This window comes from Bufo bufo, chromosome 2 (genome assembly GCF_905171765.1).
Source record: "Bufo bufo chromosome 2, aBufBuf1.1, whole genome shotgun sequence".
Lineage (NCBI taxonomy): Eukaryota > Metazoa > Chordata > Amphibia > Anura > Bufonidae > Bufo > Bufo bufo.
This window is the reverse complement of record NC_053390.1, coordinates 579,308,249-579,450,929: the sequence shown is the minus strand read 5'-3', so window position 1 is coordinate 579,450,929 and position 142,681 is coordinate 579,308,249. Positions and strand designations below refer to the sequence as shown.

The window sequence follows — 142,681 nt, the reverse complement described above, 5'->3', positions numbered from 1 at the left end:
GATTTTTTGTGGGGTAAAGTAGGTCTTGGACAGTCTGCTTTAAGTTTGTTTCTGGAGGATCTATCCAGGGATTTATTGACCCAATGAATTAAAAATTTAGAAATTTGAGGTTGAGGAACCCACTCTCCGGATCTAGGGTGTTTTATCTGGTCGGGGTTGAAAAAGGGGATTCCTTGACTGTCTAGGATTAGGGATTCTGGGAGTTGGCTAGTTGAAGAAGAGTCCTCAGGATTCTCAGGATAGCCGTCTTCATAGTAAAATGGTAATTCATCTTTCAAAACGGAATCAGAGTCATCTGATGAGGAGGTGGAAGATATTTCTTTGTAAGAGATAAACTTAGCCCTCTTACTGGCTGTCATAACCCAGCTATTGGTAGTCTCCTCCCGGGTGGAGGGTCTTTTGTGGGGATTTTCACCACCATTATAATTACCGCCTGGTTTATACGGGCGTTCATTGGAATCTTGACCCTTTCCTAGGGTGTGGGATTTTGGGTCGTCTGTAAGCCTTCTTTTCTTGGCAGATTTGCCTGATTTTTTAAATCCTTTGGCTAGCTCCGTAATTGAATCTTCCACTGAAAGGAAGTTGTCAGTCGGAGTAGAAGGGTAATTTTGAGGTGACCTTTGGTTTACTACCAAGGAAAGGGATCTAGAAATTGAGTCCTGAGTGGATACCATGGCTGACTGTATCGCAACGGATACTGATTTAGAGACGGATTGATCAACCATTTGCTGGATAGAATCCGAAATTAATACTTCATAGCCAATGGGTATGGATTGAATAGATTGGGGATTAGGTTGTTCTTCAGAAGGATTCATGTTGCTAATTATATGAGTATGAATAGAAGAGAAAAATGGGAAAATTAAATGAATGTGGTATAGAAAAGTGTTTTATACATATACATACACAAATACGCGCATTTAACCACCTCCCGTCCGCCCATAGACTATAAACGTCCGGGAGGTGGTTCTCTATTTCTGAATGGACGTTCCAGAACGTCCGTTCAGAAAGTGCAGCTGCACGCTAATCGTGCAGCTGCTGATCGGGTTGCCCGCTGTCAGTGACAGCAGGGCAACCCAGAGAGAAGGCAGGGACAGTGCCCAGGTGTCCCTGACTTCTGGATCGCTGCATACACAGCGCTCACCGAGCGCTCGCATAGCGCTGCCTGTTCCGGCTCGGTGATCATGTGACCGCCGTGACCGGAGAGTGCAGGAGCTGTGTGAGGTCTTTCACAGACCTCGATCAGCCCTGCTCTGAGGCTGTACAGCACAGAATTATGCTGTACAGCCTCTCTGGGGGGTGTATTTCTCCTGTAACTGGGGCTACTATGTCAGCCTCAGTTACAGGAGAAAGCAACAGTGAAAATAAAAAGAAAAAGTGAAGTAAATGTCCCCCAGAGGTCTTGTATGAGCTTATGGGGGACAAAAAATGGAAAATATAAAAAAATAAAGGGTTGAAAAAATAAAATAAAAAAAAGGTTTCACATGTAAAAAAAAAAATTCCCCAAATAAGGAATAAGTTAAAAATAGAAAAAATAAAATAAAATAGACATATTTGGTATTGCCGCGTCCGTAAAAACCAGCTCTATAAAAATATCACATGACCTAACCCCTCGGGTGAACACCGTAAAAAAAAAAAAAAAAACGGTGACAAAACAAGCAATTTTTGTCACCTTACATCACAAAAGGTGCAACACCAAGTGATCAAAAATGCGTATGTCCCACAAAATGGTACCAAGAAAACCTTCACCTCATCCCGCAAAAAATGAGCCCCTACATAAGAAAATCTCTGAAAAAATAAAAAAACTATAACTCTTAGAACATGGAGACATTAAAACATCATTTTTTTGGTTTCAAAAATGCTATTATTGTGTTAAAGTGAAACAAATAAAAAGAAGTATACATATTAGGTATTGCCGCGTCCGTAAAAACCAGCTCTATAAAAATATCACATGACCTAACCCCTCAGGTGAACGCTGTAAAAATAAATAAATAGAAACTGTGCTAAAACAACCAATTTTTTGGTCACCTTGCCCCATAAAGTGTTATAATGAATGATCAAAAAATCATATGTACCCAAAAATAGTAGCAATTAAACTGGCACCTTATCCCCTAGTTTCCAAAATGGGATCACTTCTTGGGAGTTTCTACTGTAAGGGTGCATCAGGGGGCTTCAAATGGCACATGGCATCTAAAAACCATGTGGAGTTCCTTTTATTCTGTGCCCTGCCGTGTGCCCATACAGCAGTTTATGACCACATGTGGGGTGTTTCTGTAAACCGCAGAATCTGGGTAATAAATATTGAGTTTTGTTTGGCTGTTAACCATCGATGTGTTTAAGAAAAAAATTGATTAAAATGGAAAATCTGCCAAAAAAGTGAAATTTTAAAATTTGATCTCCATTTTCCTTTAATTCTTGTGGAACGCCTAAAGGGTTAACAAAGTTTGTAAAATCGGTTTTGAATACCTTGAGGGGTGTAGTTTCTGGGGTCATTTATGGGGGTATCCACTATGTAGGCCCCACAAAGTGACTTCAGACCTGAACTGGTCCTTAAAAAGTGGGTTTTGGCAATTTTCTTAAAAATTTGAAGAATTGCTTCTAAACTTCTAAGCCTTCTAACGTCCTAAAAAAATAAAATGACATTTCCAAAATGATGCCAAGACATATGGGGAATGTTAAGTAATAAATATTTTATGAGGTATCACTTTCTGTTTTAAAAGCAGAGAAATTGAAATTTAGAAAATTGCGAATTTTTCCAAATTTTTGGTAAATTTGGGATTTTTTCATAAATAAAGGTGAAATATTTTGACTCAAATTTATGACTATCATGAAGTACAATGTTTCACGAGAAAACAATCTCTGAATGACTTGGATAAGTAAAGGCGTTCCAAAGTTACTACCACATAAAGTGAGATATGTCAGTTTTGCAAAATTAGGCCTGGTCAGGAAGGGGGCAAATGGCCCAGATGGCAAGTGGTTAAGAATATACTCTATCAGTATATAAAATATATACAGACAAGTATAGAATAACTGTATGCACGTAAATGTAGATGTACAGGGGATACTTACAATTGGGCAGAAGAAGAAGATATATATAAAAATATATATTTAATGGTTTGTAGATGTGTAGAAAACTGTAGAGACGTATTGGAGTTCTGTGAGGTGATTAGATGCGCTGAGGTAATTTTAAAAGCGCGCGCAATCACCTCACAGTTTGAAGAGAGCGGAGCGCCCGAAGTCCCGCGACACACGAGACCTCGGCGACGAAGGAAAGAAGACGGCGTCCGTGGACTGGAGAGGGAAAGGAGGCAAATTGATAGAGAAAAAAGGCAACAACAGCCTGCCAAAACGTGTCGGAAGTCAGGGGAAAAAGGGGGAAAATGACCACCATTGACAAAACGAAAGCGGAGGCCCCGGTCACGGTGTCCTACCGGGAAACACGCAACTGTCCATGCGAAGCGCAGCACCGAATGGCAATCCGATACAATAACAGCAATTACCACAGTTTATGCATCAAAATACAGTCAATAACCAAGAAAAGACAAAACTATCAGTACATATCTCTTCCTAGATGGGAGCAGCAAGAAAGAGGCAGAGTCTACATTGTCATCATCTGTTATACACTAGGAAGATCACTGATTGGTTACCTGGACTTCCTCATTTACATATTTAGTACCTGTTTTGAAAAAAGTAACTCTTTCACCTGTTGTAATAGTTATTCTTGCTGCTAATAGGAGTAGTAAAGAAAGTTAATGCACAATGGGAGCCTCCTGTTGCAATAAAATTAATGATTGCTTCTTATAGTCACTTAGGGTGACTTAAAAAAAAGTAGAAAAATAATTAAAAAAAAGGTTTAAAAATATAAAATAATATAAAAATTCAAATCACCTCCCTTTGTCATCAATAAAAATAAACATAAAAAAAAAACAATATAGGCATCGTCATGTCCAAAAATGCCTGCGAATGCAAATGGCATAACGGGAAAAAAGTAAAAATGGCCGATTTGCCATTTTTTTCATCACTTAACCTTCCTCAAATAATTTAGTAAAACGTGATAAAGTCATATGCACCCCAAAAGGTTATCAATAAAATCTGCAGATCATGTCACAAAAACAAAGCCTTCACACAGCAACGTAAACATGATTACCAAAAACGTATGGGGGTCAGAATACGGCGATAAAAAGAAAATTAATTTCCAACGTTTTTTTTTTCCAGTATTAACAGAGAAGAAAAGATATGCAAATATGGTATAGCTGTAATCGTACTGACCCAGAGAATGTTTTTATTTTTCAATTTTACCCCATTTGGAATTTTTTCTGTTACAGTATTTGCAACAATAAGTGGTGCTATTAAAAAGTGCAACTTGTCCTGCTAAAAACAAGCACTGATATGGCCAAGTGAATGATAAAATAAAAAAGTTATGGCTCCAGGAAAAATGAAATTGCAAGAATGGAAAATCATGGCAGGGGCTAAAATAAAACTGTTCCTTGCTACAGATTTTTGATAGTAGGTTCAAGATGTATCTGCAGCACTTATCAAATCAAGAAAATTGACACATTGTATACTAATGTGTAGTGTAAACTGTAAAGCGTAGGATTAGATTGTTGGTATTAATTGTTTGAAGGAGGAAAATAAGAAAACAATATTTTGAACCAAAAGGTGTGCTTTTGGTGGGTTTTGAACTTATGGTGGTCTGTGGATGACACTATTATGGGGGATCTGTGGATGACACACTGTTATGGGGGATCTGTGGAGGACACTGTTATTTGGGATCTATAGATGACACACTGTTATGGGGATCTGTGGATGACACACTATTATGGAGGGGATCTCTGGATGGCACTGTTATGGAGGGGATCTCTGGATGGCACTGTTATGGGGGATCTCTGGATGGCACTGTTATGGGGATCTCTGGATGGCACTGTTATGGGGATCTCTGGATGGCACTGTTATGGGGATCTCTGGATGACATTGTTATGGGGATCTTTGGATGACACTGCTATGGGGACATCTGTGTATGACACTGCTATGGGGGGATCTGTGGATGACACTGCTATGGGGGGATCTGTGGATGACACTGCTTTGGGAGATCTGTGGATGACACATATATAGCATCTTATGCTATGTGCCATCCACAGATCCCCCCCCCCATAACAGTGTCTCTGCAGTGTGAATGATGCCCAATACAGGGGCTGGGGGCTGGCATCTGGATTAGGAATGACAGCGGGGACCGGTGCAGTCCCTGTATTCTAATGCATCGGCCCCGCTCACTGTTGTATAATCTTATCTAACCTGCATTGTTAAGATATAATAATCATGTGTAATCCAGCTGTATTACTTACAACTAAGTTCCGTAGCAGAGAGGAGGGAGGAAGCAGGTCGGGAGGACGGGCGGGCGACGCGTCACTCACTACTGTACGTCATGTGCCCGTGCCGCCTGCTTCATTCATAAAGTGGGTGGTGCAGGCGCATGACGTAGTGAGTGACACACCGCCCGCACGCCCTCCCGGCCTGTCTCCTCCCTCCTCTCTGCTACGGAACTTAGTTGTAAGTAATACAGCTGGATTACACATGATTATTATATATTAACAATGCCTACAGGTTAGATAAGATTATGCAACAGTGAGCAGGGCCAGTGCAATAGAATACAGGGACTGCACCAGTCCCCGCTGTCATTCCTAATCCAGTTATTTTTCCCCCACTTTGGGGGGGGGGGGGTAAAGTGCGTCTTATAGGGCAAAAAATACGGTAATGAGATCTTGATGTGATTTATCCCAAATTAAAATAATATTGTCCATGTACCAATGTCAGAGCATCAGGCCCTCACCCAACATTGGAGATATGACCTCCAAATACAGGTCATAAAAGATTGGCATAGATCGGGCTAACCTGTAACTATAGTTTATAATAAATACAATTGTGAAATAATATAAACCGAATAAATTTGCTCCAAACTGGGTTCTGCCTTGTTCCGATATATTGAATATATTTTGGTCGAGTATTTTTTGGGGGGGTTATACACTCACCTAAAGAATTATTAGGAACACCATACTAATACGGTGTTGGTCAGAACTGATTTAATTCTACGTGGCATTGATTCAACAAGGTGCTGATAGCATTCTTTAGAAATGTTGGCCCATATTGATAGGATAGCATCTTGCAGTTGATGGAGATTTGATGGATGCACATCCAGGGCACAAAGCTCCCGTTCCACCACATCCCAAAGATGCTCTATTGGGTTGAGATCTGGTGACTGTGGGGGCCATTTTAGTACAGTGAGCTCATTGTCATGTTCAAGAAACCAATTTGAAATGATTCAAGCTTTGTGACATGGTGCATTATCCTGCTGGAAGTAGCCATCAGAGGATGGATACATGTTCTCATTCTGTTTACGCCAAATTCAGACTCTACCATTTGAATGTCTCAACAGAAATCGAGACTCATCAGACCAGGCAACATTTTTCCAGTCTTCAACAGTCCAATTTTGGTGAGCTCATGCAAATTGTAGCCTCTTTTTCCTATTTGTAGTGGAGATGAGTGGTACCCGGTGAGGTCTTCTGCTGTTGTAGCCCATCCGCCTCAAGGTTGTGCGTGTTGTGGCTTCACAAATGCTTTGCTGCATACCTCGGTTGTAACGAGTGGTTATTTCAGTCAACGTTGCTCTTCTATCAGCTTGAATCAGTCGGCCCATTCTCCTCTGACCTCTAGCATCCACAAGGCATTTTTGCCCACAGGACTGCCGCATACTGGATGTTTTTCCTTTTTCACACCATTCTTTGTAAACCCTAGAAATGGTTGTGCGTGAAAATCCCAGTAACTGAGCAGATTGTGAAATACTCAGACCGGCCCGTCTGGCACCAACAACCATGCCACGCTCAAAATTGCTTAAATCACCTTTCTTTCCCATTCTGACATTCAGTTTGGAGTTCAGGAGATTGTCTTGACCAGGACCACACCCCTAAATGCATTGAAGCAACTGCCATGTGATTGGTTGACTAGATAATTGCATTAATGAGAAATAGAACAGGTGTTCCTAATAATTCTTTAGGTGAGTGTAGGTGGTCACTATTCACTTGGGATTTTGATTTACAGTATATTTCTGTGTAATATATTCAGTTTCATTATTTTAGTCTATTTTTAATGCATGTACAGTATAGGAAAACTGAGAGGCAGTCCAGTCCAAGTTTTATAAAGTGCCCTGGTTTCTATATAGGACAAGCAGCTAACAGCATGGCAATGACATTACATCTCAATAAATTAGAATATCATCGAATTAAATTTATTTCAATAATTCCCATGACTGTGTAGCCTTGATATGACTAAGGGTGGGTTCACATCTGCGTTCTGGATTCCGTTATAACATGGTTAGGGTACTTTCACACTTGCGTTGTGAGGAACTGCATGCCGGATCCGGAAATCCGTATGCAAACGGATATCATTTGTAGACGGATCCGGATGCGTCTGACAAATGCATTAAAATACCAGATCCGTCTCTCCGGTGTCATCCGGAAAAACGGATCCGGTATTTATTATTTTCACATTTTTAAAGGCCTGCGCATGCGCAGACCGAAAGACCGGATCCGTCAATGTGGCAATTTTAATGCCGGATCAAGCACTAATACATTTCAATGGAAATTAATGCTGGATCTGGCATTTCGCCAAGTGTTCCGGAATTTAGGATGGAGAAAATACTGCAGCATGCTGCAGTATTTTCTCCGGCCAAATACCGTAAGAGGGACTGAACGGATGCATCCTGATTCATACTAAACGGAATGCTCTCCATTCAAAATGCATAAGGATCAGTTAGTGTGAAAGTACCCTTATAACTGAAAATAATGGAATCCGTAAGAAGGAAATCAAAACGGAAGCCTTTAAGAGGCATTACGTTTTGATCCGTCTTAATAGAAGTCTATGGGAATCATAACGGATCCGTCTGGTTCCCGTTATGCAAGATGGAAAACAAAGTCCTGTCGACAGACCGATCTGTTATGATTCCCATAGACTTCTATTAAGACAGAAAGCACAACTGAATGCCTTTTAAAGGCTTCTGTTTTGCATTCCGTCATAATACAAGTCTATGGGCAGCAAAACGGATCCGTCCCATTTCTGTTATGGAGGACTGGACACCTGCATAATGGAAAGCAGGACGGATCCGTTCTGCTGCCCATAGACTTGTATTATGGAGGATCAAGACGGAAAGCACTCTTACTCTGCAGCATTTTTTTCAACGTGCCTAAAACATTTGCACATCACTGTATGCCGTTAGGGTGGGTTCACATCTGCGTTCTGGATTCCGTTATGGCTTTCCGTTATAATATGGTTATAACGGAAAATAACGGAATCCATAAGACGGAAGTCAAAACAGAAGCCTTTCAGAGGCATTCTGTTTTGATCCTCCATAATACAATTCTATGGGCAGCAGAACGGAGCCGTCCTGCTTTCCAATATGCAGGTGTCCAGTCCTACATAACAGAAACGGGACGGATCCGTTTTGCTGCCCATAGACTTGTATGCCGTTAAAAGGCATTCAGTTGTGCTTTCCGTCATAAAAGAAGTCTATGGGAATCATAACGGATCCGTCCCATTTCCGTTATGCAGAACGGAGAAAAAAGTTCTGTCGACAGGACTTTGTTTTCCGTCTTGCACAACGTGAACCAGACAGATCTGTTATGATTCCCATAGACTTCTATTAAGACGGATCAAAACGGAATGCCTCTTAAAGGCTTCCGTTTTGACTTCCGTCTTATGGATTCCGTTATTTTCTGTTATAACCATGCTATAACGGAAAGCCATAACGGAATCCAGAACGCAGATGTGAACCCACCCTGTATACAGTGATGTGCAAAAGTTTTAGGCACGTCGGAAAAAAATGCTGCAGAGTAAGAGTGCTTTTAAAAATAGAAATGTTAATAGCTTATTGTTTATCAATTAACAAAATGCTAAGTGAATGAACAAGAGAAATCCTAATTTAAATCAACATTTAGTGAGACCGCCATTTGCCTTCAAAACACCATCACTTCTTCTAGGTACACTTGCACACAGTTTTAGAAGGAACTCAGCAGGGAATTTGTTCCAAATATCTTGGAGAACTAACCACAGATCTTCTGTGAATGTAGGCTTGCTCAAATCCTTCAGTATCATTGAAGTGTTCTGAGAAAACTCTAAGTAGAACCCACTTACATTTTTGAACATTTATTGCAATGGATTGTAGTGTCCCACTAGGTAAAGGTGTTAATATGTCTATGGTATTAATGTGATGTTTTATGTTCATTTTCCCTGTGTTATCTGGGTAGCAGGCCTATTAGAGTGTAGTTCAGCCTCCTATACGCTAGAGGGAGCTAGTAAGCCCTTAGTATATATAGCTAGGCCCAGACAGGGAAGAGGAGTGTAGACCAGGTGGCTAGCAAGTGCAGACTAGCCAGCCTGTGGATAGTGAACCAGAGTTAGCTCCGAAGATTCACCCCAAGAGAAGAGTTTGCATCCTGGGAGAAAACTGCAGTTCCCTAACCAAAGCAGAGCAGAGCCAGAGTTCCAGCTAGCCAAGTAAGCTCAAGGGCAGAAGGATCATTAACTTAAAGCAAGGGATATATACCTAAGGAAGATTGCTACCAAGGATAAAAGCCAGTATTAGGGCATACGGGTCTTGGGATACAGACAGCCAGGATATCTGAGGAAATAGTGCAGCCTGGACTGTGAGTGTTGATTTTACCCTCTGAGTATCTTGCAAACAACATTGCCTGCCATTGATGTAAGCCTGCTAAATGATTACTGCTGCAAAGTGGAACTGAATTCAAAATTGTACAAAGTTGAACTGTTTCCAGTAAAGAAAAGTTTGGTTCACCACCACACTGTGTTCCTCACTTATTACAACTATAAATCGGTGTGCCACCGTTACAGGCACTGGCATCACGAACCTTAAAGGGACCTTGCTCTAGGCAAAATTAAACATCTGCAACATCCAGGGCACCTCACCCACTATCAGGCCTGGTCCCTATATCCAGAGAGTGCCCCAGAGGACTTCTGTGCCAGCCTCTCCATCACTGCTGTACGCTGCCCAGGGTCATCCTACAAACTGTGAGTAACCCATAGCAACCCTCGTTAGCCTAAGTAACCGTGACCTCACATCGCTATACCCTGCAGGCCTGAGTACCGCATATTTTGAAGTCACGAACAGGATTTACGGATTATTTCTGCGCCATTGCGGAATTTAAAAACTGTGTGCCATTATTTGCCAATAAAGTGAAAAGCCCTACTTCTTTATTGGAAAAATCGCTGGGCCAAAGAACTGTAATAATCGCGGTGTGAAGATTTTATGGCATGGACTGTTTGCCGTTTGTTTAAGTCACCGCTTGCTCTCAGCGAATAGACAGCGATGTGCTCAAAGATGGCTGCTTAACCTGACTAGATTATTAGTGCGCCTCGTTGTTCCCGTTTGGCGCGAAAAAGACAAGGAGAAGGTACCGCCCAGCCTGCAAAGAGAAGAAACGCCGCCCTGTCTGGAAAGAGGATACCGCCTACCTGGAATCCCGGAGCTCCAAGAGGCCGCTCCTACCTTCTGACGCTGTGTGTGGGACTCCCGTCTGACGTAACCACGCCTCTCGCGGGATTTGGAGCGAGCACCGCCGGAGTAAGTACCAACTTTACCATTCACCGGCCCCTTTATATAACTGTACCAGGGAGGTCCCGATCCTTGCCAGGAGACCGGGGAGGGTCCCCCACTAGCAAAAAGAGACTTGACCTGGGGGAAAAATCTGTCCGTCTTAGCTCCGGTCCGCTCCGCAGTTTCTTAAAGGGCCATACTCACTCCATCGCCCCCTTAGCAACGCTATGTCCGCGCCTGAAGAAGCGGGGCAGGCAGCCCCAGATTTGCCCTCTGAAGTGCCCGTAGCTGGTAATAGGGCGCCTGCCACCGCGGCAGCATCAAGCCTGATGCCACTGACTATGCGTATTATTTTGGGGACCCCTGGTTCCCGCGATATTCCGGGGAAGCCCATAAATTAAAAGACTTTAGAGACCAGATCCTGGCCTTATTCCGGCTCTATCCTATCTCTGCTGAACAACAAATGGAGATCCTCCTAGATCAGTTAGAAGGGGCCGCCCGCAGGGAAGTGATGTCATGGCCCGTTCTGAAAAGAGTAGCCTGGAACAGATTTTTGATCGCCTCGGCACCACGTTTGAGGCCAGAACGGTGTCCGAAGTTAAAATGCGATTTTTCAGCAGGAAGCAACAGCTTGAGGAGTCGCTCTGTGATTTTGCTCTGTCCTTGCAAGAGACCCTGAGGGCTGTGGTCCAGGTGGACCCCAAGGAGGCCGAGGACCAGGACAGGACTCTTAGAGAGCAGTTCATTGCGGGTATAAGTACTGAGCATTTAAAGGGCCAGCTGAGGATGCTGTCAGCTCAACACCCCAATTGTGCATTTCTGGACTTTAAAGAGCTGGCCATCAGTATCCTAGGCCAAAAACCCGGCCGCAGGGCCAGCAGTCTCCCCTGAACCTCAGGTCTGTCAGCCAAAGACTGTCAATGTGGGGCCGACTGGATTCAGTCAAGCCACGCAGGCTCCAGTAACAGATGTGGTGGCGGCACTAATGGAGCAGGTAAACCATCTCACTAAGAGCCTGGAGAAGGTGTGCAGGAAAATAGAAGAATGGGAGAGACCATTGCTACTAGAAGATGAAAGCCCCCTGCCTCCAAGGCTCCCGCCTGCATATAAAGATGTATACCCCAAGGAACCTGATGGACGACCAAGTTACCGGTCTAGAAATCGTAAACAGCCTGTCTGTCACTATTGTAAAAAATATGGACATACTGAATCAATGTGCTGGCAGTTAAACGGGCAACCCCTGAAGCAGAGGACCGCCCCTCGGGAGGTAGAACAGTAGGTCCAAAGGATCCAAGCTGGATGCCCAGATACGTAGGATCTCGTCCAAAAATTAATTTTGCCTCCAAATTCCCAGATCATCCTGTGGTGTCGTGCTGTGTTAGGGATCCAGGGCCAGGACTATCAAGCCCTAGTGGAACCTATTCAAATTGAGAATCATCCCTTCGTACGAACAGCCAAGAGTCTGGTGACCGTGTCTCAAGGTAAAGTGCCTGTCCGTCTGATTAATTTCGATGATCACCCTGTTACTCTCTTTAAGCACTGCCCCGTTGCTCAGCTTTTCCAGGTGTCTTTCCAGGATGTGATCCGTCTGCCTGCCACGGAGACGTTCCAGACCGCACAGAGCAGCAGCGCCCCTGCCAGCGCCTCTTCAGTATCCTGGTGGGAAGAACTTCATGTGGGGAACGAATCCACCCCGAAGGAGCAAATGGAGGGAGTTCTGAAGCTGGTGAAGGAGCACCACCAGGCTTTTAGCAAGCACTCCACGGACTACGGAGAGGTCAGTGTAATCAAACACACCATACCCACTGGCTCTCATCCTCCTATCAAGGAGAGATACAGACCCATACCACCTACTACCTATCAGTCTGTGAAAGAGATAATACAAGAGATGAAGGACTCTAACATAATCCGGGACAGTCATAGTCCCTGGGTTGTGCCCCTAGTTCTTGTCCGAAAAAAAGATGACAGCATAAGGTTCTGCGTGGATTATAGGAAAATCAATCAGATCACCCACAAAGACGCTTATCCGTTGCCACGCATTGAGGAGTCCTTGACTGCCCTGGGGTCATCTGCCTATTTCTCCACTCTGGATTTAACTAGCGGGTACTGGCAGGTACCTATGGCCCCAGAAGATCGAGAGAAGACCGCTTTCACTACACCTATGGGCCTATTTGAATTTAATTATATGCCGTTCGGATTGTGCAACGCTCCAGGGACATTCCAGCGGTTGATGGAGCGTTGTTTAGGCCATAGGAACTTTGAGACTGTCCTACTATACCTGGATGACATCATTATCTACTCAAAGATGTATGAGGACCATTTAAAACACCTGGCTGAAGTGTTTCAAGTCCTTGTTAAATATGGCCTTAAAATTAAGCCGTCCAAGTGCCACCTGCTGAAACCAGCAGTAAAGTATCTAGGGCACATTGTTAGTGCCGAAGGAGTCCAGCCTGATCCTGATAAACTTGCCGCTGTCCGTAATTGGCCTACTCCCACCACCGTGAAAGAGGTGAGAAGTTTCCTCAGCTTTGCAGGATACTATAGACGCTTCATCCCGCATTTTGCTCAAATTGTGGATCCGATCCAGGAACTCCTAAGGGGGCATCCCAAGAAGAGTCCAAAGACTCCTATCCCTGTTGAATGGAATGAAGAATGGGAGATTGCCTTCCAGCTCCTAAAGAAGAAGCTGACTGAACCCCCTGTTCTGGGTTACCCGGATTATCAGAAGCCGTTCCACCTCTACACGGATGCTAGTAAAAGAGGCCTGGGAGGCGTGTTGGCCCAGGTGCAGGACAACAAAGAGAGGGTGATTGCCTACGCCAGTAGATCCCTGAGGGGAGCTGAGAAAAACGATCAGAATTATAGTTCCTTCACGCTGGAGTTCCTCGCTTTAGTGTGGGCTGTAACTGAAAAGTTCAAAGACTATCTTGCTGCCACTCCGTTTGTCGCCTTCACGGACAACAACCCCCTGGCACATCTGAACACAGCCAAATTAGGGGCGCTGGAGAAAAGATGGGCCTCACGCCTTGCCAACTATGACTTCACTGTGAAATACCGAGCAGGCCGCTCCAATGATAATGCTGATGCCCTGTCCCGGCTTCCCACTACAGAAGCCCCAGAGGAACCAAAAGATGCCTGGGAAGAAGTGGAGATGCCGGAATTTTACAACAAATTTGCTCAGCAAGATAATGTTTGCACTGAAAATCGCTCAGCTGCTGATTCTTCCTCATCAAATATTCCTGAGTCCAGGGGTGAACAAGAAAGGTGGATTAAGCTCCAGTCCGAAAGTAGAGTCCTCGGTGAACTGCTCGACTTCCTTACTAGTGGGAGAACTCCTGAGAGAGTCCGCAGGAAGAGTTCAGACCCAGAACTATTGAGACTGTGGAGACATCGCCACCAACTGTTCCTTCAAAAAGGCCTGTTGCTTAGAAGGAGCCTGGATCCAGTGTCCTGCGATAGAGTATACCAGATCCTCATACCACGTCGAGATGCCAGTCTGGTGCTGGAGATGTATCATAACCAGTCTGGACACTTCGGCGTGCAGAAAACGGAGGCCACTATTCGCAGGAGGTTCTATTGGATCGGGATGAGAGAAGACCTTGAGAAATGGTGCCGGGAGTGCACTGCCTGTGCCGTGGGGAGAAGTGAACGCCATGACCAGAGGGCGCCTCTCCATCCTATCGTAAGTAAAACTCCCTTAGAACTTGTTGCCATTGACCATGTGAAGTTGGAGCCAAGTCGCTCAGGGTATACTTATGCCATGACTATTATTGATCACTTCACTAAGTTTGTCGTAGCAGTGCCTGTGCAAGACCTGACAGCCAAGACTGCGGCGGAGGCGTTCTGGAAGCATTTCCTCCTGCCCTACGGCTGCCCAGAGAGGATCCTCACCGACCAGGGGTCTGCGTTTGAATCACAGCTGTTCCAGGAGATGTGCCTGCTACATAATTGCCAGAAAGTCCGGACCACTGCCTATCATCCGCAAGGTAACTGACTCTGTGAAAAGATGAATCAAATTGAAATGCTGAGAGCAGTACCCCCTGAGACAAGGGGTAATTGGCCTACTCTGCTGCCACAACTCATGTATACTTACAATAATACCATTCACTGCTCCACCGGGTACACGCCCTTCTATCTGATGTTCGGCCGTCAAGGGAGATTACCTGCTGACCACTCCCTGGATGTACAGGTGCCTGATGTCATCAATCCACTACCAAAAACTGATTGTGTAGTGGAACATCCAAGGCGCCTCAATGCTAAGGAGATTGTCCAAGAATGCATGGAAAATGCCTGGGAGCGACAGCAGAGAGACTATGACCTGGCTGCTCATGCAGGGCCTCTAGCTATAGGAGACATGGTGTGGTTAAAAAATAACCACCGAACCAGTAAATTGGACAGTAAGTGGGAAAGGGCTCCTTATGTCATTTCTGCCATCCCTAATGCTGAGGCCCATATTTATCAAATTTCCAGAGAAGATAAAGGCTCCCAAATTGTACACAGGAATCGTTTAAAACCCTGCATAGAAGGAGAAGTTGCAGCAGAGGACATTGAGCCGGAGTCTCCTGAGCCCGAGTTGCCAACCCAACCTGCTGATCCTATGCAGGCTGTTGAGAACCTGATACACGATAAAGAGCCACTTCATTGGTTCCTCACACCCTGGTTGAACTTGGTAGTACCAGCTCCAGTTCCTGCTGGTTCTCAACCCCAGGATGAACCCACTTCAGCTCCTGCTAGTCCTCCACCTCAGGATGACCTGTCCCAGAGTGTATCTGAAAGAGCTCCAGAGCCTTTGGACTCCTCCAGCCCTCCTGAATCAAGTCAGGAAGAATCTCCACCAGTAATAAGGTCCACGCGGTCTACCAAGGGACACCCACCTGTGAGATTTGGAGACTACATTATGGGGCCAGGTAGCCCCTCCCGGGAAACCCCTGTTTAATTATTTACAAGACCCGGGTACGGACTCATTTTGTTCTTTGAGCCTCCAGGAACTTATATTTACATTTTCTATCATTATGGACTATCCTGGTTATCCTTGACACGCTTTACCAGGTCAGTGCCCCCTGTTCCCTTATACTATCCTGAAAGAAGAGAACGACGCCCCTTTTCACCGCACTTTCCAGTGGAACTGTTTGATATATTTATACTGCTAAAGTGGCGATTACTGTATATGCCTGTTTTTCGTTCTGTCTTTCAGGTTGCAGTTTCCAGCTGGACGGGCCCCTTATGTTGCGCCGAGGACGGGCAACGTCACAGCAGTGGGGTATGTAGTGTCCCACTAGGTAAAGGTGGGCACTACACAAGGGTTAATATGTCTATGGTATTAATGTGATGTTTTATGTTCATTTTCCCTGTGTTATCTGGGTAGCAGGCCTATTAGAGTGTAGTTCAGCCTTCTATACGCTAGAGGGAGCTAGTAAGCCCTTAGTATATATAGCTAGGCCCAGACAGGGAAGAGGAGTGTAGACCAGGTGGCTAGCAAGTGCAGACTAGCCAGCCTGTGGATAATGAGCCAGAGTTAGCTCAGAAGATTCACCCCAAGAGAAGAGTTTGCATCCTGGGAGAAAACTGCAGTTCCCTAACCAAAGCAGAGCAGAGCCAGAGTTCCAGCTAGCCAAGTAAGCTCAAGGGCAGAAGGATCATTAACTTAAAGCAAGGGATATATACCTGAGGAAGATTGCTACCAAGGATAAAAGCCAGTATTAGGGCATACGGGCCTTGGGATACAGACAGCCAGGATATCTGAGGAAATAGTGCAGCCTGGACTGTGAGTGTTGATTTTACCCTCTGAGTATCTTGCAAACAACATTGCCTGCCATTGATGTAAGTCTGCTAAATGATTACTGCTGCAAAGTGGAACTGAATTCAAAATTGTACAAAGTTGAACTGTTTCCAGTAAAGAAAATTTGGTTCACCACCACACTGTGTTCCTCACTTATTACAACTATAAATCGGTGTGCCATCGTTACAGGCACTGGCATCACGAACCTTAAAGGGACCTTGCCCTAGGCACATTAAACATCTGCAACATCCAGGGCACCTCACCCACCATCAGGCCTGGTCCCTATATCCAGAGAGTGCCCCAGAGGACTTCTGTGCCAGCCTCTCCATCACTGCTGTACGCTGCCTAGGGTCATCCTACAAACTGTGAGTAACCCATAGCAACCCTCGTTTGCCTAAGTAACCGTGACCTCACATCGCTATACCCTGCAGGCCTGCGTACCGCAGGATCACATAAACTACATTCTCAGCTCATATTTTTTATATTTTGTCACTTGACTTTGCAATGGTTGATTGCATTTACTATACAGTATAATACTTCAGTGAACTACAGTGTATAGGGCTTTTCACAGGCAAGATGTAGTAGAGGCCAGCACAATGCAGGACTGGGAGCCTTCAGATTATGTCAACTGAAGGATACAGAGTGCTCCTTCCTTCTGTCTAACCACTCAGATGTGACAGTCACTACTGACTGCAGCATCTGAGGGGTTAAACTGCCCAGATTGGAATTATCTCCACTCCTGGCATTGACAACAAGGTGCCAGATATATAATGCAGCTGATAACCTGCAATGCAATGGCGCTGTGCCATCACTGACGTGCTATTACAGAACTGAGCATTAACTCACTACACTTGGGATTCAGGGGATACTATATCTCCTTATGGAGAGGACCTAATCATGTGAGGCGTCTTATAGGCTGAGAAGAGGGTATGAAAATCAGCCAAGCAAGCTCCGCCTCTAATGCCACCAGATATAAGGTATCTATCCTATAAGTCAATGTTCAGCCTTTTAAACAGTCGTTGAGACATGACTTGGATAATAGCTTAGCCATGTTCTCTGTCAGGAGATATTATCCGTCCCATAACTGACCTAGGCCTCTCACCCAGTTGTCAGTTCTCCCTGCTCTGCATTGATGAGGGGCAATCACCCCAAAACAGCTGTCTGCAGATGAGGTGCTGGCTTAAAAGGTCAAACGTTCACTTATAGGATAGCTATCTGGTAGCATTAGAGGCAGAGCTTGCTTAGAGCACACCATGTCCCTGTTTCTGAAGGGTCAACTAAATACACAGACACATCTAACAATGCCTTAATGGGGTTTTTCTTAGACTTTTATACTGATCTATGTGGGTCCGAAACCAGGGACCCCCCTCGACCAGCTGTTTGAGAAGGAATTTGCAGTAACTCTGCGGCCTTCTCTCAGGTTACCAAACACAGCTCCATCAATGGGGTTGAGATGCGCCAAGGCAATGTGGCCTAGGCTAAACTGAGAGAAGGCTGCGGCCCTACTGAGAGAGCCAGTGCCTTCTCAAACAACTGATTGGTGGGAATCCCTGGTGAAGGACCCCCACAGATCAGCATAAAAGTCACAGAAGACCCCTTTAGGCTAGGTCTACATGACGAGATTTGTTGCGCGACAATTTTTATAATGATAGTCTATGATGTCACACTTCGACATGCCGCGACTGATGCGACAGTCGCAAAAAATCCATTCGAGGTGGATTTTTCTGCAACTGTCGCGTCGCAGTCGCAGCATGTCGCATTGCGACACCATAGACTATTATAAAAATTGTCGCGCGACATTGGTGTGATAAAATGTTGTGTGACAAATGTTGCAGTGTAGTTGTGCCCTATCTGTCGCCCAACTTATTGTCGCGTGACACATGTCGTTGTGTAGACCTAGCCTTAATGACAGGCGTCATAGACAGACAGCACTAGGGTACTTCAAAGGAACTTGTACAGGTAAATAAAAAATAAAATAAAAAAAACACGTCATAGAAATGCCAATTAGATGCAGCTTGTTGCCAACTCTGTATATTTTTTGGAGGTATCTGCAAGCACCACTGGTGGCTTATGTCCCCTAAAAACAAAATTGGGCATGTGGAAATTCAGTATGCGTTCTCCTTCGTTCCCTGGCCTTATCTGTTGTGCAGAGTCAGCACAGCCATACATGCAAGATTGTCGCCAGCTTCAGATGACTTTACTTTTATTTGTTTAGCTACCCATCCCTCCCAACTTTTTGGATGGTCAAAGAGGGAGACTTATGGTTCATTGTGTGAAAAATAAATTTTTCCTGCATATCTATACATTCTGTAGTTTTCTTTTACACAATAGTGCAAAAATAATCTGAATATAGAAATTTCTAAAATCTCAACTGCGTCAAATAATAAAAATAATCTATAAGGCGTGCTCAAATATACAGAGAGGAACCAGACAAACACTTTCTGGATCAATATTGTAAATGTAATAATGCAAATCTATACCTCAGATCAAGAAAAGGGACATTTAAGGAGAAAATAGGGACAGAGGGACTTGGGTCAAAAAGAGGGATTGTCCCTCCAAAAGAGGGAAACTTGGGAGGTCTGGCTACCTTTAGTCTATATCTGTTGTGTAGATTCTGTACATTAGAAAGACCTTACTAATGAATATTTCCAATCGGAAGCCTCTTCCAGAATTTTCATATACAGAAAGAGAGGTTTGCATGTAGAGTACCGCCCGAGCTTTATAAGCACCAGTGTACACTGACATTACTTGGCATTAAATGGTTAGTAAGGGTCTCATGGTGTACTATGTGGGACCCTGCTGCTACAATAATATCTCACTGTCAGGAATCTGCAGCGTGATGCTTAGAAGATGTCACTATCAGTGTCATGAACAAATAACCTGCGGCAGAATAACATTCAGTAACCAAGGGATGGCAAGCATCTGCATAAATACTAAGGAGACCTTTCCTAGTTTTATGTTGTGCAGGCTGGAATACTTTAGGTTTATCTGATGGTTATAAAATGAGTTATTTTATAGCCTGGTAATTCAGAAATGTCAAACAATTTTTTTTATTGAACACATCCTGATAATTAATGAAGGTGACCCCAGTAACAGTCCAGTTAGGTAGAGCTCAGAAGAAAACCTCAAAACTAATCAAGAACATTCCAGCTCCTTGTCAGTGTATACTTGCATCCAGTCTAGGCAATCTGCCTGTGAACCAAGTGCATCAGCAGTGCACACATCTCCTGTTCTACAGCTTTCCACAATGTGTAGGAATGTTTTTTTTTTTTTTTTTTTTTCACTTGCTTATATAGCACCAACATATTCCGCAGTGCTTTACAGATATTATCATCACTTGCTGTCTCCAATGCAGCTCACAATCTAAATTCCCCATCAGTATGTCTTTGGAGTGTAGGAGGAAACCAAAGTACCCAGAGGAAACCCACGCAAACATTGACCCCAGCGCTAGCCATTGAGCCGCTGTGCTGCCATTCTGAAAATAGTAAGGGGCTGAAAGGCAAAGTAAATCAAAAAGTTACTAAACATTTTATTAACCCTCAACAGTCACAATTAAAAATGGAAAAACACTCCTACAAATGTCACTTTTTATTATTTATTTGAAATCAACATTAATTTCATGGTTCTCTACTAGAGTTGAGCGAACACCTGGATGTTCGGGTTCGAGAAGTTCGGCCGAACTTCCCGGAAATGTTCGGGTTCGGGATCCGAACCCGATCCGAACTTCGTCCCGAACCCAAACCCCATTGAAGTCAATGGGGACCCGAACTTTTCGGCACTAAAAAGGCTGTAAAACAGCCCAGGAAAGAGCTAGAGGGCTGCAAAAGGCAGCAACATGTAGGTAAATCCCCTGCAAACAAATGTGGATAGGGAAATGAATTAAAATAATAATTAAAAAAAAAAAAATGACCCAATATCAATTGGACAGAGGTCCCATAGCAGAGAATCTGGTTTCACGTCAGCAGAGAATCAGTCTCTTCATGCCATAGCAAAGAATCTGGCTTCATGTCAGCACAGAATCAGTCTCTTCATGCCATAGCAGAGAATCTGGCTTCATGTCAGCACAGAATCTGTCTTCATGTCATAGCAGAGAATCAGGCTTCACGTCACCCACCACTGGAACAGGCCACTGTCACACATTTAGGCCCCGGCACCCAGACAGAGGAGAGCGGTCCCGTAACAGAGAATCTGGCCTTATGTCAGCGCAGAATCTGTCTTCATGTCATAGCAGAGAATCAAGCTTCACGTCACCCACCACTGGAACAGGCCACTGTCACACATTTAGGCCCAGGCACCCAGTCAGAGGAGAGAGGTCCCGTAACAGAGAATCTGGCTTGATGTCAGCACAGAATCTGTCTTCATGTCATAGCAGAGAATCAGGCTTCATGTCACCCACCACTGGAACAGGCCACTGTCACACATTTAGGCCCAGGCACCCAGGCAGAGGAGAGAGGTCCCGTAACAGAGAATCTGGCCTTATGTCAGCGCAGAATCAGTCTTCATGTCATAGCAGAGAATCAGGCTTCACATCACCCACCACTGGAACAGGCCACTGTCACACATTTAGGCCCCGGCACCCAGACAGAGGAGAGCGGTCCCGTAACAGAGAATCTGGCCTTATGTCAGCGCAGAATCTGTATTCATGTCATAGCAGAGAATCAGGCTTCACGTCACCCACCACTGGAACAGGCCACTGTCACACATTTAGGCCCAGGCACCCAGGCAGAGGAGAGAGGTCCCGTAACAGAGAATCTGGCCTGATGTCAGCACAGAATCTGTATTCATGTCATAGCAGAGAATCAGGCTTCACGTCACCCACCACTGGAACAGGCCACTGTCACACATTTAGGCCCAGGCACCCAGTCAGAGGAGAAAGGTCCCGTAACAGAGAATCTGGCCTTATGTCAACACAGAATCTGTCTTCATGTCATAGCAGAGAATCAGGCTTCACGTCACCCACCACTGGAACAGGCCACTGTCACACATTTAGGCCCAGGCACCCAGGCAGAGGAGAGAGGTCCCGTAACAGAGAATCTGGCCTTATGTCAGCACAGAATCTGTCTTCATGTCATAGCAGAGAATCAGGCTTCACGTCACCCACCACTGGAACAAGCCACTGTCACATATTTAGGCCCCGGCAACCAGACAGAGGAGAGAGGTCCCGTAACAGAGAATCTGGCCTTATGTCAGCGCAGAATCTGTATTCATGTCATTACAGAGAATCAGGCTTCACGTCACCCACCACTGGAACAGGCCACTGTCACATATTTAGGCCCAGGCACTCAGGCAGAGGAGAGAGGTCCCGTAACAGAGAATCTGGCCTTATGTCAGCGCAGAATCTGTATTCATGTCATAGCAGAGAATCAGGCTTCACGTCACCCACCACTGGAACAGGCCACTGTCACACATTTAGGCCCAGGTACCCAGGCAGAGGAGAGAGGTCCCGTAACAGAGAATCTGGCCTTATGTCAGCGCAGAATCTGTCTTCATGTCATAGCAGAGAATCAGGCTTCACGTCACCCACCACTGGAACAGGCCACCGTCCCACATTAAGGCCCCGGCACCCAGACAGAGGAGAGCGGTCCCGTAACAGAGAATCTGGCCTTATGTCAGCGCAGAATCTGTATTCATGTCATAGCAGAGAATCAGGCTTCACGTCACCCACCACTGGAACAGGCCACTGTCACACATTTAGGCCCAGGTACCCAGGCAGAGGAGAGAGGTCCCGTAACAGAGAATCTGGCCTGATGTCAGCGCAGAATCTGTCTTCATGTCATAGCAGAGAATCAGGCTTCACGTCACCCACCACTGGAACAGGCCACTGTCACACATTTAGGTCCAGGCACCCAGGCAGAGGAGAGAGGTCCCGTAACAGAGAATCTGGCCTGATGTCAGCACAGAATCTGTCTTCATGTCATAGCAGAGAATCAGGCTTCACGTCACCCACCACTGGAACAGGCCACTGTCACATATTTAGACCCAGGCAGAGGAGAGAGGTCCCGTAACAGAGAATCTGGCCTGATGTCAGCGCAGAATCTGTCTTCATGTCATAGCAGAGAATCAGGCTTCACGTCACCCACCACTGGAACAGGCCACTGTCACACATTTAGGCCCAGGCACCCAGTCAGAGGAGAGAGGTCCCGTAACAGAGAATCTGGCTTGATGTCAGCACAGAATCTGTCTTCATGTCATAGCAGAGAATCAGGCTTCATGTCACCCACCACTGGAACAGGCCACTGTCACACATTTAGGCCCAGGCACCCAGGCAGAGGAGAGAGGTCCCGTAACAGAGAATCTGGCCTTATGTCAGCGCAGAATCAGTCTTCATGTCATAGCAGAGAATCAGGCTTCACATCACCCACCACTGGAACAGGCCACTGTCACACATTTAGGCCCCGGCACCCAGACAGAGGAGAGCGGTCCCGTAACAGAGAATCTGGCCTTATGTCAGCGCAGAATCTGTATTCATGTCATAGCAGAGAATCAGGCTTCACGTCACCCACCACTGGAACAGGCCACTGTCACACATTTAGGCCCAGGCACCCAGGCAGAGGAGAGAGGTCCCGTAACAGAGAATCTGGCCTGATGTCAGCACAGAATCTGTATTCATGTCATAGCAGAGAATCAGGCTTCACGTCACCCACCACTGGAACAGGCCACTGTCACACATTTAGGCCCAGGCACCCAGTCAGAGGAGAGAGGTCCCGTAACAGAGAATCTGGCCTTATGTCAACACAGAATCTGTCTTCATGTCATAGCAGAGAATCAGGCTTCACGTCACCCACCACTGGAACAGGCCACTGTCACACATTTAGGCCCAGGCACCCAGGCAGAGGAGAGAGGTCCCGTAACAGAGAATCTGGCCTTATGTCAGCACAGAATCTGTCTTCATGTCATAGCAGAGAATCAGGCTTCACGTCACCCACCACTGGAACAAGCCACTGTCACATATTTAGGCCCCGGCACCCAGACAGAGGAGAGAGGTCCCGTAACAGAGAATCTGGCCTTATGTCAGCGCAGAATCTGTATTCATGTCATTACAGAGAATCAGGCTTCACGTCACCCACCACTGGAACAGGCCACTGTCACATATTTAGGCCCAGGCACTCAGGCAGAGGAGAGAGGTCCCGTAACAGAGAATCTGGCCTTATGTCAGCGCAGAATCTGTATTCATGTCATAGCAGAGAATCAGGCTTCACGTCACCCACCACTGGAACAGGCCACTGTCACACATTTAGGCCCAGGTACCCAGGCAGAGGAGAGAGGTCCCGTAACAGAGAATCTGGCCTTATGTCAGCGCAGAATCTGTCTTCATGTCATAGCAGAGAATCAGGCTTCACGTCACCCACCACTGGAACAGGCCACCGTCCCACATTAAGGCCCCGGCACCCAGGCAGAGGAGAGCGGTCCCGTAACAGAGAATCTGGCCTTATGTCAGCGCAGAATCTGTATTCATGTCATAGCAGAGAATCAGGCTTCACGTCACCCACCACTGGAACAGGCCACTGTCACACATTTAGGCCCAGGTACCCAGGCAGAGGAGAGAGGTCCCGTAACAGAGAATCTGGCCTGATGTCAGCGCAGAATCTGTCTTCATGTCATAGCAGAGAATCAGGCTTCACGTCACCCACCACTGGAACAGGCCACTGTCACACATTTAGGCCCAGGCACCCAGGCAGAGGAGAGAGGTCCCGTAACAGAGAATCTGGCCTGATGTCAGCACAGAATCTGTCTTCATGTCATAGCAGAGAATCAGGCTTCACGTCACCCACCACTGGAACAGGCCACTGTCACATATTTAGACCCAGGCAGAGGAGAGAGGTCGCGTAACAGAGAATCTGGCTTCATGTCAGCACAGAATAAGTCTTCATGTCATAGCAGAGAATCAGGCTTCACGTCACCCACCACTGGAACAGGCCACTGTCACACATTTAGGCCCCGGCACCCAGACAGAGGAGAGGTTCATTCAACTTTGGGTTGCCCCGCAATATAATGTTAAAATGAAATTAAAAATAGTATTGAATGAGAAAGTGCCCTGGAGTAGAATAATATATTGTTAAGGGGAGGTAGTTAATATCTAATCTGCACAAGGGATGGACAGGTCCTGTGGGATCCATGCCTGGTTCACTTTTATGAACGTCAGCTTGTCCACATTGGCTGTAGACAGGCGGCTGCGTTTGTCTGTAATGACGCCCCCTGCCGTGCTGAATACACGTTCAGACAAAACGCTGGCCGCCGGGCAGGCCAGCACCTCCAAGGCATAAAAGGCTAGCTCTGGCCACGTGGACAATTTGGAGACCCAGAAGTTGAATGGGGCCGAACCATCAGTCAGTACGTTGAGGGGTGTGCACAGGTACTGTTCCACCATGTTAGTGAAATGTTGCCTCCTGCTAACACGTTCCGTATCAGGTGGTGGTGCACTTAGCTGTGGCGTGGTGACAAAACTTTTCCACATCTCTGCCATGCTAACCCTGCCCTCAGAGGAGCTTTGTCTTTGTACCGGGGATCCAGCAAGGTGGCAACCCAGTAGTCCGCACACGTTAAAATGTGGGCAACTCTGCTGTCGTTGCGCAGGCACTGCAGCATGTAGTCGCTCATGTGTGCCAGGCTGCCCAGAGGTAAGGACAAGCTGTCCTCTGTGGGAGGCGTATCGTCATCGTCCTGTGTTTCCCCCCCAGCCACGCACCAGTGATGGGCCCGAGCTGCTTTGGGTGCCACCCCGCTGTGAACATGCTTCATCCTCATCCTCCTCCACCTCCTCCTCGTCCTCCTCGTCCTCCAGTAGTGGGCCCTGTCTGGCCACATTTGTACCTGGCCTCTGGTGTTGCAAAAAACCTCCCTCTGAGTCACTTTGAAGAGACTGGCCTGAAAGTGCTAAAAATGACCCCTCTTCCTCCTCTTCCTCCTGGGCCACCTCCTCTTCCAACATCGCCCTAAGTGTTTTCTCAAGGAGACATAGAAGTGGTATTGTAACGCTGATAACGGCGTCATCGCCACTGGCCATGTTGGTGGAGTACTCGAAACAGCGCAACAGGGCACACAGGTCTCGCATGGAGGCCCAGTCATTGGTGGTGAAGTGTGTCTGATCCGCAGTGCGACTGACCCGTGCGTGCTGCAGCTGAAACTCCACTATGGCCTGCTGCTGCTCGCACAGTCTGTCCAGCATATGCAAGGTGGAGTTCCACCTGGTGGGTACGTCGCATATGAGGCGGTGAGCGGGAAGGCCGAAGTTACGCTGTAGCGCAGACAGGCAAGCAGCGGCAGGGTGTGAACGCCGGAAGCGCGAACAGACGGCCCGCACTTTATGCAGCAGATCTGACATGTCGGGGTAGTTGCGAATGAACTTCTGCACCACCAAATTCAGCACATGCGCCAGGCAAGGGATGTGCGTCAAACCGGCTAGTCCCAGGGCTGCAACGAGATTTCGCCCATTATCGCACACCACCAGGCCGGGCTTGAGGCTCACCGGCAGCAACCACTCATCGGTCTGTTGTTCTATACCCCGCCACAACTCCTGTGCGGTGTGGGGCCTGTCCCCCAAACATATGAGTTTCAGAATGGCCTGCTGACGTTTACCCCGGGCTGTGCTGAAGTTGGTGGTGAAGGTGTGTGGCTGACTGGATGAGCAGGTGGAAGAAGAGGAGGAGGAAGCTGAGTAGGAGTTGGAGGAGACAGGAGGCAAAGAATGTTGCCCTGCGATCCTTGGCGGCGGAAGGACGTGCGCCAAACAGCTCTCCGCCTGGGGCCCAGCCGCCACTACATTTACCCAGTGTGCACTTAGGGAGATATAGCGTCCCTGGCCGTGCTTACTGGTCCACGTATCTGTGGTTAGGTGGACCTTGCCACAGATGGCGTTGCTCAGTGCACACTTGATTTTATCGGACACTTGGTTGTGCAGGGAAGGCACGGCTCTCTTGGAGAAGTAGTGGCGGCTGGGAACAACATACTGTGGGACAGCAAGTGACATGAGCTGTTTGAAGCTGTGTGTGTCCACCAGCCTAAATGACAGCATTTCATAGGCCAGTAGTTTAGAAATGCTGGCATTCAGGGCCAGGGATCGAGGGTGGCTAGGTGGGAATTTACGCTTTCTCTCAAATGTTTGTGAGATGGAGAGCTGAACGCTGCCGTGTGACATGGTTGAGATGCTTGGTGACGCAGGTGGTGGTGTTGGTGGTACATCCCATGTTTGCTGGGCGGCAGGTGCCAACGTTCCTCCAGAGGCGGAGGAAGAGGCCGAGGCGGCGGCAGCAGCAGCAGAAGAGGCCGAGGCAGCAGCAGAAGAGGCCGAGGCGGCAGCAGCAGAAGAGGCAGCAGGGGGAGCCTGAGTGACTTCCTTGTTTTTAAGGTGTTTACTCCACTGCAGTTCATGCTTTGCATGCAGGTGCCTGGTCATGCAGGTTGTGCTAAGGTTCAGAACGTTAATGCCTCGCTTCAGGCTCTGATGGCACAGCGTGCAAACCACTCGGGTCTTGTCGTCAGCACATTGTTTGAAGAAGTGCCATGCCAGGGAACTCCTTGAAGCTGCCTTTGGGGTGCTCGGTCCCAGATGGCGGCGGTCAGTAGCAGGCGAAGTCTCTTGGCGGCGGGTGTTCTGATTTTGCCCACTGCTCCCTCTTTTGCTACGCTGTTGGCTCGGTCTCACCACTGCCTCTTCCTCCGAACTGTGAAAGTCAGTGGCACGACCTTCATTCCATGTGGGGTCTAGGACCTCATCGTCCCCTGCATCGTCTTCCACCCAGTCTTGACCCCTGACCTCCTGTTCAGTCTGCACACTGCAGAAAGACGCAGCAGTTGGCACCTGTGTTTCGTCATCATCAGAGACGTGCTGAGGTGGTATTCCCATGTCCTCATCATCAGGAAAAATAAGTGGTTGTGCGTTAGTGCATTCTATCTCTTCCACCCCTGGGGAAGGGCTAGGTGGATGACCTTGGGAAACCCTGGCAGCAGAGTCTTCAAACAGCATAAGAGACTGCTGCATAACTTGAGGCTCAGACAGTTTCCCTGATATGCATGGTGGTCATGTGACAGACCGATGGGCTTGGTTTTCATGCGCCATCTGTGCGCTTTCTGCAGAAGACTGGGTAGGAGATAATGTGAACGTGCTGGATCCACTGTCGGCCACCCAATTGACTAATGCCTGCACCTGCTCAGGCCTTACCATCCTTAGAACGGCATTGGGCCCCACCAAATATCGCTGTAAATTCTGCTGGCTACTGGGACCTGAGGTAGTTGGTTCACTAGGACGTGTGGCTGTGGCAGAACGGCCACGTCCTCTCCCAGCACCAGAGGGTACACTAACACCACCACGACCATGTCCACGTCCGCGTCCCTTATTAGATGTTTTCCTCATTGTTCCCGTTCACAACAATTTTGAGAATGGCAAATTTGGGAATGCTTTTTCAACCCAGAACAAAAAGTCTGCTTTTACGGTCACTACAAATAACTTGACCAGCTAAAACTGTGCAGATTTGGTTGAATAGAGATGTGAGACCTGTTTTTTTTTTTGCGCTGTGTGACAGTTATAGGTTTAATCACAGAATGACACTTCTATCAGCACGCTAGCGTGTGTCTTAGGTTTTTCTAAATCTCACTATCAATACCTTCAATGTAAGATTTTCTTTTTGGGATAGATTTCAAGTAGGCCTCAAATACCACAAACTAGTTATTTTCAGAATGGCAAATTTGGGAATGCTTTTTCAACCCAGAACAAAAAGTCTGCTTTTACGGTCACTACAAATAACTTGACCAGCTAAAACTGTGCAGATTTGGTTGAATAGAGATGTGAGACCTGTTTTTTTTTTGCGCTGTGTGACAGTTATAGGTTTAATCACAGAATGACACTTCTATCAGCACGCTAGCGTGTGTCTTAGGTTTTTCTGAATCACACTATCAATACCTTCAATGTAAGATTTTCTTTTTGGGATAGATTTCAAGTAGGCCTCAAATACCACAAACTAGTAATTTTGAGAATGGCAAATTTGGGAATGCTTTTTCAACCCAGAACAAAAAGTCTGCTTTTACGGTCACTACAAATAACTTGACCAGCTAAAACTGTGCAGATTTGGTTGAATAGAGATGTGAGACCTGTTTTTTTTTTGCGCTGTGTGACAGTTATAGGTTTAATCACAGAATGACACTTCTATCAGCACGCTAGCGTGTGTCTTAGGTTTTTCTGAATCACACTATCAATACCTTCAATGTAAGATTTTCTTTTTGGGATAGATTTCAAGTAGGCCTCAAATACCACAAACTAGTTATTTTCAGAATGGCAAATTTGGGAATGCTTTTTCAACCCAGAACAAAAAGTCTGCTTTTACGGTCACTACAAATAACTTGACCAGCTAAAACTGTGCAGATTTGGTTGAATAGAGATGTGAGACCTGTTTTTTTTTTGCGCTGTGAGACAGTTATAGGTTTAATCACAGAATGACACTTCTATCAGCACGCTAGCGTGTGTCTTAGGTTTTTCTGAATCACACTATCAATACCTTCAATGTAAGATTTTCTTTTTGGGATAGATTTCAAGTAGGCCTCAAATACCACAAACTAGTAATTTTGAGAATGGCAAATTTGGGAATGCTTTTTCAACCCAGAAAAAAAAGTCTGCTTTTACGGTCACTACAAATAACTTGACCAGCTAAAACTGTGCAGATTTGGTTGAATAGAGATGTGAGACCTGTTTTTTTTTTGCGCTGTGTGACAGTTATAGGTTTAATCACAGAATGACACTTCTATCAGCACGCTAGCGTGTGTCTTAGGTTTTTCTGAATCACACTATCAATACCTTCAATGTAAGATTTTCTTTTTGGGATAGATTTCAAGTAGGCCTCAAATACCACAAACTAGTTATTTTCAGAATGGCAAATTTGGGAATGCTTTTTCAACCCAGAACAAAAAGTCTGCTTTTACGGTCACTACAAATAACTTGACCAGCTAAAACTGTGCAGATTTGGTTGAATAGAGATGTGAGACCTGTTTTTTTTTGCGCTGTGTGACAGTTATAGGTTTAATCACAGAATGACACTTCTATCAGCACGCTAGCGTGTGTCTTAGGTTTTTCTGAATCACACTATCAATACCTTCAATGTAAGATTTTCTTTTTGGGATAGATTTCAAGTAGGCCTCAAATACCACAAACTAGTTATTTTCAGAATGGCAAATTTGGGAATGCTTTTTCAACCCAGAACAAAAAGTCTGCTTTTACAGTCACTACAAATAACTTGACCAGCTAAAACTGTGCAGATTTGGTTGAATAGAGATGTGAGACCTGTTTTTTTTTGCGCTGTGTGACAGTTATAGGTTTAATCACAGAATGACACTTCTATCAGCACGCTAGCGTGTGTCTTAGGTTTTTCTGAATCACACTATTAATACCTTCAATGTAAGATTTTCTTTTTGGGATAGATTTCAAGTAGGCCTCAAATACCACAAACTAGTAATTTTGAGAATGGCAAATTTGGGAATGCTTTTTCAACCCAGAACAAAAAGTCTGCTTTTACGGTCACTACAAATAACTTGACCAGCTAAAACTGTGCAGATTTGGTTGAATAGAGATGTGAGACCTGTTTTTTTTTGCGCTGTGTGACAGTTATAGGTTTAATCACAGAATGACACTTCTATCAGCACGCTAGCGTGTGTCTTAGGTTTTTCTGAATCACACTATCAATACCTTCAATGTAAGATTTTCTTTTTGGGATAGATTTCAAGTAGGCCTCAAATACCACAAACTAGTTATTTTCAGAATGGCAAATTTGGGAATGCTTTTTCAACCCAGAACAAAAAGTCTGCTTTTACGGTCACTACAAATAACTTGACCAGCTAAAACTGTGCAGATTTGGTTGAATAGAAATGTCAGGTCTATTTTTTAGGCGCTGGGTGACAGGCTCAACTTGCCCCTGATGTAATATATGGCCAAAAAATAACCACACTGTTGATGGTTAAATGCACTTGGGTGACACAGGCTCAGCCTGCAGCTGATGTAGTATATGGCCAAAAAATAATCAGACTGTTGATGGTTAAATGCACTTGGGTGACACAGGCTCAGCCTGCAGCTGATGTAGGATATAGCACAAAATAACCACACTATCGATGGTTAAATACACTTGGTGATAGCTCGTGCTGGCGCACCACAAGTCACAAAATGGCCGCCGATCACCCCAGAAAAAAAGTGATCTAAAAACGCTCTGGGCAGCCTAAAAAAAGTGAGCAAGTCAATAATAGCACTTCAATGATCCACAGCTGCAGATCGATCACAGAATCAAGTCTTTTGGAGGAGTTAATCTGCCTAATCTCGCCCTAACGTCGCAGCTGCAACCTCTCCCTATACTGATCATAGCAGAGTGACGTGTGGCGCTACGTGACTCCAGCTTAAATAGAGGCTGGGTCACATGTTGCACTGGCCAATCACAGCCATGCCAATAGTAGGCATGGCTGTGATGGCCTCTTGGGCCAAGTAGTATGACGCTTGTTGATTGGCTGCTTTGCAGCCTTTCAAAAAGCGCCAAGAAAGCGCCGAACACCGAACCCGAACACGGACTGTTACGAAAATGTTCGGGTTCGGGTCCGTGTCACGGACACGGCAAAATTCGGTACGAACCCGAACTATACAGTTCGGGTTCGCTCATCCCTATTCTCTACATCTAAGAGGGGGTACAAGTACAATGAGCATGGACTTAGTAAAAGACTGGTACAGAGGGGAGAAGACCCTGCCCGCGAGAGCTTCCAATCTACAAGGGAAAGGAGAAGAACACTATAGGTGAGGGTAAAAGCTGCTCATCTGGCTGTGTGGTGGCAGCATGCTTATGTCTAAAGTAAATATAACTGTTGCACAACTCGGGTGACTGAAGTGCATTTTACCCCCTGAGTAACATAATTAATTTTAGCCTTAAAGGGGCTGTCCCATCATAGACAATGGGGGCAAATTGCTAGGATATGCCCCCATTGTCTGATAGGTGCGGATCCCACCTCTGGCACCTACGCTGAGAACGGAGAGGGGAATGTGGTTGCTGGAGGACCCCAGGTTTCCCGGGTACAGCCACTGCCAAGCTTGTGCGGCCACCGTTTCCATTCATTTTTATGGAGCTCGGCTATTTTCGGCGGCCCCATAGAAATGAATGGAGGTTGGCTGCGCATGTGTGTAATGGTATCTCTAGGGAAGTGGTCTGCATGTTGTGTGGTAAAGATATAATATGGACTGGAGCTGGAGGAACAATGTAAAATGGAAACTTTATGTTTGTGTGTGAGGGGTGCAAGTATTCGGTGGGACTTATTTCTTTGATCTGGACTCTGGTAAATGTTAGGGTCATCGTGTCAATAAAATGGTCTAATTTGGCACAGACTGGTGATTAAATGAATGGTGACAATCACAGAGCAAGGATGCCGACTGATTGATGAAGGAGAGGGGGATAGGTAGCATTCACAGAAGTCCATGTTACCCCCCTCTTGGGGTTATGAGACAGGAAGTTTTTTTCTCTCCTCCCTATAACCTGTCAGCTCCTCCACTACCCTCCCCTTCTCCTCCAGAAAAGCTGAGATCACAGTCAGCTGACAGGGAGAGGGTTGCTTTAACACTTCATATCTCATGCTGTGCAATAGCTAGATATATGGGCATGGTCTTGTTTGAAAGCTGATAGTTTAAGCTTTAAAAATAAGTATCAAGGATCAAAGCACTAACTGCTATATGTAGGGAAATATAGTCTTTAGAAATTGGGTCGAGAGTGAAAACTGCTTGCATTCACTTTCAGCTGCTTTCACTCTCGACCAGATTTCTAAAGGCTATATTTCCTGATGTAGAGAAGATAATGCTGCTTTCCTGGTCTTGATTTAAACCCTAGATTGCCAGCTTTCAAAGACCAGGCCCATATCTCTAGCTGCTTCACAGCTCGACATTTGAAGGATTAAAGCAGCTCTCCCTCACTCTGCAGCTAGAGCTCTGCTAGGGCTGAACTGTTAGATCCTTTTCCCAAAGCCTGAGCAAAACTGGGCAAAAATATTCAGGGGTTAAAGATGTCTGGGCTACAGATATTGATGATCTATCCTCAACATCAGATTAGTGGGGTCCGACACCCCGGCATCCCCACCTATCAGCTGTTACCTGCAGTCTGCGGTGGATAATAAACAGTGGAGGGAGCTGGTGATACACCCCCTGAGGAAGCTTACGCGAAACGCGCGTTGGGGCTTTTGGATCACTATTTTTAGTATTTATGTAATTCTTTATTTATTATACTGTTCATTTTATTGTCCATGTACATTGTATCTTTTGCACTTTGCACTTTAAAACCTATGTACTGTATTTGGCTCCAATATCTTGTTCATGGCTTTGGTTAGGTCATTGTAGTACACTCTCCATTTGCACCTTGGTATGCCACACCTGTGAGGTGGGATGGATTATCTTGGCAAAAGAGAAGTGCTCACTAGCACAGATTTAGATAGATTTGTGAACAATATTTGAGAGTAATGGGTCTTTTGTGTATGTAGAAAATGTTTCAGATCTTTGAGTTCAGCTCATGCAAAATGGGAGCAACACCAAAAGTGTTGCATTTATATTTTTGCTCACTGTATGTATGGACAGCAGAGAAACAGTAATTCCTATCACCTACACTATATCACTATCTAACCTACACTGACTATCTCCCACTAACTATCTGTATTATATATATGGGCTAGAGTTGCTGTGAAGTTGTGGGGGGGGTGGGGAGGAGCAGTGGTCGAGGGGCATTAAAACATTTGCTATGGGGCCCAGTCATTTCTAGTTACACCCCTGCCGATCTGATATTGATGATGTATCCTGATGACAGGTCATCAATATCTTGAGCCTGAACAAACCCTTTATGTTTATCTGTGACTTAGCTTAGTGTATCTGTCACATTTTGTGTTTCTTTTAATTAAAAGTTTATTGAAAAATTCTCAGCAGAAATGCCACAAAATGCTGCTTGTGAGCATACCCTAAATCTGGCCCTACCCTGTACACTGGCCATAGCTGTCTGCCAAACACTTGCTCAGCTTACAACTGTCCCTCCCAACAACTGTGCAATGTGTTCCCCTGAGAACAAAATCACGAGGCATGTTGAAATATTACAGTCCAATACTTAATTCCTCTGAAATTTGCCATTGGTAGAAAGTTGTTACACTCCATACACATTAGACAATAGGTAAGTCTTACCAAAATTGGGAACTTCAGCTGACATTATTGTGTCTGGCCAGCTTTATACGCCAGCACTACTACATTATTCTTTCGATTTCAGAGCTGAAATATCCCAATATTTCTTGCTGGATCAGTGTCTGAACAGATCCTTCACTCAAGGCACTATAGACTCATTAGATGTTATAATTCTTGGAGGAGCATTCCTATCTCAGACATTTATGGCATGCCCACTGAATATACCATAAATTTCCGATAGGAGCAGGTCCCACCTCTGAGGTCCTCTTTTATCTACAGAATTGGGCCCTGTCTCTTCCAGCTGGGAGTGGAGAGGTGGCCATGCATAAGCATCTCCTTCTACTTGAAGCGCTATTGAAGTGAATGGTTAGAACCTCTCCATTCCTGCTCTGGAGAAAGGAGCATGTCTCAGAGGTGGTACCAACACCTGTCAGATATTTTTGGCATATCCTGTGGATATACTGTACCATAAATGTCCCAGATGGGAATACGAATAACTCTCAATTGAGTAAAGGAGCCCACTAAGCCATTAAGGCTAGTCAACCTATAAAACATAGATGAATATATGTTTTAACCATACTACACAAAAATATTACTAATAATCAATATTACTAATCAGAAAAAAACTGGTTCTGATTTTGACCATGCAGATATTTTTTACTTTGAAGACTTATCTGAATTATGACTCCATACAACCTCTGAGCTGTGAAATGCTCTACACGGGGCCTTACTGTACCTCTGTATGCCTACATTTTGCATTCATCTTAGCATTATGGGGCTGTTTAGGGGCACTGTACAATGGCAGACAGAGTTCATATGGCACTTACTACATGCATGGTGCCTTACACGTTACAGTATGTTTGTTTCTTCCCTGGTAAAGTGAATTTCAGCTGATGTATCAAATACTTTTGCTTTGGACTCTTCTGCATGAACTTTACAATGATGTCATAAAAAAAAATTTAAGAGTTACTGTCAGCAGTATTGATTTACAAGCAGACATTTACAACAATGTCTATAAAAATGTTTGCAAGTATTTTAATGTTTTTTTTATTATTATTACCTTATCTTGGTGTATAGATAATGTCTTATGCCCAAAAGACCTCTGATCCACCATGAACAATATATAATGGTACCCTAACTATCATGTATCATTTATAATACTGGTAAATTTTAATCTGGGAAAACACAGTTGACCCAATGATATACTGTGACAAGAAACTGAAATAATGAGTTTTCAGTAATTAAAACTTCTGAACATAGTGCTCGCAGCATAATTCTGAATGCAACTGCCAGAGCTGCTTCTATATTTGGTTGAGTGGTAGGGAAACCTGTGCAGAAAGTGCTTGGAAGAATGCAGAGAAGACGAGATCTGCATCTTAGGGTCCTATTACACCTGCAGATGAAGCAGAAGATTGCCTGCTCATTAGTAGAGGAGACCGCTGCTATTACATGCAGGGATCTTCTCCTCAGTATGGGGAGGAGCAATCGCTTAGGCTGGGTTCACATCACGTTTTTTCCACCGTGGCATCTGCTCACCATGGAGTTCCATTGTAAAAAAAAGTATACTTAAAAAAACATATATTTTCTTACCGGACTCGTCCCTATACTGAATAACTGTTTGCTGGCAGCAGATTGGGATTACGCGCGACCTGTCCCTAATAAATGAGGATTTTTAAACCTGCTATAAGATTCCAATTACCCAATGAATGAGCATGTTTATGCATACAGATCACTGATAACAGTGATCAAACAGTGATCAAAAGGGTGCTATTATTATGGTGGCCATACACACACTTCCCAACTGTTTTGGATCCGGTGGTACAGTCCTGGATTTCTTGCAGTCCCAGAGCAGGGGAGGTATGTCCTGCTCTCAGGCAGCTGTCTCTGCTTCCACAGGCACAGCGACAGTTGTCTATAATGATGAAGCAGAAGCTGTCGGCTCCCTGCTCCATCATTCCTCCCCCTGCCGGCAGTGGCGTCTCTAGCTTTCAAAATTTGGGGGGGCACACTGGGGGCCAGGACAAAAGTAGGGGGGGGGGCAGCTATAACAACGATACATTTACACAAGTACGCTTAGAAATGCTGCTATACTTTACCCAATACCTAAAACCGCAACAGGGAAGAAAAGTCCAGCTGTCTGTGGATGACACTTTTATAGAGAGGGGGATCTGTGGATGACACTGCTATGGGGGGGATCTGTGGATGCCACATACCGCATATAGCATCTTATGCTATATGTGTCATCCACAGATCCACCCCATGACAGTGTCATCCCCATTTCCCCCTCCATAACAGTGTCATCCACAGATCTCCCTCCCCGCCTCTCACAGGAGTATACATATTTAATATAAACATATTTCACATGAACACTTACAGTTACTTGGCTTGGCCCTTGGGGATCTCGGACGCCACTTCAACACTTTGGCCGGGGGCTCGGCGGAGCTGATGTTGTGTTTTATCCTAATGAGAAAGATTTCATAATAAGGATTTGGAGAAGGGGCAGAGGGATAGCAGAGCAGGGAGAGGCTGGTGCTGCTACTAGGGGGTCATACCATGGGGGAGTAATAAAACCCACCATAATGCCCCCCAGTAGAAATAATTCTCCTTATAATGTGCAAAACATACCCCCTTATGCCCCCAGTTGAGCTAATGTCCCCCATAATGTGCCAGTATAAAATACCCCTATATAGTGCCCCAGTAAATGCCTCCATAGTGCTCCTCTCCCCCCTCCCTGCTAGTGCCCCCATAATGTACCAGTATAAAATGCCCCATATATCGTGCCCCAGTAGATGCCCTCAGTGTCCCCCATAATTTGCAAGTATAAAATACCCCTTCTTAGTGCCCCCCGTAGATGACTCCATAGTACTCCTGTCTCCCCTTCTCCATAGTACCCACCATAATGTGTCCCAGTATAAAATGCTACTGTACAGAGCCCCCCATATAAAACACCCCTTCTTTGTGGCCTCAGTAGATGCCCCTATAGTGCCCACCAATAATGTGCGAGTAATAAGCCCCCCAATGTGCCAGTAATAAGCCCCCCACCACGTGCCAGTAATAAGCCCCCCCATCACGTGCCAGTAATAAACCCCCCATTACGTGCTAGTAATAAGCCCCCCCATTACGTGCCAGTAATAAGCCCCCCATTATGTGCCAGTATTAAGCCCCCCCATTACGTGCCAGTATTAAGCCCCCCATCATGTGCCAGTATTAAGCCCCCCCATGTTCCAGTATTAAGCCCCCCATCATGGGCCAGTATTAAGCCCCCCATCGTGCCAGTATTAAGCCCCCCCATCATGTGCCAGTATTAAGTCCCCCCATCATGTGCCAGTATTAAGTCCCCCCCATCATGTGCCAGTATTAAGTCCCCCCCATCATGTGCCAGTATTAAGTCCCCCCCATCATCATGTGCCAGTATTAAGTCCCCCCATCATCATGTGCCAGTATTAAGTCCCCCCATCATCATGTGCCAGTATTAAGTCCCCCCCATCATCATGTGCCAGTATTAAGTCCCCCCCATCATTATGTGCCAGTATTAAGTCCCCCCCATCATCATGTGCCAGTTTTAAGTCCCCCCCATCATGTGCCAGTATTAAGTCCCCCCCATTGTAATAAGCCCCCCCAATGTGCCAGTAACACTATTGTAAAAAAACAAACAAAATAAAAACACTTATACTTACCTCAGTGTCAGCGATGCGATGCAGACTCTTCCTGTGTCCCGCGCTGTATGGCTCAGGCGGCGCGATGACGTCATCGCTCCGCCTGCGCCGGCCTCTGATAGGCTGCCGGCCTAGTGCCTGCAGCCTATCAGAGGAAGGGGAAGGGACACGCCTCTCCCTCCCCTGCACCTCCGCTGGCATCGGCAGGTTAAAATGGAGATGAGCGCATTGGAAGCGCTCATCTCCCTGTGCCCGGCGGCGGCGGCTCACTTGGGGGGGGCATTTTAGTTGGGGGGGCACATGGGGGGGCACAGCATGATGTAGGGGGGCCGTGGCTCCCTCTGGCCCCCCCCCCCTGACAACGCCACTGCCTGCCGGCGCTCCATACTGCTGGTCTGTGAGTCAGCTGTGCTCCTCCTCCTCCAACACAGTGTATCCTGCTGATGCTGAGGAGATCATCAGAAGAACAAGGTGAGTATGTAGAGTTTATTTTTTTTACTTCCTGTGAAGGGGCACATAACTCGACATATTACTGTGAGTGGCGTACCTACCATATAGGCAGACCACACAGCTGATATGGGGCCTGTGAGGAAGAGGGGCCCACAGTGGAGGAGAGGCCCCGCCCCCTAATTGCTCCTGTCTATCTTTCTAAAGCTAAAGGACCTTTGATGATGTCATCACACGTCCTTTAAGGGAACTGCACAGTGTAAAATGTAGTTCCCAGGTTTGAAAAGTACATCTGCAAGGACCTGTGATGACATTATCACAGGTCCTTCAACCCCTAACAGAAAGTATTAGAAGTTTACAATCAGCTCTGCATTGATCCATACCGACTGGAATGGAGTGGTAAGAGGAGGTCCTCCACTTCTCGTCATTTAACGCCCCCCCCCATGCCCTGTTTTTACTCATTGTTCACTCATGTATAATACTTCAGACAGTTACAGTGACCACTACCTCATGTACCTCACACATAGTGACCATAATATATAACTGACTACACATTTCTGTAAACACTGCATCTACAGTATTATACCTTGCATGTCTCACATCAATAGCTCTGTATATATATATATATATATATATATATATATATATATATATACACTGCATATATTACACAGTATTATAGATGCAATATGTACAGATATATAGTATATACAGCAGTGTACTGATATGTGAGGTACAAGGTATAATAGATGCAGTGTGTACAGATATATAGTGTATACAGCAGTGTACTGATATGTGAGGTAGGAGGTATAATAGATGAAGTGTGTACAGATATATTGTATATACAGCAGTGGACTGATATGTGAGGTATGAGGTATAATAGATGCAGTGTGTACAGATATATAGTGTATAAAGCAGTGTACTGATATTTGAGGTACGAGGTATAATAGATGAAGTGTGTACAGATATATTGTAGATACAGCAGTGGACTGATATGTGAGGTACGAGCTGTAATTTATGCCTCAATACACTGCTGTATTTTATATACCTGTACACACTGCATCTATTATACCTCGTAGCTCACATATTACACTATTGTATATACTATATACCTGTACACACTGCATATATTATACCCCGTACCTCACATATCAGTACACTGCTGTATATACTATATACCTGTACACACTGCATATATTATACCCTGTACCTGCAGCCAGCCAGTGGCAGGGGCAACACGTGAGGTGCACGGTGGACCGATGAGGGGCCAAATGAAATAACACACAGTTCATCAGTTTACTCACGGTTAGCAGATAGCCTCCCTGGGCTGGCAGCACAGTGTTGAGGTGGACAGCACGAAATCCTCCGGGGCACGCTCTGTGGTAGGAAGCATCAGTCAAGATGGTGGTTGAGGTGCCCTTGATGTTAAGGGTGCTTAGGGTGCTTGTTGCGGCTGAGTCCCTTGATGTTTTTTGTTGTGACACTAGTACCGTTAATGGTGGTACAACCATAGGTAGTAATAATGAGGTAGACAGTGGTAAGATGCAACTCACAACTTTTACTTTGGATGTCTTTTGGTTGAAGCAATACAAATATGCAGTCTCTAGATGGTACAGAGTTAATTCTGCAAATCCACTGTTTTAGGCTGTTTAGGTTTTTTGGTTTTTGGAGCAGTGGGTTAGTTAAATGTCAGTGGAACTTCTGGTGAGGTTGCCGGAGGCTATGGTATCCTTCACCTAAAATATCCCAAAGGTTCTTTATGCCTGGTTTACGGCTTTTATCCTTTGGATGAATTTGAATTTGTCCTTCTCTCTTGTCCCTTTCTGGACTAAAACTTCTCTTTAGAGCTGACGTCCTAGATCTGCACCTTTTCACTCTCTCAGTGTCAATATACTCACTGATCTTCACACTGACCTGTGGTCCCACTCTATTCAACCTCCACTAACCTGTCTCACTAGGCCTGACCTGGGTATATATAGGACCTGAACGTTATCCTCATCTAGTGGTGGGATGTATAAATTACACCTAATAAGTCTGTTAACAGGGATTTTGCAGATACACAAGTGCAAAGTTATACATTACAACCTAGTGCTTTCAATAGTGCAAAAAGTGCTTTTAAGCAGTGCCCACACACACGTAGTGGGACACTGCATACCTCACATATCAGTACACTAGGGTGTATACTATATATCTGTACACATTGCATATATTATACCTCGTACCTCACATATCAGTGCTCTGCTGTATATACTATAAATCTATACACACTGCATCTATTATACCTTGTACCTCACATAAAAGTACACTGCTGTATATACTATACATCTGTACACACTGCATCTATTATACCTCTTTTGTTTGCCAGGGCTGTTTTGTAATCCCAATCTGGCCCTGGTGGCATAAATTATAAAACGCAGCAGCAAGCATAGTTCATGGAGCAAAGAGAGAGGCCTGGAATGGGTAGCGTGAGGGGCTATAAAAGGGGAATGGGGGCCCAATTTAGATTTCTCCTATGGGGCCCAGTGATTTCTATGTACGCCGTCTAGGGGCACATAACTGGGCTTATTACTGTGAGGGGGCACATATGTGGGCATAACTCCTGTGAGGGGGTCACATAACTGGGCTTATTACTGTGAGGGGGCATATATGTGGGCATAATTACTGTGAGGGGGCACATATGTGGGCATATTACTGTGAGGGGTCACATATCTGGGCATAATACAGTGAAAAGGGCCCGTATCTGGGCATAATATTGTGAAAGGGGCAAATATCTGGACATAACTACTGTGAGGGGGCACATATCTGGGCATAATCTGTGAAGGGGACACAATGTAGGCATAAATACTGTGTGGTGGCATAAAGAGGGAATAATTACTATGTGGGGGCATTTAGGGGACTGGGTGGGATTAGTTATACAGTTATGTTTTGGGCGAAGTTAGAGGCATGGCCTAGTGCTGAAAATAATTGCCACATAGTGTCCCTCTCCCATCTTTTAAAAAGTTGGGAGGTATGCATATACCTTCAATAACAGTCAGTCAAACACTCATTTTGGCAGACATCCATCTCTTCTGGCTCTTCATATGCATAGTCATTCAGTTCAGCCAAGTGTGTATGTGTTTTCTGTGAGAAAAGAGAAGAAACTACTGCCAGATACCTCTAGCGGCAGCTAATTATTCAGGAAAGCAAAAGGATTGGGCGTTGAAATGTAACATGATGACTGGTTTGGGGGGCTTTTAGATCAGCTGAATATAAGATCTGTATATATAAAGATCTGTATATGGGGGCGGTAGGGAACACACAGATCATATGTTCATGGCTGACATTAGCAGAATATCATATAATGGCATTCCAGTTCATCAATGTGCCCCATCTCAGTTCTCTGAAGTGGCAGATTAGTGGCAGTGCGTGAAACACAAATTTTAAAGCGTGTAGGACAATCAGGGCTTTAGGGGGGAATATCTTTAATAAAAATGCATTAATAAATAAAGTACATTAGTAAAATTATTTTTAGGGTATTTGGGACATTAAAAAAATAAATGAGTAGAAGTTTAGTTACTCTTTAATGATTCCCCCCCCCCCCCCCAATCCCCCTTGCAATTGGACTTCCAGTGGATTATGCAGGGTCTTGTCGATTTTGGGTAAGAAATACAATCTTTCAATTGTTCTTTTTGATAATATATCCAATTCAACCTTCAATTCTTATAGCAGCTGGATGGAAGATTATTATTATATTGTTGTTCAAGCCAACAGATAATTGGCGTTGTAGTGAGGACAGAGAGCAAAGGTTGCTTAGCACCACTCAAATCACAAAATGATTACCCTATTAATCAGATATTTGTAATATTACGTTTAAGATGAAGAATTTCTTTAATTGTTGTTATGCTTTTTAATACACAAACACATACCTTGACAGTAGTAATACATCACATCTATAAATACAGATATATGTAATAAAGTTACTTCTAGGTAATACGTGCTTTACTGTTCCTGGAAATACAATAGTACAGTATACCTCTCCCTTCACTCCGTTCTTCTGTATCACATTGTCACCAACTCCATGTATCCTAAAGAATATGCGGTAATTTATTGTCACGGACGTTCCCGCGACAGGTGGCAGGAGATCGGTGAGACTGGAAACATTTGGTTCGATCTGACATGTTTTCCGTTTGGATCAAATGACGTGTGTGTCGTTTCTGGTGCTTTCCACACCTTCTTTTCCCAGGCGTGGCTATTATGGTCAGTTAACCTTCTCTATTTATTGTTGTTTCTTCCACTATGCTATGCGGTTTATAGCTTCAGTTTGAGTTGCGTGTGGATCTCGCATGAGTTCCTGGTGCTGCCATAGCCACTTGAAGTTAAGTGTTTTCTTTCCCTTTTGTATTTTGTTTGGGTTATTTTGTGTGTTGCATTTCCCTGTCATTTCTATTAAGGCCTGAGGGAGACTCCTTCCTTTTGGAGGAACAGGTTGTCTCAGTCCTGACATTTTTACCAGGGTCCTATAGGGTGAGTTAAGACATTAGGTATTCCTGTGTATGAGCTCACCTACCTCTGGGGTCTGTTCATACTGGTAGTTAGTCAAGACTTTGATTAGGGTTTTACTAAGAGGTGTCCAACTCCTTTCCCTAGTTTCCAGGCTTTATTCCCTCACCCCTTTCCCTCCTATGTTCAGTGTGGTGTTTCCCTCCCACACCCGAACGTGACATTCATATGCAATACCAATATGTTAATCATGTGACACTAGTGTTGAGCGAGCACCTGAGCACAATGGAAGAACCCCAGGCACCCCATGCTGGAGAGGGTAAGACTCTAGTTCGACTCCATATATAGATATATCCATATATGGTGTCAGTGCTTGGGGACATATTTAAATCTAATTTCTGAAGGGATTTGAACTCCCAACATTGTACATTAGAGGCAAGGAACTTATCCTCTCAGCTATAAAGCTGAAAGCTAAACTGTGGCAGAAAAACATCATAGTAATTTCTGATTTAGTGAGTATTCCTATTCAGCAGAAGACTTATTTTATATTTCTGTGTGGGTTAATATGTAGCTGTATAGTGTAGTGGTTAACGTCCTTACCTCTAATGTACAAGCATGGGAGTTTGAATCCCGGCAATAAAAATAAATAAATTAATAGATGCTACATTACATTTAAATACACTGACTGACACACGTGGTGTTCGGCTGGGCATAGTTGCCACCCAAGTGCTCATTTACATGTCTAATGATTCATTTACATCTTTTTAACAAATACAAATACAATACAACTACAGAACCTTTAAAAAAATCTAATTTCAAAAGTTTGCAAAAGAAAAAACAATTTTTAAAGGTTATGTGACTCTATTTTTGTATCTTCTCACATGTCATGCCGAAAATAGAGTCTGAACCACCCTGAGATGTTTGAAGCAAAGAGCCACAAAGGGGCCACCTAATATTTACAAGGATTTTCTGGGACCCATATCTCACCTGTAGAAGAAATGTACTAATATACTTAAGGCTGTATTACACTTGCTTATACACTTGCAGATGTCGTGCTTGGAATCCGCTGCATGAAAGACAGCCAAGTCCCGCTATGGACAGCAGAGACACGGAGCATTAACATGATTGATAATGCTCTGTGACTCTCTGTGATCTTTTTACTACAAAATCACGGTGACAACTTTATCTCACTGTGATTTTGTAGTCAAAAGATCACAGAGAGCAGTATCAATCATGTTAATGTTCCGTGTCTCTGCTGTCCAGAGTGGAGCTTGGCTGTCTTTCACGCAGCGGATTCCATGCACGGCATCCGCTCGTGTGAAAGAGCCCTATAACTTAGAAGGTAAGCATGGATTTTTTAATCAGTTCAAGTTCGGGCCATTTAACCCCATTCCTGACCAGATACAGTTTAGTTTAGTTTTTTGTGAATGCCACTTCAATAGTCATTTTTTTTGCTTGATTATTTAAATACTTTTCTCATCTTTTTTTTATGATACTTTGATCTTTTTTGTAATCTTTTTTGAGCTTTATTTTTATGCCTTTTTTATTTTGGAATTTTTCGTTTTTATGTAAAAAAAATAGTTTTTTCACATTTTGTCATTTTTTTTTATTAACACAAAGTGCAACTAAAATAGAGCTCTGAATTGTTTCCTTTCCATTATGGCAATTTTTATATAAAGTATATATAGTTTTTGGTTGCCGGGGGCGGGGCTAGAAGTTGGGATGTGGACTAGTGGTGGTATTCTTTTTTATGTTTTTTCTTTTTCTTTTTCTTTTTTTTAGTTTACGCATTTTAAGGTTCTACAAGATCTTTGGAGTCATTTAAACATATGTTTATATTTGTCATTTCTCCTGTATCTGAGGCTGACATATTTACCTCATTTAAAGGAGAAATACAACCTACTCCCAGCACAGATGATCTTTGTCTGCTAAGACCCATATAGTTCATTGAGCATCATGTATACAGAGATGGAGAAGATGGAGATTGTAAAAAGACATCTCTGCCTTCTCAGTGGGGAGCCTGGCTGTTAATGACAGTGGGCTCCCTGCTCCTCTAGCAGCATGATTAGATACATTAAAAACATTCTTGCAGAAGTGAATGTGGACCACCTGTGGAGAGACAAGGAGGAGATGGAGCAGAGGTTGGGATCGGTAGTGGCTCTAGCTCTTACAGTCAATCACAGTGGCTTTCCTCACATTGCTTTCTACGGTCATGAGGGAAAAATAAGGGCACACCCTTTCTTCCCTTGGAGCACACCCTAGTTCTGGAGCATCTGCTCAATGGTAGTTGAGGTGTCTGTGACGGACTAAACCGTCACTGGGGCTGCTGGAGAGGCCCGAGGGCTAGCCTTAATCATTGTGTTGATTAATTGTATCACAGGTGGGTGTTGTCTGCCTGTAACTGCATGTGATTGGTTTATGTAAGAAACTCTCTCAGTCTTCCACAAGGTCCCCCATGGGAGTGTCCCTTGCTGGAAGACCTGCATAAAAGGCTGACAAGTGTCTTGTTCTACCCTTCATGAAGTCTGGGCTCATGTTTGGGGGATTGGAGAACTACACTCTGGGGATTGCTATAATCATTATACTCGCTAGAGTATAATCCCTAGCTCTTGTAAGAGCTTGTTCCTGCATCGCTCTCTGAAAGAAGAGACACCCATTGTAACCTGGAAACCTTGTCGTAGGTCCAGGGTGGGTAGAAGACGACGAGATCCCAACCAAACTACGGCTGTTCGTGGGGTCGGCAGTGCTTGCGGTGTCAAGAGGAGTGCTTGGAGCCCTTGGGAAGCACTAGGAGCATCCATCAATGGAGGTACCCAGTCGGGGTGCTAGGAGATCCTTTACCGTGCCCATGATGTTGTTTGTAAGGCAGGGCATGTAGAGTGCAATGGCTAGCAAATGGTGCAGATGTCTTTAACCAAACCAGATGTGGCATAAAAAACACCTCTCTTTACTTAAGTGCAAAATGGGAGTTGTAGTACATCCAATGATAGCAGAAACACAGTTCCCACAATATACAGTTCGAGTCTACCCTGATGGTTTTGTATGGATTTGAGCATGAAAGGAAATGATCGCACTCTTTCCTATCTATCTTTCTCAAGTCTTTTCCTGCAGAATATATGATTGGCAATATCAATTTAGCATTTGTGCCTATTTTTTGCAATTGAGACATACTGTTTTTTAGAGATATGACTGGTGAAGTCCAAGTGTGAAGAGCATTTTAACAGTATTCCCCTCACTTCAGCAAAGTCTGAATGGCTGTAGTAGCAGGTTTGCCTTGCTGACCCCTACGCTTGGCAATACAGATTTTACGATCTCCAATTCTCTCTTTTGTCTTACGTCTTCTCTCATTCTGTACATCATACAGAGATCAGCGAGTCTCACGCACTGCCCTGTGAGTGATCTGAGAAGATCTGTAAGACTTGCTGCACGTGAATCTATCTGACAGATTGCTTTTTTGTGGCTTTGGGCAGGATCCCACCCCTCACAGGTTCTGCTCATTAGTTTGATAGTGATGCTATTTATACCTGCCTCTCACTATAGCCCTTGCGGTTTATAGTTTCTCCTGGAGTTCTCTGCTGGTGTTTTGTGGATCTCCTGCACCCAGTTCGTCTTCAGTTAAGCCCTCCTTTCTTCCCTTCTGTTGTTTGTACTGGCTAGGCCTTAGGTAGACATGGATTCCTTCATCTTGTGCAAGGAACCAGTTGTCTTTTCGCCTGCTCCCTAGCTGAGGGTTTGTATCAGTTGCAGCAGGGCTTAGGTTCGAGTGCATGAACACTTCTACCATCGAGATTTGTTTATGTTGGTAGCAGTGAAGGAAAGACTCAGGGATTGTCAGGAGGTGACCTTTCCCTGTTCCCTAGCTGTGGGGCCTAGCCTGTTGTTTTGTGTAATTTTGTTGTGTTTGGTTTGCTTCCCTTCCCTCACCTTCCGTGACAGCGAGTCTATGTAGTTTTTGGGCCTAGAAAGAGGAACAACAAATCACAACTTCCTCTTTTTTCCAGACTCCAATCTAGACAGACTAACTTAGCTCAATTTACAGATACTTCCATGCTCTGGGGTACTGCATACCCAGACATATTAAATCTATGGGCAGTCTGGAAGTGGTTAAACAAAAAACAAACAACAATTAAAATAATCCACACAGGGATTCAGGAAGTTGAGATTGTATGTGCTCTTCTGCTAGTTCTTGAAGTTTTTTTTTTCCTGTGGAATTCTAGGCTGACCCTCACATTTCTGCCACGGATTCGTAGTCTGAATGCTGAGTATCTGACCACGCATTAGCCCCATTCAATGTGACTAACCAGGCCAAAAAAGGACAGGTTATTTCTTGATGCAGTTTTGAAATCTATGTGGAATAAATGCAGCATGAATGGCAACGCGCATTTCCATTTAGGATCAATGAGAATACATAAAGTTTTTCACAAGGAAAATACCTCATGTGAACATGCCCTAAGGCTTTGTTTACATGTATGTTAATATTCCCAATACTTTGCTCCATTCATTAAAGGAGCAGAACAGCAAAAAGTACTGAAGTGCTGGATCGGTCAAACGACGGACATAAAAGGCACTTGATGGACCCCATTGACTATAAGGCGGACAAAATAACACAGCATGCTGCACTATTTTGTCTGACTTTTTTATGATAGCACAGAGGTGAATGCAGTCTTACCTCTCATATGCATTCACTTGAATGTACGCTACTTTGCTGAGGACTGTTCTTGGACTGTTATGAAAAGGTCCATGATCGGGATTTAATATACATCCTATTGCATTCTTCTGCATCATGTGCCAGTATTAAGTCCCCCCCATTGTAATAAGCCCCCCCAATGTGCCAGTAACACTATTGTAAAAAAACAAACAAAATAAAAACACTTATACTTACCTCAGTGTCAGCGATGCGATGCAGACTCTTCCTGTGTCCCGCGCTGTATGGCTCAGGCGGCGCGATGACGTCATCGCTCCGCCTGCGCCGGCCTCTGATAGGCTGCCGGCCTAGTGCCTGCAGCCTATCAGAGGAAGGGGAAGGGACACGCCTCTCCCTCCCCTGCACCTCCGCTGGCATCGGCAGGTTAAAATGGAGATGAGCGCATTGGAAGCGCTCATCTCCCTGTGCCCGGCGGCGGCGGCTCACTTGGGGGGGGCATTTTAGTTGGGGGGGCACATGGGGGGGCACAGCATGATGTAGGGGGGCCGTGGCTCCCTCTGGCCCCCCCCCCTGACAACGCCACTGCCTGCCGGCGCTCCATACTGCTGGTCTGTGAGTCAGCTGTGCTCCTCCTCCTCCAACACAGTGTATCCTGCTGATGCTGAGGAGATCATCAGAAGAACAAGGTGAGTATGTAGAGTTTATTTTTTTTACTTCCTGTGAAGGGGCACATAACTCGACATATTACTGTGAGTGGCGTACCTACCATATAGGCAGACCACACAGCTGATATGGGGCCTGTGAGGAAGAGGGGCCCACAGTGGAGGAGAGGCCCCGCCCCCTAATTGCTCCTGTCTATCTTTCTAAAGCTAAAGGACCTTTGATGATGTCATCACACGTCCTTTAAGGGAACTGCACAGTGTAAAATGTAGTTCCCAGGTTTGAAAAGTACATCTGCAAGGACCTGTGATGACATTATCACAGGTCCTTCAACCCCTAACAGAAAGTATTAGAAGTTTACAATCAGCTCTGCATTGATCCATACCGACTGGAATGGAGTGGTAAGAGGAGGTCCTCCACTTCTCGTCATTTAACGCCCCCCCCCATGCCCTGTTTTTACTCATTGTTCACTCATGTATAATACTTCAGACAGTTACAGTGACCACTACCTCATGTACCTCACACATAGTGACCATAATATATAACTGACTACACATTTCTGTAAACACTGCATCTACAGTATTATACCTTGCATGTCTCACATCAATAGCTCTGTATATATATATATATATATATATATATATATATACACTGCATATATTACACAGTATTATAGATGCAATATGTACAGATATATAGTATATACAGCAGTGTACTGATATGTGAGGTACAAGGTATAATAGATGCAGTGTGTACAGATATATAGTGTATACAGCAGTGTACTGATATGTGAGGTAGGAGGTATAATAGATGAAGTGTGTACAGATATATTGTATATACAGCAGTGGACTGATATGTGAGGTATGAGGTATAATAGATGCAGTGTGTACAGATATATAGTGTATAAAGCAGTGTACTGATATTTGAGGTACGAGGTATAATAGATGAAGTGTGTACAGATATATTGTAGATACAGCAGTGGACTGATATGTGAGGTACGAGCTGTAATTTATGCCTCAATACACTGCTGTATTTTATATACCTGTACACACTGCATCTATTATACCTCGTAGCTCACATATTACACTATTGTATATACTATATACCTGTACACACTGCATATATTATACCCCGTACCTCACATATCAGTACACTGCTGTATATACTATATACCTGTACACACTGCATATATTATACCCTGTACCTGCAGCCAGCCAGTGGCAGGGGCAACACGTGAGGTGCACGGTGGACCGATGAGGGGCCAAATGAAATAACACACAGTTCATCAGTTTACTCACGGTTAGCAGATAGCCTCCCTGGGCTGGCAGCACAGTGTTGAGGTGGACAGCACGAAATCCTCCGGGGCACGCTCTGTGGTAGGAAGCATCAGTCAAGATGGTGGTTGAGGTGCCCTTGATGTTAAGGGTGCTTAGGGTGCTTGTTGCGGCTGAGTCCCTTGATGTTTTTTGTTGTGACACTAGTACCGTTAATGGTGGTACAACCATAGGTAGTAATAATGAGGTAGACAGTGGTAAGATGCAACTCACAACTTTTACTTTGGATGTCTTTTGGTTGAAGCAATACAAATATGCAGTCTCTAGATGGTACAGAGTTAATTCTGCAAATCCACTGTTTTAGGCTGTTTAGGTTTTTTGGTTTTTGGAGCAGTGGGTTAGTTAAATGTCAGTGGAACTTCTGGTGAGGTTGCCGGAGGCTATGGTATCCTTCACCTAAAATATCCCAAAGGTTCTTTATGCCTGGTTTACGGCTTTTATCCTTTGGATGAATTTGAATTTGTCCTTCTCTCTTGTCCCTTTCTGGACTAAAACTTCTCTTTAGAGCTGACGTCCTAGATCTGCACCTTTTCACTCTCTCAGTGTCAATATACTCACTGATCTTCACACTGACCTGTGGTCCCACTCTATTCAACCTCCACTAACCTGTCTCACTAGGCCTGACCTGGGTATATATAGGACCTGAACGTTATCCTCATCTAGTGGTGGGATGTATAAATTACACCTAATAAGTCTGTTAACAGGGATTTTGCAGATACACAAGTGCAAAGTTATACATTACAACCTAGTGCTTTCAATAGTGCAAAAAGTGCTTTTAAGCAGTGCCCACACACACGTAGTGGGACACTGCATACCTCACATATCAGTACACTAGGGTGTATACTATATATCTGTACACATTGCATATATTATACCTCGTACCTCACATATCAGTGCTCTGCTGTATATACTATAAATCTATACACACTGCATCTATTATACCTTGTACCTCACATAAAAGTACACTGCTGTATATACTATACATCTGTACACACTGCATCTATTATACCTCTTTTGTTTGCCAGGGCTGTTTTGTAATCCCAATCTGGCCCTGGTGGCATAAATTATAAAACGCAGCAGCAAGCATAGTTCATGGAGCAAAGAGAGAGGCCTGGAATGGGTAGCGTGAGGGGCTATAAAAGGGGAATGGGGGCCCAATTTAGATTTCTCCTATGGGGCCCAGTGATTTCTATGTACGCCGTCTAGGGGCACATAACTGGGCTTATTACTGTGAGGGGGCACATATGTGGGCATAACTCCTGTGAGGGGGTCACATAACTGGGCTTATTACTGTGAGGGGGCATATATGTGGGCATAATTACTGTGAGGGGGCACATATGTGGGCATATTACTGTGAGGGGTCACATATCTGGGCATAATACAGTGAAAAGGGCCCGTATCTGGGCATAATATTGTGAAAGGGGCAAATATCTGGACATAACTACTGTGAGGGGGCACATATCTGGGCATAATCTGTGAAGGGGACACAATGTAGGCATAAATACTGTGTGGTGGCATAAAGAGGGAATAATTACTATGTGGGGGCATTTAGGGGACTGGGTGGGATTAGTTATACAGTTATGTTTTGGGCGAAGTTAGAGGCATGGCCTAGTGCTGAAAATAATTGCCACATAGTGTCCCTCTCCCATCTTTTAAAAAGTTGGGAGGTATGCATATACCTTCAATAACAGTCAGTCAAACACTCATTTTGGCAGACATCCATCTCTTCTGGCTCTTCATATGCATAGTCATTCAGTTCAGCCAAGTGTGTATGTGTTTTCTGTGAGAAAAGAGAAGAAACTACTGCCAGATACCTCTAGCGGCAGCTAATTATTCAGGAAAGCAAAAGGATTGGGCGTTGAAATGTAACATGATGACTGGTTTGGGGGGCTTTTAGATCAGCTGAATATAAGATCTGTATATATAAAGATCTGTATATGGGGGCGGTAGGGAACACACAGATCATATGTTCATGGCTGACATTAGCAGAATATCATATAATGGCATTCCAGTTCATCAATGTGCCCCATCTCAGTTCTCTGAAGTGGCAGATTAGTGGCAGTGCGTGAAACACAAATTTTAAAGCGTGTAGGACAATCAGGGCTTTAGGGGGGAATATCTTTAATAAAAATGCATTAATAAATAAAGTACATTAGTAAAATTATTTTTAGGGTATTTGGGACATTAAAAAAATAAATGAGTAGAAGTTTAGTTACTCTTTAATGATTCCCCCCCCCCCCCCAATCCCCCTTGCAATTGGACTTCCAGTGGATTATGCAGGGTCTTGTCGATTTTGGGTAAGAAATACAATCTTTCAATTGTTCTTTTTGATAATATATCCAATTCAACCTTCAATTCTTATAGCAGCTGGATGGAAGATTATTATTATATTGTTGTTCAAGCCAACAGATAATTGGCGTTGTAGTGAGGACAGAGAGCAAAGGTTGCTTAGCACCACTCAAATCACAAAATGATTACCCTATTAATCAGATATTTGTAATATTACGTTTAAGATGAAGAATTTCTTTAATTGTTGTTATGCTTTTTAATACACAAACACATACCTTGACAGTAGTAATACATCACATCTATAAATACAGATATATGTAATAAAGTTACTTCTAGGTAATACGTGCTTTACTGTTCCTGGAAATACAATAGTACAGTATACCTCTCCCTTCACTCCGTTCTTCTGTATCACATTGTCACCAACTCCATGTATCCTAAAGAATATGCGGTAATTTATTGTCACGGACGTTCCCGCGACAGGTGGCAGGAGATCGGTGAGACTGGAAACATTTGGTTCGATCTGACATGTTTTCCGTTTGGATCAAATGACGTGTGTGTCGTTTCTGGTGCTTTCCACACCTTCTTTTCCCAGGCGTGGCTATTATGGTCAGTTAACCTTCTCTATTTATTGTTGTTTCTTCCACTATGCTATGCGGTTTATAGCTTCAGTTTGAGTTGCGTGTGGATCTCGCATGAGTTCCTGGTGCTGCCATAGCCACTTGAAGTTAAGTGTTTTCTTTCCCTTTTGTATTTTGTTTGGGTTATTTTGTGTGTTGCATTTCCCTGTCATTTCTATTAAGGCCTGAGGGAGACTCCTTCCTTTTGGAGGAACAGGTTGTCTCAGTCCTGACATTTTTACCAGGGTCCTATAGGGTGAGTTAAGACATTAGGTATTCCTGTGTATGAGCTCACCTACCTCTGGGGTCTGTTCATACTGGTAGTTAGTCAAGACTTTGATTAGGGTTTTACTAAGAGGTGTCCAACTCCTTTCCCTAGTTTCCAGGCTTTATTCCCTCACCCCTTTCCCTCCTATGTTCAGTGTGGTGTTTCCCTCCCACACCCGAACGTGACATTCATATGCAATACCAATATGTTAATCATGTGACACTAGTGTTGAGCGAGCACCTGAGCACAATGGAAGAACCCCAGGCACCCCATGCTGGAGAGGGTAAGACTCTAGTTCGACTCCATATATAGATATATCCATATATGGTGTCAGTGCTTGGGGACATATTTAAATCTAATTTCTGAAGGGATTTGAACTCCCAACATTGTACATTAGAGGCAAGGAACTTATCCTCTCAGCTATAAAGCTGAAAGCTAAACTGTGGCAGAAAAACATCATAGTAATTTCTGATTTAGTGAGTATTCCTATTCAGCAGAAGACTTATTTTATATTTCTGTGTGGGTTAATATGTAGCTGTATAGTGTAGTGGTTAACGTCCTTACCTCTAATGTACAAGCATGGGAGTTTGAATCCCGGCAATAAAAATAAATAAATTAATAGATGCTACATTACATTTAAATACACTGACTGACACACGTGGTGTTCGGCTGGGCATAGTTGCCACCCAAGTGCTCATTTACATGTCTAATGATTCATTTACATCTTTTTAACAAATACAAATACAATACAACTACAGAACCTTTAAAAAAATCTAATTTCAAAAGTTTGCAAAAGAAAAAACAATTTTTAAAGGTTATGTGACTCTATTTTTGTATCTTCTCACATGTCATGCCGAAAATAGAGTCTGAACCACCCTGAGATGTTTGAAGCAAAGAGCCACAAAGGGGCCACCTAATATTTACAAGGATTTTCTGGGACCCATATCTCACCTGTAGAAGAAATGTACTAATATACTTAAGGCTGTATTACACTTGCTTATACACTTGCAGATGTCGTGCTTGGAATCCGCTGCATGAAAGACAGCCAAGTCCCGCTATGGACAGCAGAGACACGGAGCATTAACATGATTGATAATGCTCTGTGACTCTCTGTGATCTTTTTACTACAAAATCACGGTGACAACTTTATCTCACTGTGATTTTGTAGTCAAAAGATCACAGAGAGCAGTATCAATCATGTTAATGTTCCGTGTCTCTGCTGTCCAGAGTGGAGCTTGGCTGTCTTTCACGCAGCGGATTCCATGCACGGCATCCGCTCGTGTGAAAGAGCCCTATAACTTAGAAGGTAAGCATGGATTTTTTAATCAGTTCAAGTTCGGGCCATTTAACCCCATTCCTGACCAGATACAGTTTAGTTTAGTTTTTTGTGAATGCCACTTCAATAGTCATTTTTTTTGCTTGATTATTTAAATACTTTTCTCATCTTTTTTTTATGATACTTTGATCTTTTTTGTAATCTTTTTTGAGCTTTATTTTTATGCCTTTTTTATTTTGGAATTTTTCGTTTTTATGTAAAAAAAATAGTTTTTTCACATTTTGTCATTTTTTTTTATTAACACAAAGTGCAACTAAAATAGAGCTCTGAATTGTTTCCTTTCCATTATGGCAATTTTTATATAAAGTATATATAGTTTTTGGTTGCCGGGGGCGGGGCTAGAAGTTGGGATGTGGACTAGTGGTGGTATTCTTTTTTATGTTTTTTCTTTTTCTTTTTCTTTTTTTTAGTTTACGCATTTTAAGGTTCTACAAGATCTTTGGAGTCATTTAAACATATGTTTATATTTGTCATTTCTCCTGTATCTGAGGCTGACATATTTACCTCATTTAAAGGAGAAATACAACCTACTCCCAGCACAGATGATCTTTGTCTGCTAAGACCCATATAGTTCATTGAGCATCATGTATACAGAGATGGAGAAGATGGAGATTGTAAAAAGACATCTCTGCCTTCTCAGTGGGGAGCCTGGCTGTTAATGACAGTGGGCTCCCTGCTCCTCTAGCAGCATGATTAGATACATTAAAAACATTCTTGCAGAAGTGAATGTGGACCACCTGTGGAGAGACAAGGAGGAGATGGAGCAGAGGTTGGGATCGGTAGTGGCTCTAGCTCTTACAGTCAATCACAGTGGCTTTCCTCACATTGCTTTCTACGGTCATGAGGGAAAAATAAGGGCACACCCTTTCTTCCCTTGGAGCACACCCTAGTTCTGGAGCATCTGCTCAATGGTAGTTGAGGTGTCTGTGACGGACTAAACCGTCACTGGGGCTGCTGGAGAGGCCCGAGGGCTAGCCTTAATCATTGTGTTGATTAATTGTATCACAGGTGGGTGTTGTCTGCCTGTAACTGCATGTGATTGGTTTATGTAAGAAACTCTCTCAGTCTTCCACAAGGTCCCCCATGGGAGTGTCCCTTGCTGGAAGACCTGCATAAAAGGCTGACAAGTGTCTTGTTCTACCCTTCATGAAGTCTGGGCTCATGTTTGGGGGATTGGAGAACTACACTCTGGGGATTGCTATAATCATTATACTCGCTAGAGTATAATCCCTAGCTCTTGTAAGAGCTTGTTCCTGCATCGCTCTCTGAAAGAAGAGACACCCATTGTAACCTGGAAACCTTGTCGTAGGTCCAGGGTGGGTAGAAGACGACGAGATCCCAACCAAACTACGGCTGTTCGTGGGGTCGGCAGTGCTTGCGGTGTCAAGAGGAGTGCTTGGAGCCCTTGGGAAGCACTAGGAGCATCCATCAATGGAGGTACCCAGTCGGGGTGCTAGGAGATCCTTTACCGTGCCCATGATGTTGTTTGTAAGGCAGGGCATGTAGAGTGCAATGGCTAGCAAATGGTGCAGATGTCTTTAACCAAACCAGATGTGGCATAAAAAACACCTCTCTTTACTTAAGTGCAAAATGGGAGTTGTAGTACATCCAATGATAGCAGAAACACAGTTCCCACAATATACAGTTCGAGTCTACCCTGATGGTTTTGTATGGATTTGAGCATGAAAGGAAATGATCGCACTCTTTCCTATCTATCTTTCTCAAGTCTTTTCCTGCAGAATATATGATTGGCAATATCAATTTAGCATTTGTGCCTATTTTTTGCAATTGAGACATACTGTTTTTTAGAGATATGACTGGTGAAGTCCAAGTGTGAAGAGCATTTTAACAGTATTCCCCTCACTTCAGCAAAGTCTGAATGGCTGTAGTAGCAGGTTTGCCTTGCTGACCCCTACGCTTGGCAATACAGATTTTACGATCTCCAATTCTCTCTTTTGTCTTACGTCTTCTCTCATTCTGTACATCATACAGAGATCAGCGAGTCTCACGCACTGCCCTGTGAGTGATCTGAGAAGATCTGTAAGACTTGCTGCACGTGAATCTATCTGACAGATTGCTTTTTTGTGGCTTTGGGCAGGATCCCACCCCTCACAGGTTCTGCTCATTAGTTTGATAGTGATGCTATTTATACCTGCCTCTCACTATAGCCCTTGCGGTTTATAGTTTCTCCTGGAGTTCTCTGCTGGTGTTTTGTGGATCTCCTGCACCCAGTTCGTCTTCAGTTAAGCCCTCCTTTCTTCCCTTCTGTTGTTTGTACTGGCTAGGCCTTAGGTAGACATGGATTCCTTCATCTTGTGCAAGGAACCAGTTGTCTTTTCGCCTGCTCCCTAGCTGAGGGTTTGTATCAGTTGCAGCAGGGCTTAGGTTCGAGTGCATGAACACTTCTACCATCGAGATTTGTTTATGTTGGTAGCAGTGAAGGAAAGACTCAGGGATTGTCAGGAGGTGACCTTTCCCTGTTCCCTAGCTGTGGGGCCTAGCCTGTTGTTTTGTGTAATTTTGTTGTGTTTGGTTTGCTTCCCTTCCCTCACCTTCCGTGACAGCGAGTCTATGTAGTTTTTGGGCCTAGAAAGAGGAACAACAAATCACAACTTCCTCTTTTTTCCAGACTCCAATCTAGACAGACTAACTTAGCTCAATTTACAGATACTTCCATGCTCTGGGGTACTGCATACCCAGACATATTAAATCTATGGGCAGTCTGGAAGTGGTTAAACAAAAAACAAACAACAATTAAAATAATCCACACAGGGATTCAGGAAGTTGAGATTGTATGTGCTCTTCTGCTAGTTCTTGAAGTTTTTTTTTTCCTGTGGAATTCTAGGCTGACCCTCACATTTCTGCCACGGATTCGTAGTCTGAATGCTGAGTATCTGACCACGCATTAGCCCCATTCAATGTGACTAACCAGGCCAAAAAAGGACAGGTTATTTCTTGATGCAGTTTTGAAATCTATGTGGAATAAATGCAGCATGAATGGCAACGCGCATTTCCATTTAGGATCAATGAGAATACATAAAGTTTTTCACAAGGAAAATACCTCATGTGAACATGCCCTAAGGCTTTGTTTACATGTATGTTAATATTCCCAATACTTTGCTCCATTCATTAAAGGAGCAGAACAGCAAAAAGTACTGAAGTGCTGGATCGGTCAAACGACGGACATAAAAGGCACTTGATGGACCCCATTGACTATAAGGCGGACAAAATAACACAGCATGCTGCACTATTTTGTCTGACTTTTTTATGATAGCACAGAGGTGAATGCAGTCTTACCTCTCATATGCATTCACTTGAATGTACGCTACTTTGCTGAGGACTGTTCTTGGACTGTTATGAAAAGGTCCATGATCGGGATTTAATATACATCCTATTGCATTCTTCTGCAGTTCTGGGGATGGCAACCCAGTCCCATTCTAGGAACTAAAGACACATTGTCATTCCAACAGCACCCACAGATAAAGCAGGGGGGTTCTTCATTCCTTTGTACTAGCTATCAGTGGTTGGACACCCCCTCCTTCCCAATCAGTCAGACAATGGTACATCTAATCAATAGGCTATCAATGTAAAACCCTTTTCATGCCAGTTGGGTTTTGTGTAAACGTGTAACTGGATGTGAAAAAAAGTGTTTTTGGTTATACATTAACTATAAGAGACAAAAACTTTAATATATTTTGTCTCAGAATGTGCTGAGACAATTTGATTCCTGCAGGTCATGGGCTGGTTCTCATTAACCCCTGAAGCAAGGCAGAAGGAATATAAAACACGCTTCACTTACATAGCTCTGCACTTTTTTTTTGCAAGGTGGTTATTATGGTAACTAATGGGATAACAACTAACCATGTGACCTGCCCTGTGTCTTTTATAACTGGAGCAGCACTGGAAGCAGCAGAGGACAGGAAAGGTACAGGTGAGAGGACATTTGCTGCCGATACGACCAGTGCATGAGGAAGCTATAGACAGGGATATTTGTATATCTAAGATGCTAGGTAGTGCTGAGTGGATGTGATCTTTTTCCTTCCACATTGATTTTGTGGTCATTTGTTCCCAAAATAATTTCTGATGGATATGTAGGGGAATAATGATACTTTAGTAGATATGATAGGTATATAAGTCCGTTAAATGTTTCATATCTATATTTTCATACTTTGAAGTGATGATGAAATGATGACAATCCGACATTTCTTATATTATGGACCCTGAGTTAATTGTTAAGGGCGCACAGATTTATTGCTTCATGTATGGAACGATGAAATTTTAGTCCTTTGTTTCGGTTATTTCAATGGCTGGTTTTATAACATTTTTACATTGGCAAAATAGTTTCAGACAAAATGCAAATAGACGTTTGTGGGTAAACAATCCAAGTGTCCACTTCTTTACTAGCAGTAGCTTAACCAATGAATGTATGACAGCTGATATGTCCTGAAGTATGGCTAATTTAACTGTTTCGTGTTGGATAGCAGCATTTAGCAGGAAGATGCTGATCCAGCCTTGGTCATGGCCACCATCCTTCTCTCTCTGGCGGTAGAGACAGAAGTGCTAGGAGTCCGCCTTTACGCTGAATGTGAGCACCACATCTACTAAACATTGGACTGAAAAGTGATGGACCGCAGTAGATATCTATCATTAGTTTTCACCGATTATCTGATACCTTCATGAAAGTGGATCCACTATGTTTTTATTTATATAGCTGTTTTTTAAGGCAGTTCAGTCAGTTTGTGTGATTGCCACAAGCCTCATGCTGCATGTTCAGAATATAGGATGGCATTAGACATATAAATAGGTGCAGTAGTGCAAATGCTCAGTTTCTTCTGTATCTTCTGTTGACTTTTATAGGAAGATACCCCACATGTAGTCACTTTATTTTATTTTTTTGAAGGGACTGACATCCTTAGCTTCAGGTAGGCCATTTGTCCCAGCAACTTTTATAGCGTATCTAGTTACTCTATAGGTCATAAAAGTATTTTGAGATAAAACCTATTTCATTCTCTCAGGTATGAAAAGTGAATGAACACATGTACTTAGCTTTCACTGTTTTGCCAAAAAACGATCAACTGGTTCCTAGGAATCAAATTTTGCTAGGGAGTCAAGAACAAGCCAAAAGTGCTATTTACAGTGTTAAACAAGGCAAAAGAGGGGAAAAAAAGCAAACAGTATCTGTACAGTGCTGAGCTCCACAATAACCCATTTAATGGAAGAACTTGGCCTGCTTCTATTTACTGGTTACATGATGCCATGCAATATCTGAAGTAGTTAAAAGAAAGAAAATCCTCATTGACAGAGAAAAGGAATACAGGGAAAGTACACAGAGTACAGCAAGCACTATGAAGGAAATGCATGGAGGGATGAGTGCTTTGCGGGTTGTGATGTAATATTTGTTTCTTTTCAATATGCAGGTTTCATTGACTCTGAGGCAGTGTTATCTTATCTACCACAGACTGGGAAGAGCTCATACCATCTGGTATCAGAGGGCAGTTCTTATCCACAATACTAGCTGAGTTATCACTGGGAGAGGACAAAGTGGAAGAAGACATATACAGGCTTCTCTGCAGGAGCCCGTAGACTTGTGCAGTGCAGGTGCAATACACAGCCAATGCTAACAACTCTCAGAACTGGCTTTTACTGTCTACATCTTATTCACTAACTAGTTCTACAAGCTTTGTGTAGACAGAAGCCAGCTCCTAATAGAATAAACCCGTAAGTGCACAGGGCAGCTGTACCATGGGTGCTGGGAGGCAATGTGGAAGGATATGGGTTTTCTTAGCACTTATATTGAGTGTATGGCTGGTGGTGGCACATTCTCAAGCAACAACCAACTTTACCACAGAACAGGGATTCATTGGAGCTATACTGGAAACCTATGGAGTGGATGGCAACCTCAGTGCCAGCATTGTGGACAAGATGTTGGATGGCTGTGGAAAACCTGAGGAGATGCACTTAAGTAACAACCAGGTAAGAACTTCATTTAGATGCTTCTTTACAATGGGATCCACCAGCCTGGGGCTGGAGCTGGAGTGGTAGCTAAGGATGGGAACATGGCCAAGGCAGAGCTATGGGTTCTTATAAAATCCTCTTCAGACCCTTATTAGTTCTTTAAAAAAACTGTTTGTTTAAGGTTGGTTTTGCCTGCCATAATGGGCTTTACCCTGCTTTTTTAGATTTCTGAATGGATGTTTTGCTCAGTTATGTGGGGAGCAAAGGATTTATTTGCTGGTGGATATATTATTTGAACTGGACACATGCTTGTGCAATTTGCTTTTTATTCATATTAGTCCAAAACATTTCAAGATAGAAGATTAACTATTGGAAAAATCATTGTGTATGAGCAGTTTGTGTGACATTGTGTGATACAGTATGTATTGCTTTTTGCACAACAAAACTGTGAAAGGACTATCTTCTATGCCTCAGGGGGTTGGTTGGGTAATACCTTGAGCTGCCTTAATTATGGCATGTCCATTATCTAAATGCTGACACCACATTTCTTTTGACAGTTGCCTTTTTCTGCTGGTTTTCTTGGCTGACACGTGTTAGGACTCGGAGTTGTCGTACTGAACTTCTGTTTAACGTGTTTTATTAATAATCATATAACATTGTAAGATATTATTATGGATTATTCAAGTAATTCCCAAACTGTATTGTAGTTTTACCATTTCACAGTCTAGTGTATGGTATTAAAGGCCCATGGACAGAGACAAACACTAACTAAGGTTTGGGGGTGTCCCTGGGCAAACTGTTGTGTGGGAGCCCCATCCACCTTTTGTAAAGAGGAACATAGAACAGGTAAATGAAATTCTACATTAAAATAAAAGTAACAATATTGTTTACTAATCATAACATAAGAATATAGACCCAAATAACAGTGCTTTATAGGACTGAGATAATAGTATCCTAGAGTGCCCAAATAAAAGTGCTATACAAGTACATAAATAAGCAGATTTCTGAGTCTGAGAATTTTGGTAAGTACCTCTTAAAGCAGTTGGTCACTCTTTAATTACTTTTCATAAATGTGCTGCAAACACCACATAAAGCCACTTACTAATATAATGCTTGTAGTACATCTGCACTGGTGCACTGCAGCCAAGACATTAACGTGATGGTTTACACAGGTCCGCATCCCTGGCTGTAGGGTAGTCTGGTCCCAACATGGTCGCTGATGGAACGTCATTTGACTTGATCTTCAGTCCTTCAGCAGCCTCTGTTGGACTGACTTAGCACCGTACGCTGCATGCGCAAGTTCTCCTTTTGCTGTGCAGTGCAGTTCGATGGAGGCCTCTGAAGGACGTATTGAGTAACATGAGCCTCCATTAATGTATACCACAGTTATAGTTTATTGCTTCTCTTGCTTCCAAGGCTATAGCTGTTCATAGACATAAACATGTAAAATCCAAATATTTTGGGGGTCATTTATCAAGACCATCATTTGTACACTGGCCTTGATATGCCCTGCTCCGCTAGAAGATGCACTTAATTTATGAAGAGGCGTACAAATATTTTGAGCATTCATCTTGACACGTGGATACAGATTCCTGTCATAGTGTATTTTTTAATCGACATATTACATTTTTATCTATTTTACAACTATGGTAATGCTTTTGTCTCCATAGATTATCTCTCCAACAAGTCACTTTCATTAGTGGATTGAGTTGTCTGCATCTCTATGTCCCCTGCAGTACAAACATAAAGATCTTTATATCTGCAGGGTAAATTCACAGTAGCCTAAAGAATATTAAGGATATTCTTTGCATTTGAAAGGGGCTCTCACATAATGTCATGGCTAATCTGCATACAACTCCAAACAGCTATAGACTACATAGTAACACAGTAACATAGTTACATCTGTCCATCCAGTTCAGCCTGTTATCCTGCAAGTTGAGCCTCTAGAGCAGGCATGCTCAACCTGCGGCCCTCCAGCTGTTGCAAAATTACAACTCCCAGCATGCCTGAGCAGCCTACAGTTATCAGCCTATAGCAGGGCATTGTGGGAGTTGTAGTTTTACAACAGCTGGGGGGCCGCAGGTTGAGCATGCCTGCTCTAGAGCAGGCATGTCCAAACTGCGGCCCTCCAGCAGTTGCAAAACTACAACTCCCAGCATGCCTGGATAGCTTACAGCTATTAGGGCATGCTGGGAGTTATAGTTTTGCAACAGCTGGAGGGACGCAGTTTGGACGTGCCTGCTCTAGAGAAAGGCATAAAAACCCTCCTGAGATGGAATCCAATTTTCCTCATTTTAGAGGGGAAAAGAAAATTCTCCCCGACTCCAATCAGCCAATTAGATAACTCCCTGGATCAACGACCCCTCTCTAGTAGCCATAGCCTGTAATATTATTACACTCCATAAATACATCCAGGCCCCTCTTGAATTCCTTTATTGTACTCACCATCACCACCTCCTCAGGCAGAGAGTTCCATAGTCTCACTGCTCTTACCGTAAAGAATCCTTTTCTATGTTTGTGTACAAACCTTCTTTCCTCCAGACGCAGAGGATGTCCCCTAGTCATAGTCACAGTCCTGGGGATAAATAGATGATGGGATAGATCTCTGTACTGACCCCTGATATATTTATACATAGTAATTAGATCTCCCCTCAGTCGTCTTTTTTCTAAAGTGAATAACCCTAATTTTGATAATCTTTCAGGGTACTGTAGTCCACCCATTCCAATTATTACTTTAGTTGCCCTCCTCTGGACCCTCTCCAGCTCTGCTATGTTTGTCCTGTTCATAGGAGCCCTGAGTTAGAATACTTATAGAATACAATAACAGAACTGGACATGCAAATGTTTGTGTCCATAGTGCCCTGTATCTAGCGTCCCCCATTTGCCGATTCACAGGCGTCAGTCTTTTAGAGTTCAGTGGATGGTGTAATGGAACCTGTCAGCTCCAGCATGCTGTCCTCAGGGGCAGCATAGTTTAGTGACAGACCTGCTGACCATCCTGTGATGCTGGACGATGACTGGTGTTTTCCTGTTGTACATATAGGGCAGCGCGCGGCATGGGACTCATCTCCTTTGCAATGATAGTGCATGCTGTGGAGTTCGGCATGTCAGTACTCAATGCTATCACATGAGTGACAGATTGCTGAAATCAGCAGGTCCGTCACTACATTATACTGCCCTTTGTGAGAGCAGCATACAGAAGATGAAAGGTTCCCTTAAAGCATGGAATTTCTATTGAGCTTTATGGATCTTGCAGCGGCCAAGAATTAGTGACATTTTTCTCCCATTCCTGAGAAATGGCATATCCAGTGGGGTTAAAAAGAAGGAAGAGTATAAGGGCTCATGCACACGAATGTGTGTGGCCTGTATTGCAGCCCTGCAATATAAGGGCATTGACTGTGTGTATTCGGTATCGCGGATGAGGACCATTTTACTTCAATGGGTGCGCAATCTGCAAGATATGGAGTAATGTGGAGCGGAGGCAAGGAGCGGAAACACTACAGAGTGCTTCTGTGGATTTCTGTCCGTTCTTCCGCACTGCCAAAAAATAGAACATGTTCTGTTTTTTTTACGGTGCGGACTAAATCTTTCAGATTGTGAACCCATTTAAGTGATTGGGTCTGCATCTGCAAACGGCGGGCACACGGTCGGTGCGAATGCATTGCAGACCACTATTTATGTCTTTGAGGACTAATGCACACAAACTTTTTTTTCTGTGTCTATTTTGGAAATGACTCTGTGTGTTCCGTGTCCATATGTTCACATGGCAATTCCGCAAAACAATATATTATTGTCTGCATTACAGACAAGGATTGGACTGTTCTATTAGGGGCCAGCCCTTCCATTCTGCAAAATGCAGAATGCACACAGCCTGTGTTTAGCGGATCGGTAATTTTCGGACTGCAAAACAACAATGGTTGTGTGCATAAGCTTTTGTATCCACTCCCATATTTGGCTCAAAAACTATACACAAAAACTGCATTTGTGACAAACAAAAACGCTCTGTGAGTGGAGATATTCATATGTACCTACAGGATAGAGACCTTTTGGTCTGGTCATGCAGACGGGAAGGCAGGGGCGGACTGAGAACCCTCAGGGCCCCCGGGCAAAATAAATCAAGGGCCCCCTTACAGGCCCCACCCATGCCCCGCCTCCAGCCGCACACTACACAATCTTTAATAAGATTTCACAGTTAAAGCGACACAAAAGGCACCCAGACCACTTCAGCTCATTGATGTGGTCTGGGTACAGTGTTTCTTTTGCAAATCGAGCTGCAATGTTCTAGAGAAACTGCATTGTTTACGTTCCAGCAATAAGTCAGCCTCTAGTCGCTGGCAGCCACCTGAGGGCTTCCTGGAGTAAAACAGACCTTTGGTCTGGTATCTGACGCTGGACGTCCTCACACTCTGCATGATGACCTCCAGGGTCAGATTTTTCCCCATAGGAAAGCATTGATTCAATGCTCTCATATGGGGTGATCTAATCTCAGCGTCCATTAGTGAGCCTCTGTTAGAAGCAGTGTGGGCATAACTACTGTGAAGGGGGCACATATCTGGGCATAACTACTGTGAAAGGGGGGGGGAGGCCCTTCACAGTAGTTATTAATCCCTTTCAGCAGTCTCCCCTTCCGTGAATGGGGGACTGCTGAAAGGTGTTAATAACTACTGTGAAGGGCCTAGCCGTCTGGGCAACCCCACAGATCATCCCCCCACCCACCTTGTACTTGTTCCACTGATCCGCTACTTGCGGGCTACATGGGCATGAGTTCAGTCACTTCGGTGCGCAATCCTATCCTGAGGCGCGTGATCCCTCGAGACCCGTGACCTACAGCGGCAGGTCTTGCGGGATCACGCGCTGCAGGACGGGATTGGCCACCGAAGTGACTCAACTCATTCCCGTGCAGCCCACAAGTAGCGGAACAATTACAAGAAGGGTGGGGAATAGCCAAATAAAAAAATATTTTGAACCAAAAGGTGTTATGGGGGATCTGTGGATGGCACTGTTATGGGGGCTCTGTGGATGGCACTGTTGTGGGGGGATCTGTGGATGGCAAAGTTATGGGGGCTCTGTGGATGGCACTGTTGTGGGGGGATCTGTGGATGGCACTGTTATGGGGGCTCTGTGGATGACACACTGATATGGGGGCTCTGTGGATGACACACTGTCATGGGGGCTCTGTGGATGACACACTGTTATGGGGGCTCTGTGGATGACACACTGTTATGGGGGCTCTCTGGATGACACACTGTTGTGGGGGGGGGGGGCTCTGTGGATGACACACTGTTGTGGGGGGGCTCTGTGGATGACACACTGTTATGGGGGCTCTGTGGATGACACACTGTTATGGGGGCTCTGTGGATGACACACTGTTATGGGGGCTCTCTGGATGACACACTGTTGGGGGGGGGGCTCTGTGGATGACACACTGTTGTGTGGGGGCTCTGTGGATGACACACTGTTGTGGGGGGGGGCTCTGTGGATGACACACTGTTGTGGGGGGGCTCTGTGGATGACACACTGTTGTGGGGGGGGGGCTCTGTGGATGACACACTGTTGTGGGGGGAGGCTCTGTGGATGACACACTGTTGTGGGGGGGGATCTGTGGATGACACATATATAGCAGCATATACAGTGTCATCCACAGATCCCCCATAACAGTGTCCCTGTGAGTGAATGATCCCCAATACACTGCGCATGCGCGAAAAAGACGACTTGGCGCAGGCGCAGTAGAGGTAAACAAAATGCAAACAAAAACAAAGGTTAACAAAATGCAAATATCTAGATCTCTTCAGCACCTCTGTGATGTTTAATTGACATTATTATGTCTATATCGTGGAAAATAGTTTTAAGGAAATGAAATAAAGATTTTAAATGTTATATTAGTCAGCAGTTCAATCTAGACGTAATGCAAAACTATCTCCCACGATATAGACATAATACTGTCAAGTAAACGGAACACCGGCATCTGGTGTTGTAATGGCAGCGGGGCCCGGAGCAGTCACTGTATTCTATTACACCGGGCCCCGCTCACTGTAATACTAATATTCAGATGTGAACAACTTGAAATCCTCTGCGATCCTCTCCCTCTCCCTCTCTGTACTCACAAACTCAGTAGCAGGCCGGGCGGCAGCGCAACTCACTGACGTCACGCGCCTGCTCCTCCCACTTTATGAATGAAGTAGGAGGAGCAGGCGCGTGACGCCAGTGAGTTGCGCTGCCGCCCGGCCTGCTACTGAGTTTTAGAGATGGGAATTTCGCATCTTTTTCATGAATCGGATCTTCGGTTTACTTCCTGAGCCGGCAGAAGCAAGTGAACTGAAGATCAATGCGCATGCACAGCTCATCGAATCTTCGGTTCACTTGCTGAGTCGGCTCTCAAGTGAACCGAAGGTCTGGAGGGACTCGCTCCTGGCAAACACAGCTCTGCTGCAGTGGAGCAGACTGATGTAATTACACTGTATAGTTATTGCAGGGATTTAGATAATGGTCTAAGTGTTTATTAGTTAAAAGAATCAAATGAGTCAGAGACGTGTCACCGAGTCCCTGCCAGGCTTCCTGCTCTGCTACATTGCTGCAAGCACCCTGTACACACACAGCTCTGCTACTTTGCTGCAAGCACCCTGTACACACACAGCTCTGCTACATTGCTGCAAGCACCCTGTACACACACAGCTCTGCTACATTGCTGCAAGCACTCTGTACACACACAGCTCTGCTACATTGCTGCAAGCACCCTGTACACACACAGCTCTGCTACATTGCTGCAAGCACCCTGTACACACACAGCTCTGCTACATTGCTGCAAGCACCCTGTACACACACAGCTCTGCTACATTGCTGCAAGCACCCTGTACACACACAGCTCTGCTACATTGCTGCAAGCACCCTGTACACACACAGCTCTGCAACATGCAATACTATACCACCCCCCGGACGGACTTGTCAGGAGACAGGGAGCCGCAGAGCAGGAAGCCTGGCAGGACTCGGTGACACAGTCTGTGACTCATTCGATTCTTTTAACTAATAAACTCAGACGATTCTCTGAGTCCCTGCGACTCCCCCTGTGCTGTGAGTCAGTGCTGGACTGCTGGCTGCCTCTGATTGGTTGGGGGGCGGGGAGGGGCGGGGCTAGCTTCCACTGTCGGCTCCTATTACACTGCCTGCTGCTGCCTCTATGCTACTGAGGTTGTGAGTACAAAGAGGGAGAGGATCGCAGGGGATTTCAAGTTGTTCACATAGGAATATTACTATTACAGTGAGCGGGGCCCGGTGTTATGTTATTCTGGGGTGGGCCCCCATCCCGGCCGGGCCCTCGGACCATGTCCGAAGTGCCCGACCGGTCAGTCCGCCCCTGCGGGAAGGCGGTATTAAGGTTTGGATCCAGTGGTCAGCTGCCTACAGCGGCTGGACCTCAGGACTTCCCTGCTGTCTCTCGGCACTGCACTTAAACTACCGCCACTACCAGGAGAGAGGAGACAGCTTACTCCTGTTGCAGCCACAGTAGTCAAATAGCACTGGCCCGGCATCTGCCAGCTCTACTGTGTTTGTCTCATATCATAAGCTGCCAGCAAAGGCCTCATTTTTTCCAGAGAAATTGTAGGCAAATATTAGGTTTTTAAAGGAAAATTTTGCGAGCACTCTTGTAAAGGGTAGCACCTTTTGCGGGATACTGTAGATGGCACTGAGCTTTTCACGGGTCACTACGGACAGCACTATCAGGGAATAATATGGAGGGCACTATTTTCAGGAGGCACAATGCAACATATTACATTCACGTGCTCGGTCTGAGGCGCTATCATTTCAGATGGCACCATCTGTAACATTGTTATTTTCAGGGGGAACAGTTTTTGGCACTAATATATTCAAGGGACACATTGTGTGACGATATTATATTCAGAGTACGCAGTGTATGGTACTTATATTCAGGGGACATAGTATATTCAGGGGCACAGTGTGTGTCAATATTATTTTTAGGGGGCAGAGTTAGGGACAGTTTTAGACAAAGTAAGTTGAAGTGGGGCATCAAATGCTGAAAAGGTGTATCAACAACACAGTTACGGTCAGCAGGCAATGTGAAGAGATCTGTAGAAATGATACCCCCATCCTGCTAACAAAACACACTATACAAAGACCAATATTACTAATGATACTACCATACAAGGTCCAAATACTACTGCCACACTATGACTTCATATGGACTCAATATTATTACTATACTGCCGTTGAATAAAAAACACTATACTACAACCAATATACCAACAATACAGTGACCAGTGTTGCCAACCAGAGTTTTTTTTTTTTCTGGACAACTTATTCCAAAATCATAAACAGCCAACATTTTTTACAGACAAACTGCAAAACTATAAGGAATGATAAAGATTATAAGTAACACATGTCTATAGCTCACTATATTGATAAGAACTCATCACCAGCATTTACTGTGAGCTGTAAAATGATAATTACCACCAAAATAATCTAGTCTAGTACCACCAGCCTCAAAAAAAATCAGGAACACACCTATTTTTTCACTGACACAGGAAAAAAAATCAACTATTTTATAGACTGTGTAGAATTTTGGGCAACCCTGACAGTGACCATATAGTGGTAATACCAGTCCTAGATAGGTACTCTGCAGACCACATACGGTAAGTAAATACAGTTAAATATAATTATTCAAAGGTGATGATTTCTCTGATTGGAGTCTTTTCCATATTGCCCAGGCCACCATGAAGACTTCATACAGCAACAACCTGCGTCTGCAGAGTTAGCTGCCAAAACATATTCCATTCCTCATTTTTCCAGCAACCTACCTTTTGCAACCCTACCGAAATTTCTTATCCTGCTGATATTCCCAATTCTGTGCCTTTTGCTGCCCCATTTTCCTCTATTATTGTACTTTTTGTGTGGCACAGTGTCCTCAAAAGCTTTATTTCACATATAATGTTGTTGTATCTAGAGTTACCCTCCAAATATAGCGCCCTATAGACAGAAATCCTGAAAACAATAGTGACTGATGATGCTCCCCAAAATAATAGTGCCAAACAGATAGTGCTCCATATTGTGCCACATACATTAGTTGTATCCCAGTTGAAAATAGTGCACCGTACAATAAAAGTGCTATCTTTTGCACCCGGTCAAATAAGGTGTGACACCTGGTGCTCTAGTTTTTTTAATAGTTCCACATTTTGTACCCCACAAGTAATTGTTTATAGACTACTCTCTTGTCCCACTTTCTCACATAGACTGCTCACCATGCCCTCTCTGTTACACAAACTGTTTCCTATGGCTCCTCTCTTAGGCCTCATGCACACGACCGTATGTGTTTTGCGGTCCGCAAATTGCGGATCCGCAAAAAAAATGGATGACATCCGTATGGCATCCGTTTTTTTTGCAGATTCGTTATTTTTGCGGATCCATTGTAATAATGCCTATCCTTGTCCGCAAACTAGAAAAAAATAGGACATGCACTATTTTTTTTGCTGGGCTACGGAAGGGACATTCTGATGCGGACCGCACACGGTGTGCTGACCGCATTTTTTGCGGACCCATTGAAATGAATGGGTCCGCATCCTATCAGCAAAAAAAACGGAATGGACAAGGAAACAAAATACGGTCGTGTGCATGAGGCCTTAGGTTGAGTTCACACTTCAGTTATTCGATCATTTATTTCCATCAGTTATTGTGAGCCAAAACCAGTAGTGAAGCCTACTCAGAGGTAAGGTATAATGAATAGATTTGCACCTGTTCTGTGTTTTTGACCCAAACCTGGTTTTGGCTCACAATAACTGAAGGAATTAAATGACCAAATAACAAAAATGTGAACTCAGCCTTAGGCCTCATGCACACGACCGTTATTTTTTGCAGTCCGCAAAACGGACTTCCGTTGTTCCGTGATCCGTGACCGTTTTTTCTTCCGTGGGTCTTCCTTGATTTTTGGAGTATCCACGGACATGTAAAAAAAACGTTTTGGTGTCCGTCTGGCCGTGCGGAGCCAAACGGATCCGTCCTGACTTACAATGCAAGTCAATGGGGACGGATCCGTTTGACGTTGACACAATATGGTGCAATTGCAAACGGATCCGTCCCCCATTGACTTTCAATGTAAAGTCAGGAGTCCCTAATAATATACCATCAGATCAGAGTTTTCTCCAATCCGATGGTATATTTTAACTTGAAGCGTCCCCATCACCATGGGAACGCCTCTATGTTAGAATATACCATCGGATTTGAGTTAGATTGTGAAACTCAGATCCGACAGTATATTCTAACACAGAGGCGTTCCCATGTTGATGGGGACGCTTCAGGTTAGAATATACTAAAAGAACTGTGTACAGGACTGCCCCCTGCTGCCTGGCAGGTGCTGCCAGGCAGCAGGCGCCAGACCCCCCCTCCCCCCCCTCTGTATTTAACTCATTGGTGGCCAGTGCGGCCGGCCCCCCTCCCTCCCTTGTATTTAACACATTGGTGGCCAGTGCGGCTTAACACATTGGTGGCCAGTGCGGCCGGCCCCCCCTCCCTCCCTTGTATTTAACACATTGGTGGCCAGTGCGGCCGGCCACCCCTCCCTCCCTTGTATTTAACACCTTGGTGGCCAGTGCGGCCGGCCCCCCCTCCCTCCCTTGTATTTAACACATTGGTGGCCAGTGCGGCCAGCCCCCCCTCCCTCCCTCCCTTGTATTTAACACATTGGTGGCCAGTGCGGCCGGCCCCCCCTCCCTCCCTTGTATTTAACACATTGGAGGCCAGTGCGGCCGGCCCTCCCCCTCCCCTCCCTAATTAAAATGACCGACCCCCCATCATTGGTGGCAGCGGAGAGTTCCGATCGGAGTCCCAGTTTCATCGCTGGGACTCCGATTGGTAACCATGGCAACCAGGACGCTACTGCAGTCCTGGCTGCCATGGTTACTTAGCAATTTTAGAAGCATTATACTTACCTGCGATGTCTGTGACCGGCCGGGCGCTCCTCCTACTGGTAAGTGAAAGGTCTGTGCTATAAGCAATGCGCCGCACAGACCTTTCACTTACCAGTAGGAGGAGCGCCCGGCCGGTCACAGACATCGCAGGTAAGTATAATGCTTCTAAAATTGCTAAGTAACCATGGCAGCCAGGACTGCAGTAGCGTCCTGGTTGCCATGGTTACCAATCGGAGTCCCAGCGATGAAACTGGGACTCCGATCGGAACTCTCTGCTGCCACCAATGATGGGGGGTCGGTCATTTTAATTAGGGAGGGGAGGGGGGGGGCGGCCGCACTGGCCACCAATGAGTTAAATACAGGGGAGGGAGGGGGGGCCGCACTGGCCACCAATGAGTTAAATACAGGGGGGGAGGGAGGGGGGGTCTGCCCCCTGCTGCCTGGCAGCACCTGCCAGGCAGCAGGGGGCAGTCATGTACACAGTTCTTTTAGTATATTCTAACCTGAAGCATCCCCATCACCATGGGAACGACTTTGTGTTAGAATATACTGTCGGATCTGAGTTTTCACGAAGTGAAAAATCAGATCTAAAAAGCTTTTATGCAGACGGATCAGCGGATCTGTCTGTGTGAAAGTAGCCTACGGAGAAGGATGACGGACGCAGATGGCAATCTTGTGTGCATCCGTGTTTTTTCACGGACCCAATGACTTGAATGGGTCCGTGAACCGTTGTCCGTCAAAAAAATAGGACAGGTCATATTTTTTGGACGGACAGGAAACACGGATCACGGATGCGGCTGCAAAACAGTGCATTTTCCGATTTTTCCAAGGACCCATTGAAAGTCAATGGGTCCGCGAAAAAAAAACGGAAAACGGAACAACAGCCGCGGATGCACACAACGGTCGTGTGCATGAGGCCTTACAGAGATTGCTCTCCATGCATTTTTTCTTTTACAGTCTGTTCCCTATGTCTTACTTTTTATATAGACTGCTGTTCATGCCCACTCTTTTACAGACTGCTTGCCATGACCCCACTTTCTAATAGACTGTACCTCATGCTCCCTCTGTTACACAGACTGCCCACTTCTTCCTCTTGCCCTCTCTTTTTCACAGAGACTGCTCACAATTCCCTACACTTTTACAAACACTGCTTTCCATAGTCTTCTCTCTCACGCAGACTGCTCCACATCCCCCTCTCTCTCGCAGTCTGCTCCCCATGCTATCTCACACAGACCACTTCTATACCGACTTTCACATTCAGACTCACTGCTTATGCCCCTCTCTCACCTAGACTGATTTCTATGTCTTATATTTTCACAGATTTCTCCCAATGCCCCTATCTCTCAGACTTGCTCCCATGGCCCACTTTCTCTCACAGTCTGCCCCCTTGGCCTGCTCCAACTTTATAACCATCATAAAGTCCCCACCTTCTCTCAGAGGCTGCTCCTTATACGCCCCTCTCACATACTGTTCCCCTATCTGCAGAGGTGGCAGGTCGATTAAGCCATGGCGATTTGCCCACTTTGTTCCCCTGCCCCCAAACTGTGCTCCTGAGTATAGTGTATGGCACTGTGGGAAAATTGTGTAGGTACAGGGATGTAGCTATGATGGAAGCAGGGTAAACAGCTGCTATGGGGCCCGAAGTCAGGAAGGGTCCCAGGATCAGGACTAATGGATTTATTTTCAGGGCCCAGGGAGTGGTTAGTATGGTCTTCATCTCTGGGCTCCTGCTTTGCACTAAGTCCTGGCAGCGCACAGCTTCAGGACAGGACATAGTGTGTGTAGGAGTGCCCTATGACTTGACGCTGTACTAATGATCTTGAAACAAGCATTTGGCCACCAGTTATTTCATATGTATTGCCAGCTTAATATACTTTGTCAGGGGCAGACTGGAAACTGGAAAATAACAAAAAATTTTGCTATTTTGTAATGGGGACTAAATTGACAGAAGGCAGGGTCAATACAAGTAGGCGGGGCCAGTAATACCATATTATGGCACATTGTACCACCCCAGCAGAGCCAAATACCACAGTCCATCACAAAATACTGCCCCAGCAGCACATAATACCTCCCCAAATACTGCCCCACTGTCGTGGCCAGAGCCAGCTACCACCTTCTGTCCTCTTACTCCAGTAGCCCTTGGATGGCAATGCATTAAAATTCAGGAGTCAGGAGGAGAGCCACAGATCATTACTTACCATGGCTGGCAGCCGTTAGGAGGGCTCAGGTGTCCCCTGGACATCGGCCCACCGTAAAGTCTTCCTGTAGGATCTATGGCCAGTCCACCTCTGTACTTTGTGTTACAATTTCTCAACATTTACAGTTTGAAGATCTTTGTTTGCTTTCAGTTAATGAAATCATAACGTGGATGCAGATGCTTACAAACTCCAGATTGATTGATGTTTAGCTGTTTGCCTCTGGACTCTTGGTTGATAAAACATTCAGCCACATGATTGATACACTGAAGATTTGTGCTGCCGCTGGTGTGTTTAGATTACTGAACATTGCCTAGTCAACCGTATCCACTTCACAGCTGATAGCAGGATTTTAAAATCTTGAAAACTGTGAAGAATCTAGATACAAATGACAAAAAAGTATGTAAATACATGTAAAAAAAAGTATGTAAATACAAGAACTATTGTGTGCTCTTTTGTTATACTGATCATACTGAGAGCAAGGAGAGTGGGATGATAAGTCAATGCCTAAGGCCTCTTTCACACTTGCGTTGTCCGGATCCGGCGTGTACTCCACTTGCCGGAATTACACGCCGGATCCGGAAAAACGCAAGTGTACTGAAAGCATTTGAAGACGGAACCGTCTTCCAAATGCGTTCAGTGTTACTATGGCACCCAGGACGCTATTAAAGTCCTGGTTGCCATAGTAGGAGTGGGGAGCGGGGGAGCAGTATACTTACAGTCCGTGCGGCTCCCGGGGCGCTCCAGAGTGACGTCAGAGCGCCCCATGCGCATGGATGACGTGATCCATGCGATCACATGATCCATGCGCTTGGGGCGCCCTGACGTCACTCTGAAGCGCCCCGGGAGCCACACGGACGGTAAGTATACTGCTCCCCTGCTCCCCACTACACTTTACCATGGCTGCCAGGACTTTAGCGTCCCGGCAGCCATGGTAACCACTCTGAAAAAGCTAAATGTCGGCTCCGGCAATGCGCCGAAACGACGTTTAGCTTAAGGCCGGATCCGGATCAATGCCTTTCAATGGGCATTAATTCCGGATCCGGCCTTGCGGCAAGTGTTCCGGATTTTTGGCCGGAGCAAAAAGCGCAGCATGCTGCGGGATTTTCTCCGGCCAAAAAACGTTCCGTTCCGGAACTGAAGACATCCTGATGCATCCTGAACGGATTTCTCTCCATTCAGAATGCATTAGGATAATCCTGATCAGGATTCTTCCGGCATAGAGCCCCGACGACGGAACTCTATGCCGGAAGACAAGAACGCAAGTGTGAAAGAGCCCTTATTTTAGTAATAAACATATGAAAGTTATCTGAAAGTGTAGCTCCACAACTTAAAGGGTAACTGTCATATTTTTTTTAATTCTAGTTCAGGGTTCCCCAACTCCAGTCCTCAGGGCCCACTTGCCGGTCAGGATTTAGGAGTATCCCACAGAATGAATACCTGTGGTAAGTCCTGATGCATGGACACTAATTATATCAGCTGCTCAATACTAAGGAAATCCTGAAAACATGACCGGCAGGTGGGTCCTGAGGACTGCAGTTGACAGTGGCGTCTCTAGCTTTCAAATTTTGGGGGGGCACACTGGGGGCCAGGACAAAAGTAGGGGGGGCAGCTATAACAACGATACATTTACACAAGTATGCTTAGAAATGCTGCAATACTTTACCCAATACCTAAAACCGCAACAGGGAAGAAAAGTCCAGCTGTCTGTGGATGACACTTTTATAGAGAGGGGGATCTGTGGATGACACCGCTATGGGGGGGATCTGTGGATGCCACGTACCGTATATAGCATCTTATGCTATATGTGTCATCCACAGATCCACCCCATGACAGTGTCATCCCCATTTCCCCCTCCATAACAGTGTCATCCACAGATCTCCCTCCCTATAACAGTGTCATCCACAGATCTCCCTCCCTATAACAGTGTCATCCACAGATCTCCCTCCCCGCCTCTCACAGGAGTGTACATATATAAAATAAACATATTTCACATGAACACTTACAGTTACTTGGCTTGGCCCTTGGGGATCTCGGACGCCACTTCCACACTTTGGCCGGGTGCTCGGTGGAGCTGATGTGTTTTATCCTAATGAGAAAGATTTCATAATAAGGATTTGGAGAAAGGGCAGAGGGATAGCCGAGCAGGGAGAGGCTGGTGCTGCTACTAGGGGGTCATACCATGGGGGAGTAATAAAGCCCACCATAATGCCCCCCAGTAGAAATTATTCTCCTTATAATGTGCAAAACATACGCCCTTGTAATGCCCCCAGTTGAGCTAATGTCCCCCATAATGTGCCAGTATAAAAAAAAACTATATAGTGCCCCAGTAAATGCCTACATAGTGCTCCTCTCCCCCCTTCCTGCTAGTGCCCCCCATAATGTACCAGTATAAAATGCCCTATATATCTTGCCCTAGTAGATGCCCTCAGTGTCCCCCATAATTTGCAAGTATAAAATACCCCTTCTTAGTGCCCCCCGTAGATGACCCCATAGTACTCCTGTCTCCCCTTCTCCATAGTACCCACCATAATGTGTCCCAGTATAAAATGCTACTGTACAGAGCCCCCCATATAAAACACCCCTTCTTTGTGGCCTCAGTAGATGCCGCTATAGTGCCCACCAATAATGTGCCAGTAATAAGTGCCCTCAATAACGTGCCACTGCCAGTAACAAGAGCCCCCCAATGTGCCAGTAATAAGCCCCCATCACGTGCCAGTAATAAGCCCCCCATCACGTGCCAGTAATAAGCCCCCCATTACGTGCCAGTAATAAGCCCCCCATTACGTGCTAGCAATAAGCCCCCCCATTACGTGCCAGTAATAAGCCCCCCTATTACGTGCCAGTAATAAGCCCCCCCATTACGTGCCAGTATTAAGCCCCCCCATCATGTGCCAGTATTAAGCCCCCCATGTTCCAGTATTAAGCCCCCCCATCATGTGCCAGTATTAAGCCCCCCATCGTGCCAGTATTAAGCCCCCCATCATGTGCCAGTATTAAGCCCCCCATCATGTGCCAGTATTAAGTCCCCCCCATCATGTGCCAGTATTAAGTCCCCCCCATCATCATGTGCCAGTATTAAGTCCCCCCATCATGTGCCAGTATTAAGTCCCCCCCATCATCATGTGCCAGTATTAAGTCCCCCCCATCATCATGTGCCAGTATTAAGTCCCCCCATCATGTGCCAGTATTAAGTCCCCCCCATCATGTGCCCCCCAATGTGCCAGTAATAAGCCCCCATCACGTGCCAGTAATAAGCCCCCCATCACGTGCCAGTAATAAGCCCCCCATTACGTGCCAGTAATAAGCCCCCCATTACGTGCTAGCAATAAGCCCCCCCATTACGTGCCAGTAATAAGCCCCCCTATTACGTGCCAGTAATAAGCCCCCCCATTACGTGCCAGTATTAAGCCCCCCCATCATGTGCCAGTATTAAGCCCCCCATGTTCCAGTATTAAGCCCCCCCATCATGTGCCAGTATTAAGCCCCCCATCGTGCCAGTATTAAGCCCCCCATCATGTGCCAGTATTAAGCCCCCCATCATGTGCCAGTATTAAGTCCCCCCCATCATGTGCCAGTATTAAGTCCCCCCCATCATCATGTGCCAGTATTAAGTCCCCCCATCATGTGCCAGTATTAAGTCCCCCCCATCATCATGTGCCAGTATTAAGTCCCCCCCATCATCATGTGCCAGTATTAAGTCCCCCCATCATGTGCCAGTATTAAGTCCCCCCCATCATGTGCCCCCCAATGTGCCAGTAATAAGCCCCCATCACGTGCCAGTAATAAGCCCCCCATCACGTGCCAGTAATAAGCCCCCCATTACGTGCCAGTAATAAGCCCCCCATTACGTGCTAGCAATAAGCCCCCCCATTACGTGCCAGTAATAAGCCCCCCTATTACGTGCCAGTAATAAGCCCCCCCATTACGTGCCAGTATTAAGCCCCCCCATCATGTGCCAGTATTAAGCCCCCCATGTTCCAGTATTAAGCCCCCCCATCATGTGCCAGTATTAAGCCCCCCATCGTGCCAGTATTAAGCCCCCCATCATGTGCCAGTATTAAGCCCCCCATCATGTGCCAGTATTAAGTCCCCCCCATCATGTGCCAGTATTAAGTCCCCCCCATCATCATGTGCCAGTATTAAGTCCCCCCATCATGTGCCAGTATTAAGTCCCCCCCATCATCATGTGCCAGTATTAAGTCCCCCCCATCATCATGTGCCAGTATTAAGTCCCCCCATCATGTGCCAGTATTAAGTCCCCCCCATCATGTGCCAGTATTAAGTCCCCCCCATCATGTGCCAGTATTAAGTCCCCCCCATCATCATGTGCCAGTATTAAGTCCCCCCATCATCATGTGCCAGTATTAAGTCCCCCCCATCATCATGTGCCAGTATTAAGTCCCCCCCATCATCATGTGCCAGTATTAAGTCCCCCCATCATCATGTGCCAGTTTTAGGTCCCCCCATCATGTGCCAGTATTAAGTCCCCCCCCCATTGTAATAAGCCCCCATAATGTGCCAGTAACACTATTGTAAAAAAACAAACAAAAAAAAAACACTTATATTTACCTTAGTGTCAGCGATGCAGACTCTTTCTGTGTCCCGCGCTGTAAGGCTCAGGCGGCACGATGACATCATCGCGCCGCCTGCGCTGGCCTCTGATAGGCTGCCGGTCTAGTGCCTGCAGCCTATCAGAGGAAGGGGAAGGGACACGCCTCTCCCTCCCCCAGTGGCATAGCGTGGGTTGCCTGCACCCGGGGCAAGCCAAAAATTGCGCCCCCCCCCTACCCCAGGCACGCCCCTTTTAACAGATACTGTAGTAGATCACCTGCAGTCCTATGTAACACCACAGATAACACAGTGATAACTCTGAGTACAGATAATGTAGTAGATGGGTGTGAACCCCCAGAATTCAGAACACAGTGTGACCTGAAGTTTGGGGCCGAATGCGGCAGGGTGGGCCATATTCTCAATCTCCTCCCCCAACCCTACTGTGAAACAGATATGTGGATGGACATTATTATTACAGTATAATACCGCCCCATACCTGTTACATCCAGTGACGTCTCCTGTGATGTAGACTCTCCTCGACGTCTTCATTCAGAGATAAGACCGCCATGATACCTTCTTTCAGCCGCTTCTCGTCTCTGCAGAATTTCACAGAAATTTTTTTAGGTTCCTCACTTTACTCTCATCCTCTCCTTCCTGGTGTCTCAACACTGTCATCCTGCTGCCCCCCAATACTGGGCTAGAGCCAGACAGATAGTCCCCCATTCCTCATAATATTATTTCCCCTGTATATTATAATGTACCCCTCTTTGTTAATAATACAATAGCCCCCTCTTTATTATTAATATAATGTCCTCCCCTTTGTTATTAATGTAATGTCCTCCCCTTTGTTATTAATGTAATGTCCCCGCTTTATTATTAATATAATGTCCCCGCTTTATTATTAATATAATGTCCCCCTCTTTGTTATTAATATAATGTCCTCCCCTTTGTTATTAATATAATGTCCCCGCTTTATTATTAATATAATGTCCTCCCCTTTGTTATCAATGTAATGTCCTCCCCTTTGTTATTAATATAATGGCCCCCTCTTTATTATTAATATAATGGCCCCCTCTTTATTATTAATATAATGTCCCCGCTTTATTATTAATATAATGTCCCCCTCTTTGTTATTAATATAATGGCCCCCTCTTTATTATTAATATAATGTCCCCGCTTTATTATTAATATAATGTCCTCCCCTTTGTTATTAATATAATGGCCCCCTCTTTATTATTAATATAATGGCCCCCTCTTTGTTATTAATATAATGACCCCCTCTTTGTTATTAAAGAGGGGCTATTATATTAATAATAAAGAGGGGGCCATTACATTAATAATAAAGAGAGGGCCATTATATTAATAATAAAGAGGGGGACATAACATTAATAATAAAGAGGGGGCCATTATATTAATAATAAAGAGGGGGTCATAACATTAATAATAAAGAGGGGGACATAACATTAATACTAATTTATTATTAATATAATGGCCCCCTCTTTATTATTAATATAATGTCCCCGCTTTATTATTAATATAATGTCCCCCTCTTTGTTATTAATATAATGGCCCCCTCTTTATTATTAATATAATGTCCCCGCTTTATTATTAATATAATGTCCTCCCCTTTGTTATTAATATAATGGCCCCCTCTTTATTATTAATATAATGGCCCCCTCTTTGTTATTAATATAATGACCCCCTCTTTGTTATTAAAGAGGGGCTATTATATTAATAATAAAGAGGGGGCCATTACATTAATAATAAAGAGAGGGCCATTATATTAATAATAAAGAGGGGGACATAACATTAATAATAAAGAGGGGGCCATTATATTAATAATAAAGAGGGGGTCATAACATTAATAATAAAGAGGGGGACATAACATTAATACTAATGTATTGGCCCCCTATTTATTATTAATATAATGTCCCCCTCTTTGTTATTAATATAATGGCCGCCTCTCCCCTCCTCTCACCTAATTACACCTAAGGGTGGGACTCTGCACTCAGGGACAGTCACTCACTCTGGGTCGCTTGAATCACTCTCTGCCTGGAGTCTGGACTTCATTCTTGCTCCGGCTACTGGCTCTGCACTCACTGCCTTTCCTGCCTGGAAGGTGGGCGGAGCCTATCGGGAACTGCCGTGCATGCTCCGCCCCCTCTCCCCTCCTCACTCTGCTCTGCAGCCGGACGCTGTGTGAAGATGCTGGTGGCTCACTTCACTGGGGGGGGGGGCATTTTAGTTGGGGGGGCACATGGGGGGGCATAGCATGATGTAGGGGGGCCGTGGCCCCCTCTGGCCCCCCCCTGGCGACGCCACTGGCAGTTGAGGACCACTGCGCTAGTTTATTAGAACTAGGCATGTATACCTGAGTTGTCAAAAGATCTGTAATTACCTTATAATAACAGCTTTCATTAATGTCCTCTGTCCCTTTCCACTGCTCCCTTAAAAGACCGTTGCTAGGGCTTGTCTGTCTTCGTTTTAGTATAAACAGAAGACAAAGAGGTTGTCTTCCACATTGCATGCCTGCATTAGGCTTCAGAGTGAGGAGGCGTGTCTCTCAGTAATCCAATCTGATTTTCTGTCAGGGAGCTGTTGGCTACAGCAAGTGTGTATGGGAAGTGAGGGAAAGCAGTTTTGGCCTCAGAGAACTGGCAGAGGAGCCATCTTGAGAATATTCTAATATTGTAAATGTTTAAACAGCCGTAACTAAGGGAAAAACTCAAGGAAAACAGTGGTATGTGAAGAAACTAAAGATTGCTTTATGCATAATGCTGCTGCAGCAGTAACATATGCTAAAATAGATTTTTTGATGAAAACATGACAGTTACCCTTTAATTTGTAAGTTGCATACAGAAATGGTACAGTTCTAAGGCTACTTTCACACTAGCGTTTTTTTGTGGATCCATCATGAATCAGTAAAAACGCTTCTGTTACAATAATACAACTGCATGCATCCGTCATGAACAGATCCGGTTGTATTATGTCTTATATAGCCATGACAGATCCGTCATGAACACCACTGAAAGTCAATGAGGGACGGATCAGTTTTCTATTGTGTCAGAGAAAATGGATCCGTCCCCATTGACTTACATTGTGTGTCAGGACAGATCAGTATTGCTCCGCACCACATCGTGGACAGAAAAACGCTACTTGCAGCGTTATTCTGTCCACCATGGGAGCGCAACCAAACGGAACGGAATGCATTCTGGTGCACTCCGTTTTGTTCAGTTCAGTTGTATTCCCATTGACAATGAATGGGGACAAAACTGAAGCGTTTTCACCTGCTATTGAGATCCTATGACGGATCTCAATAGCGGAATTGAAAACGCTTGTGTGAAAGTAGCCTAACATGTAGCCATGTAAGCATATTACGGATTCATACAAGCTCCAAGCTGTATTAAGTCCTAGAGAGTTTTGTGGTGTGGAGGCACCACATGGCAGCACACAACTTGCCTGAAGCTCCGTAGTACAGAATTGCAGGAAGTTCCTCTACCTTTGCATAGGCCTCATGTGCATGAGCCCTTGTGCTGTAAACAACAGGCTTCCTTCACACACATTTTATGTGTCAGGCATTATACAGCATATGATGGAAGGTGTCCACATTTTTTCTTATGGATTCTATATGTTCCTCTGTATACAATCATTACAAACAGTGGTATATGGGCGTCACATAATAGGTCCATGTTTTGCATGGGTGCATTCTATGCCTGAAGGTGCCCAAAAGTTTGCCACATAGAAAGGTGCCAGTAATAAATGGCCCATACCAGGTGCAGGCCTGTTGTACATTTTAAATTTAGGTTCAGGAGTTGCAAGTTACACCTCTGGTTTACTTTTTGTTGCAATTCTAGTAGCCACAGCAAAATATGTATAGATGTTTTGGAGATGATATCATAGAAAATGACATAGAGAGATTAGTGTAGTTATGTGCTGTAATATAGACACACAGGGGGAGAGTTATCAAACTGGTGTAAAGTAGAACTGGCTTAGTTGCCCATAGCAACCAGTCAGAATCCACCTTTCATTTTTGACAGCTCCTTTGGAAAATGAAAGGTGGAATCTGATTGGTTGCTATGGGCAACTAAGCCAGTTCTACTTTACACTTGTTTGATAAATCTCCCCCACAGAGGTTACTGAGTTGCTATTATATAATCTTACATACCCTCGAGAAATGAAGAAAGAACATCTGGAAAACTTAATGTGATTGAGCTGAGATTGACTTAGTATGAACTGCTAGTGGAGCTTGATCAACGCTCACACAACCAAGGTGGTATTTTGGGTTCTGTGGCAAGGAAAATGTTGAGGCAGGGCCACATTTATACTGAGTGGCATCTCCCTTTGAAGCAATAAAGGCTGCCACTCAGGCATGGTGATGGTCATATAGATCAAAGTTTGCAAGAAGACTGGAGAATGCCTACTTCCATCTTGCATAGTGCAAAGACACACAGGGCCAACACAAGGTTTCATGCCATTAGCTGCCATGGCCGTTCCTGTCTGGTATTCCTGGACAGAACATTAACCAGACGTCGGTATGTCCACAACATTGTGGAACCAGTCCTACTGCCTCTTTTTTTCACTCAGGAGATATGGTGTTCCAACAAGATAACACCCGTCCACACATTGCCTATAAAATGTGCTCTTCAGGGCATCCAGCAGTTCCCCTGGCCACTCAAATGCCAGATCTCACCCACATTCGAGAATGTCTATGACTGGATGGTGCACGGATCTCCCATGCACAGTAGCCATCCGACACCTTGGCTGAAATACGTCTCCACTTGAAAGAGCTTGGAATGACAAAGCACAGAAGTTCACACATCTGTATAACAGTTACCATTTTCTGTGGCAGCCAATATCAGAGAAAGGGGACATAACAGCCAGTATTAATGTCACTCTGCCACAGTATATACCCTGCTGCAGAACCCAAAATAAAGGGTGCAACACCTTGGTTGTGAGATTACTGACCAAGCACCACTAGCAGTTTATACACTGTCAGTCTCAGCTCAATCGTGTTAAATTTTCCGGGTGTTCTTTTTTAATTTCCCCTAGTGTATTTTAAAATTCTTCAGAAATCTTCAAAGTTATCGAGTTTTTAGTTGATAACACAGCACATATTTAGATCTACCTGGAAAACATGCTGTTTGGCTTTGTGTGTTTTGTACATCTAGGCACATATTTCACAATTTGTGAAACTGTGAATTGAATGTTTCAGGAAGAAGATATTCGCTGTTTAATCCTTATACCTTTCTGATCAGTCACGAGGTTGCACCATAGGGCTCAGTTTATCTCTGTATACTTAGGATGAGTCACAAATATTTTACAATAGTAATAGCACACATCACATAAGACATTCATCTCAGCTAGTCCTGTTAACAGCTGAGAAGTATATATAACTGTATCTAGTCTAGGCAATTTTTTATTGGCTCAGTGGCATTACTAGATGGAGGCTGGGTCCCATAGAAAACTTTTAAATGGGCCTACCCCACCACCTGGCATAAATAATGTATTATAGTGATCACCAAAAATGTGTAGATTGTATTCATTTTACTACTTTTATAGAATAATGGCACATTTCATGGAAAGAGGACAGTATAGGGACAATGTAAAATGTAAACTATATTGATGTTTGTAAATATGGGGTAGAAGTGTTTGGTAGAACTTTTTTACATGGGTAAACATCTGGGTCATGGCATCAATAAATGGCCTAAATAGGTGCAGAATTAGTAACTAGATGGGCAACCAACCATAAAACAAGACTGGGATCACTGTGCTAGCCACCACAGCTAGAAATTGAATCTTTAGGAACCTGGTCAGGCATGAGGTCTGCAGGTATTACTTGCAGATCTCACTCCCTACCTAGTTTCTTATTGCTCTATCTCTGGATGTATGATGGCTTAGCAGTCAGCTTTAAAAAAAAAAAAAGACCTAGCCGCTATACAGCCTGAGATAGAGCAGGTTGAACAGTCACCCCTGCTTAAGCCAGCTGTAGTCTCAGCTACTGAAGGGAAAATGACTGCCTGGCGGGGCCCCCTTGATAATGCAGACTCCATAACAGTTGTTTATGGTTAAAAATGCATCACAAAAAAAAAACAACACAGGCAGTTTTGCCACAGGACCATAATGAGGTAATTGATTATGTGGTTCTTACATATGAAGCAGGTGAAATAAATGTGTTTCATCTGCAAAAAGCACACGGCCGATTTATACAAAACTGCGTGCATTTTTTCACATGCGGTGTCAACTGTGTCTCAACCGGTAGATGTGAATAAACCTCTAGCTAAACAGACAAATTGACACATTAGTCCATATTTACTAATATTAGCATAATTTACTCCAAGGAAAGTGAAGAGGTTTGTTGGAGAGATAGATTTATTAAAAAGTGCAGTCATATCATTTCACACCTGTTATGAGTAGAAGTAGATTAGCCGCATTATTTTGCACAATTCTTCTTCACTCTATTAAATAAATTTGGCTTTGGTGTAGTTCACACAGTAATGTGACGTGTGAGCAAAAAATGCACAGGAAAACAACAGTTTTTGTACCACAAATCTTGCACTTTTGGCCGCACAGTTTTTATAGGTAAGATTTTTTTAACATGTTTTACCAGTAAAAACAACACATCCAATAGCCGCATTACAAAACCATGGCATTTCATTGGGAATCATGTACCTTATTGCCAAGTGGTTGGACTGCACGGGACACTAATGCAACATGTAAACCCAGCCTAAGCAAAATGTATTAAGTGGAGTGAGGAGAAATGGTTAAAAAGAATGATACAAATCTGCTGCTGCTCATAGCAGGCGTAAAACACTGATACATCTTATATAGACTGATATGTTATACCAAACATTTTTATGTTTATACCAGTTAATAATTCTCATGGCTGCTGTTCAGTGGCGTCTCTAGCTTTCAAATTTTGGGGGGGCACACTGGGGGCCAGGACAAAAGTAGGGGGGGCAGCTATAACAACGATACATTTACACAAGTACGCTTAGAAATGCTGCGATACTTTACCCAATACTTAAAACCGCAACAGGGAAGAAAAGTCCAGCTGTCTGTGGATGACACTTTTATAGAGAGGGGGATCTGTGGATGACACTGCTATGGGGGGGATCTGTGGATGCCACATACCGTATATAGCATCTTATGCTATATGTGTCATCCACAGATCCACCCCATGACAGTGTCATCCCCATTTCCCCCTCCATAACAGTGTCATCCACAGATCTCCCTCCCTATAACAGTGTCATCCACAGATCTCCCTCCCCGCCTCTCACAGGAGTGTACATATATAAAATAAACATATTTCACATGAACACTTACAATTACTTGGCTTGGCCCTTGGGGATCTCGGACGCCACTTCAACACTTTGGCCGGGGGCTCGGCGGCGCTGATGTTGTGTTTTATCCTAATGAGAAAGATTTCATAATAAGGATTTGGAGAAGGGGCAGAGGGATAGCAGAGCAGGGAGAGGCTGGTGCTGCTACTAGGGGGTCATACCATGGGGGAGTAATAACACCCACCATAATGCCCCCCAGTAGAAATAATTCTCCTTATAATGTGCAAAACATACCCCCTTATGCCCCCAGTTGAGCTAATGTCCCCCATAATGTGCCAGTATAAAATACTCCTATATAGTGCACCAGTAAATGCCTCCATAGTGCTCCTCTCCCCCCTTCCTGCTGGTGCCCCCCATAATGTACCAGTATAAAATGCCCCATATATCGTGCCCCAGTAGATGCCCTCAGTGTCCCCCATAATTTGCAAGTATAAAATACCTCTTCTTAGTGCCCCCCGTAGATGACTCCATAGTACTCCTCTCTCCCCTTCTCCATAGTACCCACCATAATGTGTCCCAGTATAAAATGCTACTGTACAGAGCCCCCCATATAAAACACCCCTTCTTTGTGGCCTCAGTAGATGCCCCTATAGTGCCCACCAATAATGTGCCAGTAATAAGTGCCCTCAATAACGTGCCAGTAACAAAAGCCCCCCAATGTGCCAGTAATAAGCCCCCATCACATGCCAGTAACAAGAGCCCCCATCATGTGCCAGTAATAAGCCCCCCATCACGTGCCAGTAATAACCCCCTCATCACGTGCCAGTAATAAGCCCCCATCACGTGCCAGTATTAAGCCCCCCCATGTTCCAGTATTAAGTCCCCCCATCATCATGTGCCAGTATTAAGTCCCCCCATCATGTGCCAGTATTAAGTCCCCCCCATCATGTGCCAGTATTAAGTCCCCCCCATCATGTGCCAGTATTTAAGTCCCCCCATCATGTGCCAGTATTAAGTCCCCCCCATCATGTGCCAGTATTAAGTCCCCCCCCATCATGTGCCAGTATTAAGTCCCCCCATCATGTGCCAGTATTAAGTCCCCCCCATCATCATGTGCCAGTATTAAGTCCCCCCCATCATCATGTGCCAGTATTAAGTCCCCCCCATCATCATGTGCCAGTATTAAGTCCCCCCCATCATCATGTGCCAGTATTAAGTCCCCCCCATCATGTGCCAGTATTAAGTCCCCCATCATCATGTGCCAGTATTAAGTCCCCCCATCATCATGTGCCAGTATAAAGTCCCCCCCATCATCATGTGCCAGTATTGTAATAAGCCCCCCCCCCCAAAGTGCCAGTAACACTATTGTAAAAAAAAACAAAAAAAAAAACACTTATACTTACCTCAGTCTCAGCGATGCGATGCAGCCTCTTCCTGTGTCCCACGCTGTAATATAAGGCTCCGGCGGCATGATGACGTCATTGCGCCGGCCTCTGATATGTTGCCGGCCTAGTGCCTGCAGCCAGGGGCGTCCATAAAAATCACTGGGCCCCATAGCAGGAATCTAAATTGGGTCCCCATTCCCCTTTTATAGCCCCTCCCTTTGTTCCATGAACTATTCTTGCTGCTGCGTTTTATAATTTATGCCATCAGGGCCGGATTGGGATTACAAAACAGCCCTGGCACACAAAAGAGGTATAATAGATGCAGTGTGTACAGATGTATATTATATACAGCAGTGTACAGTTATGTGAGGTACGCGGTATAATATATGCAGTGTGTACAGGTATATAGTATATTCCGTAGTGTACTGATATGTGAGGTACAGGGTATAATAGATGCAGTGTGTACAGGTATATAGTATATACAGCAGTGTACTGATATGTGAGGTACGGGGTATAATATATGCAGTGTATACAGGTATACAATATATACAGTAGTGTAATATGTGAGGTACGAGGTATAATAGATGCAGTGTGTACAGGTATATAGTAAATACAGCAGTGTATTGACACCTCGTACCTCAGATATCAGTACACCGCTGTATATACTATATATCTGTACACACTGCATCTATTATACCTCGTACCTCACATATATAGTATATACAGAAGTGTACTGATATCTGTACACACAGCATCTATTATACCTTGTACCTCACATATCAGTGCACTGCGGTATATACTATATATCTGTACATATTTCATGTATAATACTGTGTAATATATGCAGTGTGTGTGCATGTATGTGTGTGTATCTATATATATATATTACACACAGAGCAGTGTATTGATGTGGCACATAGAAGGTATAATACTGTAGATGCAGAGGACCCCCTCTTACCTCTCCATTCCAGTCTGTATGGATCAATGCAGAGCTGCTTGCGAACTTCTAATACTTGCTATTAGGGGGTTGAAGGACCTGTGATGATGTCATCACAGGTCCTGGCAGATATACCTTTGAAACCTAGGAACTACACCATTTTTGGTGCAGTTCCTTTGCTAGATTCTGCAGGACCTGTGATGTTGAAGATGATGTCATCACAGGTCCTGGCAGATGCACTGTTCTAACCTGGGAACTACACTTTACACTGTGCAGTTCCCTTACAGGACCTGTGATGACATCATCAAAGGTCCTTTAGCTTTAGAAAGATAAACAGGAGCAATTAGGGGGCGGGGCCTCTCCTCCACTTCGGGGCCTGCCTGCAGCCTATCAGAGGAAGGGGAAGGGACACGCCTCTCCCTCCCCTTCACCTCCGCACCTCCGCTGGCACAGGCAGTTTACAATGGAGATGAGCGCAATGGAAGCGCTCATCTCCCTGTGCCCGGCGGTGGCTCACTAGGTGGGGGCATTTTAGTTGGGGGGGCACATGGGGGGGGCACAGCATGATGTAGGGGGGGCCGTGGCCCCCTCTGGCCCCCCCCTGGCGACGCCACTGCTGCTGTTAGCCAAGACCTATTGAAAACGCTTTTCAAAATTGTTTCAAACAATAAATTTGGCACACAGAATGAACTTCATTTTTTTTAGCACAATATGTAACAAGAATATCAAAAAGTACAAACCATAGTTAAAGAGGACCTTTCACTACTCTACAAACTAAAAACTAACTATATCAGTGGGCAGAGCGGCGCCCAGGGGTCCCCCTGCACTTACTAGTATGCCTGGGCGCCGCTCCGTTCGCCCGGTATAGGCTCCGGTGTCTCCGCTCCCTCTGTTGTATTGGAGTGATTTCTTGTATGAGGCGTGTCCCTTGCTGCAGCGCTGGCCAATCGCAGTGCACAGCTCATAGCCTGGCTATACCGGGCGAACGGAGCGGCGCCCAGGCATACTAGTAAGTGCAGGGGGACCCCTGGGCGCCGCTCTGCCCACTGATATAGTTCGTTTTTAGTTTGTAGAGTAGTGAAAGGTCCTCTTTAAAAAAGGTAGTTAGATCACTAAAACTAACCTTAGGGTCCTTTACCCTATTGTCTCTTTCTGCAACCTACCAAGTTGGACAACATATCCTGAAAAGAACAACCCCAACCTTCTTCGCCATGCCCCTAACAATGCCCTAACAGTCTTATGGCAAAAGACTTGAAATACTGGAAATAGAAAGGGCTAAAATGTACGAGGGCTTAACACTTCCAACGGTTACTAATGTTCCTTTACACGGGTCGAGAATCCACCAGATAATCGCAAACGTGTGTTCATTGCTGGGAAGGAACGCTTCTTTTTCAACAATCGCTTGCACAATTGGCCCATGTAAAGGCGCCTTTAGTCAGCTCTTGCCTGTAATCTCTAGTGTTATTTGCAGTTGAAATATTCGAGCCATGTAAACAACGAAACAATGGGAGGAGTCCAGCACCCCACAGGAGTCCTGTAGAAGCATTTCAATGCAGCAAAAAGTTTATGTTTAGAATACACAGCACAAAAGGCTACATGTTTTGGTAGAAAACCCTTGTCTAAATCCAACACACCATGTGAAAAGTCCCCAGTAAAACAATCACCTGGGTGGGTGACACAATGCTCTTAATAGCCAATAAAAACAAAGGAAGGAAGAAGAGCTACTTACATATTCAGAACATTGTTCACACTGTCGATGTAGAACTCCCACCTTGTGATTATGTACAAATACAGTGTTCTTGCATAAGACATTGGAATAAGGGTAATGGAACCACTGTTCTATAAAGGGGTACTGCAGCATGGAATTGTTCTATAAAGGGGTACTGCAGCATGGAATTGTTCTATAAAGGGGTACTGCAGCATGGAATTGTTTTATAAAGGGTTACTGCAGCATGGAATTGTTTTATAAAGGGGTACTGCAGCGTGGAATTGTTCTATAAAGGGGTACTGCAGCATGGAATTGTTCTATAAAGGGGTACTGCAGCATGGAATTGTTCTATAAAGGGGTACTGCAGCATGGAATTGTTCTATAAAGGGGTACTGCAGCATTGAATTGTTTTATAAAGGGGTAATGCAGCATGGAATTGTTTTATAAAGGGTTACTGCAGCATGGAATTGTTCTATAAAGGGGTACTGCAGCATGGAATTGTTTTATAAAGGGGTACTGCAGCATGGAATTGTTTTATAAAGGGGTACTGCAGTATGGAATTGTTCTATAAAGGGGTACTGCAGCATGGAATTGTTTTATAAAGGGGTAATGCAGCATGGAATTGTTCTATAAAGGGGTAATGCAGCATGGAATTGTTCTATAAAGGGGTACTGCAGCATGGAATTGTTCTATAAAGGGGTACTGCAGCATGGAATTGTTCTATAAAGGGGTACTGCAGCATGGAATTGTTCCATAAAGGGGTACTGCAGCATGGAATTGTTCCATAAAGGGGCACTGCAGCATGGAATTGTTTTATAAAGGGGTAATGCAGCATGGAATTGTTCTATAAAGGGGTATAGTGGGATATAGAACTGTTCTATTTGCACAACATAAAACTGCAACCTTTAGTAATCACTGCTAAAAGTTAATTGTTCGTAAATAAATGTTGGGAAATATTTACCATCTCCCTGTGTCTCTTTTTTTGGCATAAAAAAAAGTTGCAAATCTTATGTTTGTGACATTTTAAATACCAAGTGCAACATTTTTTTTGTTGCAAGTGCAGTTTTTATGCTGCCCTGGCCACTTTCTGAAAAATGAGCATGGTGAGAGTAAAGGAGTGAGTGGGGCCACCACATACTGTATATCTTCATTTGCGACTGAAAACAGGCTCCGAGCTGAGCAAAACAAGTGTAAACAAATTGAATTTGATCTAAATTTTCTAAAACTTTCAGTCAATTTTTGACAATTTCATGCAGCAGTACCCCTTTATAGAACAATTCCATGCCGTAGTACCCCTTTATAGAACAGATTATTGCCACATTACTCCTTTATAAAACAATTCCATGCTATAGTATCCCTTTATAGAACAATTCCATGCCGTAGTACCCCTTTATAGAACAATTTATTGCCACATTACTCCTTTATAAAACAATTCCATGCTATAGTAACATAGTACACTGCTCAAAAAAATAAAGGGAACACTTAAACAACACAATGTAACTCCAAGTCAATCACACTTCTGTGAAATCAAACTGTCCACTTAGGAAGCAACACTGAGTGACAATCAATTTCACATGCTGTTGTGCAAATGGGATAGACAACAGGTGGAAATTATAGGCAATTAGCAAGACACCCCCAATAAAGGAGTGGTTCTGCAGGTGGTGACCTGACCACTTCTCAGTTCCTATGCTTCCTGGCTGATGTTTTGGTCACTTTTGAATGCTGCCGGTGCTTTCACCCTAGTGGTAGCATGAGACGGAGTCTACAACCCACACAAGTGGCTCAGGTAGTGCAGCTTATCCAGGATGGCACATCAATGCGAGCTGTGGCAAGAAGGTTTGCTGTGTCTGTCAGCGTAGTGTCCAGAGCATGGAGGCGCTACCAGGAGACAGGCCAGTACATCAGGAGACGTGGAGGAGACAATAGGAGGGCAACAACCCAGCAGCAGGACCGCTACCTCTGCCTTTGTGCAAGGAGGAACAGGAGGAGCACTGCCAGAGCCCTGCAAAATGACCTTCAGCAGGCCACAAATGTGCATGACGAAGCTGAGGCGAAACGCGCGTCGGGGTCCTTTGCCTGTCCTGTGCCTGTTGTCTCTGCCCTCCACCATGTCTCAGGGTATGTTGTGATTTTCCATCTTATACTTGAGTTGAGTCCTTTTGCTTACAGCTTTTTAGTCTGGTCTGGTCTATGGGGTCTCATCCACTCTGAGCAGGGATGGACTGGGACAATAAAGTGGCCCTGGACTTCAGCCAGACCGGCCCACTTTATTTTTCCCAAACACACTCAAAAAAAAACATAAGTAAAAACATTCCACTGTAAGTATAAACAGGTTTTTTATTTTTACTCTTAATTTAGAAAAAAAAAAATGCATGCCAACATTACAGATGCCTTTAGAATGACATGTGTAAGTTACACTCCATTCAATGGCGGGTGTCATAAATAAGGAAAACAGTTATAAATAACATCTTATTTTTAAATATAACAACAAGAAACAGTTCAACCAATAACTTGTGGGAATCACAAACATAAAAAGACAGCGAAAAATCCACGCCAACATACAATTAACAAGGCAGTATAAACGGCTAACCACCCAAAAATGTTCAAAATCACTGGTAGGGCCTATAGCAGAAGCTTAGAAAATAATTCACTTTTCTCTGCAACTTTGTCAATGATCACATCAGAGTCAAGAGAACAGAGGATGTCCTTTTCTGTGGACATCAACATAAAAGCTTCCAGATGCTCTTGTGACAGCTTGGATCTGAGTCTGGTTTTGATGAACTTGAGTGTTGAAAATGTTCGTTCACAAGCAACCTGAGTGATGGACAGGGTGAGTAGGAACTGGTATGCAAGACCTAGGAGGTGGTAGGCATTTGACATTATATTGAACCTCCTGAGAATCTGGTAGCAACACAGTGGGCATTCTTTACAGGAGGAACACTTCTTACATTGGACTTCGACCTGCTCATCTTCACTTTCATTCTCCAATGTTTTCACCTTGTATTCATCTAGTGGAGACATTTTTAATCTTTCCCACTGAAGAGCAAAACTGCTTAATTCACACTGTAGATTCTCAGCACTTGCTTCGCTGTCAAACTTTGACAGACATTTGCTAAGTTCTTGGAACATCAGTGGTGAAATAGACGAGGACTTTAACTGAGTGAAGTTTCTTGGGTCCAGAAATGCAAGGTCAGCATAGAGTGTTCCATGACTCAGAAACCTTCTGTGCAATGTCTCTGTAGCTGTGTCCATTATTTGATTGTGTACGGTCACTTCATAAGCCTTTTCTGGACTTGTGATCGTTTCAGCATGAGCAATCTCTCCAGGCATGGTTTTCTTCTTCCTTTTTCTCTGTGATGGCAATGTAGACTGAACTTCCAGTTCTATCTCTTTGTCCTGCTCCTGCAATTTTTCATTTGCCCAAAGAACAAATTTCTTTGCAGCTGCACTAACTGAGGCAAAATCTCTTGACATTTTTTTAAGACTTTCATGTGTTGCCATTACCATTCTATGAGCAGACAGTATATCCATCCCCGGTGTCTGAAGATATTTGGACAGTGGTGAAGTCTTCTCGAATATCCTGAGGAAGGTTTGTGCCGTAAGTATCATCTCATACTTGAGCAGAGCTTCTACAAATCCTCGTGCTTGAATGCGAGCAGTTGTTTTTATGGTAATGTCTTCCTGTATTGCTGTCAATGCAAGAATGACATCTACATAGAGACAATTGTCTGGATTTGCAAATGATCCAAATACTTTCCTGAGAGCGTTATCCTTGGCCCACCACCGTGTCTCTCCAATTAGTGAGAGTCGTCTCTGGTGCTTGTCTTGGCTCTTACTTTCCCACACATTCATCCTTTTATACGACTCTCGAAAGAACACTGCAATGTCATTAAGCACTGTAAAAAGTGATCCACATTGAATTACTGTTTGGGTTGTGTCAGCCAGAACTAGGTTAAGCACATGGGCATAGCACCAAACATGCACTTGATTTGGTGAAAATTTGGACATATGAGCAGAAAAGCCTTTGTAGCGGCCTTGCATGTTAGAGGCACCATCTGTAGCATGTCCGATGCACTTGCTCAAGTCCAAATTGATCTTATCCGCAAGCTCTGCAAAAATATCCACAAAATGTTGTCCAGTGGATTCCTTACACTTGACAATGCTAATAAGCCTTTCATGAATGGTGTCCGTTACATATCGCAACACAATAGAACACTGGTCTTGTGAGGTTATGTCTTGTGTGGTGTCAATCTGCACAGAGAACATTACGGCATTTTTTATGTCTCTCACAATGGTCTCCTGAATAAGGTGCTGAATAGTGTCAATAACAGAATTAATGGTTCTTTTAGACAGTAACGTAACCAGGGAACCTCTGCCTGTTGCCCCAGTCTGATGTAGCTTCTTTGATTTTTCTGTGCATTCTTTTAAATGCTCTTTCAGACAGACATCATACTTACTTAATAGGAGTATCATTTCTAACAAGTTGCCGTGATCAATATTGCTGTCATCAAGCATGTATGCAGCCTCATTCCCTGACCTATAGCTAAGACCTCTTTTGCCGATCAATTTTACTACATCATCAACCACACGCTCCAAGATTTGTCGTCTCTTTCTCATTTGTTCTCTGTGTGAGGACAGCTGACTTCCACTAAGTAAATGTTTAACGTCACATTTAGAGGCATTTAAGAAGTATGCTTCTGCGCAGGTTTTGTGTGCCATGCTCTTTTCATGTTCCACTATGCGCTGATGCACATGTTTCCAGTCTGTCATACCAGTTATGAACGGAGATCTGTCATATAACTTGGCAAATGCTATGCAGACAGAGCAATGTAGTGCATGACGTTCTTGGCAGTAAGTAAGCCACCCTCTATTAGTGCCATCCTTGCAACAGAACACTTTCTGTACCAATGGATTACTTGTGGTTTGTTGTGGATGATAATTAAAAAATATCTTTAAATTTTCCTGGTGGGGACGAATGTAATAATTCATGTTTTCCTCAGTGACTTTACTTTCATCTGTGTATGCTGCCATTACACTCTCTCCTTTGTTTCCATCTCCTCTGTCATCTACTATCTCATGCGTTATGTCTTCTCCTCTCTCTAATCCTCTGTCTTTTTTCAGAACTTCTCTCTCTTGTCTACACTCATGTTCCTGCTCATCTCCTCTATCGTCTTCACATTCATCGCCTGCCTCATGCTCCCTCTCCTCTCCACTCTCCTCTATTGTGGACCCAGCCTGAGAATAGACATATAGTAAGTCACAACTGTAGGCTAAATATGTTCCATAAAGTCCACAAATCTGTATGTGGTTTAAGAAGGAATAAATAATAATGTCTGACTTACCATAGCAGTCAGGCCCGCACTGCTCTCAGCTTTTGCGGACGTTCCAGCAAATAATGCATCTAATTTTACACATTTAGTGGCATCTGCCTCAAGTGCTTGCCTTTTTTTGTCTCTTAACTTCTCGGCTCCTCCCTTACGTTTAGTCTTGTGTTTTAACATGTTTGTTGTTGCAAGTCACACCTAATGGCAATAGGTAACACTTGTTGTTAACCTTACTTGCTGACGCTGTGGTGGTGGAACTGAATTATCGCTGTACTCGTACACTTTCTCGTTCCTCCTCGTTCCTCCTCGGCGGCGCTGGCTCCGCCTCCTCTTGTTGCTTGAACGGGCTCGGCTCCTCCCATACTCCTCCTCTCCTCCCGCATACGGCCGTGAGCGTGACCCCTGAGATACCTCACGTCGCTGGGAGGTGATCAGGGCCGCTCTAAACATAGGAGGAGGCGGAGCCGGAGGGAAGTGGCAGGCCAGCGCAGCTTGATGGACGCCGGTCATTGGCTGACGGCGCCGCCGACGCCAGCCGCCAGGTAAATGAATCAAAATCACACAGAAAATGACAGTGATTGACAGCCGGCCCATAATTCGATCGGCCCACCGGGATTCTCCCGGTACTCCCGATGGCCAGTCCATCGCTGACTCTGAGTATCCCATATGGGCAATTTATCATTTATATATTTTTTGTCCATGTCTGCATTTGTGATATATTAGAATCCAGGCGTCTCATCCTGCAGCTACGCATCCAGGTGATGATTACAGACTATATTACCTTTTAGGGTATATATTTTATATCCCCTTATTCTCTGTTTAATCACCACATGGCGTATTTCATACATGCCCTACATGTGTTCCATCTTGTGGTGGGTTATAGAGACACTGGCCGGGGGACTGCGGCATCCGGAGTTCTTCTGCTGACTCTCTAAATGAATTTTTGTTATCCTTAATATTCTAATTATTATGTATTATCTATTATTATGAAATAAAATATATATTTTTAATATATTGGGCATTCATTTGTTGTTTGCTGAACGACACTTTAGGTTTACACAAATGTGCATATCACAGACTCCATGAGGGTGATATGAGGGCCCAACGTCCACAGGTGGGGGTTGTGCTTACAACCCAACACCGTGCAGGACGTTTGGCATTTGCCAGAGAACACCAAGATTGGCAAATTTGCCACTGGCGCCCTGTGCTCTTCACAGATGAAAGCAGGTTCACACTGAGCACATGTGACAGACGTGACAGAGTCTGGAGACGCCGTGGAGAACGTTCTGCTGCCTGCAACATCCTCCAGCATGACCAGTTTGGCATTGGGTCAGTAATGGTGTGGGGTGGCATTTCTTTGGAGGGCCGCACAGCCCTCCATGTGCTTGCCAGAGGTAGCCTGACTGCCATTAGGTACCGAGATGAGATCCTCAGACCCCTTGTGAGACCATATGCTGGTGCGGTTGGCCCTGGGTTCCTCCTAATGCAAGACAATGCTAGACCTCATGTGGCTGGAGTGTGTCAGCAGTTCCTGCAAGACGAAGGCATTGATGCTATGGACTGGCCCGCCCGTTCCCCAGACCTAAATCCAATTGAACACATCTGGGACATCATGTCTCGCTCTATCCACCAACGTCACGTTGCACCACAGACTGTCCAGGAGTTGGCAGATGCTTTAGTCCAGGTCTGGGAGGAGATCCCTCAGGAGACCGTCCGCCACCTCATCAGGAGCATGCACAGGCGTTTTAGGGAGGTCATACAGGCACGTGGAGGCCACACACACTACTGGGACTCATTTTGACTTGTTTTAAGGACATTACATCAAAGTTGGATCAGCCTGTATTGTGTTTTTCCACTTTAATTTTGAGTGTGACTCCAAATCCAGACCTCCATGGTTTGAAAAATTTTATTTCCATTTTTTTATTTTTGTGTGATTTTGTTGTCAGCACATTCAACTATGTAAAGAACAAAGTATTTCAGAAGAATATTTAATTAACTCAGATCTAGGATGTGTTATTTTTGTGTTCCCTTTATTTTTTTGAGCAGTGTACATACATAGTACATAAGGTCGAAAAAACACATTTGTCCATCCAGTTCGGCCTGTCATCCTGCAAGTTGATCCAGAGGAAGGCAAAAAAAAAAAACCCTGTGAGGTAAAAGACAATTTCCCCCACTTTAGGGGAATAAAAAATTCCTTCCCGACTCCAATCAGCCAATCAGAATAACTCCCTGGATCAACGACCCCTCTCTAGTAGCTATAGCCTGTAATATTATTACGCTCCAGAAATACATCCAGGCCCCTCTTGAATTCCTTTATTGTACTCACCATCACCACCTCCTTAGGCAGAGAGTTCCATAGTCTCACTGCTCTTACCGTAAAGAATCCTCTTCTATTTTTGTGTACAAACCTCTATTCCTCCAGACGAGGATGTCCCATTGTCACAGTCCTGGGGATAAATAGATGATGGGAGAGATCTCTGTACTGATCCCTGATATATTTATACATAGTAATTAGATTTCCCCTCAGTCGTCTTTTTTCTAAAGTGAATAACCCTAATTTTGATAATCTTTCAGGGTACTGTAGTTGCCCCATTCCAATTATTACTTTAGTTGCCCTCCTCTGGACCCTCTCCAGCTCTGCTATGTCTGCCTTGTTCACAGGAGCCCAGAACTGTACACAGTACTCCATGTGTGGTCTGACTAATGATTTGTAAAGTGGTAGGACTATGTTCTCATCACGGGCATCTATGCCCCTTTTGATGCAACCCATTATCTTATTGGCCTTGGCAGCAGCTGCCTGACACTGTTTTTTGCAGCTTAGTTTGCCGTTTATTAAAATTCCTAGATCCTTTTCTATGTCAGTGTTACCAAGTGTTTTACCATTTAGTATGTACGGGTGACTTGCATTATTCCTCCCCATGTGCATAACTTTACATTTGTTAGTGTTAAACCTTATCTGCCACTTATCTGCCCAAGCCTCCAGTCTATCCAGATCGCTCTGTAGTAGTATACTGTCCTCTTCAGTGTTAATTACTTTACACAGTTTAGTGTCATCTGCGAAAATTGATACTTTACTATGCAAGCCTTCTACAAGATCATTAATAAATATATTGAAGAGAATAGGGCCCAATGCTGACCCCTGAGGTACCCCACTAGTGACAGTGACCCAATCTGTGTGTACCACTAATAACCACCCTCTGTTTTCTTTCCCTCAGCCAGTTACTTACCCACATACAGACGTTTTCTCCCAGTCTGAGCATTCTCATATATATACTAACCTTTTATGTGGTACAGTGTCAAATGCTTTGGAGAAGTCCAGATATACGACATCCATTGATTCGCCGCTGTCAAGTCTAGAACTTACCTCCTCATAGAAACTGATTAAATTAGTTTGGCATGACCGATCCCTCATGAAGCCATGCTGATATGGCGTTATTTGCTTATTTCCGTTGAGATGCTCTAAGATAGCATCTCTCAGAAAACCTTCAAACAGTTTACCCACAACAGATGTTAAACTTACCGGCATATAGTTTCCAGGCTCTGTTTTTGGACCCTTTTTGAATATTGGCACCACATTTGCTATGCGCCAATCCTGTGGGACACTCCCTGTCAGTATAGAATCTGCAAATATTAGAAATAAGGGTCTGGCTATGACATTACTTAATTCCCTTAGGATACTGGGGTGTATGCCATCCTGTCCTGGCGATTTGTCTAATTTATTCTTTTTAAGACGCCGCTGTACTTCGTCCTGGGTCAGACAGGGCACTTTAAATGGGGAATTTACTTTTACATTCAGAATTTCATCTGACAGTTTATTTTCCTCAGTGAATACAGTGGAGAAAAAAATATTTAACAGCTTTGCTTTCTCCTCGTCGCTCTCTGCGACTCCCCCTCATTACTCTTTAAAGGGCCGAAACCTTCAGATTTATACTTTTTAACATTTATATAATTGAAGAACATTTTAGGGTTAGTTTTACTCTCTTTGGCCATTAATCTCTCGGTCTCTAGTTTGGCCGCTTTTATTTGTTTTTTACATGTTCTATTTTTCTCCTTATAGTTTTTCAGTGCTTCCGTGCTACCCTCCTGTTTTAGTGTTTTATATGCTTTCTTTTTGTCATTTATTGCTTTCTTTACAGTTCTGTCTATCCACATTGGTTTCTTTTTGTTTCTTAACCTTTTATTCCCATACGGTATAAACCTCTCACAAGGAGATTTTAGGATGCTTTTAAAGATATCCCATTTTGTGGCTGTATTTTTATTTTTGAGGACTTTGTCCCAGTTAGTTGGGCCTATGGCCTCTCTTAGTTGGCTAAATTTAGCTTTTTTGAAGTTTGGTATTTTTGTTCCTCCCTGTAGAAACGCTCTTTTGAATGATAATTGGAAGGTTATTACTTTATGGTCACTATTTCCCAGGTGTCCCCCAACCTGCACGTCTGTTGTTCTGTCAGGCCTATTGGTTAATACTAAGTCCAGTATGGCCGTCCCTCTAGTCGGGTCCTGAACCAGTTGGGAGAGGTAATTGTCTTTGGTTATTGCCAAGAACCTGTTTCCTTTATGAGTACCCCTTTATAGAAGAATTCCATACTACAATACCCCTTTATAGAACAATTCCATGCCGTAGTACCCCTTTATAGAACAATTCATTGCCACAGTACTCCTTTATAAAACAATTCCATGCTTTAGTACCCCTTTATAGAACAATTCAATGCCGCAGTACCCCATTATAGAACAAGTTCATGCTGTAGTGTCCCTTTATAGAACAATTCCATGGCATAGTGCCCCTTTATAGAACAATTCAGTGCAGCAGTACACCTTTATTTAACAATTCCGTGCTGTAGTACCCCTTTATAGAATAGTTACATGCTGCAGTACCGTTTTATAGAACAATTCCATGCCACAGTATCCAATGTCTTATGCAGGAACACGATGGGGGTCATTTACGAATAGATATTCGCCACTTTTGTGGCATATATCTGGCACAGATTCTGTCGCATGCCATATTGCAGCAGAATCTATGATTTCTTCACCGCTCATGCCAGGTCTAAAAAAGCGTGCTGGCATGGATGGAGATGAGGATGGGCCTCATTCATCATTTTCCTGTTTTAGGCATGGAAAATGGTCTAAATGCAAGACAGCAAGGAAGCGGGAATCTGCGCTGGATACGCCGAAGTTAGGTAGAGGCCATTGCCAGAGCAGGGGCTTATTAAGACCGGTATCTAAAACGCTGGTCTTAACAAAGGTATCCCTATATTTTGCCATTATTGTAAGGTGAACAATGTTCTGAATGTGTAAGTAGTTTTTCTTTCTTCCTTTGTTCCTTTGTTTTTACTGGTTGAAGAGCATTATGTGTCCCACACAGGTTGTCCAAATACAGGTAATATAATTTACCGTATATTATTACAAAAAAAGGCCCAACTAATCCCAGTTCAAAGAGAGAAGGAAACAATGTCCTCAGGGCAATCACCACAATGCATATTGTGCAGATAAATGAGCTTAGTAGAAGTGCTACTTAGCATCCTCGTGGACTTGGCACTCTCACTTTCCAGTGTTTTTCAGTATCCAGTTCCCCACATTGTATGTTTTTCTTACGCCAAAGTGTTGATGTGTTCCCAAGATAAAATGCTGTTTGCTCTGCACACATATAAGGCTACTTTCACACTGGCATTTTGGTTTCCGTTTGTGAGATCCGTTCAGGGCTCTCACAAGCGGTCCAAAACGGATCAGTTTTTCCCTAATGCATTCTGAATGGATAAGGCTCCGTTCAGAATGCATCAGTTTGCCTCCGTTCTGTCTCCATTCCGCTCTGGAGGCGGACACCAAAACGCTGCTTGCAGCGTTTTGGTGTCCGTCTGACGCGGAGGCAAACGGATCTGTCCTGACACACAATGTAAGTCAATAGGGATGGATCCGTTTTCACTGACACAATATGGCACAATAGAAAACGGATCCGCCCCCAACGCCTTTAAATGGTGTTCAAGACGGATCCGTTTTGGCAATGTTAAAGATAATACAAACGGATCCATTCTGAATGGATGCAGACGGTTGTATTATCTGAATAGATCCGTCTGTGCAGATCCATGACAGATCTGCACCAAATGCGAGTGTGAAAATAGCCTAAAAGAAGCTAAGAAACATAAAACAGTCCACCTTCAAGAGAGTAAAAATGAAGAACTGTAATGTAATATACTCATTGGAGATGAGCAAAACAATTGTAATCAAATTAAACTTGACATGAATTTTTAAAAAATTTAAGTCAATTTTTGACAATTCGAGTTGGGTGAATTTCTCAAAATGGCATCAGACATTTTTCAGCCCATAAGACAGAAAAGGGACAAAAAAATGTTCACACCATTTTTTTTAAACTTTGGGGGAGATTTGTCGAACTGGTGTAAAGTAGAACTGGCTTAGTTGCCCATAGCAACCAATCAGATTCAACCTTTCATTTTCCAAAGGAGCTGTGAAAAATGAAAGGTTGAATCTGATTGGTTGCTATGGGAAACTAATCCAGTTCTACTGTACACCAGTTTCATAAATCTCCCCCTTAGTTTCTAAAGTGGTTGTTTGTTACTTCCAGCAGCTATGTGTTTATCATAGCTGTATACGTTGCTGTCACTTTAAAGGGGTTGTGCAAACTTTTTAATTTATCCCCTATCCACAAGTCCCATTCCCCCATTCTAATGGTGCGGCAGGTCGTGCAGGGGCTCTGTTCTCGGCTATCTCCAGCGCTTCCATAAAGAATGAATGGAGCATCAGTGCGTATGCACGACCTGCCACTCCATTACAATGAGGGAAAGGACTCCCGTTCTTGTAATCCTGGGTTTTCCAGAAATTGGACCCCGAAAGATCAGCTAGTCACTGCCTGTCCTGTAGATAGGGCATAAGTTAAAAACTTGGCACAACCACTTTAAGATTAATAATGCTAACTTGGCATTAAAAAGTTTAAAATGAGTTGAATACAGTCCTAGGAAACCACTGAATGGCATCCACAACTTATCAGGGTAAATGGAGCTCTTTGGATTTGGGTTTATTTTATTTGAACCTGAATCAAATTGCCTAATTGATTAATTGATTGATTTGAATACAAATTGATTTTCAAGAAATTAACTCGTCACCCATACTCACAAAGGTTAAAATTTAAATTGCAGTAAAAACAATTGCACACCGCATCTACCCAGGTGATTGTTATAATGGGGCGTTTTCCCACTTTGACAAAGTTGTTCTAAAAAAAAAGGCCATCTTTTAGGGCTCATGCACAGGAACGTATTTTCTTTCCGTGTCCATTACAGACCGTATGCCGGACCATTCATTTCAATGGATCCACAAAAAAAAAATTACGTTACTTCATGTGCATTCCGTTTCCATATGTCCATATGTTCATTCCACAAAAAAAAATAGAACCCATCCTATTATTGTAGGGGCCAGCTGTTCCGTACTGCAAAATACGGAATGCACACGGACATGATCTGTATTTTTTGAGGATCCGTGTTTTGCGGACCGCAAAATACATATGGTCATGTGCATTAGCCCTTATGCTGTGTATTCTGCACATGGTCTTTATAATGTATTGAAAATAAACTGGAATCATTTATAGGACTCCTATGTGGCACGGGACTTCTTCCATTGTTTCAAGAGATCATGTGTATGTATCACACCCTGCACTCCAGAATTGTGGCTTGAAAAAGTTGCAAAATAGGACTTTGCAACGTTTTCTGCTTACCTTTTGTATTTTGTGCATTTTGACATCACTCACTCCAGTTTTAAAAAGTGGGTGGAAAAGTGGGCCTGATTAGATACATTAATGACTCCAGATTCATCAGTCCCAGAAAAAAGTCACAACCTCTCTCCAGTAGGGGGGGTGGTATGACTGGAAGTAGCTGGTATGACTGGAAAACTGGAGTAGCATTTTTAGAAAAAAGTGTTTGGTTCAAAGTTGTGGCAAACTTAAAAGAGTTTTCCGAGACCCAAATATTGATGACCTATGCTCTGGATAGAGATAAAAAAAGAGACAATGCAGCAGCACCCTGCAAATCAAATAAAGTACAATAATGCCAAAAATTATAGTGCTAATGCTACGCTTATTTATAAAGCGAGATGCTTGGCCAATGCATTTTGTACAAAACCATCTGAGCCCGTCTGCCGTACGTCAAGGCGATCTCTGTTAGACGGGTCCTAACACTAAATACTAAATAATTAGTAAACGTGTTACATCATATCATATATCTAGCGTATAGTACATCCGGATTGGAGCATATGGATTAGAGTCGTATGTACCTTACATATAAACATCTTTAACTCACTAAGGGCAACCTCTATGCCCTTTTCAGTCTCAATATACCCATTGCGCATGCGCCAAGATCGTGACGTCATCCCGGACGCACGTAACCTCCCGGGAGGCGATACACTTTAGCCCCTTCAAATACCAGAGTGCGCCAGCCACAGCGCACACATCCGGACGCCGTCTCAATGTAGGAGTCACAGGTACATGCTGGTCTTTCTTCCCCCTGTTCTTAAGTATATATAGTTCCACACAGCAGGTTATACACTGCTCAAAAAAATAAAGGGAACACTTAAACAACACAATGTAACTCCAAGTCAATCACACTTCTGTGAAATCAAACTGTCCACTTAGAAAGCAACACTGAGTGACAATCAATTTCACATGCTGTTGTGCAAATGGGATAGACAACAGGTGGAAATTATAGGCAATTAGCAAGACACCCCCAATAAAGGAGTGGTTCTGCAGGTGGTGACCACTTCTCAGTTCCTATGCTTCCTGGCTGATGTTTTGGTCACTTTTGAATGCTGCCGGTGCTTTCACTCTAGTGGTAGCATGAGACGGAGTCTACAACCCACACAAGTGGCTCAGGTAGTGCAGCTTATCCAGGATGGCACATCAATGCGAGCTGTGGCAAGAAGGTTTGCTGTGTCTGTCAGCGTAGTGTCCAGAGCATGGAGGCGCTGCAAAATGACCTCCAGCAGGCCACAAAGGTGCATGTGTCTGCTCAAACGGTCAGAAACAGACTCCATGAGGGTGATATCAGAGCCCGACGTACACAGGTGGGGGTTGTGCTTACAGCCCAACACCGTGCAGGACGTTTGGCATTTGCCAGAAAACACCAAGATTGGCAAATTCGCCACTGGTGCCCCGTGCTCTTCACAGATGAAAGCAGGTTTACACTGAGCACGTGACAGACGTGACAGAGTCTGGAGACGCCATGGAGAACGTTCTGCTGCCTGCAACATCCTCCAGCATGACCGGTTTGGCATTGGGTCAGTAATGGTGTGGGGTGGCATTTCTTTGGAGGGCCGCACAGCCCTCCATGTGCTCGCCAGAGGTAGCCTGACTGCCATTAGGTACCGAGATGAGATCCTCAGACCCCTTGTGAGACCATATGCTGGTGCGGTTGGCCCTGGGTTCCTCCTAATGCAAGACAATGCTAGACCTCATGTGGCTGGAGTGTGTCAGCAGTTCCTGCAAGACAAAGGCATTTATGCTATGGACTGGCCCGCCCGTTCCCCAGACCTGAATCCAATTGAGCACATCTGGGACATCACGTCTCGCTCTATCCACCAACGTCACGTTGCACCACAGACTGTCCAGGAGTTGGCAGATGCTTTAGTCCAGGTCTGGGAGGAGATCCCTCAGGAGACCGTCCGCCACCTCATCAGGAGCATGCACAGGCGTTGTAGGGAGGTCATACAGGCACGTGGAGGCCACACACACTACTGAGCCTCATTTTGACTTGTTTTAAGGACATTACATCAAAGTTGGATCAGCCTGTAGTGTGTTTTTCCACTTTAATTTTGAGTGTGACTCCAAATCCAGACCTCCATGGGTTAAAAAATTTGATTTCCATATTTTTTTTTTGTGTGATTTTGTTGTCAGCACATTCAACTATGTAAAGAACAAAGTATTTCAGAAGAATATTTAATTAATTCAGATCTAGGATGTGTTATTTTTGTGTTCCCTTTATTTTTTTGAGCAGTGTATTAATACATCAGGCGATCCATTATACAATGGATAACATATTAAGTGATATTCATGTGGACCTATTTGCATATATGTATGTACTTTATTACACTCATTAATATAGGTGTGGTGTTTATATAGCATGCTGCATAAAAGGGGTGGTACAATCTTACTTCACTGGCACTTGCTTGTATAGATGATACCTACGCAATTGTTTTTCCTTTACCTTTTTCTTTGCTAAATATATACCTGACCCATATCTTTTATTCACCTAGGAATTATATTTGTCACTCAATCATTATATGTATTTATAAGTGATCCTTATTTGCATGATTTTTTATAGATCCCTTGAAAAAGGTCAATCAATTGCCCGAAACGTTGGGACAAACGATACGACTCTAATCCATATGCTCCAATCCAGATGTACTATACGCTAGATATATGATATGATGTAACACGTTTACTAATTAAAAAGCATCAATTGATTCTGGTGCGCCACAAATTTTCTATTTTGATACGAGACGACTTACGTCCTCCGTGAGCACCCAACCTTATAGGGTGTGCAGCTCTCATCATCCTTTTACTTAGATATTTCTTCATGACATGACAGTTTCATTTTTACGTACAGTCCATGCTGAAAGGTAAGTCTCTGTGTGTAATGGCCATCTTATCAGGTGTCATCAAGTTTTACAAAAGGGAACTGTAGCTCAGAAACTACTATGAATGTAATGTAAGGGGACAACTCAAGGACCTTAATTTACTCAACCGTACTTACAGTACAGCTTCCCGAACTTTCACTGCCCCATTTTGTGCTCCTATTAACATTACTTGACTTGTTAAACTTTTATTGCCAGGAACTTGTCTTGTACAAATATTAAGTCTTTTCTGTGAAATGAAAGGTTTGTCTATAAAGATTAAAAGGGTCAATGAAGCATTTTCCATATCAGTTTAACTTTGTTCACAGACACAGTGAAAGAAATGTTATCTTCAAAATGGTCTCACTCATCACTTTTTTTTTACACTTTCTAAAGTCACACCCTTCTGCTGTATCTGATGCCAGTAAGGCACTTAAAAAGAGGACCTTTCACCGCTCCTGACATGCCTGTTTTAATAGCTTCATGCATTTCCCATGTAAAAACTATTCTGGAGCATCTATTCTTATGTCTGTATGTTGTGCCATTTCTTTATTACCGGTATTTCTACTAGTAGTTATAATTGAATTGCTATTAGCCTTCAGTAAGGGTACAGAGGGGAGATAAAAAGTTGGGGGTGGTGTACCTGCACATTCAGAATATTGCAGCACTGATTAGATAGATTCAGGTACACCCCCCCCCCCCCCCCCCCGCAACTGGTTACCTCCCCTCTGTACCCTTAGTGAAGGCTAATTGCAATTCAATGATAACTTCTAGTGCAAATAATAAAGAAATGGCACAACATACAGACATAAGAATAGATGTTCGAGAATTATTACCTGGGGAATGCATAGAGCTGTAAAACAGAAATGTTAGGAGAGGTGACAGGTCCTCTATAAGGTACCTTTACATGAGTAGACGATTGGTACGAGGAACCATTAGTAGTAGTAATTGGTTGATGGTTGAACAGCAGTTGAACAAACAAACATCTGGTGACTTTTTTGCAGGCTGAGCCATACACATCTTAGTCCATACAGTTGTTTAAACTGGTCATCATCATTGCATATTCAGTGAAACCAGGGGATGGACAAAAGATCTTACTGGGAATTTTCTTTCAAAGAAAGATCTTTTGTCTACGAACAATGTTTCTTTGAAGAAAAGATTATTCAGCCAACTATTGGACGAAAATATTAAACACTGCCGACTTCTCAGACAATAATGGTCTGTCATCGGTCAGCTAAAGCGATTGTTGATTGTTAGATTTCAACTGATGGATGATCTCTTGGTTGAAATCGTTCATTCTGATCAACTTTACACTAATGTGTATGGCCACTTTTAGATTCAGTGTGTGGCACATGAATTGTCAGTAAGAATATACAAGAGGATCTGTGGCGTTTCTGTAGCTCATTAAATTATCTACAAACTTTGGAAAAGTTGTAGTTTACAAAGTGCATCTGTTGGTGCTACGGGTAAGGCCTCATGCACACGACAGAATTTTTTTTGCGGTCCGCAAAAAGCTGTTCCGTTGTTCCGTGATCCGTTTCCATTTTTGTTTCCGTGTGTCTTCCTTGATTTTTGGAGGATCACCAGACATGAAAAGTGAAAAGAAAATCAAAGTCAAGTTTGCCTTGCAAATGATAGGAAAAAAACGGACGCGGACGCGGATGACAATGTTGTGTGCCTCCGTGTTTTTTCACGGACCCATTGACTTGAATGGGTCCGCGAACCGTTGTCCGTGAAAAAAATAGGACAGGTCATATTTTTTTGACGAACTGGAAACATGGATCACGGACGCGGATGACAAACGGTGCATTATCTGAATTTTCAACGGACCCATTGAAAGTCAATGGGTCCGCAGAAAATCACGGAAAAAGGAACAACAGACACGGAACACAACGGTCGTGTGCATGAGGCCTAAAGGTGGATTTACATTGCCTGATTGTTGGGCAGATTATCGGAAACTAACGTTTCTGCGAACGCTCGTTCCTGGCAAATTGGCCCATCTAAATGGGCCGCCGATCATTCGATGAATGAGCAATGCGCTCGTTCATCGGGTGATCCTGTCGTTCATGCAGGCACCTAAATTATGATTTCTGGGAAGCAGATCGTTCAGTCTAAACAGTGATCTGCTTATATTAGATATTTTGCGAATTCGAGGCCTAATATTTGCCATATATTCGCAAATTCAAGAATTCGTCATTATTTTCTGGATTGCGAAAATCGGCAATGTAATATGCACGTATTACACATGCAATACAGTTGTGGCTTGTATTTTTCAAGCTGCCAGAAGTTTCCTGAGACTGGAGAAAATGGTTAGCAGCAACTTTTGTGACTGTGAGGAAGAACAATATGCAGATAGAGTGTTCCAATATATTCGCGATTGCACAAATCGGCAAGATACGCATATTTTTTGGCGCAATACATGCAACTTCACATTTTATCAGGTCTGAGTAGATATTACTGATTGGTGCACTAAGTATTGTTGTGACATCACAGCACTATGTCTGTATCACAGCACAGTAATCCCTATCGCACTACCTAACACCCCGCACTGGAACCTATCAGCTACACTATATCACTATCTAACCTACACTGACTATCTCCCACTAACTATCTGTATTATATATATGAGCTAACTAACTATCTAATGTAATTGGATAAGGAATAGGATCCAGATGAAAGCACAGAGCACAGCAATGTCACTGCTTTCTCTCTCAGAACTGCAAAAAAACAGCAGAAAATGGCTGCTGGGGAGTTTCTTATATAATAAGGGGTAGGCAACTTTTCTGTTGGTTGCTAGGGGTATTGCTAAGCTCTGACAAAGATATTGCAGCCTTCTCATTGGCCCACAAGCAAGAAGCTTCCTATGCAAGGGCGCACTGGAAACTTAAATTGGCCCTAGAAGAAATACTAAGAGTGGCCCTGTTTTGCAGTTGGGTCCAAATTGATGGTAGGCAGGGCCAGCAATATCATATTGTGGCACATTATACCACAACAACTGAGCCAAATACCATAGTCCATCACAAAATACTGCCAGCAGCACAAAATACATCCCCAAAAACTTCCACTGGCCGGCTGTGAGGAGGGCCCAGGCGGCTCCTGGGCATCGACCCACCAGGAATTTTCCCTGTAAGGTCTATGGCCAATCCGCCCCTGTTCCTATGCCACAGTTCAGTGTAATCCAATAACGGTCTTTACTTTCTGTTTTTTAGTGCTATTCGAATGAAGAAATCTTTGCTCCTTATGGAGGCCAAATTACAGATGAAAACTTTCGAGATGCATGTCCAGCACTTTTATATCTAATGTTTACTCACCCATGTACAAATGAGGAGCAAGCAGATGAGAGGCCCACCAGTGCACAAGGTAAAGTCTGGTGACATGTGTTATTTACATGAGAAGAATACCTCCAGTTATACCTCTGTAGTTAGATTGTCTTGGTGCCATCTGTTACCAAGAATACCGATTTACTGCAGAAATGAATTGTTAATGCTGCATTTGGAACTCTGCTGATGTAAGATTTCTCATCTATTCTGTGGATAGATGAGAAATGATAAAAGCTGTAATAACATTTTAATACTTAGGGAAACAAATTAACTGGTGACTCAGAGCCAACAAATATCAGTTTGAGTACATTTTGAGAATTTCCAGGTCTGGAGTGAAGTTATGCCAAATGCAAAATTTGAAAAAATTCGAAAAATATTGTCCTTTTCACTCGATCCAACCTTTAGTAGTCTTTAGTAAGATCTTTAGTAAGATCTTTATCATCCAATCAGTCCACCCTTCCCTTCATGCTCCATTTTTAAGGCTCCTTTCCACCCACACCGTTAAGGTGCCCATACATATTAGATGAACATTAGCCAGACCTACTGATTTCCGCAGGATTGGCCTACCATTTATTGTGCATGGTGTTTTACTGACTCTCTCCCCATGGGAAAGGTTGGGGTAAAGAAGGATTGGGTTTGTAGGATTTTAAACTGCCCGATTCTTAGCTCTCAAGGAAGATAAGCTACAGCCAGAGTTTCCTACTAGTGGTTTATTCTCCTCCCCCTTTGAGAACACATATGTGCTATGAAGGTAGTGGGCAGAGGGAATAGCTGTTGACCTAACAATCTTTAATCCAACAACTAAAGCTGGATTTACACTAAGGCTACTTTCACACTAGCGGCAGCCTTCTCCGGCAGGCTACTGCTAGTCCACCGTGCCGCCGGGAAGTCCGCTCTGGTTGTAGTTTTATTCCGCTTGCCTCTCGGCATGTTTGCCGTGCTGCGGCTGCACCTCCGGCCTGCCCTCATTATAGTGAAGGGGGCCGGAGTGGACTTCCGGTGGCACGGTGGACTAGGGGTAGCACGGATCCTGCAGGCTGTTACCCCACGCGGGAACAACCTGCCGGAGAAGGCTGCAGCTAGTGTGAAACTAGCCTAAAGCTGGATTTATACTAAGGCTACTTTTACATCTGCATTTTTAATTCAGGTTTTGAGATCTGGCAGAGGATCTCAAAACCTGAATTAAAAGGATCCGTTCCACTTAATACATCCTGAAGGCTCTGTTTCAGCCTCATCTGGTTGTATTAAATCAAAACTGAACAAACCTGATCAGGCATGAAAATCATTGCAAGTCAATGGGCGCCTGATCTGTTTTTTTCAGTAACGAAAAAAAAATCAGGCACCATTGACTTAGGCTACTTTCACATCTGCATGTTTCCTTTTCGGTATTGAGATCCATCATAGGATCTCAATACCAGAGGAAAACACTTCCATTTTGTCCCTGTTCATTGTCAATAGGGACAAAACTGAACTGAATGGAATGCACCAGAATGCATTCTGTTTGGTTGCATTCCCATGTCGAACCCTTTAAATCGGCCTTGAGACATAACTCAAATATTAAATAAGCCATCCCTTCATCTGCAGACAGGTCGAACATTGACTTATAGTATAGCTGCCTTACATCTGGTGGCATTAGAGGCAGAGCTTGTCAAGAGCTCATTTGCATCCCTTTCTTCCCAGAATTCTAGTGGCACATGTATGGCCTATAAGTCTCCTCACGCCAATTAATGCGCTTTCTCCCAAAGGAGATATAGTGTCCCCCAAATCCTGACCTAGGCCTCTCACCCAGTTAAGCCAGTAGTCTTTGCTCTGCAATAGATGAGGGACAATCACCCAGAAACAGCTGTCTGCAGATGAGGTCCTGGCTTATTTAATATCGGAGTCATGTCTCAAGGCCTATTTAAAGGGTTGAACATTGACTTATAGAATAGCTGCCTTACATCTAGTGGCATTAGAAGCAGAGCTTGTTAAGAGGTCAGTTGCATCAGTTTCTTCACAGGTGAACAATGGACATAGTACTGTATATGTGCAAGAGATCATGTAGACACTTGACGTTTTCACTGTTACTCTGTATTGTGAAGGATAATTGTATCCATAAAAAAGTGTCTTAAAACCATACAGTTGCACTTTTATAAAGCCATAGTGATAAATACCTGGTATTAGGCGACGTGCATCATGTGTGAGAGTTTTATTGGACACAGTCTGATGTATCTTCATGACATGACAATTTCATGTTTACAGGACAATCCATGCTGAAAGGTCAACAATAACGATCAACAGATATAACGATCCAGTAAAATACTACTGCTAAGCTAGCAGCACTTTACTATATCATAAAAAGACACAGAGATAAGGCTGGTTTATCTGCAGGACCACATTGTGTTAAAAGGCTAGCATCGCAAAAGTGCAGACTAAGCAGAAAATAACTGCCCACTCGATGTTTACCGCTGTTTAGAGGAGTCATAATGTTTTCTGTACAGGAGAATCTTTATGAACTACCCCGTCCACTGTGGCGGCATATTCTGCCGTGCTGTACAGAGACTGATGCAATTCAAATCACACAGGGCTTAAACCACCTTTACACAGGCCTAGAATCGCATAGGTTATCGCTAACGAGTGTTCATCGGGGAATCTGATCGTTTGTGCGCACGCAAAAGTGATTGTTTACTGGCAGCTGATCATGCTGTGTAAACACGATCTCCTGCTGGCAAACAATGAGTCCTTATAGGGAAGAGCAATGGCATTAGCGATCGCTCTTTCCCATACTTTGGAGGAGATCGCCGTTTGTAAATGCAGTGGTCTCCTCCTCTAGTGATCAGCAGATTGTCGGGAAGGAACACGTGCCATGTAAGGCTTAACAGACTAATTTCCGTACAAAGACACACTCACTAGGATAGCCAATTAATCGTTGTATTAATTAAGTATGTTTTGTTCATTGTATATTAGATGTAGATAAGATTGAAGCCTACTTTGTGCTAAATGTATGCTATTCTAATTGAGCTTTATAATTATAGAACTAAAGTTATCCTATGATTAATGTATAAAATGAAAATCAGACATCATGACAATCTATTTCTAACAAAGCCAGAACCAGTCCTATACCTCACATGGATCCAGATATCTCCCCATTCATTGCTCTGCTAGATTTATATCAAGCTGACAGCTCAGGGGAGTGTCTTTTCTGCTGCAGCTAAGGGGGCGTGTCCATGCTCGCCCTATCACAGCTCAGGTGGTAAGTAAACGATTATACAGAACATGTGCGGCCTTCTCAGTGAGCAGGACAAAGAAATAGGGAAAACAAACTAACAGCAGGTGGCGCTATACAGATATATTTTATTGAACAACTCAATGACTATACAAAATTTTTAATTACATGCAATTACAAAAGTATTGAGATCCAGGTGCTGGTTTGAAAATTGTAGAATATTTTTCATGGGACAACCCCTTATTCTGACACATAGAAACCCAGCCCATGTAGTAAATGAAGTGGTGTAGATAATGATTTTAAAGGAAAGATGACTGTTCTTTACACAGCCACATAGAGGACATTGTTACTACATATGATAACCTGCATGTGAAAAGCTGAGTGCTTTCAGATTTTCTACTAATGTCCGTTAAGGTCAGGGTCAGCTCATTCCTGACCATGGCTGGTGTCCAAAAATGTATTTTAACATTGCTGATGCCATTTAATTAGCAGAGAAACCAATGACATGTAACTACAGAATATATGCAGCATAATATAAATGACAGGACCGACTGACAAGTGCTGTCTGTGCTGTAAGCATGAAATTTGAGATCAAATTAAAATCCAAGTTGTGGTACAAACTGTTCATGACAAGTACAGAATTTTTTTTTTGACTAGTTAACCTGGTAATGAGCTCCAAGATATGTCTGGCTTTCTTCAATGAGCCAGAGGTCTCAGATACAGTACTTTTCTTGCTGGTGAAGCAGATAGTCTTTGCCAAGACAAGACCACTTAAAGGGGTTGTCCCACTAAAAGTGTTCTACATTTTCCAAACCAACACCTTGATCTGAATACTTTTGTAATTGCATGTAATTAAAAATTTAGTATAGCCACTGAGTTATGCACTGAAGTCTATCTGCATAGCGCCACCTGCTGTTTGCCCTTTTTCTAAAAATTTTGTCCAGCTCACTAAGATGGAAGCACATGCTCAGTTCCATCCTTCAACTGCCAGCAGTTGCAGCAGAAAGGACATGCACCCTGAGAAAGTGCACACCCCCCGAGATGCCAGCTTGAAATAAATTTAGCAGAGCAATTGGAGCAATGATTGGGGGGATCTCTGGATCCATGTGGTATACAGAGCTGGTTATGAGTTTGTTACAAAGAGATTATCATGTAATTTTTTACATTATTCATGGGATAACCCTTTAAAGGGGACCTGTAAACTCTCCAATCATGTTTGTTTTAGTAACTACTTGCATTCATCATGAAATAACAATTTTGGAGCGTCAATTCTTATGACACCATTATGTGCAATTATTCCCGCTAGAAGTCATGAATTGCTAGCAGTCTGCAATAAAGGTCCAGATGGGTGTTACAAGTTTGGGGTGTGTCCCTGCACAGCCTGGGACTGATTGGATACAACCAATTGGTATTTGCAATCTGCTAGTAATTCATTCAGAATTTCTAGCAGAAATAATAAAAGAATGACGCCTAATAAACTCAATAGATAGAAGCTTCAGAATTGTTAGTAAAAAGGGACTACAAGTAGTCACAGAATCAGAAGAGGTCAAATGACCCCCTTAAGCACAGTATGCCCACTCCTTATTGTATATCTATTAATTCCAGAATCTTTCAGTGTCACTTTTTCAGCCAGAATAGAATGCAATGTTCAGAAGCTTCCTTTTATAGTTGTATTTTCACTTAAAATTACATATCCATGTAGTTAGGTGTGGGACTGTCTTCTCTGCAATCTTACTTTACTTTTGAAGCATAGTGTATTGTTACTAAAATAGTACGTGGGTCAATGAGAGACAATTTCGTGTGTTTTCTCCCAGATTTTGCTAGTTTAGGTCCATCCAGAATTTATCATTTCATATGGTTATCACATAGTAAGAAACCTGCTCCTAAAGTACAATAAGTACATACCATACCTTCCTGCTGCTTTCTTCATAAATGAAATGTGCCATTAGAAAATGACCTATCGATTATATCTAGAGATGAGCGAAGTTTTGGAGAATTCAGATCTGGCGCTATGCCGGCATATGGCCAAAGAGATACTACTGCATGCAGTGTTTTTTTGTCTGGCTGATTCCCGGCATTGTTTGCTGGACCAGCCAGGTGGAACAACGGCCTCAGATGTGAAAGAAGCCTTAGCCTAATAATAGGCGCCACTTGTTAGTCTGTACAGATCACTTTTCATCAGTCTTATCATTATCATCACAGGCAGGATTGTAATAACAGATATCTCCTGTATATAGATAATATCATATCCCCTTTTAAATGGAATGTGTTACCATTTTTGTAATCTGCCTTTATTTTCTGATTACAGATTTTTTATTTTGTTTCCTGAACATGATTATGGAGGCGGCCATCTTGCCTGAGATGTTCTTAACAGCATTTAGAAAGCATTTAAACAATTGCTTTACGGGCAGTCACCATGGTCCATAGACACAATGGTCAGGAGGGGACCTCCTTGACTTCTATGGAAGAGTTTTCTAGGCATGCGCTGTGACTGTAGAGTTACAGAATAGAAGCTATGACAATCACCGAGTGTGAATGGTAGATCCTGTCTTATCTGTCATTCTAATCCTGCCTGTAACGATAAGGAGATAACTGCAGTGAAGTGACCTGTACCGACCAAGAAGTAGCACTTATTATTAGGCTTAATGACCAGTGTGAAAACTGCAGGATTTTATGGTTTTTGTTTAAACATAGTTACAGACATGGAAAATTAAAAATAACATCATCAAAAATTATTTTTAAAAGTATATTTAACATAAAAACATGATTTACGGTAAACCATAGGATATTTTCTGATAACACATTCTCTTTAAAATAGCTTATCCTCTATTTCCTTGTTCAATGACCAGAGCATGCTTAGAAAACTCTCCCAAAGAAGTCTATGTGGTCCTCTCTTGTCCATTGGATCTATGGCCCATGGTGGTTGCTAGAGATGAGCGAAGTTCTCTAAAATTCGATTCAGCTGCTTCACCGAATTTTGCGAAAAAATTTGCTTCTTAACTAATTACTTCATCACAAAGCACATTTCTTTGTAAGTAGTGGATGCAATGACACTGACAGGCGATTGCCCCTTGCCCTGTCATTGAACCCCTCAGATGTCTCGTTCATCGCTGATCGCGGCATCTGAGAGCCATATTAAAGCATTTTAGTGTTTGCAAATAAAAATAAAAATAATAATTGTACTTACCTCATCCATTTCCTCGTGAAGAGGCCTTTGTGGAAACCTTGCTTTAAGATCCAGCGTGAAATCTCACGCGGTGCATGATGACTTCATCGCGTCACCACACATAAGATTTCACGAGGGATCTGATGGCCGCGGAGGTCTCTTCGTGCACAAATGGATGAGGTAAGTATGATTTTCGTTTAATGTTTACCGCCATTTCAGGGAAAACCGATTCATTACCACGAAGCACAAGGAAATTCGGCATTGCGGAGAATCAAATTTTTCCTGAAATTTGGATCGAAGTCTACTTCATCAACTTCTATTCGCTCAACACTAGTGGCTGCTGTAAAGCATATCAGTAAATGCTGCTAACAACAACTCAGGCAAGGTGGCAGCCCCCATAATCATATTTATGAAGTATAATATAAAAATCTATAATCAGATTAGAAATAAAGGAAATGTGTCACTATCTGATCTTAACTAGCAGAAAATAACTATAGGTGACATATTCCCTTTAAAGAGATTACATAACAGTATATCACATATTAGTTGTAACAAAACATGTTGGACTTTCTATTTAATTTGCAGTTTGGGGATTTGGCTTTCTCACGGTGACAATCATTAACTTGACATCACTACTTGGACTGTTTATTACCCCTCTTATAAAGAAGCCTTATTTTCCAAAAATATTAACTTACTTTGTGGGATTGGCCATTGGAACCTTGTTTTCGAATGCTATATTTCAGCTTATTCCAGAGGTAAGTGACTCTCATACTTTATGGAAAAAAAAAACTTTCAATAAAAAAAAAGGATATAAACACATTTTATGCCACCCTTCCTACTAAAAAAAACTAAAAAAACTTTTACTAATAGCAGCCTGGAGAGTATGGCATAAACTCAGACATACCCTGAAACCGAAGGATCTTTTATGTGGGTCAAGGATTGGAACAATTTGTGGGGACAAGCATTCACATGCCACCATCAGGGGTGTCTGTCAGCGGCTTTTTTCCCCCCTCCCCATTGAATCCACATACATGTTAGGCTGACCCAAAAGTGTATGTGTATGGGGGAACCAGCAGAGGTAGCTGTTGAGCGAACAATCATTCCTCTGACAGGTATTGAATGTGTATTACAACTTTAAGTTCTAGTGAAGGGAAATCTTTATCCTGCAGCATAACAAGACAATTTGGACAACTGTGGGCTTCCAAATTTATGGGGAAGACCCTTTTGTGTTCCCGCATGATAGTGCACAAAGCATGGTCTATAAAGGCATGAAGTCCTGACCTTCACTCCATTGAACACCTTTGGGATGAACTACAACAGAGATTGCGAGCCAGGACCTCTTGTCCAACATCAGTGTCTGACCTCACAAATGTTCTTCTGCTTGATTGGGCAAAAATTGGAGCCTCCCCAGAAGTGTGGAAGCTGTTTTGCTAAAATGCTTAAAAACAAATAATTCTACAAAGAAGTAAAGAAAGCAACATTCAAAAGATCACTCTTCTAGCATGGGCAAAAGTGTCATATGTCATTAACCTCACCATGTGTGGCTCACCTGCAGAAGTTCCCCCAAGTTTTAGAGACAAGTTTTAGAGACAAACCAATATAAAGAATGGGACCCTTTCCGCTCCACTATCAGCCTCAAACTTCCATACCTGCTCATCCACTATGTGGCAGTGACAATTTGGCCTATCAATGGTAGTTTAATTAGTTGTATATTTCATATCTTTTACCTGTAGCCTGATGTGTTTTAATGCTTTCTTTGTTTCCCACCTTACACAGAGGTCACCCCTACACAATCTTTTGCCCATGTGTCTCCAAAGAGATCCTGCCATTGCATTCTCAAGTCTATTTTTATATAAATGACATTTCATATTTTAGAATATATTTTTAAAAGAATCTTGCAAGGAGTCATTGTAACATTTAGTAGAGAATGCCAAAGTACACTGGACAGAGTGTCTTTGTTTTAGTCTGAAAGTAGCTTCAGTATGATAAGAGGCTGAAGCTAACACTTGTGTATCTTGTTGCAGGCATTTGGATTTGATCCTAAACATGATAATTACATTTCAAAAGCAGTGGCTGTGTTTGGAGGCTTCTACATCCTAATGTTTGTGGAGAGAATATTGAAAATGACTCTAAACGTCTATGGAGAGGTAAGATTACTATGTTACTCCTAAAACAGTTCTGTGGCATGAATCCATCGTTCCAACGTGTAGATTTATTTTTTCTTTGTATTTTAGGGTGTCCACACACACTTAGACATTGACCACCCTCCTTGCCAGGAACTAAACACAGAACACCAGAAACGCAATAATGTAAATGGAGCTGTCATGTTTGTGAATTCAGCCATAGCAGACTTAAACGGTGCTGTCAGTCCAGATCAAGTCAGTGTGGTTTCATCAAAGGTAGGATACATTCTTTCAATATTTTCTTTTCATTCATGAATTTGTGGTATTCAATGACATGGGCCTATTATTCAGAAAGGAGACAAAGTAATTATTCTACTCTACTTAAAGGGCATCTATCAGCAGATTTGTACCTATTAAACTGGCTGACCTGTTACATGTGCGCTTAGCAGCTGAAGGCATCTGTGTTGGTCCCATGTTCATATGTGCCTCCAGTGCTGAGAAAAATGATGTTTTAAGATATACGCAAATGAGCCTCTAGGAGCAATGGGGGCGTTGCCATTACACCTAGTGGCTCTGCTCTATCTTCACCACGCCCTCTACACTTTGATTGACAGGGCCAGGCAATGTAAACGTCATCACTAGGCTTGAGCGAATAGAGCTTTGGATCATAGATCCAAAGTCAATTCTTTCAGACACTTCGTTTTAATGCTGTCCAGAGACCTGTTTCCGTACAGCATGAAAATGTTTTGCCTCAGTGGAGGCAAAATTCGTTTCACCTGAAGTCGAGCAAGACTTTGGTGAATGAATTGGGTATTCATTTCTGCATCTTTAAAAACATTAAAAATTACTATAATGCAGCGATATAACCCCACAGGTGGGTCCCCCAGAGCCCGCCAAATCTATAATCGGATTTCTGGAAGCCGGCGCAATCCCCCCTGCTGTGTCTTGGGTGCGGATAGCATGCCGAAGCTGTAAATACAAATAAAATTGGGAGTGCGGGAGCAGAAACTCCCTTTGTAATTGGGCATATTCTTTCAGGGTGCCCCCCTGCATGTAGGTGAGTCCATACCGTCCCCAAATCTGAACATTGGACACTTTATGTAATTCCGTATACATGAGATTGGGCCAAATTGCAGTAAACCTGGTGTAGCCTTGTACCCCTGCTATTTTCCTCCCTTTCCACCAAACTTTATGAACCACACGAAGTAGCGGAATTTCACTCCCCACCCTATCTAGCGATCCATCCTCCAATGCTGTTATTAAATTCTTCCCCCCTACAAGATGACGCACTATTCTCCCTGCTTTATTAATTCCTTCCTCCATCCCCCACCCCCGCAGATGTTGAAGTTGGGCAGCCAAATAGTAAATCCATGGGTCCGGAACCCCAAGTCCCCCCCCCGTTTTTGGCCTACAAAGTGTAGCCAATTTAATACGTGGAACTCCCCTCTTCCAGATCAAGTCCCTGAATATTGCATTAACCGTGGCAAAAAATTGGGCAGGAACCCATTTAGGTGCATTATGCAGCAAATATAGGAGTTGTGGCATTAAAATCATTTTAAGAAGATTTACTCTTCCTATTACCGAGAGCGGTAACTTGGACCAAGTCTGCAACTTCTGTCGAAATCTCTGTAACAGCGGAGTCAAATTCAGTTTCTCATAATCTGCAGCATCGATGGTGACCTGGACACCTAGATATTTAAAGGACCTGACAAGTTGCAAGCCTTCTGTTGAACAGTGATCTTGCCCCTCATCAGCAGAGAGCGTCATCAGTACAGACTTGGACCAATTAATGCCCAGACCTGACAGACTACTGAATCCATTTATAATTTTCATGGCTGCCGGAAGAGAGGAGTTCCATTCATCTAGGAATAGAAGCATATCATCAGCGTAAAGGGCCACCTTTTCAGTAATCCCACCATATCTAAAACCCTGGACCTCATGTGCTTCCCTTAACGCCGCTGCAAGGGGCTCAATTGCTATTGCAAAAAGTAGGGGTGACAGAGGGCATCCCTGTCTGGTCCCTCTATGCAGATGGAAAGATCGGGAGAGAGCTCCATTAAACCCTAATCCTAGCAGTAGGGGATTTATATAAGAGCTGGATCCATTGAATTAAGATTGACCCGAAGCCCATTCTCCTAAGTACAGCCCACAGGTATCCCCATTCCACACTATCGAATGCTTTGGCCGCGTCAAGAGACGCGACCGCCGCATTCAAACCATGGAATCGGCCCGCCTGTATATTTAAGAAAAGACGCCTAATGTTGACAGCCGTCGACATATTAGGCATGAATCCAGCCTGATCCGAGTGTATAAGTGTCGTAATCACATTGTTGAGTCTATTCGCTAATACTTTTGTTAATAATTTCACATCAACTTGAAGCAGTGAAATAGGCCGATATGATTCTGCCAGCAGGGGGTCTTTGCCCTGTTTAGGAATGACAACTATGATCGCCTCATTCATGCTGAGTGGTAATCCACCCCAACGCTGCGCCTCCTTGAACACTTCTAACAATTGGGGAAGCAGGATAGGGGCCAATGCTTTATAAATTTCCGCAGGCAATCCATCACTCCCAGGGGCATTGGCATTTGACAGATCGCTCAGGGCTAATTCCAGTTCTGTAATTGTTATGGGTCCGTCTAAAGCTGTCACCTGATCAATACTCAGTTTAGGAAGCTGTATCCCATCTAAAAGGTTTGCAATCTCTGAATCCCCTGCGTTAGTTTTGGACTCGTAGAGGGATGAATAAAAACCATGCATAATATCCACAACCCTATCTTGAGCTGTGCAAACCATCCCCTCAACGTTGCGAAGAGCAGCAACATATGCAGAAGGCTGTTGTGCTTTGGAGAGTAGTGCCAACAATCTACCTGTCCTCTCCCCTTCTTCATAAAATGATTGTTTTTGGAAAAAACTTTTGTTCTTTGCCCTAAGAAGAAGCTTATCATTCAGTTTATGTTGTGCTTCCTGCCATTTAGCCCTATGTACTTCCGTGGGCTGCATGACATATTGAGTTTCTGCTTCCACCGATTGGCGTTCTAAAGTCTTAACCGTTATTCGGGACTCATTCCATTTTTTATTAACCTCCACAATTAATAATCCCTGCAAAAAGGCTTTCATGGTATCCCACACAATCAGTGAAGGAGTTCCTGGAAGATTAAGGGTAAAGAACTCTTTCAGCGCATCCCCAATGTTTGAGACTGTGGGTAAAACCGACAGCCAAAATGGATTGAATTTCCATAGTGGCCTACCGCTGTTCATAGGGGGGAGGAAATTGGCAGATATTAGTATAGGGGAATGATCAGAAATTTTCCTGCAGAAATCCATTAATGATGCTTCCTCTAAAAGTCTCCCAAACGGTGTAAGCAGCCCCCTCGATTGCACCTCAGAAGTCGACATTCTGTCCCATTCAGTACATATCACATTGTTAAAGTCCCCCATTATCAGTGCAGGGGTATCAGGATAATCTGACAGAAAGGCTATCAGCTTTTTAAGTACAAGCGGGGAATACGGCGGTGGTATATATATCCCACAGGTAATACATTGTACATTAAAGAGTTTTCCATATAGGAAGACGTAGCACCCATTCGTATCAATCCTCTTGTCTATGCAGCTAAAATTCAGCTGTCTGTGAATCAATATACTTACTCCCCTTGCATATGAGGAGTAAGTAGAATGATAACATTGTGTCGCCCATCTAGGAGTTAGCAGATGGGACTTTTCTGGGAGGAGATGTGTCTCCTGTAAACAGCAGATTATAGGGTGATATATCTTTACAGTCTCCATTACCGCCTTCCTCTTGATGGCATCCTTAACCCCTCTAACGTTCCAACTTAGGAAGTTCACTGGATTAACCATACTCAAGTATGTGGAATCTCAAATTTACCGGATACTTTAATTTACATCTTATCAGCAGTTTTATCCCTTGGATCATACCTACGGACCTAGGACCCCTTTTCCCCAACTCCCTCTTTCCCTTCCCTTCCCTGAATAACTCCCTCCTCATTATCCAACTAACCCTGGAAGTCACTCCTCCTGACAGACCCCACTAATACACCTTAAAATTAAGGTCCGTGGGTAAATATAAAATCTATCAGCAGAGCGAGCCCCCTAAACCCATATTACCTGGCGGAATTAAATGCTTCTGTATCTCGCCAGATGAAAACACAAACTGTCAATCAACAGAAACGTACAAAATGGATAACATCCTGCACTAACCCAATTATGAGTAGAAAATAAACAGTGGTAGCATTGCATATCCGCGTTGTGCGTTTCACAGCTATCTTGGCCCCTGACTAAAACATATGTAGCAGGCAAGAGAATAACAATATCCAACTATAACCATCAATGCATTGCCACATATACAATATTCACCCTCCAGAGGGTATAATGTCCCCTTGCTAAGTGGACCTTTCATTCGCCTTGGTTTCTTTCCGCCCGGAGTTGCCTTTCATGTCGGTCCAGCCATTTGGATGCCTCCTTCGGGTCTTCAAAGAAACTTGTGGATCTAAGAGCCGCTATTCTGAGCTTGGCCGGATACAGCATAGAGTATGATGCTCCAAGATCCCGCAAACGCCACTTTACATCCAGGAATCGAGCACGCCTCTTCTGGACCTGGAGAAATCAGGGAAAAACGACACCCTGTGACTATCTATAGAAAGGTCAGGCAGATCTCTGCCCTTGCGTAGAATAAAATCTCTATCCCTATAGTGTAGCACTTTTATAAGGACAGGTCTTGGTGGCGCCCCTGGTGGTAAGGGCCGTGAAGGAACCCATGTTCTATGGCAAATAAAGGAGATAATATGCCCTCTCCAAACTGATCCTTGAGCCATTTTTCGAAAAACTCAGTGGGGTTAGGGCCTTCCACTTTCTCAGGCACACCCACTAGCCGTACATTATTACGTCTCAGACGATTTTCCATATCGTCCTGTTTTGCAGAAATGACATCAAGCCTGCGAGAATGATCCGCTGTTTCTCTCTTAAGCGGGTGCACCGCATCCTCCATGTCCCCCATGCGATCTTCCAGGGACGTAGTGTGATCTGCAAGTTTTCTTATATCGTGCCTGACAATAGAAATGTCCTCTTTAATAGCCCCCATCTGCATAGTCAGGATGGTAAGTGACTTGCCCCACTTAGAAATGGCTTGGAGAACGTCTTTTATAGTTGGCTCTTCCGTATCTGAGTATGGTGTATTAGAGTCTCCAGCCCCATCTTGATCTTGAATGGCGGCAAATCTGTTAGGGTGCTGCTTCAGGCCCATCACCTCTTCAGGCCCTTCCCCCTCAGACTCCCATCCCGCTCCAGTCAGGGAGGACTCACTGTGATTGCCGGAGGCACATCTCTCTCTGAGAAGCTCCGGTGTATGCGCAAACTGGCTCAGTCTCTCAGCCACCTCCTGCTGCAAATCGGACACTCTGTCCCTGCGCCATCTTGTGAAGACTTGCCGGCTCCTTTCCCGTCCCTCCGTCTGGACATGGCAGCTGTTTAAGAGCACTTGTGGGTGGCGGATTTCCCTCTGGATCTACTACTGATGTTCTGAGCGCTGTTTCACAGGTATTTAGGCGATTTAAAGCTATTTTAAACGGATAACTGATCAGGGTAGTGCAGGAGCTCCGGAGATCACGTCCGCTCACATGCCTAGCAAGCCACGCCCCATTATTGGGGTTACTTCTTAGGCATGTGCATGAATTTTTGCAAACTTGCCGCTTCCTTATCTTTCCTCTTGGCTCAACATATTCCAAGGTATGTGGTATGTATGGCCAGCCTTTAAAAAAACTAAATAAAACATGATTTTATGATTTTATGCCATCTTTAAAGACCAGACATCCTTGGTTGTCCTGAAGAAGTTAAATAGGTCAGTATTTCTTTCTGCAATGCACTGGCAGGACAGTCTAGTAACTCACACAATAGAAAACAACAAAAGTTTTATCAGAGATATTAAGTGTAATTATAAGACAAGTCTGATGTCAAAATAATATATAATATAAAATCTGATTACAGTTAACCAAAGAACAGTCCTTTGGAGTAAATTATAGCAATAGCATTAGCAAAGCCCTGTCAGGGAGGAATCTGTACTGATCCATAGATAACAAGGCTAGGATCTCACCTCTTCTCATGGCAGATGTCATGGCCAGGATGTATTTATGTGAGATCTCTTCCAGAGGTTAAAAGGAAGATAAGCTTAAAGAGTCACTGTACTTTCACACAATGTAATTTAATAGAGAACAGTATAACTTGCACATTTCTAAATCCCTTCACTGAAATAATATGCCTGCATCCACCTGAAAAAAAGCTGTAAAGTTATGGCCAGTACCTAAATTACAGTCCACTGCCTGTTGTCAGGTAAGATCTGTCCCTGTAACAGAGACATAAAAGGTGGCTGAGAGGAAGTGTGGACATGTCAGAGCTAGCTAAGATCCTGAACTACACTGAGCAGTGTAGAAAACAACTGCTTCTACACTGCTGCTAATGAACATCACAGGAGCCTCCTGCTTTATTGTAAGTGTGATGTATCCCTCCTTATCTATTCTATGAGCTCCAGAGCTGAAAACACACATATCAGCAAGTAAGGGAAAGGATGTCACAGAAGTGCAGTGCTGGCAGAAGGGGGATACACCCTGTTTCTGAGAGAAATGCATCTCGCTGTGCAGCTGAAGCAGACTTTAAACTTTTAGGACTAAGGTGTAGGAGAAGTTCACACTCCATTTATTTGGTCAGTTATTTCCATCAGTTATTGCGATCCAAAACTGGTTGCAGGTCAAAAACATAGAACAGGTGCAGATCTTTCCATTATACGTTGTCTTTGTGTAAGCTTCACTACAGGTTTTAGCTCACAAAAACTGGTGGAAATAACTGATCACATAACTGTAGCATTAACTTGGCCTAAGCTCCATTTTGATGGTTCTTAGTATGGAAGGCCACATTTTAACAGAATTTTCAGGAATCTTTTCATCTAGGACTCGTGACAAGGAAAAACCTGAAGAATAGACATGGAGAAAAGGTAGACTTTTTAGGTTGATACACTTATGCGTTTTCCAAATCCTTCCTGCAAGAAGCCTAAGAGACTGATAATCTGTGGTTTAGAATAGGGATGAGCGAATCAACTTTGGATGAAACATCCAAAGTCAATTTGCATAATACTTTGTTTGAATACTTATGGAGCGAGCTTTCCGTACAGTATTAGAATGTATTGGCTCCTATGAGGCGAAGTTATTACTCTGCGAAGTCTCTCGACACTTCGCATAATAACTTCATAAACTAATTTCTAAAAAAACATTTCCCAAACTCGGCTCATAGGAGCCAATACATTCTAATACTGTATGGAGCAAAGTATTATGCGAATCGACTTCGGAAGTTTCACCAAGGACAATATTTTATTTAGACGTTTATACCAAGAAAGAATTTTTTTTTATGATATAGTGGAAAGTGGTTTTCAAAGAAGCAGTGCCCATATGTGAATTTTCCAAGTGCTGTTTTTCTAAGTGCATTGGAGATATTCAGGAGATACTCAGGAGGTAAATCTAAACAAGTAAGATTTGTTTGTTTAAAATCTTTCCCCTCTTTACAATGGCAGACCTGGTTCTGTGCAGGAATTGTTGTGCTTTTATTCCAGGTTCCACTCTTCGGAGGTTTGGATACTGTTTGATCTGTAGACAGCTCTCCATAATGCAGCAAGAAATTGCCTTTTTGAAATATGAGATTTGTAAATTAACCATTAACCCCTTAAGGACTCAGCCCTATTTCACCTTAAGGACTTGGCCATCTTTTGCAAACCTGACCAGTGTCCCTCTAAGTGCTGATAACTTTAAAACGCTTTGACTTATCCAGGCCATTCTGAGATAGTTTTTTTGTCACATATTGTACTTCATGACACTGGTAAAAATTAGTTATAAAAAAATACCAAATTTACCCAAAAATTTGTAAAAGGTTGCAAATTTCCAAGTTTCAATTTCTCTACTTCTATAATACATAGTAATACCTCCAAAAGTAGTTATTACTTTACATTCCCCATATGTCTACATCATGTTTGGATCATTTTGGGAATGATATTTAATTTTTTGGGGATGTTACAAGGCTTAGAAGTTTAGAAGCAAATCTTGAAATTTTTCAGAAATTTTCAAAAACCCAATTTTTAGGGACCAGTTTAGGTCTGAAGTCACTTTGAGAGGCTTATATAATAGAAACCACCCAAAAATGACCCCATTCTATAAACTACACCCCTCAAGGTATTCAAAACTGATTTTACAAACTTTGTTAACCCTTTAGGTGTTCCAAAAGAATTAATGGAAAATAGAGATACAATTTCAAAATGTCACATTTTTGGCAGATTTTCCATTTTAATAATTTTTTTCCAGTTACAAAGCAAGGGTTAACAGCCAAACCAAACTCAATATTTATGGCCCTGATTCTGTAGTTTACAGAAACACCCCATATGTGGTCGTAAACTACTGTACGGGCACACGGCAGTGCGCAGAAGAAAAGGAATGCCATACGGTTTTTGGAAGGCAAATTTTGCTGGACTGGTTTTTTTGACACCATGTCCCATTTGAAGCCCCCCTGATGCAACCCTAGAGTAGAAACTCCATAAAAGTGACCCCATCTAAGAAACTACACCCCTCAAGGTATTCAAAACAGATTTTACAAACGTCGTTAACCCTTTAGATGTTCCACAAGAGTTATTGGCAAATGGAGATGACATTTCAGAATTTAAATTTTTGGGCAAATTTTCCATTTTAATCCATTTTTCCCAGTAACAAAGCAAGGGTTAACAGCCAAGCAAAAATCAATATTTATGGCCCTGATTCTGTAGTTTACAGAAACACCCCATATGTGGTCATAAACAGCTGTACGGGCACACGGCAGGGCGCAGAAGGAAAGGAATGCCATACGGTTTTTGGAAGGCAGATTTTGCTGGACTTTTTTTTTTGACACCATGTCCCATTTGAAGCCCCCCTGATGCACCCCTAGAGTAGAAACTCCAAAAAAGTGGCCCCATTTTTGAAACTACAGGAGAGGGTGGCAGTATTGTTGGTATTAGTTTAGGGTACATATGATTTTTGGTTGCTCTATATTACACTTTTTGTGAGGCAAGATAACAAGAAATAGCTGTTTTGGCACCGTTTTTATTTTTTGTTATTTACAACATTCATCTGACAGGTTAGATCATGTGATATTTTTATAGACCAGGTTGTCACGGATGCGGCGATACATAATATGTATACTCTTTTTTATTTATGTAAGTTTTACACAATGATTTTTTTTTTAAACAAAAAAAATCATGTTTTAGTGTTTCCATAGTCTGAGAGCCATAATTTTTTCAGTTTTTGGGCGATTACCTTGGGTAGGGTATGATTTTTGTGGGATGAGATGACGGTTTTATTGGCACTATTTTGGGATGCGTGTGACTTTTTGATCGCATGCTATTACACTTTTTGTGATGTAAGGTGACAAAAAATGGTTTATTTAGCACAGTTTTTATTTTTTTATTTTTTACGGTATTCATCTGAGGGGTTAGGTCATGTGATATTTTTATAGAGCTGGTCGATACGGACGCGGCGATACCTAATATGTATACTTTTTTTTCTCCCCCTATTTTTTAGCAATTTTTTTTTACTTTATTTGGGGAAAATGACGTTTTTGTTTATTTTTACTTTAAACTTTTAATTTTTGGGGGGAAAACTTTATTTTTTTTACTTTTTTTTGCACTTTATTTTTTGTCCCACTTTGGGACTTGAACTTTACAATGCATTCCAATACTTCTGTATTGGAATGCATTGGCTGTATGAGTAATACTGTGTGTATTACTCATACAGCTTCCGGCCTGTGAGATCCAGGGGGCTGGATCTCACAGGCTCATCACCGGAAGGCAGCACGATGCCTCAGGAAGGCATCATGCTGCCTTCCATGCTATCGGGTCCCCCCTACAGCCCCATGGGGACCCGATGGCACCACCGCCGCCGCACCAGATAAAAGCTGCAAACAGCAGGTCTGAATTGACCTGCGGTTTGCGGCGATCGCCGACACGGGAGGGTCACTTGACCCCCCTGCGCATTTAGCCAAGGTGCCTGCTCAATGATTTGAGGAGGAACCTGGCTCCGATCACCGCCCGCTGGGCGGTGGTGATCTGAACTATACATGACGTACCGGTACATCATGGGTCCTTAAGGACTCGGGAACCATGCCGTATCGGTACGTCATGGGTCCCTAAGGGGTTAAACAAACTCAGGCTGAGAACGTTGCAATGCCACTGCCACAGAGGCCCCCTAGAAATGGAAGATGGGTTACTGCAGGTTCTGGTAGACTGAGAGTTGTGGATAGAAGACATGTCCTACAGTCTGTGGCTCTCCATAATTCATTTGCAGCACTTTCAGAGTGCAAGAGCAACATGGAGGATGGCTCAAGCACAGTGGGTGAGGAACAATCATCTCCCATGCCTAAAGTATGCAAGACTGCAGCCAAAGACAAAAAGGAGAAGGTGAGGACTGATAGTAAGCAGCTGTTGGTGGGCGATTCCATCATAAGAGGTGTGAAGTTTGAGGAGAATGGTGTTGTGAGATGTCTCCCTGGTGCTACCGCTAGCAGGGATAGACGACGGATCCTTAATATTGTTAGGCAAGCAAAGCAGGAAAGGGAGGTGGATGTTATTGTCCATCTTGGGACAAATGATCTGGCTTGCAATGGGGTTTCAAAGGTGAAAGAAGCTTTTCACACACTTGGAAAGGATATACGGGAGGTTGCATCAACTGTTTCATTCTCTGCAATTTTGCCTGTGCATAACCCTTAGCATGACAGGAAGATGCGCATTAAGGAATTCAATGTATGGCTTGGTGAATGGTGTCTGAACCAAGGGTTTGGCTTTGTGTCTCATGTTAGCTCTTGTTGGAATGGAAAAGAACTGTACAAGAAAGATGGTTTGCATCTTTCTCTCAAGGGAACGAATGTCCTCGGTGAACAGTTCCAAGTATTTGCTAAGGAGCATTTAAACTAGGAAAGGGGGGCAAAAGAGTGATAATCCAGCAGTCCAACTGCCCCCCGGAACAATGCCAGAAGATGCCAGTAGCACAAAGGTTAAGAAATGACAAGCTCAGATTCTTGTCTACAAATGCTCACAGTTTAGGGAATAAGATCAATGAACTTGAGGCTATAATGGCATCTGAGAATATAGATGTAGTGGCTGTTACTGAGACGTGGTTCAATGGGAGTAATGACTGGGATATAACAATACCAGGGTTCTCTTTATACAGGAAAGACAGAGAAGGCAAGAAGGGGGAGGGGTGGCCCTGTATGTGAAAGATAGCATAAAATCTAATTTGATACAAGTTAGCGAGAACAATTTAGAGTCAGTTTGGGTTACCTTGCAGCTTGATAATCATAAGGTAACTCGTGTAGGTGTGATATATAGACCACCTAGCCAAGTCAAAGAGTTAGATGATCTACTAGTTGAGGAAATAGGTAAAATGACATTGAAGGGGGAAGTTATCATTATGGGAGACTTCAATCTTCCTGATGTAACTGGAAAACCAAAATAGCTAGTTCTGCCAGGAGTACAGATATTCTAAATTCCCTACTGGGATTATCTCTACAGCAAGTAGTTGAGGAGCCAACCCGGAAGGAGGCCATTTTAGATTTAGTATTCACAAATGGGAATTTGGTATCTGATATTACTGTAGGGGAAAGCTTGGGATCTAGTGATTACCAGTCAGCGTGGTTTACTATAAGTACAGTGACTGAGTCACACCACACAAAAACAAAAGTTTTAGATTTTAGAAAAACTGACTTTTCTAAAATTAGATTAGTGGTATATGAGTCCCTATCAGATTGGAACAGTTTCATTGGAGTCCAGGAGAAATGGGACTACTTAAAAGTGGCACTATTGAAGGCAACAGAAAATTGCATTAGGCTTGTCAGTAAAAGCAAAAAAAAGAAGAGACCACTGTGGTACTCAGCAGAAGTGGCCAAAATCATTAAAAACAAAAAGATAGCATTTAGGAATTATAAAAAAAACCAAAAAAATGAGGATGACAGGCAAATTTATAAGATTAGGCAGAGAGAGGCCAAACAAGTTATAAGAGCTTCTAAAGCACAGGCAGAAGAGAAATTAGCTCAGTCATGAAAAAAAGGCGATAAGGCATTCTTCAGATACTTAAATGAAAAAAGGAAATCAAAACAAGGAATTACAAAATTAAAAACAAAAGAAGGAAGGTATATGGAAGAAGATAAAGAACTAGCTGACTGCCTCAATGAATACTTCTGTTCAGTTTTTACAAAGGAAAATGAAGGAAAAGGACCTCAGGATAGAAGACTAATGAATCTTTTGATGCATGTGTCTTTACAGAGGAAGAGGTTCTAAGTCAGCGATTTATACAAATAAGTCACAGGGGCCTGATGGGATACACACAAAGCTATTAAAAGAGCTCAGCGGTGAACTAGCAAAACCATTAACAGATTTATTTAACCAATTACTGGCAACAGGAGTCGTCCCAGAATATTGGAAATTAGCAAATGTTGTGCCCATTCACAAGAAAGGTAGTAGGGAGGAATCAGGCAACTATAGGCCAGTAAGCCTGACATCAATAGTGGGGAAATTAATGGAAACCATACTTAAGGAGAGGATTGTGGAACATCTAAAATCCCATGGATTGAAAAATGAAAAACAGCATGGGTTTATTTCAGGGAGAGCATGTCAAACTAATCTTATTGATTTTTTTGATTGGGTGACTAAAATAATAGATGGCGGAGGTGCAGTAGACATCGCTTATCTAGACTTTAATAAGGCTTTTGATACTGTCCCACATAGAAGGCTTATCAATAAATTGCAGTCTTTGGGCTTGGACCCCCATATTGTTGAATGGATTAGGCAGTGGCTGAGGGACAGACAACAGAGGGTTGTAGTCAATGGAGTATATTCAGACCATGGTCTTGTTATCAGTGGGGTACCTCAGGGATCTGTTCTAGGACCCATATTGTTTAATATCTTTATCAGCGAAATTGCAGAAGGCCTCGATGGTAAGGTGTATCTTTTTGCTGATGACACAAAGATTTGTAACAGAGTTGATGTTCCTGGAGGGATACACCAAATGGAAAAGGATTTAGGAAAACTAGAGGAATGGTCAAAAATCTGGCAACTAAAATTTTATGTTGATAAGTGCAAGATAATGCACCTGGGGCATAAAAACCCAAGAGCAGAATATAAAATCAGTGATACAGTCCTAACCTCAGTATCTGAGGAAAGGGATTTAGGGGTCATTATTTCAGAAGACTTAAAGGTAGGCAGACAGTGTCATAGAGCAGCAGGAAATGCTAGCAGAATGCTTGGGTGTATAGGGAGAGGCATTACCAGTAGAAAGAGGGAGGTGCTCATGCCGCTCTACAGAGCACTAGTGAGACCTCATTTGGAGTATTGTGCTCAGTACTGGAGACCATATCTCCAGAAGGATATTGATACTTTGGAGAGAGTTCAGAGAAGAGCTACTAAACTGGTACATGGATTGCAGGATAAAACCAGGAAAGATTAAAGGACCTTAACATGTATAGCTTGGAAGAAAGACGAGACAGAGGGGATATGATAGAAACTTTTAAATACATAAAGGTAATCAACAGGGTTAAAGAGGAGAGAATATTTAAAAGAAGAAAAACTGCTACAAGAGGACATAGTTTTAAATTAGAGGGGCAAAGGTTTAAAAGTAATATCAGGAAGTATTACTTTACTGAGAGAGTAGTGGATGCATGGAATAGCCTTCCTGCAGAAGTGGTAGCTGCAAATACAGTGAAGGAGTTTAAGCATGCATGGGATAGGCATAAGGCCATCCTTTATATAAGATAGGGCCAGGGGCTATTCATAGTATTCAGTATATTGGGCAGACTAGATGGGCCAAACTGTTCTCTGCCGACACATTTTATGTTTCTATGTTTCTATATGCAGATTCACCTGTAACATCCCCGTCGGCCACCTAAAGCAAAGTAGACTGAAAGGCAATTTTAAGAATAAGAATGCAGATATAAACACAGTAGATACTTACTCTTCCTACAAAATTGATCTGCTTGGGAAAATACTTCTGAAAAAAACTCTAATATTGATGTAGCAGTATGAATAAATTGCATATACTGGCTGTGGCAGTGACTGGCTCCTCTTATGTCATGACAAATGGTCACATAACGTAAGAGGGTTTGGTCACCACCGCGGCCAGTCACTGGCTGCAGACTAGGTCAAACTTGATGTTTTCAGAGAGGGAGAAGGACCGGGGAGCCAGTGCCGGGTAACAGGTTAGTAAACTTCCCTTTACAAGTCTGGCCAAGTGTGTGTGTGTGGGTTGAGATGGGGGGGTTTGCAAACCTCCCCTTTCCCCCTCATTTTTGTACAACCCCTTTAATGTAGTTTCCAAGCTGTATAGCAAGGCTAGGAAATGGCATCGTTTCTTGATTGGTGTGGCTCAAACCTCCCACATCGGTACAATCGTGCAAATTATTGGGCCATAGTTCTGGTTTAGTACTACTTTTCCTTCATTGGTTTTCCCCCGCATATCGAGGCACTAGCCACATGCTGTGCAGGGATCTACAACACAACCTGCACAGCCAGATGGCCAGGAGCACCTTTATGGAGAGAAAATTTAGAAGGGGACGCAGTGAGATAGCCATTCATTCTCAGGGTCAGTGGGGGTAACATAGTGAGGACCCACACTGATCATAAAGGGATGGCATATCCTAGTGATATACCATTACTTTATAAGGTGGGAATACTCCTTTAACTATGGCCACCCCTGCAGAAATAGTAAAAAAAAAATGTGGGATGAGCACTCAAGGCTGGTTAGCAAAGCTAAGATCTATAATTGTTGTACGTGAGTCTTTAGACACCACTATGTACTGTACTGAGAAACTCAGCATTTCTGTATTTCACTGCATTCAGTATCTGTATTTTATTACAAGGGCTGTTATATGGCTGGCATTTAGTGATGTAACAGATAAGCTACCAGGAGGTATTATAATGAAAAATGTACTGTAGGTTTTGTTTAGCTGACAGAATGCTTCTAGGTGTTAAAATACTCTTTATAGCACCTATAATTGTACATGTGTTGCCAAATAGGAAAGTAAAGCAGTTTAACTACACTGTCAGAATCTGCTGGTGCAGCTAAATTCGTCATAAAGTAAGTGTGTCGCTGAGCACATACAAAATCACAAGGTCTCATGTTCGGAGCTGGCAGACAGCAAACAGTATTTGTTTATAACTTTTATATATAGTCTTTGCCCTCTCACATCCATGTACTCATGAAGACAGCTTCGTTACTGGTAACAGACTACATTATATTTCCACTGACTACCGTGTGCTTGTTGAAAATACAACCTGTAGGCAGGGGTTCACATGAAATGGCTCCTTGGTGGTCTCATTCCTGTGGTAAATACAGCTACAGCAACAGCCTGATGCCGTGAATGCAATTTCTTCATTTGCATAGCTATAGAGGGTTCAGTGGTAGCTATTACACCTGAATCCTGGTGCTGCAGGGGCCCCTCTACCACATAGGCAAATGCCAGTATTATACATGAAACACGGCAGATAGGGGACCTGTTCCAGATTTTGCATTGGTGGCCAGAACATTCAAGTTACACCTCAGGATTTTCTAATATTCCACAAGTACAACATGACAAAGGGAGTCCTTGATCATGCACCCCTATAAGGCCCTGCGCTAAGCATGAGACATTGTATACATTTTGCCCAGGGTGTTCCTTTAAAAGGGTTGTGTCACTAATATAAGTGTATCCTGCCCAACAGATATAGCTGTTTTATCACTTTCCCCACCATTTTCCACCATTTATCAAAACTGACTTATTCTAAAGGTATTAGCCTACTATTGCACCCTGTGGATTATCTGTTTTGATATTCAGTTGCTGTAGGCTATGTCCTGCATTGGAGCCTTATGATGTAGGACGCACAAACATTATTTATAAGAAAAAGAGGTGTGGTTAGTGTTACATGTCCTGCTGATGCCAGGACACACCTCACAGCCCTAAGGCATGACAGGACAGCAGACACATGACAAACCCGTAGGATTCAAGCATGCGGGAAAAGAGAAAACTGCAAATGAAGCAAATTTGAAAAAATAAAAATCCAAGGAGGATTAGAAGCTAAAGTATTTGCTAAATATAAACTTTAGTATAAAAAGTGAATTATGACACAACATCTTTAAAGGCCATTGACACCCTTTGGGGTATCTTTTTACATTTCTGCATTCTACATATCTTGGGCTAAACAACTATTACCCTTTATTAAAACTTGAAACAGTTTGTCTTATCTAGCAAAACGTTTCACTGTATCTGCAAACTGTTCCTTCTCCTTCTCGGTAAAACCCGTCATTCTGTAGCCCATATCTCTAGTTCCCTGACACTTCATAAATACTCATTTAAACCCTTCCATACACAGCCAGTTTTCACCTTTCTGACAGAACCTCATTTTCCCAATCCGAACTTTATGTGGTAATAACTTTTGAATACTTTTAGTTATACATGCAATTCTGAGATTTTACAGAACCTTTTGAAAAATTATAAATTTTCTAAATTAGAATTTCTCTGCTTTTAAAGAGCCTCTGTTAGCATTATTTCCCCTATTAAACCAGACATACTGCCTGGTAGGATTGATCATGCTGAATAAAACATTACCTGTCTTTTGTCTGTATGTTAAACAGCTGCAGAAATTTCATCGTGTTTACTCATATGCAAATAACCATGTCGGGGCACCTATTCCCTTGATTGACAGGGCTAGACATCGGCATGCTGAGGGCAGAGCTGTGCCCTAGCATGCAAATATCTATGCTTAGAAAGCTAACACATATTGCCGGTTTATTCACAGGCACAATAAATGTAAATGTAATATGCACTAGATTTCTAAGTATAGAAAACCTCCATTCTCAATATAGTAAGGCTATAGCCTTTTATTATGGGTTCAATTAAGTAGAAAAAAATCAAGACATCTCTCCTGTGATTAGAACCTAGGACAATTCACATGCAAGGCTGATCACTTACATGCCAGGCCTTATCATATTAAGAATGGTGGTTTTCTATACTAACAAATATTACTGTATTGCCCAATTCCTTTGCCCGCCCAATCAGTGGGGGAACTACCGGCCTGCTGTACTGTACATGTAAAGGAGTTAAAAGGGTTTTTTGAAATGCTGGTCTGGTACTCCAATCACAGTTTGTTTATTACCATCAGCTGTAACGTGCCAGGATTGGCACATCACCACTGCAACCAATCACTGTCCTCAACTGCAGACCAATGAGGACAATGATTGGCAGCTGTGGACACGTGAACTATCCAGGCATGTTACCTCTCAGTTTTATAAGAATATGGCTTAAAATAACTGCTTATGTACTAGTAGAAAAATAAAGATAAGGGATACAGATTGAGCCTTCGAAGAGCTCCTCTGATTGGTTTCATTGAGTAAGAAAAAGAACAGTCTGTAGATTCAGTGAAACTCTAGGCTGTAAAAAACAAACTGCTGAAAATCTTTTAAAGTAGGATGAAATAATAAAAAAATGCCCCAACATTGCCTATATAATGTCTCAGGTTACTTACATAAGATACCATTCTACAAAACTATTTTGAAGAAGCTACAGAATAAAAGAACATTATGCTGCCATTTACCTTCACTTTTTCATTACAATGTGTTGCAGGACTCAGATGAAGTGGGCCATTGTTGCAGAGTAAGAAAATGGACGCCACTAAGGGATATTGGAACAATGGCATGGATGATTACATTGAGTGATGCCCTACATAACTTAATTGATGGACTTGCTATTGGAGCTTCATTTACCCAGTCCCCTTTGCAGGGGCTGAGTACATCTATTGCGATTCTCTGTGAGGAGTTTCCGCATGAATTTGGTAAGAAGTGCAACATTATAGTCAATATTATTTGAGTGAACAATTAATGACTGGTGAAAAAAGCTGTGTGATCAGTAATTACAGGGTTAACGTTAGTTTATTAATCTATTATTGTTACCTAGGATTCTCAGACCTGTGAGTGGCAGATTTGCCTAAATGCATTGTGATATGGAAAGAGAGAATGTATCACAGTTTTTAAAGATGTGACAAAGGAGACCAATCCCAATTTGACTTTTATAACCCATTCCTAAAGGATACATGTGCCTACTGAATCACGGCAAGCAAAGATCTTGAAAATTGTGAAGAACTGCAGAAGGCATAAGAAAAAAATGTGTACATTTTCAGTATTTGCAGAATACCCTAATTCCTACAGTAATTCCTACATATTTTTAGTAAATAAACAACTACTGCATCTTTCATAAAGATAGATCTATTACTCCCCACCATGCAAAAGTATAAAAGCATCAATAAAGTTCTATATAAAAACTGAATGAATAATATGAATGATATATGATCTATGCCTATTATATATTACATATTTTTACTTTTCAGGTGATTTTGCCATCTTGATAAGTTCCGGGATGAGTATTCCTCAGGCGCTATTCTTTAATTTTACATCAGCTTGCTCATGTTACATTGGACTGATTATTGGGATTCTAGTGGGCAATAACTTTGAACCTAATATCATCTTTGGAATAGCTGGAGGAATGTTTCTGTACATAGGACTCGCTGATATGGTAAGAAGCAAAATTATTTAGTAGCTTGTGTGGTTTTTTCAAGTGGCTCTGTCAGGTCACCTAGGCTCATATCTGAGTAAAGTATAAAAACTTTTCTATTATTTAGTATTTACATCATGTTTAAGACTATAAAATGTTGGGGTCATTTACAAAGGCTGAACCCCAGTTTTGTGGCATATAAAAGTTGCAAGTTTTTGGGCAAATGTAGCAACTTTTGGCCTTTTCTCCACTGCTCTGGCCACCACAGCCTGACACATTTACAATAATTTACAACAGGAAACGGGAGTAAATTATAACAGAAATCTGTGCCAGGTCCTAGCTGACATAAGTTTCAGTTTCTGGGGCATAAACATCACAGATGCTCGTGCACATGCTCCTCTAAATAAATTAGCCACATCTTTCATAGGCAGACTGGAAACATCTGACAAAAAGATGTAAAAACACTGAAGTTGCAAATTTTGTGAAAACCAAATGTTTTGTTAGTCTTAAAACCTTTGGTTTTTACTGTGCTTGTCGTGAAAGATTGCCATGTAGTAGGGAAAGTCATGTGATTGGCTAAAAATGGCTCCTCATGACATTCTTCTGGGGTCTCCTGCACAGGAAATATTTCAGACACTTAATGCTCTACTATGTTTATTTTGTGGGTAAAAAAGGATCATATTAAAGAACAAAATGTAGACTTTTGTGATATTTTAGACTGGGGATACTTGAAGAACTCTGTAGATGGAAGCAGTCAATTGTTACAATTAGAAAGTCACGCTAGAAAAAGTCTCCATGCCTCCTGTGAACAGGACCGGCGATCACAGACTTCACTGGGTTCAGCAGTCTTAAAACTACAAAACTCATTTTTTTTTGTATTCAGCACAAAACAAGGCATCCAAGTTATACAGGCACTTGGGGTGAAGCCACAGAACCAAAATAACACATAAACATTAAATCAAAGTCCTGGCCCTTGGTGCTTACAAAACAGATATTTCACAGGAGATAGGTCTACCAGATTCAAGACTCTGACCCAGACTGAGGCACTGAGGCCTCTATTTATTCTCTAGCAATTATCCCAGTGACTATACTTGGGAAGAGATGTACTGGATTGGGGTGGAATGGTAGGTCCCTCTACAAATCCTACCTACCATAAAAAAAAAAATCCAGCCCATAAACACAGTCTGAATAAACCAGCTCCAGCAAACTATACTTTTCTAAAATCATACAGCCTTCTGGATTCCTTTTATCTCACCCATCTGAGCAATGTGGGCGAGATATAAACCCTCTCTAGTACTTTACCAAAAACATTCATACAAGTCCTACACTAATATGATGGCATGCTATTTGATTTGCACTTTAACTAACCACCTCCCGTCCGCACGTTAACTAAAAACATCCGGGAGGGTGTTCTACATCTCTGAATGGACGTTCTGGAATGGACGTTCTGGTGTCTCTGCCTTCTAGATCGCTGTATACACAATGCTCACCGAGCGCTGTGTATACAGTGCAGGAAGCGCTATGAGAGTGCAGGAGCTGTCGGGTCTTTCACAGACCTCGATCAGCCCTGCACTGAGGCTGTACAGCGCTGTATACCGCTGTACAGCCTCTCTGGGGGGTGTATTTCCCCTGTAACTGGAGCTATTATGTCAGCCCCAGTTAGAGGAGAAATTAATAGTGCAAAAAAAAAAAATGTGAAGTTAAATGTCCCCCAGAGGTCTTGTATGGCCTTATGGGGGACAAAAAAGTGTTAAAATAAAAAAAAATAAAAAAGGTTTCACGTAAAAAAAAAAAATTCCCCATATAAGGAATTAAATAAAAATGTTAAAAATAGAAAAAAAATTAATAAAATAGACATATTTGGTATTGCCGCATCCATAACGGTCGGCTCTATAAATATATCACATGATCCACCCAGTCCGATAAACACCATGAAAAATAGAAAAATAAAAACTGTGTCAAAAAAAGCCATTTTTGTCACCTTACATCATAAAAAGTACAACAGTAAGCGATCAAAAAAGGGTATGCCCACCAAAATAGTACCAATCTAACCGTCACCTCATTCCACAAAAAATGAGCCCCTACATAAGAAAATAGTTAAAAAAATAAAAAAAACTATAGCTCTCAGAACATGGAGACACTAAAACATAATTTTTTGGGTTTAAAAAATGCTATTATTGTGTTAAAGTGAAATAAAAAAAAAAGTATACATATTATCACCGCGTCCGTAACGACCAGCTCTATAAAAATATCACATGACCTAACCCCTCGGGTGAACACCGTAAAAAAATAAAAATAAAAACTGTGTAAAAAAAAAGCCATTTTTGTCACCTTACATCACGAAAAGTGCAACACCAAGTGATCAAAAAGGCGTATGTCCCACAAAATGGTACCAATAAAACAGTCACCTCATTCCGCAAAAAATGAGCCCCTAGAAAGAAAATCATTTAAAAAAAAAAATATATAGCTTTCAGAACATGGACACATTAAAACATAATTTTTTTGTTTCAAAAATGCTATTATTGTGTAAAACTTAAATAAATAAGAAAAAGTATAAATATTAGGTATAGCCACATCCGTATCCATCTGCTCTATAAAAATGTCACATGACCTAACCCCTCAGGTGAACGCTGTAAAAATAAATAAATAAAAACTGTGCTTAAACAACCAATTTTTTGGTCACCTTGCCCCATAAAGTACCCAAAAATCATATGTACCCAAAAATAGTACCAATAAAACTGGCACCTTATCCCCTAGTTTCCAAAATTGGGTCACTTTTTGGGAGTTTCTACTGTAAGGGTGCATCAGGGGGGCTTCAAATGGGACATGGCATCTAAAAACCAGTTCAGCAAAATCTGTCTTCCAAAAACTATGTGGTGCTCCTTTTCTTCTGCACCCTGCCGTGTGCCCATACAGCAGTTTATGACCACATGTGGGGTGTTTCTGTAATCCGCAGCATCTGGGTAATAAATATTGAGTTTTGTTTGGCTGTTAATCCTCGATGCGTTAAAGAAAAAGTTGGATTAAAATGGAATATCTACCAAAAAAGTGAAATTTAAAAATTTGATCTCCATTTTCCTTTAATTCTTGTGGAACGCCTAAAGGGTTAACAACGTTTGTAAAATCAGTTTTAAGTAACTTGAGGGGTGTAGTTTCTACAATGGGGTCATTTATGGGGGTATCCACTATGTAAGCCCCCACAAAGTGACTTAAGACCTGAACTGGTCCTTAAGAAGTGGGTTTTGGCAGTTTTCTTAAAAATGTTAAAAATTGCTTCTAAACTTCTAAGCCTTCTAATGTCCTAAAAAAAAAAAAAAATTACATTTCCAAAGTGATGCCACCATAAAGTAGACATATGGGGAATATTATGTTAAGTATTAAATATTTAATGAGGTATCACTTTCTGTTTTAACCCCTTAGTGACCACCCATACGTGTTTTTACGGCGGTCACTAAGGGGCCTTAGGCTGGGCTGCCGCGTTTTTACGGCGGCCCAGTTTAAGCGCTGCACGGCTCCCCCGTGCAGCGGGGAGCGCGGACCTGGCTCTCACATGAGCGCTGGGTCCCTGCTCTAACAGCCCTGGGTCCCTGCTCTAACAGCCCTGACCGGCAGGAGTGCCGATCCGGGCTTTTTAACCCTTTACATGCCGGGCGCAATGGCGCCCGCTGCATGTAAAGTGGTGACAGAGGGAGCGGACTCCCTCTGTCTCCCATCAGCACCCCGAAAATGCGATCGCGGGGTGCTGATGTGCTGGGAAGCTTACCTTGCTTCCCATCAGGGCCCCGAGCCTGTCTTCAGTTATTTCCAGCAGGCTGTGCCTCTCTGGCGCAGCCTGCTGGTCAATGTTCGAATAGCATTGCTATTGAAATGCAATGCATTATAGAGATAATGCATTACATTTTAAAAGCAATCAAAATACTGTATATTATAGTCCCCTTGTGGGACTATTAAGTAGTAAAAAAAATAGAAAAAAAATACACATTTATTAAATTAAAAAAATTCCATAAAATAAAAAAATATGCATTTTTTTCCATTGAAAATACGCTTTTCAATGAAAAAAATTGCAAAAAGAAAATATCCCCCATATGTTTGGTATTGCCGCGTCCGTAACGACCGGGACTACATAAATATTACATAAATTATCCCCTATGGTGAACGCCGTAAAAAATAAAAAATAAAAAAATAAAGAATTTCGAATTTATTCTTAGTTTCCACCGAAAAAAAATGTAATAACAAGTGATCAAAAAGCGGCATTTACTCCAAAATCATACCAATGAAAAATACAAGTCGTCTTTCAAAAATCAAGCCCTCACACAATTCCATATAAAAAATAAAAAAAAAGTTATGGCTCTTGTGAAGTGGCAATGCAAAATCATTTTTTTGGTTAATAAAAGGTGTTTTATTGCAAAAAAAGTAGTAAAACGTAAACAAAATTATAAGTATTTAGTATCACTGTAATCGTACTGACCCAGAGAATAAAGATATTATGTTATTTGTGCCGAAAAATGAACGCCAAAAAATGTATAATGTAAAAACGCAGTGGTAGTATTGCTATTTTTCCCCATCTCCCTCCCAGAAAGAGTTAATAAAAGTTAATCAGAAAGTTATGTGTACCCCAAAATGGCGCCATTAAAAACTACAACTTGTTCCGTAAAAAACAAGCCCTCATAAAGCTATATAGATGAAAAAATAAAAAAGTTATAGCTCTTGGAATGAGACCATAAAAAAAGGAAGAAAAACGCTTGGTCATAAAGGCCCAAACAGTCTTGGTCACTAAGGGGTTAAAAGCAGAGAAATTTAAGTTTGGAAAATTGTGAATTTTTCTAAATTTGGGGTACATTTTGGATTTTTTCATAAATAAAGGTGAAATATATTGATTCAAATTTATGACTATTATGAAGTACAATGTGTCACGAGAAAACAATCTCTGAATAGCTTGGATAAAAAAAGTGTTCCAAAGTTATTACCACATAAAGTGAGATATGTCAGATTTGCAAAATTAGGCCTGGTCAGGAAGGGGGCAAATGGCCCGGATGTGAAGTGGTTAAAAATAAATTTCTATGATTTCTATGATATATTTTGTCTTTCAGTTTCCTGAATTGAATGACATGCTCAAAGACAAGATAAAAGGGAGAAAAACAGATATGGTGTATTTTCTGGTTCAGAATGCCGGTCTGTTGTCTGGATTTGCCATCATTCTATTAATAACTCTGTATGCAGGAGAAATTAAACTTGCATAATATGGATTGCCGTAATGGCTAGGAATACACAGAAAGATACAAAGATAATTCAATGACTTTTACCTTCTCTTCTTTCATACTTCAAGAAGTGATGATGAATGATCAATGTTTATGCAGACTTGGATTACAAAATACAAAGAAAGAATTCAAAAACTTTGCATTTGGATTCAAGGCATGAATAACAAACTGCTGCTTCTTTAAGAGAAGCAAATATTTGTATGTATATTTATTGAATGCACCAGGCATTACCTGTACAGTGTTATAGTGAGCCAACGGTGTTACAATACATGACACGCATACAATACTGGCATCTCTTGCCCCTTCATGAATGTGATTTTGGAGAAAAAAAAAATCTAATAATGTGCTCACATCCAAATCACATCCACTTGATTTTTACGTTTTATTCTTTTTTACTTATTGGTATGTAGAGTACTTTGATCAATACTTACATTTTCTGTCTTTTGTTTCCAACTTTTGTATTTTTTTATTCTTAGCTGCACTTTAAAGCCATAGAATTAATGAAGGACTATGGGATATTTGTCAATGCGCAAAACTAAATAATGGGTACAACATCAAAAGAGTATTTTTATACATGTTTAAATGCAAGCAAGCCAAATATTAAAATGTATCATTTCCCAAAGTGTTTCATTTTTATTGTATATTGTATGAGAGGGACAGCACCCATATTAGGGCTCTTTCACACCTGCGTTATTGTCTTCCGGCATAGAGTTCCGTCGTCGGGGCTCTATGCCGGAAGAATCCTGATCAGGATTATCCTAATGCATTCTGAATGGAGAGAAATCCGTTCAGGATGCATCAGGATGTCTTCAGTTCCGGAACGGAACGTTTTTTGGCCGGAGAAAATACCGCAGCATGCTGCGCTTTTTGCTCCGGCCAAAAATCCGGAACACTTGCCGCAAGGCCGGATCCGGAATTAATGCCCATTGAAAGGCATTGATCCGGATCCGGCCTTAAGCTAAACGTCGTTTCGCCGCATTGCCGCATCCGACATTTAGCTTTTTCAGAGTGGTTACCATGGCTGCCGGGACGCTAAAGTCCTGGCAGCCATGGTAAAGTGTAGTGGGGAGCGGGGGAGCAGTGTACTTACCGTCCGTGCGGCTCCCCGGGCGCTCCAGAGTGACGTCAGGGCGCCCCAAGCGCATGGATCATGTGATCACATGGATCACGTCATCCATGCGCATGGGGCGCTCTGACGTCATTCTGGAGCGCCCGGGGAGCCGCACGGACTGTAAGTATACCGCTCCCCCGCTCCCCACTACTACTATGGCAACCAGGACTTTAATAGCGTCCTGGGTGCCATAGTAACGCTGAACGCATTTGGAAGACGGTTCCGTCTTCAAATGCTTTCAGTACACTTGCGTTTTTCCGGATCCGGAGTGTAATTCCGGCAAGTGGAGTACACGCCGGATCCGGACAACGCAAGTGTGAAAGAGGCCTTAAATACAAAATTAACATTTCTGAACATACATGTATCCTTTCTTATCCTTTTCTCATGCAATTTCATTTGTGAGGGTTGTCAACATTAAATAGAGGTTCACATGTTAGACCTCAGGAAAACAATCATATTTTTCTTTAGTGTGCTATCCATTTTTAAAAAGGTAGCACACTGACCGATACAAGTCAGGGGGCTAGTCGCACAACCGGTTTTTCATGGATCTGTGTGCTTGATCTCAATATCTCACAAAAGGTCCTGTTCTTGTCAGTTCTTGTGGATAAGAATATGCCTTTCTATTGACGAGAGTGCAAAAATATGGAACTCATTAGTTTTTTTGCAGACCAAAAACCAGACATGGTAATGTAAATGAGGCCTAACATGGGGATTCAATCTCCTATGTCATGCTGATAGGAGTGTCTGGGAAGGGTTAAGAGAATGGGGTACTTGAGACTCCAAGGTAGTGTAGACACCCATTAATTCTCTGTTTTGCTCATTTGGTATGTTATTTCTCGGTACTACTGCATCCTTATATTCCCAAACACTCTTTTGTGTTTGCTGGGGGGAAGATAAAAGCTAATAAAAGAAATGCAAATATATATATTTATGATTAGCGAACCAGTTCATAATGACGTTAGAATATTATAAAATGACGTTACGATGCGTAGCGCCATTTTACAGCATATGTCATTCGGAAAAAGCACTATAGAAGAAGAAGGGTGCTCACATGACTCTGAGAGGATGTGCTGGTTTCTGAGGGAGTCAGAGACAGTCAAAAGTCACAGTCAAGATTGTATTCTACTGCCAGGGTCATTGCAGGGAAAGGCTAGAACTAGAAAGAAGAATTGTGAGTAGAATAAGGACAGACAGGGAAAGCTGTCAGGCAGGGAGTGAGAAGTGAAGAGCTGAGGCTGGGTGTGCCTACTAGCGCAACTGCAGCTGCTGCAAATCTCAAAAGCAGCTACCTGTAAGGACATTGTTTCAATTTGTTTCCCATTTCAACAGAAATCCTTTCTTTTTTTGGGTGGGGGTGGGTGGTAAACTAGGTGCAAAACTGTACAACACATATTTTACCATCGATGTAGCATTTGAAAATTCAGTTAAAACACCTAAAATAGTTGTGAAACTAATCTGAAAAATCTCCACACAGTTGCAATTTTTTGGAGGGGATTGTTGAATTTATTTGAACCGCATATATGTGATTACATGTCTTACAATAAGAAGGGCAGGGCCGTGTTTGCCGCAGGGCAAAAGGGGCAGCTGCTCCGGGCCCAGTTGCTCCTGGGGGCCCAAGGGAGCTCCGTTTTTCCCGATTCACTATGCAGTCTTCTTCAGAACAACTTACAATCAAGCACGTCGTCGGCGCCGTCACGTGGTTGGTAAAGGGGGTATGTGGTGAGTAGCGCCACGGCGGAGCAGCCAGCAGCAGGGACTAAGTCTCCGCCTCCGGAGCTAAAGGGATTGGGTGGT

General features: G+C 43.2%; 1 protein-coding gene across 1 annotated transcript; it reads left to right on the top strand.

Annotated features, from left to right (window-relative positions):
- The first annotated feature begins 58,688 nt into the window (after nucleotides 1–58,688).
- Nucleotides 58,689–140,422, top strand: SLC39A8 (solute carrier family 39 member 8). Its single transcript, XM_040420489.1, has 8 exons — nucleotides 58,689–59,238; nucleotides 107,331–107,481; nucleotides 114,398–114,567; nucleotides 115,837–115,959; nucleotides 116,047–116,211; nucleotides 133,595–133,802; nucleotides 134,355–134,539; nucleotides 139,609–140,422. Exons 1-8 carry the CDS (start codon nucleotides 59,008–59,010, stop codon nucleotides 139,756–139,758), a joined length of 1,383 nt encoding a protein of 460 aa, XP_040276423.1. The 5' UTR covers nucleotides 58,689–59,007; the 3' UTR covers nucleotides 139,759–140,422.
- Nucleotides 140,423–142,681: the final 2,259 nt, after the last annotated feature.

Excerpts from the sequence above, each read along its gene's own strand:
- SLC39A8 (XM_040420489.1), top strand. The coding sequence starts at position 59,008 with ATGGGTGCTGGGAGGCAATGTGGAAGGATATGGGTTTTCTTAGCACTT. Across the intron at positions 114,568-115,836 it reads TATTTCAGCTTATTCCAGAG|GCATTTGGATTTGATCCTAA; the intron begins GTAAGTGACTCT and ends ATCTTGTTGCAG. Across the intron at positions 133,803-134,354 it reads GGAGTTTCCGCATGAATTTG|GTGATTTTGCCATCTTGATA; the intron begins GTAAGAAGTGCA and ends TTTACTTTTCAG.